This window comes from Saccostrea echinata, unplaced genomic scaffold (assembly GCF_033153115.1).
Source record: "Saccostrea echinata isolate AGI-Se365-2 ecotype Australia unplaced genomic scaffold, CSIRO_AGI_Sech_v1 ptg000010l, whole genome shotgun sequence".
Lineage (NCBI taxonomy): Eukaryota > Metazoa > Mollusca > Bivalvia > Ostreida > Ostreidae > Saccostrea > Saccostrea echinata.
The window spans coordinates 7,055,273-7,199,451 of NW_026889759.1; the positions used below are offsets into that span (position 1 = coordinate 7,055,273).

General features: G+C 33.2%; 11 protein-coding genes across 18 annotated transcripts; 5 read left to right on the top strand and 6 right to left on the bottom strand.

Annotated features, from left to right (window-relative positions):
- The first annotated feature begins 9,581 nt into the window (after positions 1 to 9,581).
- On the top strand, positions 9,582 to 16,298 carry LOC133184274 (protein disulfide-isomerase-like). 2 transcript variants are annotated; one of them, XM_061319252.1, is made up of 10 exons: positions 9,582 to 9,804; positions 11,198 to 11,395; positions 11,626 to 11,759; positions 12,072 to 12,209; positions 12,411 to 12,515; positions 12,638 to 12,763; positions 13,534 to 13,734; positions 13,956 to 14,076; positions 14,462 to 14,734; positions 15,449 to 16,298. In XM_061319252.1, coding segments are annotated over exons 1-10 (1,437 nt in total). In that variant the 5' UTR covers positions 9,582 to 9,665; the 3' UTR covers positions 15,451 to 16,298. The 2 variants fall into 2 exon arrangements, with proteins under 2 accessions (XP_061175236.1, XP_061175235.1); XM_061319251.1 differs by having other exon boundaries at positions 14,462 to 14,730; positions 15,442 to 16,298.
- A 2,617-nt stretch (positions 16,299 to 18,915) lies between these two features.
- Positions 18,916 to 37,843, bottom strand: LOC133184277 (protein C12orf4 homolog). Of its 2 annotated transcripts, none has more exons than XM_061319258.1 (13): positions 37,827 to 37,843; positions 30,201 to 30,377; positions 29,757 to 29,902; positions 28,795 to 28,976; positions 27,552 to 27,651; positions 26,742 to 26,866; positions 22,648 to 22,748; positions 22,272 to 22,356; positions 21,428 to 21,549; positions 21,019 to 21,191; positions 20,256 to 20,501; positions 20,028 to 20,153; positions 18,916 to 19,223 (listed from the first exon to the last, which is right to left on the bottom strand). In XM_061319258.1, the coding sequence occupies exons 2-13, from the start codon at positions 30,358 to 30,360 to the stop codon at positions 19,140 to 19,142; spliced, it is 1,650 nt and encodes a 549-aa protein (XP_061175242.1). In that variant the 5' UTR covers positions 30,361 to 30,377; positions 37,827 to 37,843; the 3' UTR covers positions 18,916 to 19,139. The 2 variants fall into 2 exon arrangements, with proteins under 2 accessions (XP_061175242.1, XP_061175241.1); XM_061319257.1 differs by lacking the exon at positions 37,827 to 37,843 and adding an exon at positions 36,694 to 36,806.
- On the top strand, positions 37,784 to 67,776 carry LOC133184275 (uncharacterized). 4 transcript variants are annotated; one of them, XM_061319253.1, is made up of 9 exons: positions 37,784 to 37,898; positions 44,334 to 44,591; positions 45,737 to 46,351; positions 55,340 to 55,452; positions 59,079 to 59,229; positions 59,530 to 60,707; positions 61,238 to 61,405; positions 62,242 to 62,461; positions 62,878 to 67,776. In XM_061319253.1, exons 1-9 carry the CDS (start codon positions 37,811 to 37,813, stop codon positions 63,114 to 63,116), a joined length of 3,030 nt encoding a protein of 1,009 aa, XP_061175237.1. In that variant the 5' UTR covers positions 37,784 to 37,810; the 3' UTR covers positions 63,117 to 67,776. The 4 variants fall into 4 exon arrangements, with proteins under 4 accessions (XP_061175237.1, XP_061175239.1, XP_061175240.1 ...); XM_061319255.1 differs by having other exon boundaries at positions 37,863 to 37,969; XM_061319256.1 differs by lacking the exon at positions 37,784 to 37,898 and adding an exon at positions 38,005 to 38,175.
- Positions 67,777 to 71,953: 4,177 nt separating this feature from the next.
- LOC133184278 (RNA-binding protein RO60-like) lies at positions 71,954 to 74,549 on the bottom strand. Its single transcript, XM_061319259.1, has 2 exons — positions 74,217 to 74,549; positions 71,954 to 73,657 (listed from the first exon to the last, which is right to left on the bottom strand). Exons 1-2 carry the CDS (start codon positions 74,462 to 74,464, stop codon positions 72,184 to 72,186), a joined length of 1,722 nt encoding a protein of 573 aa, XP_061175243.1. The 5' UTR covers positions 74,465 to 74,549; the 3' UTR covers positions 71,954 to 72,183.
- Positions 74,550 to 75,722: 1,173 nt separating this feature from the next.
- Positions 75,723 to 82,432, bottom strand: LOC133184658 (uncharacterized). Its single transcript, XM_061319745.1, has 11 exons — positions 82,333 to 82,432; positions 82,022 to 82,146; positions 81,528 to 81,608; positions 81,284 to 81,413; positions 81,087 to 81,150; positions 79,538 to 79,621; positions 78,350 to 78,498; positions 77,895 to 78,044; positions 77,762 to 77,801; positions 76,977 to 77,164; positions 75,723 to 76,371 (listed from the first exon to the last, which is right to left on the bottom strand). The coding sequence occupies exons 2-11, from the start codon at positions 82,140 to 82,142 to the stop codon at positions 76,335 to 76,337; spliced, it is 1,044 nt and encodes a 347-aa protein (XP_061175729.1). The 5' UTR covers positions 82,143 to 82,146; positions 82,333 to 82,432; the 3' UTR covers positions 75,723 to 76,334.
- A 264-nt stretch (positions 82,433 to 82,696) lies between these two features.
- LOC133184279 (uncharacterized) lies at positions 82,697 to 85,028 on the top strand. The gene is made up of 2 exons (XM_061319261.1): positions 82,697 to 83,369; positions 84,266 to 85,028. Exons 1-2 carry the CDS (start codon positions 82,723 to 82,725, stop codon positions 84,747 to 84,749), a joined length of 1,131 nt encoding a protein of 376 aa, XP_061175245.1. The 5' UTR covers positions 82,697 to 82,722; the 3' UTR covers positions 84,750 to 85,028.
- A 20,823-nt stretch (positions 85,029 to 105,851) lies between these two features.
- LOC133184525 (uncharacterized) lies at positions 105,852 to 107,561 on the bottom strand. The gene has a single exon (XM_061319614.1). The coding sequence runs from the start codon at positions 107,559 to 107,561 to the stop codon at positions 105,852 to 105,854; it is 1,710 nt and encodes a 569-aa protein (XP_061175598.1).
- A 2,297-nt stretch (positions 107,562 to 109,858) lies between these two features.
- On the top strand, positions 109,859 to 111,996 carry LOC133184280 (small ribosomal subunit protein uS4). The gene is made up of 4 exons (XM_061319262.1): positions 109,859 to 110,094; positions 110,219 to 110,405; positions 111,389 to 111,492; positions 111,904 to 111,996. The coding sequence occupies exons 1-4, from the start codon at positions 109,875 to 109,877 to the stop codon at positions 111,957 to 111,959; spliced, it is 567 nt and encodes a 188-aa protein (XP_061175246.1). The 5' UTR covers positions 109,859 to 109,874; the 3' UTR covers positions 111,960 to 111,996.
- A 1,691-nt stretch (positions 111,997 to 113,687) lies between these two features.
- Positions 113,688 to 127,406, bottom strand: LOC133184281 (calcium uptake protein 1, mitochondrial-like). 3 transcript variants are annotated; one of them, XM_061319263.1, is made up of 14 exons: positions 127,287 to 127,406; positions 125,450 to 125,771; positions 125,131 to 125,172; positions 124,758 to 124,854; positions 124,056 to 124,221; positions 123,579 to 123,616; positions 119,924 to 119,968; positions 118,167 to 118,275; positions 117,791 to 117,873; positions 117,343 to 117,537; positions 116,686 to 116,835; positions 115,537 to 115,645; positions 115,292 to 115,381; positions 113,688 to 114,705 (listed from the first exon to the last, which is right to left on the bottom strand). In XM_061319263.1, exons 2-14 carry the CDS (start codon positions 125,749 to 125,751, stop codon positions 114,554 to 114,556), a joined length of 1,578 nt encoding a protein of 525 aa, XP_061175247.1. In that variant the 5' UTR covers positions 125,752 to 125,771; positions 127,287 to 127,406; the 3' UTR covers positions 113,688 to 114,553. The 3 variants fall into 3 exon arrangements, with proteins under 3 accessions (XP_061175247.1, XP_061175248.1, XP_061175249.1); XM_061319264.1 differs by lacking the exon at positions 119,924 to 119,968 and adding an exon at positions 121,556 to 121,579; XM_061319265.1 differs by lacking the exon at positions 119,924 to 119,968.
- Positions 127,407 to 127,503: 97 nt separating this feature from the next.
- Positions 127,504 to 129,503, top strand: LOC133184659 (proliferating cell nuclear antigen-like). The gene is made up of 6 exons (XM_061319746.1): positions 127,504 to 127,927; positions 128,162 to 128,259; positions 128,347 to 128,414; positions 128,498 to 128,642; positions 128,917 to 129,090; positions 129,315 to 129,503. The coding sequence occupies exons 1-6, from the start codon at positions 127,707 to 127,709 to the stop codon at positions 129,389 to 129,391; spliced, it is 783 nt and encodes a 260-aa protein (XP_061175730.1). The 5' UTR covers positions 127,504 to 127,706; the 3' UTR covers positions 129,392 to 129,503.
- Positions 129,504 to 133,616: 4,113 nt separating this feature from the next.
- On the bottom strand, positions 133,617 to 135,801 carry LOC133184660 (uncharacterized). The gene has a single exon (XM_061319747.1). It carries the CDS (start codon positions 135,799 to 135,801, stop codon positions 134,062 to 134,064), a length of 1,740 nt encoding a protein of 579 aa, XP_061175731.1. The 3' UTR covers positions 133,617 to 134,061.
- Between the last annotated feature and the right edge of the window lie 8,378 nt (positions 135,802 to 144,179).

Below are 144,179 nucleotides of genomic sequence, written 5' to 3' on the forward strand. Positions count from 1 at the left end.
GCATATCGGATTAAAAGTCAACTCAATGTTTTATTGTATTTTGGACGTGATACTCGGAGCCTGATATTATATGATAGTCCGACATGTGTTTTTTCATTGAAAAAATGTAAAAGAATCGATGAAAATGAAAGGTTACAACAGATTACGTAACAATTATCACAACATTTACTCACACAGCTGTTTTATACAGCATGATGATCAATATTGATTACATATAGCTGCAAAACGGTAATATGTTCATGTCAAGCACTTGTTGCAATTGATTGTGTAATGAGCAGTTAGTTGTAAAAGTTTTCCTCTCTTTGTTGTTTATGGCCAATAATGTCAATGGAATTTCAAATTGGATAGGAATAGGAGGAAATAAATATCAAAAATATTTCAGACATATACCAATGCCTTAAAAGGACAATTGTCATTTAAAAGGTTTAGTTTTACATTTAGATCTAATATATACATAAAGCTTTACTGAGGTTTTTCTTCTTTATTTTAAGTATTTTATTGCGATCGTTGAGACATTTTATTGGATTTTATATATATACCGGTATATATATATATATATATATATATATATATATATATATATATATATATATATATATATATATATATATATATATATATATATATATATATATGGCTCTCTCTCTCTCTCATTTAGACATTTTATTTAAATTAAAAGATTACTGTATATATCACCATAGATCAGGATTTGTTTTTTTTTTTAATAAGAGATGGTACACCTATATACTATAAATTGGCTATAAGATACGTGACAAATAACAATACTGAAGTCATACATACATACATAAACATCTTATAAATTTATTTCATAGTATTGACACTAGTTTTTACACAGGGTGCATTCCCAGGCTGTTCGATGGGAAATATAACACATGTTTGATTACAATGTATCTTGCACAAAGCAAATTTACTCCCTCTAAAATTAAAGCAATATGAGCTGCAACTTTGATGTCGGAAATTTCTGTTGCAAAATTGTAATTAACAATATCAATGACAGAAAAAAGAACATTTATAAACTTCTATTGTTTGTATTTGCGATGAAAGAACTATTTCTCGAAGCTTTGATTTAAGCAAAATTACATTATTGTCGTCCTCTAGAATATTGATTTCTTATATAATACTATACATTCCATTGTACAGAAACCTTTCTCCTGAAAAAATGTAATATTTTATTTAAGTCTAATTGATCATAAAGGTTTAAATTACATCAGATTTATCATGACAGCACATTTTAACAGCAAAATAAAACTCTCAACAATGCAGCTCATATTGCTTTAACGTTATAAATGTTCAACAAATGCAGAACGATGGATACAGGAAAAGAGCGATGCCAAAACACTTAAAAAGATGATTTGTTATACATATATATTAATTAAAATTACCAGTCTACCAAATATTACTGACTAAAAACTACATAATTATGTGCATGTTTTGTGCTATTTCTGGAGGACACATTTCTCCCCAATCCTGACCCTACTTTCACCAGTCATCCTTTTATGTACAAGCATGTTTTAGTTACAATAAATCTGCACTTAAATATCTCTATTTTATCAAACATCTATTGAGAGAGAAAATGAGATATCTATCTACCGTACCGTACGACTAGCTAGGATATTTCATTATTTCGAATTAACATCTTTCTCTTATGAACTTTTAAAAATTACCTGACGTTCCCGCAATCAATTTGATATTCGTTTCATTTCTAAGTATATGAATTTCAGTATATTTGGATTATTGAAAATTTTCACCCCAAGAAAACCATTGTCAACTTACATCGGTGAAAATGTGCAATGTTACCCCTCAACTTCATGCAGTATTTATTATATTATGCTGAATGTTTTATACAAATACAAATAAAGTTTTTGGAAGCAATAATGTTGACTGTTGATAAGTTCTAGATCGCGCTACAGGGCATGGTTTCATCATTCAGAGGGTAACGGTGATTTACATGAAAAGATTCAAACGCAGATTCAGAGGGGATAAGGGGACTGCGGTTTTTGCAGTGGGGAGGTTGGAGGTCCATAACAGAAGTTACTGTCACTTGGTATTTTGTCATTTTGTGGCAGAGTTTATTTATCCAATAAAAGTCTTCACGTGATATCTTGAAAGTTGACATATTGCACTTCATAATCTGTCAAGCAGTACAATGTTTTGCTGAAACTGCTCACCGTGAATTGTGGGATACATACAAATTCTACGTCGTCCTTTAATACTTGCAAGGTTCATTAATTAAAACCAGCTTACTTCTTTCTTTGGGTGTAAGCTTCTTTTGCAAATCCGTCACAATAATTAACGTGTTTCATCTTAACGCCCCGAATCTTGGAAATTTATGAAGAGAAGATTGGTACTAAACAATATCTTACAGAAACTAATATATAGATTTAAGCTAAAGGCAACGCCTATGAATATCCTATCCAGCCCCCCCCCCCCAAAAAAAATCAGTTGTGAGTAAATAGGCTAAAATAGCTACAGAATTTCAAAAGAGAGAGAGAGAGAGAGAGAGAAATAAGCAACAGAACAAGAAGTTTTGTTATAGGAAGCTATTATATCTTCATAACTGAATGGTACATTATAAAACTTGAGTCACAAATTTATATAATTTTGTTGACTTTAAGATCTAGGGGTAAAAGACTAGAATAGCTAGCTTATGCTATAGTCAGATGTCTATCGTCCGCAGGTCTGTTTGTAAGTAATTTTTCAAAATACTACTCTTCCTACCGTTTTGATCCGAATCTAATAAATCTTGATACACAAGTAGAAAAGCTAGGACATTTGTTTTTGATTTTTGTCGCTAAATCGACATTTGTGTAAAAATCGTTATAACCAGGAAACTGTTTTTATACAACGTATTAATTTCTTACCTTGACCTTTGGACCTCAAAAATCAATAGCGGTCTTCTTAAATTCACAAGGAGTTATTAAAAATTCATTGGAAAAAGCTCAAAGAGAACAAGAGTTATCAATCGGCAATCATTTTTTGCAAATATGAATTTCTGATCTTGAACTTTGACCTCAACATCAAAAAGAGTCCTTTTTTAGTCCTCAGGGAGTTGTGATTTTTTAATTTCATGGGGAAAAAACTCAAAGGACACTAAAGTTATCATCTGGGAACTGTTATTTGCAAGGTATGAATTTCTTACCTTGACCTTTAGGCCTCAAAATAAATAGGGATAAGGAGTTGTGATGTTGCAAAAACTCAAAGGCATTTTAAGATATCGCCCGGGAACGACAGAGTTACACACAGCCAGAATGAAAGGATTTATTACTCTTTCCATTGATCTTGCATAATTGACTTTTTGACCTAAAAATCGTTAGAGTCTTTATTTAAGTCTCAAGGAGTTATGATACAACTTCATTGAAAAAGCTTAAAGAGAACTGAGGTTATCATCTGGAAAACATTTTTGCAATATATGAATTTTTGACCTTGACCTTTTACCTTTAAATCATTAGAGGTTTTCTTTATAGTATAGGGAGATATGATATTAAATTTCATTGAAAAAAACTCAAAGAACACTAATGTTATCATCTGTAAACTTTTATTTGCAATGTATGAATTTCTGACCTTTGATCCTTTGAACTCAAGATCAATAGGGGTCTTTTTTTGCCATAAAGAGTTGTAATTCGAAATTTCGTTGCAAAAGCTCAGAGGCTTTTTAAGATGTGTAAATCTTCAATTTGATATAAACTCAATCTCTTTTACTTCAAAGTTTTTTTTTTTCATTTGTATGAAGTGTTTGAATAGCGTGATGGTATGAATGAAGTTATTTTTAATGATGATAAATGACAATGTTGACGCAAACCAGGTCTCCTAAGAGGCCGATGGACAAACACAAACCAGAGAATCAAAACAAGATAAACAGTGGTGGGTGGTTAGATAATCTATTCCTGTAAGCCTTGTCACCAGGCTCTCTCACAACCAAAAAAAAAAACTAAAAACTAAAGCAGATTATCTATTACTTGAATAAGAACACAAACTTATATTATTATTGTGACATTTCCTGCAAGCTAATCTGAACTGCAAGGGGAGATAATTAAGAAAATACAAAAATAGTGTAGGTTCATTTAAGGAACAACTAAGTCAGAAAAGATGAACATATGCTAAAGTTTTCTGATTAAGTGTAGAGTAGAGTCTATTCAAGTCATTTAGAATTTTTCTAACAAATTAAAATTGAACAAGATGTGTTTGTGAAACACTGATGTCCCCGTATGGCAACTCATATCAAAGGTTGAACTTTCTCAAATGCAAATCAAATATGTTGGTACCCAAAATAAGTCTTGTCTCGAGGAGTATACCTTTGAAATATGAAAGCCCTAGCAGAAACCATGGAATAGATATGGAAAAGGTTAAAGTTTTTCAAAAAGTAAGTCAAACATCAAGGTCAAGTTCAAATGTCAAAATTAGTGGTGCCCAAGGAAAGGCCTTCTAACAAGAAATACACATGTGAAATATGACAGCCCTGGCACCAACCGTTCAAAAGTTATGGCCAAAGTTAAAGTCTTTCAAAAGAAGGTCAAACTCCAAGGTGAAACGATCAAAGTTGTTGGTATCCAACGGAAGACCTTGTCACAAGGATTACATATATGAAGGACGAAAGCCCTAGCACTAACTGTTCAAAAGTTATGGCCAAGGTTAAAGTTTTTCACAACAGGGTCACGCTCCAAGGTCAAGGTCAAAGTTTTGTGGTATCCAAAGGAAGGTCTTATCACAAGGTATACACAAGTGAAGTATGAAAGCCCTACCACCAACGGCTCAAAAGTTATGGCCAAGGTTAACGTTTTTTCAAAAGTAGGTCAAACTCCAAGGTCAACGGGTCAAAGTAGTTGGTATCTGAAGAAAGGTCTTGTCACAAGGTATACACATGTGAAGATTGAAAGCCCTAGCACCCACTATTCAAAAGTTATGGCCAAGGTTAATGTCTGAAAAAAAAAATGCAAAAGTGGGTCAAACTCCAAGGTCAAGGTCAAAAGGTCAAATTTTATGGTACCCAAAGAGAGGTCTTGTCACAAGGAATACACATGTGAAATATGAAAGCCATAGCTTCAACCAATCAAAAGTTATGGGCAAGGTTAAAGTTTTTGCGGACAAACAGACAGATAGATAGACAGCTAGAAGGACGGACAGGGCAAAAACTATATGCCCCCGAATCTTCGATTACGGGGCATAAAAATTCTAAATTCTTGTAGAGTAAAAAAATTTGACAGGAGAATATATAAGAAAAAAAAATCCTCCTTGATATGCGAGCATCCTCGGGTAGTGCAAATTCAAATTTATTGAAATCATGGCCCCGGGGTAGAGTGGGGCTAAAAAAAGGAAATCAAGGTTTTGTTAGGGAATAAATAGTGAAAAAAAAATCTTTAAGAATCTTCTCAAAAAAGCAGGACCATGATTAGTCATTTCTAACTACTGGCATCTTAAGGTATAGTGCGGTATCTTTTCTTCAAGACTAGCAGGATCATCAGTCATAATAATATGCAAGCATCTTCAGGTTGTGCATTTACACACTGTTCAAATCGTAACCCTGTGAGTAAGAATTGACCAAAAATACGGGGCCCCCCAAAAAAATTTTAAAGATACAGAGGGAATTTTTTAAAATTATTAAAAAAAATACCGGGGCCATCTATGAGACTCTTGTTTATAATATTTAAATGACCTAGTAAAATGGAATAAAGGGATGATCACCTTTGAAATTTCACTTAAAGTCTACAAATGTGTACATGTATAATCAATTTTTCAAAATTATACATTTAATGTGATGCACAACGAATTTACAAACAATGTGTTTGTCATCGTCTTTGAATAATGGCTGAGAGTTTCTGGACGTGAGTATTTCATATATATATATATACCAATAGATCAATCGGGTGACTTCATGCAAGAGAACCAGGTTTCATGTCCAAACAGATCAACGAGAGATACCAGTAACCAGTTGTAGTTCCGGAGGCGTTCACACAGGCAAAATGTGGATCTGTTCTGTACGAAAGAGCACAGGAAAGGAACCAATAAGATAACATCGGTGAAATTCTTTAAATAGAAAACTTGGAACCACTGGGTGCATGTATAAAATACTCTTCACGGGTAAATGAGATCCATTGATCCTGATGAGAAGGGCTGAGAAACTTGTTCACTTATACAACAACACAGGAAAAGAAAATGTAAAACAGAGAAATAGCAAATTACTTATAGAGAATACTATATTTTGTTTTAATTAATAGGATTAATTTGAATATATATTATGATAAAGAATATGTAATAACTTATATATGTACAAATACACCATTAATGCAAGTTCTGAACATTCAGTCTTAGAAGTGTATGTTGTTTTGCCGCTTATAGTAAGTAATTTTCAGTTTCTAAGTGAAGTAGAAATTCTAAGCAAAGGCGGATCCAGCGCCGGGCGTGCGTCCCCCCCCCCCCCCCCGTTTGAATTTGTTGTATGTAGAAATTAAATGATCATTATCCTTAAATCAAGGAAGAAACGCCTCTTATTTGTAAGAATTCGTCAGCTTCTGGGGGCTTCGCCCCCGAACCCCCATTAGGGCTTTGCCCTGGACCCACTGGGGGCTTCAATACAGCCCCCAGACCCCCTGCCTTCTATTGCGCCCCCAGTTATGAAATTCCTGGATCTGCCACTGCTAAGAAAGAGAACCTGCAATAAAAAAGATGCAAAAAGCGGACGTTCCATGTATTATTTATCGCTGCAGTGAGAATTTGCATTTTATTTTTATCTCTATAAATGGTGCTGTATCTACATATGTAAGCTTTTTTGTTATTTCTTGTATCCAGGGGCAAATTTCTTATTCCTGTTTGGTGGTCCTTTTCTCAAACTAGGGCTAGGCCTAGCCACACTTTTCAAACTCAAATCGCTTTTCAGAAAGACATGGCAGATGATCGTACAAATAAATAAAGCTTTCTGGTCCTCCACCACAACTGGATAAAAGTTCTTACATAACACGTTCGATATAGCAGTAGCCATGCATGCCACGATAATTTTTATATTACTGACACATACAACAGTATCGACACAAGCTGTTCAATGAGAAATATAACACGTGTGCTTCGGCTACCTAGTAGAGACAAATCGCTACAGGTAACTTTTTTTGTAACTTGCACACATTTGTGGCAATATACTAGTAGCCAATAGGCCTACAAACACATGCCGTCCAAACCCTAAGAACTTATTCACGAATAGTTCAGCATTTGCAAAGTATATCATATCCATATTATACTACTGTTAAAAGTATACCAGACCCTCCCCCCCCCCCACCCCTTCTCCAAAAAAAAAAAAATGTGGTAGGTATAAAATTACGTTCGCAAAAATATTAAAAGATCCTACAGATTCCAATGGATTGAGAATTGCATCTATAACCTATGCCTTATGACCCTAGTGTTTTACTACCCTTTTTAAATTCTGGTAGACCTAACCTTCCTATAGGCCCTAATGAATTGAAAATTGAGGAAGACATATGCATTATGGCCAACCAACACTGATCCTTTAATACTCTTAGTAAACCTAACGGAAATGATGAAGAAATAATGAATCTAAGCTGAGATAAATAGCTTTTTGATAAAAAAAAAATATACCGAGAAGGAAAATGGAAGATCAATTTACGATGAGAAATATTCATAATCATGAGGTCAGATCTTTCATATTTTTCAATGAAATGACAATCTATCTAGAATCTACCTGTTGCTACAGAAATCGATCTATAAGTGGCTGCATTCTGTAAACGTTTTAAATCAATCACATTGTAAATCGTGAATGTGTAAATCAATCATAATCTTGACAGTGTTTATAAGCATGCAGATTCAGTATCGGTATGGTTATTTTTGTAGCAAATTTTCTAAATGATTTCTCCCCTTTCAACATGCATTAATATAGCTTCTAGTTTAATAAAAGTTATATAGATTGGTGAAATTACTGCGTTGTATGGCTATGTCAAATGATAATTCTCTGGCGAAATTACTGGGATGCGAAGATGCACGCACCTCCTCTGCCACCTATTATTTTTCCCATTTCAGTGCATGTCATATTTCTGAATCAGAGAGGACTTCTTACTTTATATGTAGAATGTCGATATAAATATCTAACAATTGTGAGTCAAATTTTAAAGTGTTTTATTAAGTAAGTTATTAGTTACAACAAAAGTATAAACTTTCCTACAAACCAGTACACATCAATAAGGTTTAAAGTGTGTTGTCTGAATGTTCATTTGATGTGTGTTCATCTGAGTATAATACTAACAATTCCTCCTTTGCCACTTACAATTCCTGAATCAGTCCTGTCGTTTATGCCAGCAGATAAGCGATCTAGTCAAATTTATCCCGTTAATGCGTTTTTGGATAACTATAACTTCTAAGACAAATTTTGAGGAAATACCAGCTAAAACTATATAATTGGTAATTTTTCTTTGAACAAAAACTCCTGGTAATGGCTGGTAATGTATGCTGATTTTTTTTTTTTTTGGGGGGGGGGGGGTCTAAGAATATCTGATGCCATGGTACTACGATTTTAAATTAAGAATATCTTGAGAAATTATCATTGGCTAAGGCATGTTGTAAGGTACTTACGTATGAACTCAATGGCTTGAACAAGTTTGTTCGATATCCATATTGTTTGACCATTTTTTCCCCCGAATATTTGATGTAAAGAATTCATTTTCTGATATCAAAAATTCATATTCTGATATCAAAAATTCCGTTGAATTTTTTTTCTTTCCTTTTTTTTGTTTTTTGGTTTTGTTTGTTTGTTTTGAGTGAGAGAGAGAGAGAGAGAGAGAGAGACAGAGAGACAGAGAGCAGCATACAATACTGAGACAATCAAAATCAACTGTACAACACCTTTCATCTTCTGCATGTAGAAATGATTTATGTTTTTTTAATTTTTTTTGTTTGTTTGTTTTTTTTTTTTTTTTTTGCAGCACAAACGTAATAAATTGGTTGATTTAAATAAAACTCTGATTTTAAACATTAAATAATTCATGTAAAAATTGAACATGTCATTAATTTTTCAATCTGAATGATTATTAGTAGTTTATTTAATACTTTTTAGATCCGCACAGTATAGTCAGTAGAAGATCTAAGAGACTTAATGCAAATATATCAATTTACGAAAAAAGAAAGAAAGAATAGTTTTCACGAAACACGTTCAAAGTGTAGTTTTCAATTTCCATTGGAAGGGGCACCCAAAAATACATATAATGTAAATTGAAGACCATTTGAAAATACATATATTTAAACGTGTCTTTTTTTTCATATTTGGGGTGAGGATTTTTATTTTATTTGAATTATCTGTTTAACATGTTTAATGTATATGAATGATTATTTCGGTATAGTACAATCCCCCACTTTTTATGAATGAGTAAATGAATTCTAAAGGAGTTTCCATAAAGGGCTTTTTAATATCGTAAATTTGTGAACGTCATTTAATTAATGCAACAAATAGCCTAGGGAAAAATGTTTATTTGACTCTTTGAACAAAAACATATTCAACGTGGAGGTGATTGGGATTATTAACCAATGATAAAACAACACGCGACCTACTGCAGACTAAATACGGACATGCGCACTGAGCATCTCTCTCTTTGCCACGTTGAATCGTTTACAGTTAGACACACATATCGAAACGATCTCTCCCCAAAATAAACATGATTGTAAAATTATTACTTTTATGCGCGTTTAGTGCTGCTTTTGCAGATATCACAGAGGAAAAGGGAGTTCTGGTACTGACCAAGGACAATTTTGATGGTGCTATCGCCGACAACAAGTTCATTTTGGTTGAGTTCTGTAAGTAATCTACCGGCTTCTCGTATTGTGTAAATATTATTGCATATATCCACAAATATATGGTATCCTTTGAAATAAAACTTTCTCATGAAAGAATTGATTTTTTCATGACGTACTTGTCATGGTCAGTATTTGATGCACTTTGCATGTATCTACAGTTTGTCGTCTGCATGTCGTTTGACAGTCTGTCATTTAGTACATGTATGCACGATATTTCAAGAATTTATAATTGTTACACTGATATTTCATTGTATTCACTTAAAAATATATGTATATGTGTGAGTAAACAGTTGTGTATTCCATCAGCTAACTTCACGTGTAACTAAATGAGATTTTTTAATGTGGTAATGTACCATATTGTTTAAACCAAACCTCTTGTTTCTTGACCTATAACCATGTGTCATGCATCAGCGATCCCACTTCTGTGATCAGCATGATCAAAAAAATTTAGGTCAAGAAAAGATCTATTATCATGAGAGAAAATGTTTATATATATGTGCTTTGATATCAGTGCAGTTATTTCAGTTTTTCACCCTTTTCATAGAGTTTGTCACATAAACAGTTTATTGACTAATTTTCAATATTGTTACATATAAAAATATTTTTCATCAAAATGAATCATTTACACATTATTTATAAATGAATAGTATATTACGAATTGCTGCAATCTTGAAAAAACAGAAAATTTACTATTAAAAAACCTATTTTTTAAAACATATTACCTGAGGGTAAACATATTGTTTATTATGTCTTTGATATTGTGTTATTGAGCCAGGTTATGTCATCATGTAATTAAGATGTTATTCCACATTATTCCATCATTAATCATTGGTTCCCAACTTACTTTGTCAAACAAGGGGAAGACATGGTTCCTCAGGCCATGCATCTCGTTTCTTTTTGTAAAAGTATTCCTATTTCCTTTTATTTTTGTCCAAACTGACGTGGTGACAACGTGCAATAAAGCATGTTAAAGTAGGTCAAAGGAGTAAAAGGATTAGGAAGTCAGGCGTAAAATTTCTCATTCAGATACATCTTAATTTGCATTTCATTAGATGTAGTTATCGACGTGGCATATTTGAAAACAGAACCACAATGCTTACAAAGATCTTTTATTATTTTGGGAACAGTTAGCTGATAAAAACACCAAGCCTGAAATTGTGAAATTTACTGTACATGTGTATTACTGTACTGTGATTTTGATCAAATCTACACAGAAACCTTTTCCAATCATTTTGAAGGTCCAAATGAATGCAATTTGTCCATAAAAACATGTATGATATGTCACATAAGTATGTATAATTATCATTTATTAAAGTATCTAACTCATCACTCTGATATATATGTAGTAGAAGTGTTGCAGATTTTATTTGTAAATTTGACTCTGTTCATGTAGATGCCCCATGGTGTGGACATTGTAAAGCACTTGCTCCAGAATATGAGAAGGCTGCCCAGTCTCTGGCTGATGAGAAATCTGAAATCAAGCTTGCCAAAGTTGATGCCACAGAACATCAGTCTCTGGCCGAAAAGTTTGAGGTCCGTGGCTACCCAACCATCAAGTTCTTTAGGGACGGCAAGCCTGTAGAATATGGAGGTATATCATTTTTTAAAAAAATATTTTCTAAAATACACCTGCTTAGAACTTTTTTCATATATTTCATATTTATGACATATTTCTCCTTAAATTGAAAAACCTGTATAAAGATAAAGAGAAAACTTATTAAATGTTCAAGATGATGCATTCAGAATGCAGTAAAATTATGAAAAAATGAAGGCATACATATGTCAGATAAAAGATTATTATTTTTATGCAAATATTTTTAGGTGGCAGACAGGCAGCTGATATTGTCAACTGGTTGAAGAAGAAGACTGGTCCTCCATGCACCACTCTCGACTCTGTCGATGATGCCAAGAAATTCATCGAGAAAGACGAAGTTGTTGTAATGGGATTTTTCAAGGTAAACATCATTTTTAAATTCAACATTAAAATCTTTAGAGACTAGAGAAAGCAAAACATGAATGAGTCAAGACAATGGAAATGTTATATAACAGGAATGGTATATAAGTAAAGCAGGAAGTCAGTGTTACACAGCATTAAGTGGGTGGCACTTAAGATCCAGGATGTCATTCATAAATTTATCCTCTTATTTTTGCTTCTGTGTACTCTTCAGAGTATCATACGGTGCTGTATAACATTACCCAACAGGATATATCTGTAACAGCAGTATTAATTTTGAGGCCCTTACATCTGTTATGTTGATATTCAATAGGATGTAACCTCAGCTGATGCCAAGGCCTACGAGGAGGCAGCTGCCGGCATTGATGACATTCCATTCGGTATAACCTCGAGTGCTGATATCTTTAAAGAGTATGAAGTGGAATCTGATGGCATTGTTCTTTTCAAGAAGGTAAGATGGTTGATATTTTGTGTTAAGCAATCAGGACCTTGATGTTTTGTTAATGGAAATATTTACACCTATAGAAGTTATACACTTCCAATAAAGAAACTGCAGATTTAGATTAACTTGGATGTAAAACATGCCATTTTTTCTGTTTTGAGAGGATCAACATCTGAATATTGGATCTTAATGGATATACATCTTTTACAGTTTGATGAAGGACGTAATAACTTTGAGGGAGCTGTATCAGCTGATGCCATTTCCAAATTTGTGTTTGGCAACAGATTGCCCATTGTTGTTGAATTCACACAAGAGGTATTAAACTCTTGATTATGTTTTCTTTTGTAAGGAATTTCAATTTAAATCTGGGGAAAAAACTGTAAAAATAACTTGCAATCGTAGGAGTTTTGAATTGAATTAAATGTTATTGTTTACAGAGTGCCCAGAAAATCTTTGGAGGAGAAATTAAGAATCACATTCTGCTCTTCGTCAAGAAGTCTGAAAAGGACTTTGACACAAAACTTAGTGACTTCAAAGAGGCTGCCAAAGACTTCAAGGGAGAGGTAAATATTCAGAGCATGTGTATTTAAACTGCTGAGATATTTGTCAGCTAAATAAGGCTAAATAAAATTGATATTATGGTTCTCAGGCCAATTTTCTTAAAAATAGATGCGAACAGTTTTTTTTTTTTTTTAAAAAAAACCCCCTTTTTATCAGCAATATATTAGGTGCGAGAGGCCCCCTTTTTTTATTTTAGAAATTTCTATTAAATTGTTCGTTCATAGTTATCTGGAGTCATTTTATAGATATATTCAACTTCTCACAAAATTACAATACATGTGTATATTTTTCCTTGATCACAAACCAAGTGTCCATATCATATGGCTATTTATGTTATGTTTATACAAAATGGCTACTGAAAACCAAAATCGATTGCAAAACTACGAAAAAATGAAGGCAGAATTTTTTTTCTTGGATTAGTCTCCACATTAATAACTTTTGAATTTTTGTTGAAAATATGATGAAAATTGCAAAGCAGGTACCCCTAAATGAATGTGTGCGGGCCAGTTAACTGTAATTTCAATTTCATGAAGCCTAATGTATTATTTGTATTTAAGATAATAATTTGTTTTAGCATACTGCCATCTACAGATTAAATTTTTTTTTACCATAAAACTATGCCAATTTAACTATTTAATAATATATTTTGAGTAATGCAGATATTGGGAGAGCAATATGCTTCACATTGAAAGTATCTCCTTCAGTTTACTGACGATTGAAAATAACTAATACCTTGTGGCAAATGGTTTGACAAAATTTGAATTTATTGAAGGTCCTGTTTATCTACCTCGACACCAGTGATGAGGACAATGCACGAATCCTGGAATTCTTTGGATTGAAGCCAGAGGAATGCCCAGCTGTTCGTCTGATCACCCTCGGAGAGGACATGACCAAATACAAACCAGAGACAGATGATTTGTCTACAGGGGCCATCAGAACATTTGTTCAGGGCTTTAAAGATGGAAAACTTAAGGTAAGTTTACAACAGAAATTTAGGTGTTCTTGAAATGCTTTCAACACCTCAAACTGTTCACCTTCTCATTTTGTTAGCTATTTTTGTTGTTGAGATAAATGAAGAATTCATAAACCATTTATTTTAAAGGTAATTGGATAATTCATAGAATACCCTACTTGTTAAAAGTTCATGTGTACATTTTTAAAGTAAAATATTCAAGCATTGTTAATGTTTTGCAGCCACATCTTATGAGTGAAGAAGTGCCAGCTGACTGGGATTCCAAACCAGTCAAAGTTTTAGTAGGAAAAAATTTTGTAGATGTAGCTTTAGATGAAAAGAAAGACGTATTTGTAGAATTTTGTAAGTATGTGTTTCTTACTTTAATACTTTTGAGTGAACTTAACAGTTATTGAGGCAAAAATAGAAAGAGGTTGAAAATTTAGCTAGAGATCTGAAACAGTAATTTGTCATTGCAAAATGCACTGAATGTTGGCATATAATAACTGTAAAATTTGGAGTGGCTCTGTAGTTTCTTTCTGGTTTCAAAATCAATTGTCATATATAACAGTGTGGAGTCTTTATATCTTTTGCTTTTACGTACGCTATAATTTAAAAATGTTTATAATAAGAATAAAAACAACTTCAGAATAGAAAAACGGATGATGATTATACCTTCACTCTCTAAAGAAGTTTGTGTAAAGTGATTTTTTCCTTGAAATAACACTTCATTGTAATGTTTTTGCAGATGCCCCATGGTGTGGCCATTGTAAACAGTTGGCCCCCATCTGGGATGAGCTTGCCGAGAAATTCAAGGACAAAGATGACCTTGTTATTGCCAAAATGGATTCCACAGCCAATGAAGTAGAGCAAGTCAAAGTCCAGAGCTTCCCTACCCTTAAATTCTTCCCTAAAGGCAGCCAAGATATAGTTGATTACAATGGAGAGAGAACTCTTGAAGCTCTCACCAAATTTGTAGAGAGTGGTGGAAAAGAAGGAGCTGGAGAGCCTGATGAGGTATGTAAATATAACAGTGTCATTGGTTCAGTCTGTATCATGGATAAGCTTGGGTTATAATACATAGCCAAGGCTGTAAAGTGGAAATAATGGTGGTTAATATTAATAATTGTATATTAGATTGCGTCTTTGTATTAAAAAGTAGTTAAGGAAAACTTTCGAATTTTTCATTGCTATTTTGTTTTGTAATTTTAAGTTTTCATTGAGCATTGATATTCTACATTAAGTGTTTAACGTACAGCAGGGGTTGAAATTTTCCTGAAAAATCCCTAGCCCAGGGGCTACTGATCAGTAAAAAATTACGAGCCCAAACCTCAAATTAACTAGCCCAGCAATTTTTTTTAATGCAAAATGAAAACATAACAAGTTAAAGCTTCAAATGCTTTGGTGACGGAAACAAATTAAACTAGTCCTCGGTCGAAAGAAACCAGTCAACATAGAAAAATGAAAGTAAACTGAAGAAAATTTTTCTCTGTTCTGCTAGTCCGACGGACTATTGTTACGTTTATAAATAAGCTAGCCCGAATCTTAAAATGACTAGCCCTGGGCATCAGGCTACCGTATATTTCAACCCCTGGACTACATGAATTGCAGTAATTGAAAATCTCTAAGCTGTAGTAGAACAGCAGACCCAATCTTGAAGATTTAGATAGGTAATAGGTATATGTATGTCAGTAGGCATATGTAATTTTATAAACAATTTTTTTTTAGCCTGAAGAGGAGGAGGAGGAAGAAGAAGAGGAGGAAGAAGGAAAGGACAAGAAGGATGAATTGTAAAGACTCTTTGTTTATACTCTGTACTAGCAGGATCTCAGTGAGAGAAAAATCTGTATTCCATGTTCTCAGCTTTTACATCCTCTTTAAGTTACTAAAAATGATCATGTTAATATACTTGAATGTTAAATATTGTTTATTGGCCAAGGCACTTCAGCTGTATAAGTGCTTTAATTAAATTGTTTGAAACTGCTAAGAAGTGCCTTGTGAGCCATGTTAAGATGGGAGATGGGCATTGTTTTTTTTTTCTAACTCTGGATCATTGAGGTTGTTGCATAACTATTGAGGCAGCTGTGCACTTAATAACACTGTAACTAGTCAAGGATCAACAAAACGGAGCTTGTTAGACCGTTGGCATTTCTATTCTTTTTGATTATTGATTCATTCCAGTTATTTATTTTTTGTCCAATTTAATCGTGTATACAATATGTTTCTTTTTCTTGTCAGGATTTTAGTTTTAATTTTGCCACAAGTATAAAAAATAATAATATTCTTCCATTTTTGAATCATGAAATATTTAGATGAGGGAGAGATCATTATTTTCCCCAGAAAATCAAACAACTCAATGTGGGATTCGATATGTGTGTGTGACTGTGTGCATGTGTGTCTTTTTGATGGTGATTGATAAAAGAGATTTTGAATGATGTTGAAAATTTGGTGCTGTTCAGACAGGAAAAATATTTAAAAGTACCAGTATGTTTGTCATAAATGCTCATGTACTAATGTTTTGTGTACATGTTTATAATAATTTCAAAATTTTGAAATGTAGGTTAACAAATAAAAAACAAAATTTATTTAAATGCTTTGTCTTTTATTTAATACTTTAAAAAAGGACTGGATGTAAGAGCGAAGGCTCAGTTTTACATTTGAGAAATATACCAGTGAAATGTTACATCTTAAAATGAAGCATATGATTTGAAATTACTGGTAATGAATTCAAATTGTGACAATTGATTATCAACAGGCATTAATTTTCTTGTATGAACTATGAAAGTGGAGTAATCAGACAAATGTACTGATACATGCACTATAAGTGTAATTTTGTTAGTGTATAATACATTCATGACTATCTAGCATTATGGAAAAAAACAAGTGATAAAATATGCACATTGTCAACATTCTGGAAGATGACAACTTTATATCATGGAGTATGTATTTTGGATAATGTTTTACTTCATAATTCCATTACTTACCAGAGTATGATCAAATCTTCACCTAGACACATATCCTAGATTCTTCAGCCCCTGCCAGGACTTTAAATATGCAAGTCCCATGTTAGGCAACAGGACTCTATGCAACTAAAAAGAGTAAGTTGGCAATGTTTACTCCCCCAGTTTGTTTGGACAGAATGGAAAATGATTTCTGGACAAAATATAGCAGATAATACTAATCATGGTGGAATGATAAAAGAGGCCTATTTAATTTAAAGAGAAAGATCATTCATCTAGTTGATTACAACTACTGAAGCCTTTGATAATGGCCATGGATATCAGTCTGGATAGATTGGTTGAGCACCTGACCAGTGATGCGAGGGTCCTAGGTTCGATTTCTGCACCAGCAATACATTTTCTCCTTTTCTGTTACACAATTTGGTCCCGTCACTCACCAACCCATTTCTTTTGATTTTTGTGACTTCTTACATGAAGTATGAACCCCTGGACTTGCAGAAAAATGTACTCCCAGGGGCATACAAGAACTTGGGTTGTGTCTTTGAGGGCAAAGGCAATTTAAGGAGGGAGGAATGTAATGGTTTCGACCATGGAAATGGGCCTGGAAAGCTCTGTTGGTAGAGCATAACTAGTGATGCAGGGGTCCTGGGTTTGATTCCTGGTTCAGCCATACGTTTTCTCCTTTCCTGTTACAATAGTAAATAGGATTTTAAAAAAATACAATTTTGGGAACATATTCCTACAATTAAATCTAATTACATGTAATATGTATCAGACATTTTAGTTTATGTTTGTCAAATGTCTATCCACATTACCGTATATAGGAATTATAGTGGTATTTATAATTGGCACTACAAAACTGAAAGAAACATTACAAATATCTGTCATATGAGAGCAGACACCTGAAATAATTTCATTTCTAAATAGTGTTGTCAATTTGGACATTTTTTTTTTGTAAACTGTTACACATTTACTTTTCCAATTGAGCACCATTACTCAGATGGTTTTTAATCATACCTCTTGACATCCATGCTAGATATTTAAGAAATAAGATATCATTTTTAGAGTGTCATTGGGATATGACATGAAGTCGGTCACATGATCAAATTCTATAACGCCCAAAGGGCGTTATAGTAGATTTGATCATGTACCGACTTCATGTCATATCCGAATGAAACTCTAAAAAATGATATTTTATTTCTTATATTTTCCATTTTTATTCGTGTTAAAGGAAAAATAGGCCCTATTTAGACTTTGTTATGGAAATACAACATAACATATCTTCGACATCATGTGACGTCACAATCTGAACTTTCAAAATGGCTCGTGCAGTTTGCTTTCCATATGCAAGAAAGTCTGATCATGTGACCATCTGCATGTCATTGAAAATTGAATTTCAATTTAATTAGTATTGTCATATAAGGAAAGACATCGGCAAATGTAAATATAAAGTAGTAACTGCAATGAATGTAACATCTTTACAATTTCTATATGTATTGTATGTTTTATGGCAGTATATAAAAAACAAACACACTGCATGTGAACTTATACAATTACAAACACACACTGTCTTCTAATAGGTTTTGGAATGTCACGCAAACAAGGGCAGTTTGTTTTTGTTCAAGAATATACTCTGTGATAGCTGGTTGTTTTGTGTGTTTGTTAATACCACTTTACGTATATACACTTAACGAATTTAAAATTGGCATTTCTCTTAAAACATTTTCATGCTTTTGTTATCTGGGACAGCATCTTGTCGCATCATTTGACAATTAACAAGTTACTCAAGTTACTTAAATTCACCCAAACACAGTTGTGTTAAAGAGATAACTCTGTCCTCTTTAAATTCGCCCACTACAATGATGACAAAAGGGGTGAAAATAAAATGAAGCAAAAATTTTACTGTATGCAAAATGCTCTGTTTAACCCCTGTATAAACCTGAACTTGATAACTGCGATCATATCATTTTGAATAGGTTTACATGAAAAAACTTTTTTCCCCATTAGAATTTACCTTTACAAAATTCTTACAATCTACAGAAATAAGATTATTTGTATCCTGTTTATGCTATGGTACTAAGAATTCTATGTTTTAATGAATCAATACATAATTAAAAATTATTCAAATTAGTAATCTTCAGAGTTGTCTCTGTTTGACTCAAAACAATATAAAAAACCTTAGTTATTAGTCTAAACTCTTTGATACCAATGTATTTGACATTGCTAAAATAAAACACTGAAATACTTATATTCCATCTTTAATACATTCATATTTTATACATTTTCATGTTACAGTGAACTAATTTATTATTGCACACAAAGCCCTTCCAGTATTTTTCCTGCCTTTTACAATAAAATTCACAATGGCACATAATAAACTGTTAGACAACATTCAATCTATGGTCAATATTTCTTCACAAGAATCTGTTTTTAGAGATGATAACTGACTGCTGTCTAATGTCAGCTTCACTTTATCACAACTGGATTGGACAGTCTAAATATTGTCTGGAGCATGGAGCTGATTCCAGAAAACATGTCCTCTGATATTCCCTGTCAAAACAAAACATTTTTTCTGAAAGTAATCCTGACAAACAGAAGAAAATAGCAAAACAGGATATTGCCAAAACTATTATTAAAAGCACTTTTATTAATATAAAGGTAATGATACAGTCAAACCTCCTTATCTCGAACTAGGACCGAAAAAAAACTTTAAGATATCTGAGGATTCGAGAAATACTTATCAGTAAAGAATATTTGGTTGGGACTTCTAGTTCACTTCAACACATCCACGGTATTTGAGATATCAGTGTTCGAGATACCAAAGTTCAACTGTAACAGTATTTGATTAAATACTTTCATTTTTTTTTAAATAATAAACATCACCTAAACATTTTTAACCTAAAAGCAGACATCATTTGCAGGCAGGGGTTTTAGTTTATCTTTAATGTGAAAAATTGAGCCTCTTGAATTTTGGCAACAGGCAATAAATTTTATCCAAACTCTCATCAGAATTTAATATCATCCCATTTGACAATGTGTAATAAGGAAATTTTCATAAGTTATCTCTCTTTGCCCATTCTCTTTCACAAAGTTAGTACCCTGCTATCTATTTTAAAAGCAGACCTGATTTCAAAGAATGTCTTTTTACCTGCTTAAACAATATATTTAATCTAAATATCAGAAAAATTAAGGAATTAAAAAAAAAGATTGGATGGACAGACATGGTGGGTATAAAAAAGTATTCCTTTTTTAAAAAAAAAACAAAAAACTTTCTTCTAATGAAGTTGCTTGTTATACAAAATAGTAAACATTCCATCACTCCATCTCAAAATCTTATTCCAAATAAGAACATACCGGAGGAACAAGGAACTGAATGTTACGAGACTTGTATCCACCATAGGCTGCCATCTCCATCATAAAGCCCTTGACACACTTAAACATGAGCTCCACTCTCTTCTGACACCAGGGAATAGTCATCTCCTACAACAACAAAAGATGCATCTCGATCAAAACATGAAACAAGATTGACTCAAAACCTTTTGTAAATGAACCAAGAAATATGATTTCAGTATAGGCACTCACCTCTGTCATTTCATTTGAGAGAAGAAGAGGTATGGTCAGGGTGTTGATGTCATAACGGAAGCAGAGCTTGATAATGTTCCTGATGCTGAGTATGACTGGATGGCGAGATGAAATGTCGGATGACTTGACGCTCTCTGATGCTTTTTTGCCATCATCTGCCACCAGATGAAACACAACATGGACCTCAGACAAATTGGAATGTTTGGTCAGATAGAAGTCTCCTGCTCGCAGGCCATTATTTTTCTCCTGGAAAAATTGATTGGCAATTCAAAATATTTTACAGGAAAAAATATTCCTCATAGGAATCTTTTAAGAAGGAATTTGAATAATAAAATTCCTTCTTTGGTAGTTAATATGAAGATAATGTTTGCGACATTGGTAAAAAAAATACATATGGTAACCTGTGTAAGCTAGCTGGTTATGTTAATTTTTCTACAATTAATGCAATCATTATCCCCATATTAACAACCAAAGAATGAAATTTTATTGTTTATATTTATATCTGTATAAATTATTCCTATATTAAAATGGATGAAAATATGTTAAATATTTTATTATAGGTCTGTGTGTTACATTGATGCTAGAGCCCGCTTCTTCAGAAATCTTTTAAACAGACAGCTTTAAAAAGCTGGTTCTAACTTGTTTATTGTTAATAGAATGGTAACTGCAATTGGAGTTTTATAAAAAGTGAAGGAGAAAATATTTACTGAATGTAAATATTTGATTATTATTATAAAGATTAAAGACTTTTGTTGACCCTGACCTCACTAGATGTGCTGCTACTGCTCTTGAGGCTGGCTTTATCTGCATCATCTGTATGTTTGTTTTGTTGGCGATACTCACTGGCAAGTGCAAGCTCCTGTTCTATGATTGCAAACTGTTGTTCCAGATCCGGAAAGTGGAAATCTGTTGACTGTTCACAAACCCTGGCAAATTCTGGAAGAAAAGAGTTATTTCTCTTTTCATAATTGAACAATGTCCTTGCAATACAGGTTCAGTGGGTGGAAAGCAGAAATTCTTTCTTATTAACAACACTTGAGAATCACTTTTTCATTCTAATAAATGGCATGTTCACTTGTACAACCACTGTCAAGGCTAACTATCAATTTATATGTATTTTTAAGAAATGCTAATGATATTTAATGGGAAGATGAAAATATTGATCTTTAAACCTCTTTTCAATCCTGTATATGAATTCAGTCTATTGTCCACCATCATTATCATTGCACAGAGATCATTAGAATACAGTGACATGGCAGTCTGTAATCTCTGTGGTTGTGGAATCAACATACCCCTGGAAAAAATATCAAGAAACTTATACAGCATTTGCATGGTTTGATTATCTGCAATCTCATTAACTAACTAATATGAATTTTTACTGCTTCAGGGCAACCAAAGGGTTCAAAGAGTGACAACTCTTTGCTGATATTTTCCAATTTTTACTAAGTCTTTATAATAGAAATTTTAATTTTCAAATAGCAATTCAAATTTGCCTCATCTCTAAAGAAAGTCCTCTAGCAACTTTTAATTTTCTTACATTCAGACAATCCCCCCCCCTTTTGTCTAGAAAAATTTTCAATTTCAAAAAAGAAATTCCAGTTCCTTTCAGGAATATGACTTAAAAATACAATGTACATGTACACAAATTGCATGTGAAAACTCTTTAAATTCATGGCTATAAACATTACCATAATTCTGTGCAAACCATGTATTTTCCAATTTTAACTAAGTCTTTATAATAGAAATTTTAATTTTCAAATAGCAATCAATTTTGCCTCATCTCATCTCTAAAGAAACTCCTCTAGCAACTTTTAATTTTCTTACATTCAGATAATCCCCCCCCCCCTTTTTGTATAGAAACATTTTCAATTTCAAAAAAGAAATTCCAGTTCCTTTCAGGAATATGACTTGAAAATACAATGTACATGTACACTAATTGCATGTGAAAACTCTTTAAATTCATGGCTATAAACATTACCATAATTCTATGCAAACCATGCATATAATTTTACTTACCCTACAGTGTGTGCTTTGTGTCGGCAAAGGTCAAGGACATCTGTACAAAGCAATCGCAAATTGTGTGTCGTTTTCATCTGTGCACCTGGTAAGGCAAGATGATGTTTTTTGAATGCAAAAAATGTGAAGAATTGCTAGTTCAGAAAATGTGCATGTTATGCAGGTGGTCACAGCTGCTATGTCATATAAATCATCAGTTTGTACAGACTTTTAAAGTAGATTACATTCCATTGTGAACAAGGCAGTTTTATTCAACATTTCCCAAAATTTATAATCACCATCTACTGTGATTTTTTATTTTATAATTCCCTTTCACAATAAAATTCTCATCCCTTCTTAACTGTTCTTTTCTTGAAGTTTTATTTTCTATTCATACCAAGGTGTATTGTGAAGCTTTCCTCCATTCTGATAGAGCTGGCCCCTCTTTCATTCTCTGCTGCTTCAGGAAGGCTACTGCTGAGGGCCCGCACTCTGTTCCTGGATAAAAATCAAACCATTTGAACACAGTGCAAGTTTTAAGTTATAATGAACAAATTTTGTATTTAAGGTTCATTACCCTTCTGATCACTTGTACAAAAGAAATCCAATTCATTCAGTATAAATGGAATTTTTAGCGAGATGCAAAATCCTCGAAAATCGGTATATGTTTTTAGTGAGAAGTAATTTTAGCGATTTTGTCATGCCAACGAGAGAACCTATAACAACTGATACGCAATTAATTGTTAGCGATATTGAATTTTAGCAATCTCCACATCCTTGCTAATAATGCCAAAATCAAATCCTCGCTAAAAATTCTGCTTATACGGTAATTAAAATGCACACAATTTCAGCATATGTTGTGGGGCAAAATTTGACAGGAATCTAAGCCTTTTAACTTGACAGTTTTATAAAGGAATAATAGTCATTTACCCCAGTGAAAGTTATCTCTCTTATCAGAGTAACAATGAACCTTAAGATTTTCTTACTAAAATATCCATAAAGGATTGATTTTTTTTTTCTTAATTTCTTTAACCTCTGCAACATGATGTTCAATATAATTATATTCTTCCTAATTTTTTTTTTATAATTTACTGTCATCACAGCAGATCGCAAAAAGAGGACTCTCTATTCTGTAAAAGTGATGCTGAGGTTTGGTTCCAATGGAAATTTGAAGATATAATTGTTTTCACATATTAATGATTTTGTTTAATTAGTATATGGTTAAAAATCATGTAATGTCTTCCTTATATCTCAAGTTCCTTCATTATCTCCTTCATTATGGATATGTTTCAAAGTTGCACCTATATAAAGGGAGGATAATCCAAAAAATACCTGACAGTGTACTATATAAGTTTTGCAAAAATATTCCAAAACACTGTTATTTGCGTAGTCCTAATTTTGTGATTCTCTGATGCTTTATTAAAATTACCTTTGTAGTCTATGTGGTAAAAAAGTTGGTGATAATTTTTTGCAAATTAATTTTTTGGGGAATGTAAAATGCTCAAAAAGATAGCAAAAATTGAATTATCACCAAAAATACTCCTTATTCAGTATAATGAGAGATTATTTAAGTTTATAATACAATTTTTTTTTTGGATGAAGGTCTAGCTATGCTTACATGTATAATCCTTCAAATTGATGAATATATTCAAATACTCATTTTTCTGTAAAATTCAAGGACATTGCAATTTTACAAGAGCCTGTTCTTCAAAATGTAGATTCTCATGTAGATTTTTTACAACTAAAGAAATCAAAAAAATCTCTATAACAATGTTTGAAATGTGACAAATAGTAACATAAATTATTATATAGCCAGACCCATTTTCTGCATGAAGTTAATCTAGATCTTTGAGAACATGACCATTTATTATAGGTATTTCCCATTCACATTATAAATAGATACTTCATGATATACATCATTTTTTTTTTGCTATCTGCGATCATTAGGCGTGTCATGCGATCATGTCCTCAGACAGGAAACACCACAGGACTTCCCAAAAATATCTGGCATCCCCACCAGAAGTACTGAGGGATGCAATAGATGTAATAGTTACATGGAAGCAGGAAACCATTTTAAACAAGGGGAAGTTAACACACTCTGGGTTTTCCTGACCACTTGACCTAAATGTACCGGTACATGGCGGGTATGCTGATATAAACATACTTATATTATCTGCTTTTTTAAAATGTATACAGCGTAATTTCAAAGGTTTTGTAATATATGCACATGTACATGCATTTTCCTGGAAAATCTGAAATATTTCTTTAAAAAAATGCACATACCAAATTTCCAGATATGCACTTTGGGCAATTAACCTTATTTTGCCTCATAAGGAAATAAGCATGTATATTTATAGCATATATCAGACACTTAAACTTTTCTTTAGAAAGTTGGCCACCTAGTTTTTATTTTTTTAATTTTTTTTTTTTGGCACTTGCAATTTTTCACAATTTTAAAAACTGTACAAAACACAATTTCTGAAAAAATATAATATGGTACAAGGAATTAAATCAGGTATAAGTATCATGAACTCTGAAAATCTTAAAAATGAACAGTTCTTAATAACATTTCAATATTCAAACAAATTTTTAGAAAAGCCCCCCCCCCCCCTTTAAATTTTTTTATGTACATCATTTTTCTTGTAAGTTTCACTTGAAAATAAGTTGTTTTTTTCTTTTTTTCAACTCCATAGAATGGCTATTCCAATAAAAATCATATTGAAGGGGGAGAAGGGAGGGGGCAATTTTTTTTCCTTATTTTTTAACTTTTTAAATTGGTTAGGGGTTAATAGTTTTTCTTTCATCCTGAAGTTAGTTTAATTATGATTAAGATTATTAAGAAAATAGATTGAAAACAACATTTCAATTAATAAGTGAATAATAATAGAATGTAATATCAACCCCCCAAAAAATTACCCTTGTCCGCAACAGTACAATAAATCACGCTATTGGGTATACAATTTTTTTATACTGACTACAGTAAAACTCGTTTAGTACGAACACGGATAGAGCTAATTCATGAATATAGCGAAGTTTTTTGGGGTCCCCAGCAAAATTCTTTACAATTCTTTGTAAAATTTTATGGTTAAAACGAACTCTGATATAACAAATTTACAGATATAGCGAACTGATTTTGAGTCCCGTAGAGGTAAAAAATAATGAAATTTACATCTTTTATAACGAAATTTCAAAGATCTCAAATTTTGATATATTAAACTGACTTTAATTTTGGAATTTGTATATAAGATTCAATTTATAACAAAACCTTATTATCCAAGGTATGTTTTGTAATAATTGCTTCCCTAACATCTTCAATATAGTAACAACATAGGAAAATGTGTATATTGCGAATTTGCTATATAGTTATATGAATTCATTATACGTATATAACGAATTACGGATATAGCGAATTAGATTTACAGGTCCCCAGGACTTCACTATAACCGAGTTTTACTGTATTGATTATATGTTTGAATGGAGCAGAAATTTGTTACACATTGATGAACAATTCCTTTCTATGATATTGTTGAGATTCAACCACCTAGTAACATATTTTGCATTGGTTTCATATAAAGCATTTTACTAGTACAATGAGGTTGTTTATTGATTTTTTTTTTCCCATATTAAGATCTACTTAAGACTTTGTTCTGTTAAATATTTTTGATATATCTACAAATTGACATTTTTTTGTGTTTTGATTCATGTACTGATATCTGAACAGTTCTAAAACTAATACTCTTCACATTAATAACAGCCTAAGCTATATCATTTAACTTCCCATGGCAGACAAGGACTTGCTTTGTTCATCAATTTTGTTTTGGCTCTTTGTTAATAATACTTGCACTTTAAAGATGTAACAAGGAAGAATCTTTTCTAAAGGTGAATGATCATTTATATAAGTGATAATTATTATTAAATCATTTTTTTAAAGTAAAGATTATAATTAAAATCATTGAACTTAAAACATTTAATAGTTTAATTTTACATTGTAAGCTTATAAGTAAATTATTTTATACCCCTTTTCATTTATTGACCCCCTCCCCCTTTAAATATCTAGTACTTATATTTTCTTTTTATTTAAAGTACTCTAGATAATGAATCTCACAATTTCTTTTTTCAAAAATTTTTATTAAGCCTTGATTTATATTTTGAAATTCTAAAACAATGTTTTATTTACCAGTAAACTTTGTATTGAACTTTCATTTTTTTTTAAATACCAGGATAGCAATAGCTATGGTATCTCGGTCACATTTCCCCCCAAAACAAAGACCTTAAGTGCAGAACATTGCTTAATGGAAATTCCTTTTGATTTCATGGAGATATCATAATCTGAATATGCTTCCTGTACATGCTTTTGGTAAATACTCTATGTTGCTAGGTCACTCAGGACATAAATTCAAATAACATCTACATGATCAAAAAAAAAGTTCTTCCCATGCATGCGCTTAGCCATATATTATACCTAGCATATTTACATGCATATATACTTACAGATAAGATGTGGACTTAGAGGGGGACTGTGTATCCTCATGGACTTTGAGTACCCACTCTCTAAATTCCCTCTTCTGTGTGTCTTTTAGATTTGACAACTCACTACTCCACTTTCCACTTATCAACTGAAGAAAAAAGAAACGTTTTTTCTTTATACTTCATCAACGACTTCGTTTTGCAGACTTTGAAACCTGAACTTCTTGAAACTTTCTGCAAAGTGGGCACTTTAAATATCATTACTTTGAAAACAATACAATTTCATGAATGCTTAGTGCTTAGTTATAACTTAAGTTTCTATGCATACACATGTAATGAAACTAAACTTTATCTCAAAAACACACATTTTTATATTAGCTTAGCCATGGAACTGGTAAAAACTCAATCTTTATTAATATCACTTGCACTGAGTAACAGATGAATAATTAAAAAAAGAATGAAAAATGACAAAATGAAGACTGAAACTAAAATTTACTAATACAATCTGGTCTGTAGGGATTCTTACAAATACAGTTGAATTTTGACATCTTGAACTTCGATATCTCAAATTCCATGGATATGTCAAAGTGAGTTGGAAGTCCCAACCGCGTTTTCTTTACATATTTTAACCTCAATATCTGAACTTTTTTCTTGGTCCCATGGAGTTTGTGATAATGAAGTTTGACTGTATATGTATTACGATTTCTGTACAACTGAAAATAGTTTTTCTACAAAAATAAATAAAATTTTACTACATCACTGCAATAGAGTGAAGATATCTGATAATTATGGCTATATATAATTTGTCTTTCAACCCAATTTTGCCCAACAAACCTGTGAGTTGTCAATATGTCGTTGAGCCAGTTGGTTTACTTGAGCATCTGTGTATTTAGTGCCAGCATTTTTCATGGCATCCTCCATCTCTTCTCTTTGCCTGTTTAATGGAAGTAAATAGTAATTAAATCAAAATATGATACTGAACTCGAAATGAATATATGGATGGAGAGAATAAAAATTAATGTTGGCAATACATAATAAAGAATACATGCATGTTTGTAATTATTATGAAAATTATAATTACAGACATGCATGTATAATTGTTTATTATGTATTGCCAACAGACATCAAAAAGATTTTGGACTTCAAAAGTAGTGGTAGCTTTAATTATAACCTTCACACACATGCAATTTCACAAAGCCTATTGTCTAACATAGACTGTCAGAATGAACTACTGGTATTTAGGTAATGAAAGTATGGCACCTCAACCATACATGAATTTGACATAAAGTGAGAATTGATCAATCGGGCTATAGATACGGTCATTTTTGTGAACCTTGCTAATTGAAACTTCGCTATATAAGGAAGCTTTTGTCCTTTCTGGTTCCGTGGTGTTTGAGAAGGTTATTTTTAAATGAACTCAACCTGTTTATATTTCTTTCTTAATACCCCCCCCCCTTAAAAGTTGTCTAGTTCCATATTTGAAAAGAAACTAGAATTCCCATCATCAAAGGATGCTTCATGATAAGTTTGGTTGAAATTGCACGAGCGGTTTTAAGGAAGAAGAAAAAGTGACAATTTTACACATAACTGACTATGCATAATGCATGATGCACAATGCGCATAAATAGATAGCAATAATTCATCTGAGTGACTCAGTTTAAAACAAGGACATAATGATAAATCACTGACTTATTCAAACAACATTGATCACTACAAATGTTGACTAAATTTGGATTTGTAATAATGAACAATAAGAGCCAAAAAAAATGAAAGAAAATCAAACATGTACATGTATTTCATATAGAAAATGCAAAAAATTACCAAACAATAAAAAAAAAAAAAAAAAAATGAACAAAAACAAAGTTGTACAGTAAAACTTGTCTAATATGGATACTACTGCTTTCATAGAAATTGGCCAGATTTATAGATATCATTTCGGATAAGGCAAAATTTTAAACAATTGAATTTACTGTTAGGGACTTTTAAAAGTTTACTTCATATTAGGCAAGATTTCAGAATACACATCATCTGGATAAGACAAGTTTCACTGTATATTGAGTGTTTAAAAAAAAAAAACCTCTCATCCAGGTGTTCTAAATCTTTATCTCTCTGCTGTATTAGATCTTCAATGGTGAGGGCATATGTGTGCTCCAGATTAAGAAGTGTGTCCAGGGCAGGGGAGTGGATCAAACTATGATACACCTCTGAAAAAACCTGCTCCTCTGTCACCGCCTCTGGCTTGGCATAACATTTTACCTCCTGGAAAGAAGAGTTGGAGAACTTGAATGCAGTAAAATAAAATTTTATCTTTTAAGGGTTGCAATATACATTTTCACTGAATTCTTTGGAATGTTGCAGTTAAACAGCCATAGGGAAGATAAAAATTTGAATATCTTGCACTTTCAATTTTATCAAAAGGAGGCAAAAAGTTTGACAACTACTAAATTTTTTAACTTTACAGTAAAAATTGCGATATGGAAGACATTTTTTTTCTCATTAAACTCAAACAATTTTCAAGATTTTGTCTGAATAAGGAATTTGAAACAATCTGACCAATAATGAACAGAGGCACATTCCAGGAATCAATTGTCTTGGGATCAGTTCAGTTCATAAGATAAGTACCAAAAGTTACCTGGGCATGTTTTGATTTGAAATTAAGGAAGAGCATTTTATGCAAGGTAGGGGGTATAGTTCACATAGTTTTACTCAACATAAGATACTAGAATATGTTTTATTTTTGAAAGTCAAAATAAAATGTACATTTTATTCATAAGTCTTTCGTCATATTTCCATGGCCATTCTTCCGTAAAGTTTGAAAAATTTAGTACTATGACTCACTGGGATTTTCATACCAGTTACTAATCCTTGACATAATTGCAAAAAGCTAAACTTTTGAGTTTATATCCTGTTTATATGAATAAAATACAGATTTCAAACAGTAAACATCCTGTTACAATTGTTCATGAAAGGGTACACATTCCAAGTGTTCAAAAATCCGTTAACATCCTGTTTCTTTTGAAAGCAATCACTATATTTCACCTCTGTAAAGGCCTTGTTCCATTTGCTGACAACATCATCTATGCTAATGTCCCCATTTTTCAGCCTTTGTAGGGCTTTCTCTGCATTTTCATCATAAAGTTTGTTGGTCTGATCTGTGACAAATTCCTCTAGCTTAGTCTTTAAATCTACAATATTTATATATATATATATATATATACATCTGATTTTCAAATAAATAAATATCACTTAACAATAGTGTATCTTAATTAAATTCCATAGCCTTTTAGATAGAAGCAAGGTTATGACTTAAATTCAAAAAAAGTCATGAGAGTCCTGCACCCATGGCATAAGTGACTCCTGATAGACAAAATAGATGTTCCTTATATGCAGATAAAATAAAGCAGCAAACTTCTATTTTACTAAGTTCCAAAAAACATATCAAAATTAATATTTTCAAAAATTTTGTCTCATGTTGACCCTAACCTTCCTCTACATAGCATGGCAGATTGTGGGCGTTGATAAGTCGACCCACAAGGTCGGACGCTGACTGGGGGGAGGGAATGGTTACAGGAACTGTCAAGGTGGAGGTCAGGTTCTTACTGGTGAACTGGTACTGGAAATCTACGACCTTACTACCACTCATTTTATTTTTAGGTCCGTCTGTTAAGTATAACATGTTATTCCGTATAATATTCACATGAACACCGAATACCAAAACCATGGTTAACTTCTTTAAGGTTGATAAAACTTTAAATTCATTTATGATTAATATACATTTATTGACTGGGTTTGAGGGCAACATGCCTTTTGTCAGACCCAAGAACCAAACTGTTTGCCTGAGGCCGTTAGGCCAAAGGCAAACGGTTTGGTTCGAGGGGTCAACAAAACGCATTTTGCTCGAGAACACAGTCAATAAATGTTTCGTTATACCTTTTATGTATTTATTTTATTATTTTTTTTTTGGACATACATGCATGTCGAACACCAATGAATGCAAATGAGATTTAGCTGACCCCGCCCATTATGTGACGTAAGCGGTCCAACATCTCATTGACAGGTCCAATATCTCACTCCGCGGTCAAATATCGATTTTTTTATGCCCGCTCAGTAAAACATTGAAAATGTTAGATTTTTATTAGTATTGATTTATATGGGAACAAATTTTAAAAGGTATAACAATACTTAATATTGACTGTTATAAAATATCACAGGAATATTGATTGGGGTTGAGGGCAACATTGATTACCGTATGTTAGCCCTCAAGGGCTGAAATATTGCCTGACGTGGAGTGGAGGGCAGTATTTTTGTCCTGAGGGGCTAAAATAATCATTGTTATACCTTTAAAAATGTGTTCCTATATAAATCAATACTAATAAAAGTCTAACATTTCCAATGTTTTCATGAGCGGGCATAAAAAATTCTATGTTTGACTGCGGAGTGAGATATTGGACCTGTCGATGAGATGTTGGACCGCTTACGTCACATAATGGGCAGGGTCAGCTAAATCTCATTTGCATTCGTTGGTGTTCGACATACACGTATGTTAAAAAAATAATAATAAAAATATAAATAAATAAAAGGTATAACAAAACATTTATTGACTGTGTTCTCGGGCAAAATGCGTTTTGTCGACCCCTCGAACCAAACTGTTTGCCTTCGGCCTAATGACCTCAGGCAAACATTTTGGTTCTTGGGTCCGACAAAACGCATGTTGCCCTCGAACACAGTTAATAAATGTATAATGTTGCCCAAAAACACAGTCAATAATTGTTTTGTTATATAAAAAACAAAACGGTCAATATTTTTTTTTGTTATACAGTAAAACATGCTTATAACGAAGTGCCAGGGATGGAAAAATTTGCTTCGTTGTCAGTGTAATTCATTGTATCCGTTAAGTGTTCAATATATTTTAAAGTCAAGGGGAATGAAAGTCACTTCGCTATATTTAGTGTCAATTTATTATAAGCATGTTTGTTATAAGCATGTTTACTGTATGAAAAAAACAAAAGGAATCAATATATCATTCATTAACATTCAATGTGTATGTTATGGAAACAAATTCAATTAAATATTAAATCACATGATTTGTGTCTCATGCATTAATATCTGCAATTTGATTGATTTTGTTCAATTCTTGCTTGAATTGTAGTTGATTGTAACACTACTGTCACATTTAAAAAAAAAAATTGTGGGCATATTTTGCACTTGATCATCATGGGGTGATCTGCATTCAAAATGGGTTGCTCTGAAACATTGAGCAAATACTAAAGCAAATCGATAAAATACCAGTAGTATTTTACTTTAAATCATTCATTGACTTTCAACTACTAATTGGAAACAAATTCACTTAAATAAATAATTTGTATCCCATGCATTATCTGCAGTTTGAATGTAGTGCTAACGATCTTTCCATGGTTGTGTTACCTGGTTTTTTATTGTGACATCATGTTTTTTGAAAGTTGCGATGGTATCACAAATCAATCTACTCATCAGAATCAAAATCACTAAAAAATGTGGGTAAACTCTCTTTGCCAGTCAATAGTAAAAATTAAATGACTGTCAATATTTTTTGGAGGAGCTAATATCAATTATGTTGACTGTTTCTGTATCAAGAGAATATAGACCCCCCCCCCCCCCCCCCAGCATTGATCTTGATTTATAATTTGACATTAAGTTTTCACCTTCACCTTGGAATGCAATATTACTCAACTCCTATGGATATTTATGCATAAAAACAAATCAGAATTTAGTGTAATTAAAAAAAAAAAAAATTCAAGCACATGTACCAAGATTTTTTTTCTGTATAGTCGTTTTTGAGTTCTTTAAAGGAAATCTTTTTCAGAAATTAGACTCTAACTGATCACAAAGCTGCATGTTTGGAACTCCATGCAAAGAAAATACATGCATATTACTTAAGTTCAAAACCCAATTATGGTCTCATTATTTATTACAAGATTATTATCTGTAATTTATCCTGCAACTACTTCTTCCATTTACCGAATAAGGGTTACCCAATCAGGGTTCGAAATTCACTATACACAACTCGCAAAACGCAAGTTAGAATTCCCAAATTGCGAGTTAAAAATTAGGTAACTCGCAAAAACTTGCGAGTTGATTTTTTTGCATTGAAACTGTAGCAAAATTATATAATATGACAGAACACAATGCTTTTGATTTAAATCAGTAATTTAAATAAAAGTCACACTGTAGTTGTATTTTGTGTATTGTACAGTAGTTACTTTTTCCTTAAGTTACATGTATTTAATTTATATAAGTTTAACTTTTTATGAAAATTGTGAGTAGTCTTATAAAATTGCGAGTTCACTTTCTTGGTACTCGCAATTATTTGCGAGTTGTAATTTTAGGGAGTTTCTAACCCTGCCAATAAACCAAAGCTATATTTGGCCATTGCCAAAATATAGCCTTGTGCATTCTGATGTCTTAAAAAGCACTGTGACATGCTTAATATGTTATAATCTTAATATCTTACAATGTGTTGCATTATTTATGCCTGGCATCATAGTTGTACCTAAATTTGAAAATTGAAAAATTGAAAATATGCAGTCATGTAGCTTGTTTTGTTTTGGAAATGAAATACAAAATTATGCTACCAGAAAAAAAAAAACAACATATTAACTGTATTGAAAAAAGAAGCGATATTTGGGCTTGGTGTCGAAAATGTGATTAGAGGGCTCAGCAAGCCTTTCCTTACCCTCTCCCAAACATTCTTATCTTTCAAAACTGTAGCTATGTATTTTATATGAACAGGAAGAACTTAAAATTGAAAAGACCAGAATAAAAATATCTCACTTCAGAAATCTAACATAGATGCCCTGTCAGCATAAAAAAAAAGAAAAAAAAAAAAAGCAAACAAAAAAAAAAAAACAAAGAAAAGAAAAAAACAATAGTAAAAAGAAACAAACAAAATCCAAACAAAAACAAAACTAATCAGAAATTAAGACAGACTGAATTAACTGATAATAAGCCAGCCTTCTCCATTTTTCAGTGTAAATCAAAGAAAACAAGATGTGTTTGTGAAACACTGATGTCCCCGTATGGCAACTTATACCAAAGGTTAAATGTTCTCAAATGCAAATAAAAAATGTTGGTATCCAAAGTAAGGTCTTGTTTAGAGAAATATACCTGTGAAATATGAAAGCCCTAGCAGCAACCATTGAATAGATATGGCCAAGTTAAAGTTTTTAAAAAGAAGGTCAAACTCCAAGGTCAAAGGGTCAAAGTTATATGCAAAGGAAGGTCTTGTCACAAGGATTACACTTGTGAAGTACGAAAGCCCTAGCACCAACTGTTCAAAGGTTATGGCCAAGGTTAAAGTTTTCCAAAGTTAGGTCAAACTCCAAGATCAAGGTCAAAGGGTCAAAGTTGTTGGTAACCAAAGAAAGGTCTTGTCACAAGGATTACTTATGTGATGTAAGAAAGCCTAAACACCAACCGTTCAAAGGTTATGGCCATTGCTAAAGTTTTTCAAAAGAAGGTCAAAGTCCAAGGTCAAAGTCAAAAGGTCAAAGTTGTTGGTATCCAGGGGAAGGTCTTGTCACAAGGATTACACATGTGAAGTATGAAAGCCATAGCACCAATTGTTCAAAAGTTATGGCCAAGGTTAAAGTTGGGTAAAATTTTGCAAAACTGGGTCAAACTCCAAGGTCAAGGTCAAAAGGTTAAATATGGTGGTATCCAAAGAAAGGTCTTGTCACAAGGAATACACATGTGAAATATGAGTCATAGCTCCAACCAATCAAAAGTTATGGGCAATGTTAAAGTTTTTGCAGACAAACAGACACACAGACAGATGGATGGATAGGGCAAAAACTATATACCCCGAATCTTCGATATGGGGACATAAAAACTGATCACATTATGGTTACAAATGTATACTAAAAGCCTACACAAACCCAAATAATGATTCCTTCCAAAGGAAATCTAGATCATGACAAGGAGATTTTAAAGCATATTTTGTACAATTACTCAAATTCAAAGCTATCCTCTGATTGACTGATTTAATACCACAGGTTGCATGTATTATATATGAACAACTCTTTGAAATTTCTTTCTCTTCACAAGAATGTTTCCAATAGAAAATAAAAAATAATCATATAAAACAAGATGTGTTTGTGATACACTGATGCCCCCATATGGCAACCGTAGCAAAGGTTAAACTTTCTCAAATGCAAATCAAATATGTTAGTACCCAAAGTAAGGCCTTGTCTCGAGGAATATACCTGTGAAATATGAAAGCCCTAGCAGAAACAATTGAATAGATATGGAAAGGGTTAACGTTTTTTCAAAAGTATGTCAAACATCAAGGTCAAATGGTCAAAATTAATGGTGCCCAAGGAAAGGCCTTCTCCAAAGAAATACAAAGGTGAAATATGAAAGCCAATGCACAAATCTTTCAAAAGTTATGATCAAGGTTAAACTTTTCCAAAAGTAGGTCAAACTCCAAGATCAAAAGGTCAAAGTTGTTGGTTTCCAAAGAAAGGTCTTGTCACAAGGGTTACATATGTGAAATATGAAAGCCCTAGCACCAACCATTCAAAAGTTATGGCCAAGGTTAAAGTTAACTTTTTCCAAAAGTAGGTCAAACTCCAAGGTCAACGTCAAAGGTCAAAATTGTTGGTATCCAAAGAAAGGTCTTGTCACAATGACTACATATGTGAAGTATGAAAGCCCTAGCACCAATTGTTCAAAGGTTATGGCCAAGGTTAAAGTTTTCCAAAAGTGAGTCAAACTCCAAGGTCAAGGTCAAAGTTGTTGGTATTGAAAGAAAGGCCTTGTCACAAGGATTACATATGTGAAGTATGAATGCCCTAGCACCAACCATTCAAAAGTTATGGCCAAAGTTAAAGTTTTCCAAAGTTAGGTCAAACTCCAAGGTCAAGGTCAAGGGGTCAAAATTGTTGGTATCCAAAGAAAGGTCTTGTCAAAAGGATTATATATGTGAAGTATGAAAGCCCTTGCACCAAGCATTCGAAAGTAATGGCCAAAGTTAAAGTTTTCCAAAGGTAGGTCAAACTCCTAGGTCAAGGTCAAAAGGTCTAAATTGTTGGTATCCAAAAAAAGGTCTTGTCACAAGGATTATACATGTGAAGTATGAAAGCCACAGCACCAATTGTTCAAAAGTTATGGCCAAGGTTAACGTTAGGTAAAATTTTGCAAAATTGGGTCAAACTCCAAGGTCAAGGTCAAAAGGTCAAATATGGTGGTACCTAAAGAAAGGTCTTGTCACAAGGAATACACATGTGAAATATGAAAGCCATAGCTCCAACCAATCAAAAGTTATGGGCAAGGTTAAAGTTTTTGCGGACAAACAGACAAACAGACAGACGGACGAACAGGGCAAAAACTATATACCCCCGAATCTTCGATATGAGGGCATAATAATGCAGAAATCTCTGATTAAATTTCTTTCATTAGATGAATTTCTAAAATCTAAACAGGAAATGTACTACTCAACGTCTAATTACAAATCTTATCTTTGTAAGATAATTAATTGGACAGATATTCATGATGTTAATTGTTTTAATTATGTTTTCATGAAAAAAAAAAATGCTGATCGAAAAATTTTCTATACAATTGATAACCCTTCCGGCTTTTAAGATCATGCAGATCAAGTTCGACCTTTGTCCAACAGTTTTTTTTTTTCAAAATTGTTTTATCAAATCCAATTGCAGAAATAATACAATGATTACTTTCATACTTATTTTATGTTTATAAAAACTTTTGTCTATTTTACTATTTTTAATGTTCATAATGATCAAATCATAAACACATATGAGTAAAAAAAAGTTTGTAAAATACAACACTCTCCAACACAGACTGATACCAAAGATGCATTTTTAAGTCTATAGCCTTAGATTCACACCAGTGAGCCCATGCAACTTTATTATTTATTATCATGATTGTTAACCTTTAACTTGTAGCATCAATATCAAGAATGGTATCTTGAGTGACTTACCAAAACTGATCAGCTTCTGTCAAATTCAACTTCCAGATAATGTGAAAGGATCATGATGAACAAAAGAACTCTCAATGTCTCAATGAATCAAAGTTCTTCTTCTGCTATGACTTCATTTTTGGGCTTAAAAATACTTCTGAAAGTAAAAGCATGTAATTATATTAATATTATAATAAGGATTTTACCGATATATTATGTAAGGATTTTCACAGTCAGACTGAAATTTCTGCACATAGATTTTTCATGAACCTCATTTAAAAAGGCATTCATGCAGTCATTACATCTGGTAAATAACCAATTATAATAACACTTATTATTACTTACGGTCAAATATTATGTTACTGTTGATCAAGAATCAAACTGGTAAGTTATATTATCAAATTTTTATTTCTTTAACAATTTACATGTTATTTTAGAAAAAGCATAAAATAAAAATTGAAATCTAAACATTTATATTCTTGTAACGTGTAATGCAGCTTAGATCAGAATGAATAATGCACTCATTGCTGCAATTTTTATTCTTTATGCATTTCTTGTTCACTTTGAATGAGTAGGCTCAGATAGGCCCAGACAAAGAATGGATACTTGGATAGCCAGATTGTTCAATGCTAAAGTGACAGCAAATGTAATTGATACATATATTTCTTTTTCAGTTACTATTTATGTTTCAAATAAATAAAGTTCATATCTGAGAGAAAAAGGAATTAAATTTAGGCCTACCAATAGATTAAAAAAAGTCTTATTTACATATGTGTATCTGCATTCTGCAAACAAGAATTACCCTTGGATATCTGTTTCTAAATAGCCTACAAATGAACAACACCACCACAAAGGCATTATGAAATATAATGATAATCAAGCCATTCAATCTTTAAATCAAATGTTGTCTACGTGCAAAACAACGCATAAACAAGCTATTAGTAGGTACTAGTTAGAAACACCGAACTAAGAGGGGGCGTTCCACGAAAATCAGAAAAGAAACAATATTCCATATGTGTAAGTTACACGTGTGTACTTGTCCCAGATCGAAAGACATGAGTTCAATGAATTAACGTATTAAACAAACACATGTTGGGTGTGTTGTAAGAGCTGCCATGTCAACAAACAAGGAAAACAAATGATTCAAACCGCACCAGGTGCTCCCGGAAGTCTTTTACATGGGCGCAGACATTTTGAATACGGAACTGTGGATTGGATCACAAAAGGTAAATAGGTCAAGTTGCTGGAGAAGTTAAAACTCGGTCATTGATGGACGACAAATTGTCGGCTCCCAAACGTAAGTTATTCATTTTTATTGCTTCGTAAATGAACAAATGAAGAACACTTTATTATTTTTTATACTGTAGAAAAGTTTATAAGACTTTATGAGACTATGACGTAGTGTGCTTGCCTATTCGGCGAATCTCGTGTAGACTTGACAGGCGAAGTCTTGCTTTGTTTCCGCCAAGTGGGTCACGTTTTAGTCTACATCAACACAGGCCGGTAAGTGACAACTCTTTTGTAACAGGGACCATTGAATGAAATTAAGCATAATACAAGTTCTCATGAGTTGAAATATACCAGGTGATCAATTATTTTTATGAATTTTAAGCGGTGTGTTGAGGATGTTGTAACGTAGGGCTGTGGATTATTATTAGAGGTCAAAGTTGGTTAAGTGGGTCATGATTCATGCCACAGATCGATTGGCATGTTTCATAAAATCGTAAGAGAACCTCGACTCAGAAAGGTTACCTGATATTATTTTGTGGTATGTGGAGAGTGTTTGTTTCATATTCTGATGGTATTCCTTCGTTTAATCTTGGAATGTTTCATACGTTTCATCAATTCTATAAATAGCTTTGTGGTCTGCCCTAGTCTGGGTGGGATGGTCTTTCACGTGCATAACATCCTGTGAACCAGTGCATGACACAGTGGTATACACAAAGGGACATGGAAACAGGTACATAGTCTGATACCATCTTAAGAATGATGAATCATAGAAGAAACAAGTTTTTTTAATATATAAATTTATTGATTAAAAATGCCCTGTAATCGCTCTTTGATTATGATGAATGCTTGATGTTTGGATATACATTTAAATGAAAGGAGAACAAATTTGTGTCACAAAATTTTTATGTCTAAATACCTTAAATATGTCTGTGTTTGAAAAACTTCAGGCACAATTTAGATGATGAAGTCGTAGAAACTTCCCCCCCCCCAATTTTAATCACAAATATGACAAAAGGAGGGATTTAAGAATTTTATGATTAAATGTCATTTTAAAAAGAAGGTGGTCATGACCACTCTCTCTAGAGAAAAACTTAGTTTATTATATATATTTCTCTCAATTTTATCCAGATTATCTTGAACAGGTTGGTTTAGATTAGCTTAAAATTATTAAGATGCAATGTCACATCTAATCAGAAATGTTAGGATGGTCAAGTTGACTCTCTGTGTTTCTACAAGTTTAGTAAACATATTTCAGTCTCAGACACATACATTATGTGGACTTAAAATGACAACAGTAGTCCCTGTAAGTATTAATCTACTTGACCTTGTCTGCTTTCAGGTTGGACTCAGGTTGAGGATTAGTGCATTTGAATGTATTGAGTTTGTTTAAGTCAACTTTAAAGGGAGAATAGATATGAGGTCTAATTTTCAAATGATTCTATTCTAGAGTTTTAGTACACTTAAACTGGTGAACTCAAATTAAATGTTTGAAAAAATTGTAAACTTTAATTTATCTATGAAAAAAAGAGATAGTTTCAATGATGAAAGCAAGATATTTCACCATACTGACATGAGACCTTGGTTTACATGGACTTATTCAAAAGAATGGTGTCCTCATCCAATGGCGTGATTTCAATCTGAAACTCCTCAATCCCTAAGTCTAGAATGAAATTATGCTCTTGCCACTGTGCCACGCAGATGACTGGGAGTTGGGAGGAGGGGGGGGGGGGGTAAGGCTATTGTGTGCTGAAACAGCCATGTACTTTAACTTCATTATCCAGACTTGAAATTGATTATTTCAATAACAAGATTTATTGATTGAATTAAATTGCAAAGGTCAGTGTTAATGTCAAGAAATACTGATGATAGGATTTAGGAGTTGTGCAATACCCAGAGCAAGTCTGTCAAGTTCACAAAAGTTAAAATCTGGTACACATTCAGTGTAAGCAACCCTAGCTTTTACCAATATAAAATGTGTGAATTACACATCAGGCAAGTGAAAATTGGATACAATATTTGTTATTTAGCTTAGTACAATAATGGCATAGACAGAAGTGTATTGACTCTGATAAACTGAGCTTGGATTAAGTCTTTTAAAAAAAAACTTGTTGCTTAAATTGATTTTAACATATTTACTATTTATTTACTTTTAGTTTTTACAAAATTTGATTGGAAAATAAAAATTATGGTTCTCCAAGAGATAATATATAAAAAAAAGTAAGTGAAGTCACTTACAATTTTAGAACCACTATTTCAGAAATGAGCAATCTTGATATAATGGAGATTATTCATATGTTTTGTTAAATGAAGTTTAATCAATTAATTACCCATTGGAGCAAGGATGGAATCATACTAGAGATCCAAATTTCATGCATCAGGAAAATGAGGGGGGAAAATTGCAATTTTTTCACTGTAGTATATCGTGATTAGAGTATTTTATTCCAGGTGAGCATCATAGCCCATAGTCCTGTTGTTGATTATTTGAAGTTTTGTCTCCTTAGCCATTCATAGTTTCCTGGTTTCCGTTGCATCTTCATGAGGATACACTACTTTACTAGGAAACTTTTTAGTATAAGGAAAGAATGTTGTTTATTGATGTAAAATTTGCTGTTATCATATCCCAAGCTGGAAGAAATTTAGAACAAAGTACATTGATTAAGCTTAAATATTAAAATCCCGATCCTTTTTTGAATTAATTTTTTTTTATTTGTGTTTTGTTTTCGAGGCCCATTCTTTGCAGGATGAACTTTCATAACAATGCCTTTAACCTGGGTCATTATGGGAATTTATTGAAGATTAGTTGAAAGTATCCTATTTATGCCATTTAAAATGATGGTGAAGGTTTTTAGTGTAACTAATGTCATCAGTCAGAAAAAAAATCATTTTTTTCTCAGAATCACAGATTTACATCAGGTATCTGGCACTAGGTTATACCATAACTGCGTAGTTAATATTTTATAGAATACAAATGTTTTGAAGAAAGTAAAGCTCGTTAAGAGTTGAAGGCAGGAAAGATGGAAAATACTGGACCATCAGGAAAGTTACGAACTTTGTAGTAACGGTCCAGAGCAAGACGACAAAGTTTGCTTTAACAATGGACATTGGACAGATATTGAGAGCTCCGATGGACAATGCTAACATCTTGTTGACATAGTAGTGGTTCAGTTTGTCATAATAATTGATTTTGTGAGGAAAGATTTGGAAAATTGAAATTACTTTAATTCATTCTATGGGTAATTGGGATTTTGTCATTTAGTAATGGTTCAGAATTGTTGGTATTGTGAAATTAAACTGGAGGTTTAATTGCCCACTGTGAGAAGAAACATATAAAAAACTAAAATTCTATAAACTCTTGTTGCAATTTGATATTAATTTAGAACAAGGATGGAGTTGATTTTCAGTTGCAATTGGTCCTTTTTGTGGAAGTCCTTCTGGGTGTGAGGAGAAAAATCATGACATTGATAACCTAATTCTCATCATTGTGGAAAATGTCGCATGAATAAAATATTCTGTTAATGTTTATAGTGATGAATTCGGCTATTTTCCGAGTCGTGGTACTTGTTATTTATGTTTTATTGTCAAATACGAGGACATTTATTACTTTCGCAGATTGGAGAGTTATTGTCCTCCCCCATTGCATCTATTTAAAGATTTTATATTTGTCCAAATGAATATTGTTTAAAGGATAACTGTAAGAGGAGTAGATATTGAGAGACAAATTTGTTCTTTGTCACATTTAATATCAATATTATTGTAACAGGAGAATCAATGAAGCTTTTATTTAATGTCGGAGAAAATTTGATGTGGGTGGAGGCAAACAGAGAAACAGAATTCATGGGTAAAATCAATTGAACACTTTTGTGACCTTTTGGATGTTAATTATTGCCTAAATCTGTTCCCTTTATTAACCCAGAAAACTGATTGCAAAATAATCATAAAAAGGTGATTTTTTTGGGGGGTTAAATTCTACTTTGTGAACTTGTGTATAAGCTCATATGTTTGATTGGTGGTACCATAAAGTCAGGGAATAGGTAATGGGTCATGTCCAATTTTAGAAACTTCCTGAATGGATAACGGAGAACAATCCCAGCGTTTCTATATTTATAATACAGGTGTCACTTTGACCCAATAATGAGCGGATGATTTAGGACATCAGATTGTGAGAAAGACTTTCCGTGAGCTCTAGGTGACAGTACTTTTTGAAAAGGAAAGTGCGTAAGAAATATTTATCCAGGTTACTGCGTTTTAGTTAAAACAGAAGATTTTTTTGCAGTGATGAAGAACAGATTTTCATTTTGCATGGACAGTAAGTCAATTCATACCTCATACATTTGACTCATTCAAAGATGTTAGAATGCAGAAAAATAGTTTACCTGTCAAACCCAGGGGTTTTTGGCCTTCATTACCTTAAACTTAAAAATTGGTAAGTAATTGATCAAGAATGATTTTGGATGATTCATATACAGATCTAAAATGTCCCAGTTCAGAGAAATTTTTTTTTTGTTCTGTCAGACCCATATGTCGTCCATCATAAATCTTATTTTAAAAGGAAAAGTTAACGTTTAATCAATAGGTGGTATATGAGAGCAGACAGTCTAGTCTAAGTATGTAGTGATTTCAGGTTATATAACATACTTATTAAGTATTTGTTTTAAAGAATACAGGATGTCAAAAGATCTGCATGAAGTGAACTTCAGAATATTCACTCGTGACTCCTGCTTATATTATTGAATTCCCTGTTTCTCCTTAAATAAATTATCAATTCTATATCATTCTTAGTGGAGAGCACTTAAACTTTTTATCTGTGAAGTGCACTGGTTTTAAGTATGGGTGTGATCTTAATGAATTACTCATCAGATAAAATGTCTATATGCATGGGGAAATGTGCATACTGTAGGTGCTATAAATGATGCAGACATAAAACACAAATTCGCCTGTAGTTGATACTTGTAAATCAAGACAGCATGAGAAATAAGGACATGTCTGACATAGAAAAAAAAATATAATGTTGATTCAGAACTATTTTCTGAAACTGCTGGGTCGAAGTTTTTTTTTGATCCATGAGGATTTTCTCTGATGTGTGTGTACGTCAGTAGCAAGTCTCGTTTGATCTTTATGTCAGAGAATTGACGTTGGGGTGTTGCAGATATGTCTGAGGAATTGTTTACCAGTTTTATACTTTCTTGCTTGGCCAGAGTCTAAAAATACACAAAAAGATACCTCTTTAGTAATGTTAATGGGCTATTTTTTGAAAAATAATATGTTTTTCCACTTCAAACATCAAAAAACTTTTCATAAGGAAATGATTTCAACAATGCTCGAGAGATATTAAATATGTTGATGAATAATAAGTAAATTAGGAGATAGATCTTAAATTATATCCTTAGTTCAATTAAGAGACCATTTATGTGTATTGCGTAATTCCACAGGTCACATGGGTGTATATGACATAAAATATGAAGTACTAGTAATTTATTATTTGTAAATGACTAAAATGAGGAAACGCTGGAACAAATTTTGAAAAGTATGTATTCATCAACAGTAACATGGAGTGTTTTCAGCAAGTTTTCCCACGGAATGACAACAAGTCAACAACTTAAATAGGCTTCCGCCAATAAAACACATGTCACATCGCCATGAAGTTTTTACAGTGTCTAAATCTACTTAATGACCCGGGAATGTCCTATGTGTTAGCTTGGGTAGATAAGCTTCCATGAAAAAATGATTTATTTGAATGTACTAGTCATGACCCACATTTAAATAGAAATATATAGTCCTTAGACCAGGCATTTAAAGGCAGAATATGGGTTGGTATTTTTATGTCAAGGCATGTCGGGTGACTTTGAGATTTTGTTTTAATGATTGACAACAACTATTTTCAGAAAATATATGTATGGAAGATTACATACCTTAGTTACTTATAATATTAAAAAGAAAGTACTTGTACTCAAATATCAATCATCTAGCTCAGGTTAAATGTAAATTTTAGAAAAAAGTAGGCAGTATGTATATTGAATGGCAAGATATTGACCACTGAGAGGGAAAGTGCAGGTTACCCTGGGATGTGTACTTTGAATCTCCTTGATTAAACGACAGTACAAACACATGTTGTATTGACTTGTTTCTGATCATAAAGTGTATGTAATCTGTACGAGATAACTTTGCCTTCAAGAGTTTCAGACTCCTGCCTTTGCAACAACAGGGTTTAGCATGTTCGTTCTAAAGAATGTTCCAAACCTCCCCTGTTCATTTGTATTTCAGAGCTTCAAATGTTTTAAAAAGATATTCTTCATTACTGAAGCTAGAATCATCCTGCACTAAATAATTAAGGAAACCCTGAGCCCTGTCAGCAGTTGTTATTACATTACACCCACATTGCATTGTGTCATTTTAGGGAAATTTCAAGAATTGTTTAAATTTTCTTCCTTCAGAAAATGTCATGATAAACACGTCCAGCAACAAAGACAAAGTACTTTTTCTGCCCGGCCCGCTATTCAACTACCAGCAACAGAAGGAAGCATTGTCAACCATGAACGGGATTGATCCCATCAAGTTAAACGAGGTCTTGCAACAGATAGCCAGAAAGCAGAGGCAAAACTCCAGCAGCAGCGAATCTGAGGGGGCTGTACTCGAACGCGAGGTGGATCGAAGATCTTCACTGGAGGGTGATCCCCAGGGTCCCTATCAAGGTATTAGCATTAAAGTTAAGGATGATCAATAAATTAATTACAGATTCTCATTTTTGGTCCTTGCAGAATGTTATTTCTTGTATGCATGCATGTAATGAATTGGTATTTTTGCAATACTTAGTTTTTTTTTTATCATTGATCACTTCAAATTATTAATTTTTTAAATACAACAAGAGGAACCTCCATTAAACTATTCATTTTACATGCATCTTCTGCACTTATTATAATTTTCGTCTGAATATAATTTATTTATAGCCTGCTTTCATAATTGATATGATCTCTAAATCCATGAGAGTATATCTATCTTTCTTTGTTGGAGATGGTTGAATAGATTTCTCAAGTCTGATAATTTCCTACATGATGATGAATTTAGCAGGGAATGACAAACAGTTTACTTGATTTTTTTATGTCATAAAATTAAAGAAGTCAGGCACTGGATTCAAAGCCTAATTTTGAACATATTTTACTTTCAAGTGTTTTGGATGGCTTGTCAATGGAGAGCCAGATTAGCTATTTATGACATTTTATGTTATGGTATACTATTTAACTAATTTATACTTTACAAATATTTCTCTGACATGTTTCTGTTTGTAAATTCTCTTCTGGCATGTCTATTTATGTAATCGAGCAAAAACGGGAGAAGAATGACAAAATTTCTCGGAAATAACAATTTCAAAATAGAAACTGGGCCTTTCACTGAGGTATGATCATTCAGTTGAAATCTTATCTTTCTGGCCTCATTTGCTTTATTTGTTGTACCTATATTTAATATGTTTCTGTCCCAGTTTGAAAGGAAAGATGGCCCAATTCAAATCTAGGTGACCCTATTGTACTTTACATGTTCTGGCAACTCAAGAACATGTGTTTATATATTCAAAAGCTATCATGAATCACTTGTTTCACTACTTGTTTTGAAGAATTCATAGCAAAATATGTGGGAGGTTAGATTTAAACTGTTTACTAATGGAATATAATCTTTAAAAACTAGGCCAACTTGTTTAATGTTATATTGTATTTCAAAGGACATCAGAAAGTAGATAATCAGGTTTTCTTCTCATTGTGGCGGGAATGTGTAGGAGGCTAAATTCAGCTGAAACGTTTGTTTTGAGTCATAGAGTGATTTTGCGCAATTCTTATTTTTATAGGACAGATGCATTGGAGCAGTGATGGATTAAAGATGCTGAAAATTGTTCAAAACCAAGAATCTCAAAGAGCAGACTCACAGTCAAACAGACAGTCATTGGAGGAGAGGGGTGGGGCTTCCGTCCTGTCCTCCCACAAATCTAGTCGTATTCAATCACCTGAAGCTTCCATCAGATCTCCAACCTTCAATGAGGCCATGACCGTCAAATCTTCCATTCACAACCAAAACCATTCACCTTCCACCACTTCATATTCTGGTGCAATTGCACCTAAAAAGAACAACCGATTAAATGCCGAAAGTAGATTTTTACCAGAGACTCATTCAGATCGCATACCAAGCTCGACTTACACCCCAAACTCCAATCACAGGTCAAGGACACCTTCATCGGATCAAGAAAGGGGGACTATAGTGTCACCTTCACAGGCCTTGGACCAGCCACTGTATATCCAGACAGACACAAGGGACCAGAAACCCCCCACAATATCAGAGATGGAAGGAATGGTGTCTACCACAGGAGAGAGTTTGCCCCCTGGAGAAAGGAAACCAGACCGGGGGCCACCAGTTAACAGAGAACCAGAGAGAGCCATGCAGGTCAACAGTCCTTCCTCAACTTCTGGTAAGTGTGGAATAGTTTGTTGCTGTTATTTGGAGTTTTTCTGTATATGAACCTGAGATGGATGAATCATTTCTTCTTTTGCTATGTTTGATCTAATCTATTGGGCAGACGCCACTGTTGCATTCTATTGTTAATATGTGTTATCACAAAGTTTGAAGTCATCCTTTCTTTTTCCATAATTGATAGCCAGCTTTCATAAGACATGGAAAAAATTGTCTATGAACTTAAAGTGAAACCCAAATCACTCTTTAGTGATAAAATGTCTGCATCATCCCACCTACACCTGAGGCTCCTAAGGGTGAACATTGGGGCCCTCAAGGGTAAAAGGGATACAATTAAGAGTTGATAATCAAGGTAATGTTTTTGTAGAGTGTATTCAATATATGTGGGTTGGAAGACATAATTTAACCAAGGAGATTACGTATTCTATATGAGACTCTGTCTAGAGTACATTCACTGTCTACAGTGGGCTATATATATTGATTGTCACCAAGCAAATAAGGTCAGAATATTTGTTGAAAACCAAAGATTTTCCATAAAAGTGGATTATTTGGTTACTAAAAAACTGAAGGTTGCAGATATTTTATGTACACAGAGAAATGAATCACTTTGGTCGGGAATCTAAATTCCTGTAACCATTGAAAACAGTTGCTGAATTGGTGGTAAAATGCACGTAGCTCTGACGTCGCGTCAAATTAGAAGGAAATGTCCCGACACAATAGTCTTTTTTGTCTTTCCTTTATCTCGCTTATCATTTCTTCTGAACAAGGAACATCAAAAATGAATCTTTCAATCTGTATCTGTTTACTGCTGATTTGGAACATGAATATGGTCCTAATTTGCTTTTTGTGAAAGTTCAACTTCACTTGAACATCATTTGTACATTGTCATATCCTTAGAGATGGGGGGGGAGGCATTTTTCATATTTCTATAACAGTAAAACCTATTTGGTTTTAAGTTAATTGTTTGTTACACATAATATAAGGTCTTTGGATTAAATGTGGCTTTAAAACACTAAATAATGTTTCCACTGATAAATTAAATTTCAAGTTAATTTCAAATTTTCAAATTTTTTTTAAACGTATTACTTCTAATTTAATTAATTTCAGAAGAGAATGCAAAAATGTATTTGTGTTTCTCCTTTGAATTATGAACATGTAATATATATTGATAGATTGATTAGTAATTGCATGGTCTTGTATAGTTAAACAATCATATGATTTAGCAATGACTCATTTTTATGATTTTTTTAGCTACAGTTCAGATGCCTCTACATGTTGCTTGCAGCTATTCCTAATAAGTACCAGGAATAAGTGATCGTATTTTTATTTTCGTAAAAGTCATAATCCTTGACATTTATTGCATCAGGTTGACATCCGCCCTAAAAATATCATAACTTTTTCAAAACAACCATCATCAAAAGAAACTTGCGTAATGGAAAAATTTATTTTAATACGAATCAATAAAAAAAAAGCAAAGTACAATTTAAATGAAGGGAAGAAATTCTGTAATCAAAATACATTGAACAACAGGTAATGCAATATTGTAATGCAGCAGAAAAATGAAATCTCTTAAAGAACACATCAATCAAGTTACTGGAAAAGTACAGCTATAAGTACAGATTGGCATTCCATTTTTTCCGGTTCATCACGGAAACGCCAAAAAAATAGGTGCTTTTTTATTGTGATGCATGTATTTGTTGCACTCTATAAAAATTAGAATGCAATGGTACCAGTCCACAAAACTGGTACCTCATGCAGAGAACAAATTCTCTTCCATGCCTGCTGGCATTTTTTTTTCAGAGATTGAATAATTCATTCGAAACAAAATTTTTGAAAAAAGTCTCTGTGCCGATTTGAAAATGATGTGACCTAAAAGTAATACTACTTGTGTGGCCAACAATGTTTTGTTCAAAAAGTACAAATTGAGAGGGAATTTCAGCATTTAGATTTAATAGAAGTCTACAAAACCAATGATTGCTCAATCATTGTAACGTACACCATGTGAATAGGTACGCAAGACAATAATTCAATGATACAAAAAAAATTTGACTAAACAGATTATCAGAGATAGACAAAGTGCACATTTCCCCACCCAAGCTCTAGATGGCGAAGTAATAATTATAGGTAGACAGTTTACATAGTAGAAGCACCTAAATTAAGACCTGCGTAACATCTGATGCCACACCCGATCATTGATATCCCTCTAATGCCACTTAATTCCATCCTTGTGTCATGTATAGAGCAGTGGTGTAGGAAAAGTCATTGGACTGAAATGATGCATATTGTCTAGGTTACATCTAGAAATTAACCTAGCAATCAGATGAAGAAGATCTATTTCCATGATTTCACACTTAGAATATTAATATTCAGACAATGCATTCTGTGTTTCTGGGCGATCTTCATCTTCGACACTTTTCATAATGCATCTATTGATTAACATTACATTATGCTGTCACTTAAAAGTAAAGGGAAGTTGGGAAAAAAATTTAATTGATTAAAAATAACATTTGATCCTTATGTTTGTTACAGTGCAAATATTAAGGCGTTTTTAATCGGTCTTCATTTTTTCATTTAGAAAACATGACCTTGAGGAAGTTAATAAGGTCAACGTTGGTAAAGCAGAAATTTCCCCTCAAAAACATCACTAAGTAGAGATTAGACTTGTAAATAAGATTTTATGACATAGCTTATGTACTTTAATAGTACCTATTGTACATCAAGTGTGCACTTTAATTGCAGAGCGCGTTTCATATATATTTTTTTGACGTTTCACATGCTTGAGGATTTACAGAAATTGAAAAGTGAAATTGTATTATTTGTATATATGGCCCACTGATAAACTGATTAAGTGAACAATTGGGATGGTGCACATGTTGCTTTTGAATCCATTCTTAAACTAGGGAGTAGTTTGTTATTTTCTTCAATTTTTATTCAAATTTTGGGTCTGTAAGAACTATTATAACATGGAAAATCCAATGATGTGGCCAAATTTTCAGCAATGGTTAAATCCATTTTATATACAATGGTTGATTCTTGGAAGGAATTTTTTACAAAGAGGTAAGGCACATTTTTTTTTCTTAATTAATCTCCTAGTTTGTTTAAACCCAGTAATATCCAATTTCAGGATCTGATGTAAGAAGTCTCAAGAAAGAAAAGCACCTCCTTTTTGAAAACTTGAATTAAGTGGTCTTTAACACACATACTCGTTAATTGATTGTAATTGTAAAAAATAAATATTTAAATTTTGGCAAGAATCAAACTCATCTATTTTTTTTTCTTAGCTTTTCATAAATCACAGATGTTCAGATTGAAACATTCAGAAAGCAGTATATTTTTTGGAGGGTGCATTAAAAGTAATGAAATTTAAAGTTTTTCAAAAAAGACTTTATTTAAAAGAAAAGAATTAAATATCCTTGAAATTATAAAAAGTTTGAAATATTCTCATCAATATCTGATTGATATGTTGAATAATCTAAACCACAACATCTTGAGGCTTTTTTGACCTGTGGAGGGGGGATTAAAGGGGGGGGTGATCTAACACATTTTGAAGTTGTACTCTGTGCAGAGGCTTAAAAAAATAATAATATCCATTAACTTAAGCTTTATTTTTAATATATTCGATCAGTGCATATTATCTATTCAAGATATATTACTAAAGTCAGGTACTCTTCACACAATTGCTCCGAAGAAAATAGTTCCATTCATGATCAGTAGATAAAACATTACAACAAATATTAAGAATAATCATGTATATTTAATACGTTAAAGAAAACAAAATTAACATTAAAAGATTTTAAGAAAATCACTTTTTCCCTAGAAAAGCAAATAAAAAGTTTTCATATTCCTACGCTCGCTGCCTCCTCAGTCTTTTTCATGAAAATATATAGGTCACACTTCGATTGATAATGATAAATCTTTTCACCAATTATATTACTCTCATGATTATTGTTCGTTAATTGCCGTATATTTTCTTTTGAGTTAGAATGTTAATCATTAACTGTGTGTTTTTTCTCTCTTTTTTTAAATAACGGAATGGTTATTATGGTTAAACACTTCTCGGCAAAGCAACGTGATTTTCCGAGCTCGGACAGATCTTCGCACGTGTGTAGACCTAGGCTATTTGGTCTTGCAAGAACAGGTGTGTGCACCGTTCCCTAGTGACGCTTAGATCAGTAGACTGGGTATCAGTACTTGCTACGGACATAAAGAAGTTAAGAACTATACACCAGTTTCATAACAAGTGCAGGTCTACTCAAGGTGAAGCCGTAGACTGGGCTAGAGGGGCTGAGTTATGGTCATCGATCTAACACGAAAATGTACTATTTTTGTAAATAAAAACATTTCTAGAAACAAAAATAAAATGAAGTTTATCTTCAAAACGTCTGTATATTCAAAATCAGTATATGGTGGAGGAATATTCAGTTATGCTCCATAGCCGCAACCGATCTCGCGCTTTCCTTTGCGTTTAACAGCGGTGGTCAATGCATCACTGGACGAGTTCATTGATTACTCTAAAAGGTGACAGGTTGGACCATCTTTAACATCTGCCTATACTTTGAGTGATAGTACTTGATAGATCTAAAGTTTTGCTATTTATGAAAATAGGCTATCTTTGATAATCCATAACGGCTTGGACTTGTTTTGATTTTTTTTTAACAGAAGATTCTATCATTGGAAAGTTAGATGGTACACATGTAGCACAGGCCCATAGTACGCGGGATTTTTTGGGAGTCCCCCCCCCCTCTTTCACTTTGAAAACGTTGCTATAGGCCTGTAACATGCTATTTGGATTAAATATTCCTGAAAATGAGTGAGGCGTTAAATACATTTTTAAAATTATACGATTAATTATATTTAGTTTATGTTCTATGTGAAATTAAAACTATTTTTATGCATGTGCAACTTTAATATAAAGTCACTACATGCATGTAACGTTATATAGGCCCCTAAGTACATGCAGTTTGTTTCCTACTATATGCATATTTTATTCAACAAAAGATGTTGAAACTCAGTAGCCTAAATATTTTGTCATTTTAGGATATTTATGTATAAGGCACTTTTATAGTTGACTTTCTACAGCTTGAGTATCTCTGACGTTTTGTCAGTAAATACTTGTTTTTTTATTAGAAATCATCTGAACACAATGAAAATTCGAATAAATTAAAAGTCGAATATCTTGGATATGGGGTAACCCATATCTATTCTTGTTTAGGAACAATTTATGTCGAGGGACAGTTTATCACCATTTCTGAATAAGTTTATTAATGATACTTTCTAGCGGATACTGGGTAATTTAGCAGTTTTAGTCTAGACAGTTATTGATGGCAGGGCCATTAGACTTAAGGTGTCATGTCTGAGGTGTAAAATTTTTTGGGGATGCTTTCTAAAGTGCATCATTGATGGGCTGATCTATAGATCGAAATCTGACTGGGATAATTATAATATGAGAAGGGGGCTTGGTCACATATAGCAAAAACTAACCATGAAAGGTTATATATCATTTTGATTTTAGTTTTAACTTACAATGCAAGGTCATCTATCATTTTGATTTTATTTTTAATGGCCTTGGCCACTTGCTTGTACTTTCTGGGAAAGAAAAAATTATGAAGAATATAGTGGTGAGTAGAACTGTTGCTAATGAATGCAATTGATATTGAGTACTTGGTGCAATTTTCACCCCTCCTTTATTATGCAGCATTCTCCACCCAGTTACCTTTAATACCATAATTAATAAAGAGGAAAAACTGGTTTGTATTTTGGATACCTAGGGTGTAACCATTTACACACTACATCATCAGTGTCCCAGAGAACAGAATGGAGGCTTACAAGATTTCTATTTTTATCTATGACCATTTTTGGCAACATTATTAAAGAATGGACCAGATATCAGTCCTAGAAAATAGAATGGAAAGAGACTGATTTACAAAATTCTATTTTTACCTGTGACCATTTTGGGCAACACTATTAAAGGATGGGCCATACATATGCAGCGATATGTTTATATGTTATTTTTATCCTAAGACTTTTCTATGCCCTTCATGATGACGTAAATTAATCCTTAGGTTTAATAAAGATCAGACAGATTTTATCTTCTTTTTTTTTTTTGTATTTTTTTGTTGTTTTTTTTTTTTTTGTTCAAATGTTTTGTTTTTTTTTTTTTAAAAAAAATACATTGGAATTTGTATTAAGTAAATATTTTCTTACAAGATGTTGGATAATATGTTTTATCATAATATGTTTTATCATAAAAAAAACACTTTGACAGAAATTTCATTACTATAAGCATTGAAGATTTCTTTGCTTATTTGTTTACATCAATCTGCTTCTACTGTCTATGTATTTGGAATTTGATGGATCTGTCATACAACCTTAAATAATGTACCTGCATGGTTTGTTGACCCCATCACAAATTGGACAAATTTTCGCCTCATTGAATCTTGTCTGATTGGACAAAGGAGAATTGGGATAAATCTGATCTATGCCTATATACAAGTATACTCTCTGTGACCGCTTTGTGGTTTTTCACCCAGAGTTCGTCTCTGTGGAGCTTTTACTACAGTCACTTACAGGTCACTGGGCGTCTAAGGACAGGCAGGCAGTTAATGATGCCATGAACTCCAATATCTCTATCTTTAGGACAAAATACGGCTAAAATACGCCAGATTGACAGATTATTTCTGGCAGTGATTCACTGAGAAAGAAATTTTTATTTATAACAAAATGATGAGGAAACTTGATCAATGAAATCGGCTTTTTTTCTCTCCATCCCAGATTTTTAATTATTTTTTGTGGCCTAAAATAGAAGGGATCTTTAGGAAAAAATGGCTTGTTTACATAATGTCTGCTACAAACCTCGTGTGTACTTTAAAGTGCTTAATACCTTTTTGTGAACAGAGAGTGCAAAGCACTCATTTAAATCGGGAATAATTAGTGTTTTCATAAAATGGAATTATTACGACCAGACACTGATCTACTATGTTCCAGCCCAGTGTATACTGTGTGGTACAGAGCCATACAAGGTACAAGGTACTGGCATTATAACTCATTCACTAATTCTGTTGGGGGGGAAAAAAAAACTTCATAGATTAAAGAAAAAAATCTTTCATTCCTTCTGCAGTTTCTTTTATTTTATCTTCCGTTTGAACTCTGTGTGTGGTATTGCCAAAAAGAAAAAAAAGCATATTACGGGGAAGATCCTACCAGTCGTAGATTATGTATGTTAGTTTTATTACATTTATAATTTTAATTATTCGAAGAAACAGTTTATTTTGGTCCATTTCCATGATTTATTTTTATAATTAAATAGAATTTCATTTTGACAACACCTATGTGAATGCTTAAAAGTATTTCTGAAATATATTTTTCTACGTCTGTGTAAAGTAGCCAAAGAGCTTGTCTCATGACGGTATCGAGGGTTGATAAGTACAAATTTTTTAATCCAAGGCGACTAAAAATGTTCACCACATTTATGTAGATTGATCCTCATTAATGAAGTAGCCAGTTATCTACACTGGTGACAGTCAAAAGTTCAAATATTGATTTTGTACATGCATGCACCAAAAAAAAAAAAAAAAATCGTAAATGTACAGATATGAATTAAAAGGAGCACTGAGTGTATCGACCATAAGATCTTTGTCCTTGAGGAGGTGACTTTTTTGTGCAATCATTAAGGACTTAAGAAACATTATAACTTTGATGAATTTTTTAACCAAAGTCAAAAAAACTTCCCTTTGAATAAAAAATGGGGTTTCTTTCATTGGACTTCGTCACTTGTCAGTGAAGTTGAATGCTATAGCAGCATTTTCTGAAGTTTATACAAAGAACCTTTCATAGTTTAATGATAAATTATACAATATTTAATTAAAATTTGTTGTCAAAAGACTGACTTTTAAAGTTTTGTGTGCAACTTTGTGATTCATTTCAAAGACATGCACTCAATTTTTGCAAGTCATTGTTTGCAGTTTGTGTTTAAAATATTGATGTAAATTCCCAGTGTTTTATCAAATAAAGGTAAAATTCTTTGATGTTGAGTTGAACCCTGAATTAAAATTTTATACTTGAAAATAACAAACATGGTTTTATTTAAGCAATTAACCTGACTTGTTTATCTCTTTAAAGGGGTCAGGTTTTTTTGAAAGAGAAAAACCCATGTCAAAAACTGTCACTTTATGTTTTCCTAGTTTCTGAAATTGTGAACATCCTGAAGTTGTCACGAAGGATAGGGACTAAAAAAGTCACCGATTTTATTGCATAATTTTTAGTACTAAGTTACTTTTTAAGTCAAGTGGAGGTGATATAGATTGAACGTCAAAATTTAAGAAAATTAAAATGTGCAATCATAAAGCAAAATACCATGCAGTTCAAGGTAAAAAAAAATATTCTGATTTTGTTCAAAACAAATAAAACATTTAGGCCTTTACTAAGAATGAAAATAATTTGTTTGTAACATATAGATGAACTTTTCTTATGTATTATATCTGTTATATATATATATATATATATATATATATATATATATATATATATATATATATATATATATATATATATGCATATGATTACTTGAAATAATTTACAGTCAAACTTCATTATCTCAAACCTGATGGGACAGATATTCAATGTTTCGAAATATTGAGGTTAAAATACATAATAAAGGAAAAGTGGTTTGATCATTTGATCATTAGGTGTTCATTTTATACACTGCAAAGGAGCTCAGATTGTTAACCAAAAATTCAATGTCGTTATTTAATTAAATATATCTTAAGATGCAGGAGAAATCTTTATTCAGATTCTTCATTGTTGACAACAACAAATTGGCTGTAGAACAGCTTAATCCAGACTTAAGTCTCCTCCATATTGAAATGTCCATCACAATATGGAACATCTTTCCAGACTTCAGACCCACATATATGATCTGAATATTGATGAGGGGATTTCTTTTAATGACATAACCATGAATACACAACTCTAAAACTGTATTTTGTAGGTCTACCAAAATCCAATGGGGCCACAAATAATAACTGGAACCTGAAATGCTTAGTATGCGGGGACAGGTCTTCGGGGATCCATTATGGAGTGCTGGCGTGTGAAGGGTGCAAGGTGAGATTAGGGTCAGACTGTCATTACTTGAAGCCGTTCATGTAACAGAAGTCTGGCTTAGAGCATATAATCATGTAATTATCAATCCGATCATGGTCCTCATCTGTACAGTTAAATCCACATCTCAAAGGTAGATGACAGGAGTTCGCAATAAACTGGAATAGTTGTGCGTTAAAATTAGTTTCTGTACAGAGATTAAAATATATATCAATACTTACACTTTTGCAATTCATTCTAAAATTATTTGTACATTATTTGTCGTAGGAATCATATGTACATTAAATGCATATTGCATTAATTTGATAGAGATGACATTTTCCAAGCAGGTTTTAAATGAAGAAATTCAAGGAAAAACAGAGAAAAAACATAATGAAATAGTAATAAAGTAAAAAGGCAGACATCTGCATTTATATTATCTATTTAACCTCCTAACGGTTTATTTAACTTCTTGTATCATTTCACCACCTGGTATAAACACCATTTCTAAGCAAAAAAACACAATGTTTTAGGCTTCAGGTAAAATATTATTGTTCCATTAAACTGTGTAACAATAAAAACAAGAACACATTTGGAAGTAAAAAACCAAAACAAAAAAAAGGGGAAATAATGTGTTGGTTTGTTTCATGCAAATCTGTGGTAGGTAAAATTATTCTCACACATAGAAAATGGTCAAGGACTTGTGTATAAATCTAGAAAGAAAAATGGAACATGCTGTTTTGATGCTAGACCCAAAAATAAATATTTCCACTATTTTAGAGTAAACTGATCATATATGCCAAGCAGGTAGTGCCATCAAATTTGAAGTATGGATTTTTATTTCATCTCATTAACATGAGCTTTGATGTGGTACAGTTTGTTTATTATTATCAAAACAAGAAAATTGAGTTGCCTCAAAAATGCACCAGCAAATGTAACAAATAAAGTTAACAGCATGTAAAGGAAATGAGATGAAAGACAAGCAACCAGACAGGATAAGATATTTAATATTCCTCCTCAATATAAAACAAGAAGTAGACCTGGCTTCATTACCATAAAATGAGAACAAACTTAAGTAAGGCCTAAAGATTTTAAAGTAGTATAACATGAAATAATTTGGATAATCAAGCAAAATTTTGGACATGTGTTTGTATTTGAATATTATACCAACCTCCAATTTAAAAACAAAAAATATGTGGGAAAAAATTAAGATATTCAAATCAAAATTTTGACTTAAGGACATACGCAACGTAGTTTGAACTTTATTGTCTTTTTCTCTGGAGTTGAAGAGTTCCGATACTTAAAGGAACTTAGTGCTACATTTAAATGTCTATATATGCGGTTGTACACTTCTTCTAAAACAAGTTTGGATAAACAAAACATCTAGAACATATGTTTAGTAATTTTTGTATATTTTTCTTTGAATTGTACAAGAATTTTCATCAATTGATATCTTTTCAAAACCCCTGGTAATGCATGCTGCTTTTTTGTCTACAAACATCTGATGGCACTATAATCTTAAATTAAAAATATCTTGAAAAATTATCAGTAGGTAAGGTACGTTGCGTATGTCCTTAAGATTCTCAGGACATCTTGGACATTAATTTATGAACCTTCTGGGTCGTTGTAATATACTGCTGCTGAAATGCGTAAATTGACATTTCAATGAGAAGTACAAAGTGGAGGGATTAGATAAGATACTTAATAGGCCTAGAAACCATTTGAGTTGCATCATCCTTAGTAATATCAGCACCATTTATCATGGGCCAATTAAATATTATTATGCTCTGCTGACTTGAAAATCACAAGATCGACCTTAGTGAGGTCGTGAACAAACTGCAGTAACTTAGTAAATCAGGACACATATGTTTTGTTAATTACAATATATTTCTGGTGAAGTTTTTTTTTACCATTTCCATCAGATTCAGGCTAATAGAAAGGCCAAAAATTTTAGAGAGTATTGAGTATGTCCCATTAAAATAATGGATATGGTAAAAAGATTTGAAGTAGGAAGTGATTTATGAATATTTGAAGATTTTTAATTTTTTCTTTATCATATGAAGAAACAGAGGTTTTTTGTGGGTTTTAAATACATGTACTTAGAATAGTGTAGGATATTTCAGAAATTTGTTCAGTGTTCAGTGAAGACACAGCTGTCCTAAAATCATTTAGAACAGGGAGTGAAAAACTGAAACTTTGTAATGCTTCAAAGAGCTTGGTTTCTTGTAGTTTCTAACTTCTGCATTAGCTGAATCCATTGACAAAATTAAAAAAAATTGTTTTTGTAATCAGGACAGGAAATCAATGTGTAAACAACCGAATTAACAGATGTGCCTCTAATCTAAATAATGATTTAATCCTCTTAGGTAATCCCAATAAGTTGACGCGAAGCAAAACGATGTTAAAGAAACAAATGACGTAAATGCCCCCATTTTCATATGCAGTTGTTTGTTCATTTCATTAAAAAAAGGTGAATGAGGATAATTAATGATCACACACAGCATGGCAATGTAAACTAATTTTGTTTGATATGTTTTTATAAAGTTGTTCATTATTGCATATCATACAGGCATTCTTTGCATTTCTCTCCCCAAAAATATATCTTCCCAATGTCATATTCTTTGACATGTTTGAATAAACCAAATCTCCAAATCATTGACATTGACTCTGATATCCCAAGGCTTTTTAAGAAACTGAAACTTTGTTTACTCATTAGTAAGGAATTTTTTTGGGAACTTTTTTTCTTCTTTGGACTTTAATGAGAAGGAGTTGTGCCTCACGTGATCACTGGATATCCCAGCATGTCGGGAGTCGATAGATCATCCTACATAATTAATGCCTACCTGTCTTTTACCTGTACTAAATACCTGATCTATGTTAGGTACTGGGACAGGTATAGGTCACTATATTGATCACTTTGTAGAAGAAAAGCAGGCTAAGTATCAGGGGGTGAACAATTACGTAATCCTAGGATATGTCTGGGTCTGTCACATGGTGACACCGTGTGCATGTGCAAATACCAGCACGTCGTCCTAATTTCCGACAGTTTGTCAATCTTTTATGCATTTATATTACATTTATCAAGGTGTAACATAAAAGGGTAATTAGTGAACAACAATCAGGTTTTTCTGACAATTTGGCAAACAAGGTATATCCTGTGGTATTTGAATTCAGAATGTTTGTTTTCGTACACGGGCAAAAGGATTATTGACAAGTTCAAAAAACTTACCAAACCTTTCCTTGCAAAACAGTTGGAAGGTTTTTATTAGGTTGTTGTGCTGCTAGTCTTCTTAAACAGTCTGGGGGACAAAGAAAAAGGAGAAAAAATCAAACAGATTGTCTGTTTAAAAAGTCAAGTGCATAGCAATGAAACTTAAAAACCCTGAATATTTCCTTTTATCTTAATTCTGTTTGACCTTCTAGGCTTAGTACTGTGATGTAATGAAAAATATTTTTGATGAAAAATTTTGAAATTAGGCAGATATTTAGGGAAGACATCATGGCTTTGGGGAATTAATGAATGTAATGTTGCCTGATCTTTGACACTCAACTAAAGTGCATGTAAAATATCTTTGTGAGCCACAGTGCATCTTATACATCACAGACAGTGTGTGCACCTCATGAACTATGTGTTGTTTTTATGCTTCCAGGGTTTCTTCAGAAGAGCTCTGCAGGATATCGGAGACCCAGCCCGCAAAAGGTGCTATTACAACAAAAGCTGTGACATCACAATCTTGACTCGCAATCGATGTCAGTACTGCCGCCTACAAAAATGCCTGGCTCTAGGCATGTCTCGATCAGGTACAGCCACCCATTCATATCTGTTTTATTTGTCATAGTGGTTTAATTTTGCGTTTTTCTAAGAAAAAGGCTGGGAAAAAATTGCCCCAAATTATTGATTGCAAGTTATCAGTAACGTTTGATGGATGAAAGAGTGAGTCATTTACTAAGTAAACATGACATTTCATTGTTGTTTTAAGGTCACAAAAAGTAGTACAAACTGAGGATTGACTATGATTACTGTGAAAATGTCTGATATTTGTGCTTTTTTTTAAAAAGAGATCTGCCTAATTATAAATTGCTAATGTTGTAATTTTTTAGCTGCAAAACTTGGTCGAAGATCTCGCAAGATGAGAGAGATGATAAAAACTATGGAGGATTCACAAACCGAACAGGCATTGCACGGTCTGCTGAGTTTGAACTCAGAGGCAGAACGTCGCATTGCTGCCACAGCAGAGGCAGCCGTCAAAGCTGCCGAGATTGTACCAGAGAATCTCCACAAAGATGCAGCACCACAGGCTTCTATGGCTGCCCTGTCCATGCTACTCAAACAGAGAGCCCAAAGTCAACATTCACCAGACCAAAACCGAAATTCTGTTGAAACAAACTGTTCAACAGAAGACAGCAATGACAGTCTGCCAAGGGTCCATGTCAAACAGGAAAACCATGATGAGGAATATGTCTCCAGACCCACATCCATCCATGAAATTAACAATATTCCTGCCCACTCACAAAATGGTGACCCTGCTGTGCGTAACTCAATAGTCAGTTCTCTGCTGACTCTGCCCCAGCATGTTGCATTTAGATATCCACATCCTCAACTTCTGTTACCAGGAACAGACGACAAGACAAGTCTGGAGGAAGCATATCCTCAGTTTGTTCAGAATCTGATCAATCACCACAATGAGATAGCCAGCCATGAAAATTTTCTGACTCAGCAGCAGTCAGTTATTGTAGAAAATATGACCCTTGACCTGCGTAAACACAACCGAGGGGATGGACCAGAGGAAAAATTCCATCGAAGCCCTATCAAAAAGCGACCCTACAATCCCAATGCAAGTTCGGATATTTATCCAGAACCAGCCAAGTATGCACGCACTGAAACAATCTCAGAGAGATCAGACTCTCCAGAGTCCCCCCAGAAATTAGTCATCAATATGGGACAGGATTACAGCATGAAACAGTCCTCCCCACCCCCTAGATCCCACCCCCCTCACCGTGAGAGGGGCCTGGATCACACTGCGGTTGTGGCACCCTTTGTTAAACCCAACATTTACATTCATCGAGAGGAAGACACAAAACTGACAATTCCACTATTGACGTTCAAAATCCACGAAGCATTTAACCAGACTTTTACATTCCTAAAACTACAGTTAAACCATATGGAGGAGATTCTGGCACTCCACAAAGATAGAGTGGCCCGTATCGATCAACTGGCTATCAGCAACCCACATACACTGAAGAGCATCCTGTTCCCAGAACTACATGCTCAATTAAGAGTAAATAAATTATTTATGTCATTCATTCTTTTTTAACATTTATTTTTTTCCCCTAGTTTTTTTTACTTTTTTCCTAGTTTGACAAATGACATAATCCAACAGAACATTTTTTTATGAAGTTTTATTTAGTATGACAGATGTCGACATCATTTATTATTTAAGTGAATTTTTTGTGATGATACTTGGAAATGAGGAGGAAAAGTGTTATGACTGCAATGTTTGAAGTACAGTTTATCTTGCTGTAATGATGAAACCAATTCAATCTATGATGCTGTATATCATTTTAGAAATATATTTAGGGAATTTCAAGTATAGAACAAAGATTGCAATTCATAAAACCATCAAAATGATGTAAATATTAAATGTCTACCATTTATATTTGTCCTTAGTCTCCTCTTGATTTATTTTTCTGAACCAAATATAAAAAAGCTTCTTGACACTTAAAATTTTGACAAATTTAGATTTAATTTATCCTAAAAGAAACAGCTTTTTAATTTGAATTACTTTACATGGTGTACAACTCTTTATAGAATCCAGATGGCACAGTTTTTGAGGCGGGAGAGGTTTGCTGGGAAGGATTCCAAAGTCTTCTAAACAAAACCATCCAGGACACAGTGACCTTTGCCAAGAAAATTCCTGGATTCCCTCACCTTGATCAAGACGACCATATTAGTCTTATCAAGGGTGGCTGTTTTGAGGTATGGGCATAGCATTCATTTGTAGAAACTTGATGTGTCGGCCTTAAAAAAGATACAGTCTGCTTCATCAGTTGTCTGGGTTTGAAAGAACTTCTTCGATTTGGCTGACTGCTAGGCAGATTGATACACAGGGATTTCCTCTCTCTGGTCTATCTGATTGTCTCTCTGGTCACTGTGTCTTTAAAACTCTAAGAAATAAATATTTGATACTTATCACTATATACCTATGAACTAGGGTTTTTGACCTCCTGACTTCATGTTGAACTTTACTTTTAAAGAATTTATTTGCCCTTTGTCATTTGATTTGGAACATGTAAGCTGTTTAGCAAAAGGAATGCAAAACACATAAGACCTTGTCTCATTAAGCCTGACCTTGATCTTCGCTGTGAATATACGTATGAATGATCAGAGTTCTAGCTTATGGATGGCTTTATATGTTTACAAAAACTAGGGTGACTGTCTATATATGACTTTGAATTTGTTCTTTGACTTGAGATTTTCTATTTATTATGGATACTGTATGTTTAAAAAGGTTAAAGGAGATATAGGGGATGTTTTCGGTTACATAAAACAAGGTGACACTTCTCTAGCTTTCATTGTACTGAATTATTGATGTTGCCATCACAGGCAACACATACACATGTTATTTTGAACACTTTATTTTGCATCTGAAAATTTGTTCTGAAGTTCCTATGACTGAATCATGATAATTCATATAGGCCCTTTGAATTTCAGAGATTGACATTAAATTGTATCATTTTAAATCTAATGAGGGAGCTAAAACTTTTGTGCAACAAATTGAATGACATCTTTTATTCATATATATTTTTTTCTAGGTTGCATGTGTGATACACTCCAAATTCATTGACTCTGAAACAAATACCATGTTTGTGGCTGGCAAGAATATCCTAGTCTGTCGTGAGGACATGAAGAGGGGATTCCCCCTTGGTGAGCACTTTGTGGAGCTATTCTTCAACCTTTGTGCACGATTCAATGCCTACAAGCTGGGTGATGCAGAGAAAGCCCTATTCAGTGCTTTAGTGCTCATTTCACCAGGTATGTCCATCATTTTATATTTGCACAGCTGGATTTTGAAACAAATCTAAATTATCTGTAATTAGTAGTGTTGTCAAATAGGACAATTTTTTTCATGCTCATCTCTCCAGGTATGTCCTTAGATTTGCACAGCTTGATTTTTTTAATTTTGAATTATCTATAATTAGTAGTGTTATCAAATCGGAGGATTTTTAGTAACTGGGTACTCGCTTACTTTTCTGATTGAGTACCTAATTACTCAGATGGTTTTTATATTACGCCTGAACATTTGAAAACTTTTGCTCAAAAGAATATTGTAAGAGTCTAATATTACAGATGCAGTACTTATTTGGAAAAAAGTCATGATTATGTGTAACAAGATTCCAAGAACTAATTTTGAAGTATTAAGTGATGTTTTTTGAAAATAAAAATTGTAGATCGTCAGGGTCTGAAGAACAGAGAAAAAGTAAGCAAGCTTCAGGAACTACTCATCCAGGCTCTGCAAACACAGATCACTGCAAGTCACCCTACAGAGGTGGGACTGTTTCCTCGACTTCTGATGAGTATCTCGAGTCTGCGTGAACTTGGTGTCGAGCACCGTCGCATGTTGGAAAGCCTCAAGAACCAGATGAGCTTCCGTCATGATCTGTACGCTGAAACCTTTGATCTCTGCTGATATGGAGGATCCAGGATATTTCCATGAAAAAAAAAAACTGATTAGGGATCTAGAAATTCACAAATCCTACCATTATTTGTGATATTTAATTGGTAAATTTGTCAACAACTGTATTGTTACATTTTGATGGTGTTTTACTTCAGACAAGTTGTCCACAAAATCACGGACTGATCCATGAGAGACGTAAATTTATGTAAAGTTAGTACCATGTAATTAGAACACTGGTCAAGATTTTTATGAATTGTTCAAGTGATTTCATTTGGTACTCCTATCACGGGATTTGTGATACATTGTTGTTAACTTATCACTTATTTATTAGCTGTCTCCAATAAGTTATTGAATTATTTATTTATTTTTTGTGACTCGATCAAGAAGAAGGTAGATTGGTCATAGTTCATAGTGAACTGATTTGACACTGATGAGGTTAGGTATTTATTTATTTTGTGTTGTTATGCCACATTGTTATAGATTGTTTTTCTTCTTTTGTCTGTGTGTAAGAATGCTATTTATTTATGATTTTTTTTTCATCTGAAAATTGTGAATTTGAGTTTCACTGATTATTTATTTTACATGACTCTTTCTGAGAAAAAAACATAACTGAGTATTATTTGTCATATCCTTTTTATGCCCCCATATCGAAGATTCGGGGGTATATAGTTTTTGCCCTGTTTTTTTTTTGTTTGTTTTTCGGGTTTTTTTTTTTCTTTTTAAAGAAATGTCTGAAAATGATGTAGTGGTGCAGCAAATGTCATCTTGTTGCTATTTTTACAAAGGTGCTATACTGTGAGAAGTTTTTTGAAATATGTTGAGGCACTAAAGCTTCAAAGAGATGTTCATTAAGAAAAAAATGGCATTTACAAGTATGCTTTGTATAATGCTATATATGAATCTTACATGGTGTTATAGATTTTATTGATTAGAATTTGTAAACTAGCATGACAGAATCTTGCAGAAGGTTATCTGTAATATTTCATGTTGTAATTTTGTAAAACGGAGAAAAAGCAGAAATGGCCTTCTTTATGGCTATAATCCTTGCCATTTATTAACATTTGATGGTGTATCCCACAATTTTATATATCGGTAATCCCCCATGATTCATTAGTGTAATCATTGATTTATTTATTTATTCCTCTTTTTTCAGCCACATTCAGCAACATTTTTACATTCCAACACAAAGCTAGCTATAAATCATGATACAATATTTTCCAACATATTATACTCTGTGTAAGGTTCAGCTCCTATTTCCACCCAGGTCATAGATTCTGTTTACATAGGAAATGATTCCCAATGACATTTGTTCTATTTTCATCTAGCAGTAACTTACACATGGAATACCTACATATCATCTGCACTGTAATACAGTTGAACTTAGTTATCTCGAACACCTATATCTTGTTTACCAGGAATATGTCTAAGTGATTTAGCAGTCCAAACCACTTTTTCTTGATTTTTTAACCTCGTTATCTTGAATCCTCAGATATCTTGGAAGTTTAATCAGGATCCCATGGGTTTGAGATAACGAGGTTTGAATGTATGTAATTTTTTCCAGACATTTGCAAAGGAAGGAACCCATTGGTAAAAATATCTGCATGCATTTCAGAAATTGCTTGTTAACTATTTCTTGCAAAAGGCATATTCTGACAGTGAATGAGGTTACCTACTTTGAAAATTGTTTTACTGTAAATTCAAAATTGTGCAGTGAATAGGTTGTATTCTTGCAATTGGCTTTTTCATAAGTATTTCATTTTTTTTATTTATCATAAAATCTTACATGTGATTATAAAAATGCTCTTTAATTGGAACAAATTGCAAAAGAAAAGCTTTTCATATTAAATCTGATTTTTACTAATATTATGCAAGGAATTGTGATAGAGGATTTTGAACTATTTTATAAAGATACCATATGCTGTATCATAATGCTACTAATATAATTTGTTTGTTTAATTGTGAATGCTGAAATATGAGTGTTTATTGAAAGTACCAATTTGTACTACATATGTGAGTACATGTAATTACCCTAATTATTTTTTTTTTTGCATGTTCAGTTTTTCTAAAAATAGAAAAAGAAAAACTGCATGCAGAAAATGTTCTATTCTAACATCAATTTATGCATGTGTGTATAGATTTTCTGTACAAAGGCTGAGTTGTGGATATTGCTTTTATACATAGCAGAAAAAACCGAAATGGTGCTTCATGTTAATATTGCAGCATTCTAAACATGTTACGATAAAGGTTCCATTATGTCTTATTGACATGTCAACAAATTATTTTTGTTTCTTTACTCCATATATGTATTAACCAATCGCTAGGTCAGATATCTTTTTGGTTGTCCGAAATGCCTCCTTTAGTTCGCATCAAATGCAAATTGTTTGTCTCACTTATGCAAAGTAACATCTTTTTCATTCTGCTTTGGTCCACCCCTGCTTTGATCCATCCCTATAATGGTTGCAATATCAATGTTCCAGATTTTAAAACGTTTACAAAGGACGGTTAAATTTGTATGCCAGAATACACGATCACAACATATAAAACTTGAAAAGTTTTGATATTTTTAGCCTCTTTTTGTCTTTCACACTTGCAATAGATAATCTCTCAATTATTAGTTGTATTAATTCTGAAGTGTAAATTGATCTTCACTTTAGTGTTGTAGCAATTGACCTGTAATTTAGTGTTGTCGAGTATGACCCAAGTTTTGGGAAGCTAGCTTCAGCAAATTTCCACAAAACTTCAGAGACAGTTTGAATAGAGTAGGGTAAAGTTTTTTCCAATTTTTGACCATTAGTTGTATGAGTTTGTATATGTCTTGCACATCCAAAACTGTTGATCTGAAATTCACTGTGTCTCTTTCCATGTTTTCTCGAAAGGAAATCGTGTACCAGATCAGATAGTCACCTGAAATATAATCTGCGCAGTATGTTGACAAAAAAAGCTAATATTTTATAAGATTGATTACTACAAAACATACTTGTAAAGATATGTGTATCACACTTTGTGTGTGTGTGTGTGAATTATGCTAGTAATTTTAACTAATTAGTGCTATATTATTTAATTTTTGTTTGATAATTAGATTTATTTTTAATGAATCTGTTGAAACCATTACCAGCATGTTACGATGTTTGTTACTATTTATAATATTACATGTGTTTTGAGTGATTGTGATGTTGGCCCTTTGTATCTTGCATATTGTATTATAGTGTATGTTTGTGTACCAGAGTGAAGAGAGGTTTGTTTCAAAGTGAATAGTGAAAATTTCATCATCTGTTCTACCTTAAGAAACAATTGTATCCAACATTCTAGTGCTGAGATTTTATATATATATATAAAAAATATCTTATATGGGGAAGAAAAATGGGATAAATAGTGGGATGGATGTAATTTTTCTCATAAAATTTTTTAACTGCAGTTTCAAAAAATTGTAGAATTCATCCCCCCCCCCCATGTACATCAATCACATGTCATTTAAAATCCTTTCTGCTTCACACTGTCAAACAGTGATGTCTGCTGTCATATCCTGCACATTGTCTTAATCGCTTACCGTCAAAGACTGGAAACTTCCATTTTTGCAGTTTCAAACTTGTCTTGCGTCTACAAGGTTCAAATTGGTGCTGGTATTTATTTTTTGTGTTTTTAATAACTTAGTGTTTTTGTCATGCTTTCCTTGTTCAGCAAATTAGTTTTCTGTGTCTCCTGCACATTGAAAAACCAATGTTGGTGATGACTTTTTTTTTTGCTTTTTTTTTCATTAGATTTAGAGAGTTTGGAGTGCTACTGAATGTTGTCATGTTTTTCATCTATTTAATTCCATTTCTATTTTTATACATTGAGGTATAAATGCAAAACCATTGTTTTGGTCATGTCAGTGAGGATTTTTTTTTTCTCTTTTCTCTGCCTGAAAAAAAAATTTGATTTATGCCACACACAGGAAATTATAATTAAAAGTGGATATTGTATTGATAATCAGTTAACCAAGTTTGTTATCAACCAAGAGCACTAATTAACAGCATTAAATTTATGGAGTAACTAACATTTATTTAGCTGAAAAATAATTGGATGACTTGATGTGAACATATTTGATGCACATGAAAGAGAAATCATTTGATATAGTTAATGCAACAGTTGTGTTTAAAATTCTTAAAATTCCTGATTAGCTCAAAGTTAACACCATTACATGTATTAGGTTAATTAAATCATATTTGTAAGAATTTTAAAATTTTCTACATTGTATTTAAAAATTGACAATCTCTAGATGTTATTTGTATGTTGTTGAATGAAATAACAATTTTATAACATTTCTGTATTTTTCTCTCTCTCTCTCTCTCTGTCTAATTTTGAAGGAGACAAGAAATGGGGCATCCTTATTTCAACTGGAAAAGTACTGTTATTATTACAAATCTTCATGTCTTAAATTTATTGTGTAGAAAATGAAACCAAATTTTAATAGCCCTGTGACTTTGATGGCTCATTTTTTATGAAGTTAATGAAAGTAAAACTGTTGTACTTGAAAACTTACATTCATTACTTTCTGAAAATCAGAAGTGTTTGGTAATCTAGTTATTTTTTAAAAAGAGATTGTATTATATAGCATTAGAAATGACTGAATCTCATTCTGTGTCCCTGGCATAAATTATAAGCATAGACAAATAAAATTTGGCTCATACAAGTCTGTTTGTGATTCATGTATTCTTAAAAAAACAGGTGGACTACAAATTAGGCTAATCAGAATTTTTTGTTTTTCTTTCTTTTTGACAAGAGTACATTGCAGGATTGATGAGGGAAGTCATTTATTAAATGCCAAGTGGCAGATGATTGGTATATATAACTTACTGACATTTAGGTTGAAGCTATTGCTGAGGTCAGATTGGTTCACGATTTATGACACATAAGAAATTGGCATTTCCAATGAAGAACTGGATCAAAATTTGTACTGAAGACAAAAGAAGAGAAATTAAAGCACAATACACTCTTGAAAATCAAGGAGAGATGTGGAGAATTTATTCAAAACCCCCCAAATTTTATCTTATACTGGTATGTTTTCCATGTGTTTTATGAATTATTTTCGGGGGTTGAAATACCCCATAAGATCTGTCACTTGAATTTAAGTTAAATGCAAAGTCAGGTTTTTGAAGTGCAAGCATGTTGAGGTTATTGCTGAAGCACTGGCCATTGCCAAAGATTTACTAAACAAATCTTTTCTATGACTTGAACTTTAATAATCTTGCTTCTTTACTCAAATATTTGTCGCTAAACACTCTAAAATATACGAGTCAAGGTGATGTTCAGTGACCTTGACCTTGTTTGAGTGACACTTTTTTTCATGAGAACACTATGGCAATTATTAGTCTACCATCCCTATTTCATATTGAACCAGGCTGAGCTAGCCTACTAAGCTTGTAGAAGCTGCAACTAAAAAGGAAATTCATCAAAGTACTAAGAGTTCTTGGAAGGAAAATTATTTCTTATTGTATGACAATGGCAAATCTAACTTGCAGGACACTGTGGGACGTGGAGACTGGTCCTTAGGATGAGACTGTATAAACTGAGGTCCCGTGTCGCAGTAGGTGCTGGCACAAAAAGATATCTCACTGCTCAATGGCCCCGAGTGCCGAGTATAGGACAAAATTTGCAGCTCTCCACCGGCAAGTAGTGGCGTCTCCATATGAGTGAAATATTCTCGAGAGGGACGTTAAACAACAATAAATGAACAAAACAAACAAACTTGCAGGATGATTGATATGCTCAGAGGCAATTAAGTTTAGCTGTACAAGAAAATTTTTAGCTCTAAATTTTCAGAGACCAGTTTCAAGAGCTTATTCATTGGTAAGGAGTCTGGAGTCCATTCATATGTCTGTAAACAATTCTTCAAAATGCTTTTCCTCCTACAGTTTTGGTTCAATTTCAATAAGACTTGGTACACAAGTGTACTCCAGCTTTGAGGGAGTAAGCAAGTTAGTCTACCCAAAATTTCTCCATTTTAGCTCACCTGTTCAGTTCAAGTAAGCTTTTCTGTCCAGCGTCTATATGTCTGTCCGTCAACCTGTAAAACTTTTCACATTTTGGACTTCTCCAGGACCACTGGGCCAAATTCAACCAATCTTGCCACAATGCATGTATGGTTGAAGGGGACTCAAGTTTGTTCAAATGAAGGGCCACACTTCTTACGAGGGGAGATAATTAAGATTTAATGAAAATTTGTTAGCATCTTTCAAAAATCTTCTCAAGAGAACCACTGAGCCAGAAAAGTTAAAACTTAAGTAAAACTTTCATTACATAGTGTAAATTAAAGTTTTTCAAATCATGGTAGGATGGGGTCACAATGGGTGTTCAAAGTTTTACATAGGGAAAAAAATCCTTCAAAATCATAAACAGCAAAGACATGATAAGTTATATAGATATGAAAGCATCCTCAGGTAGTGTAGATTCAAAGAGCTAGGTTCACTTAATGCATAAAATGGCCCTGCCCTTATATCTATCAGATGACTATCACCCTCTGTCCCATTTCATATATCAAAATAAAATAGAGACTTAGTGCTTTCACTTCTTATAACAAAATTTCTTTTTGAGAATCCAGGTATTGGAAAACAGGCTTTGAGAAAATGCAATTGTTCTTGAATTTTGCAGAAAACATGCGTATTTGACTATCTTCAGCAAAGAATTAAAATATGAGCACAGACCACGATCCAAAAATTAAAACATGTTTTGTGATCTTCAGAAACAGATCTTTCATTATATAATTGCATATTTTGGATCAGAGGTTGTGCTCTATATGAAATATTGAAAAAATACCTCAACTTTTGGCCATTTCTAAGGGAATAACAGGATATGGGAAAAATGACGCATTTTATGACATCATAATGCATTGACAAGAGAGAAAATTACGTCATGTTTAATAGGTACACGGTCACCAAGGGTCCAAGTTACAAATACTGCATTTTCAACCAAAAGTGAGCAGTTTCAATTTTTCAGAAATTCTCAGGGCCAAAAAAGGCCTTAAGTGGCTCTTGCTCTTTGTTTAAATCAAGACTCCCCTGGGGTAGGCTGGGGCCACATCTTTAAAACTCTTTTTTCTCAAGAACAGCAAAACTGTGATTAGTCATGTGATTATGGCAGCATCCTCAGGTTAGAGTCTCATTATCTTGGGATCAAGGTCAGTCTCATCCTCTGTCTGCTTACAAAGAATGTCAAGAATCAAAACAGTATTTTCATTTAAATACAAGATAACAAGAGGTTCATTGGCCAAAATGCTCACCCTTTAGTTCTGCATCAGATTTTGGTTCTGCATCAAGTTTGTTCAAATCATGATGCATGAATGCAAAATGGGGTGACAATAGGGAATCAAAGTTTTACATAAGAATATAGGCGAAAAAAATCTGATGAAGAACAGAAGGGCCATATTGACTCTGGTGAGTGTTATGGCCCATGGGTCTTGTTTCACTTGGCATAGTGAGACAGGAATTTAACATAGGTGAGCTGGTGTCCCCCTCTAATGATTACTGGGGCAGGGAAGGGCCCATAGGCTATAATTTCCCATTCTCAGATTGGGATCGTAGAGCCAGGTGGTGATTTGGGATGGGGCATATTTCAGGCATTTATTTTCCATCATCTTTAGCCACCAAAGCAAACCAACACTTGGGAAGAGCAAGGGACCTTAAGGAGTATCCCTTGTCAGCTTTGGGAGGATTCTGTGGGATTCCTGGGGGCCAGTTAGCTCTCTCCAATTTTTTATTCGTAGGGAAAGTAGTCTCGGAGAATTGACACTGTATGGAGTTTGACTATTACCAGGGCAGAGTAAGGGGCATATAGGGCTATCATTTCATGCTCTCAGATTGAGGCTGAAGGGGTACAACCAAAAATGCTCTAACTTGGGAGCATACATTAATCATTTTTTTCTCCACAACTGTGGAATCATTAAAATTCGTGGGGGCCAATTTTTTTGGATTTCTTAAGTTTTACAGGTTCATGGGAATGTAATTTCAGGTATTCTATTATACCTACAGAAGGAAATATGACTTTGTAACCGTAGTATATTAATTCATGGAGGATGTTAATTCATGGATGAGAGGTACCCACAAAATTGAACCACCATGAAATCTATTGATTCCACAGTACCAGTATTTTATTGTAGCCAGTCGAACAAATTAACACTACGAAAAGGTAGGGGATCTTGAGGAGTATCCTTTGTCTGCAGCTTTTGGGTGTTTGGTACTCCACTGGACCAGTGTTAACCCCTTGCAGTTCAACATTTTTTCACATTGGATAGGAAGACAGGGGTTAAAGGTTGGCTAGGGTCAGGACAGTTTCTCTTTAATATTATACAATAATATCATAAACATAAGGACATAGGACTATTTAACACTTATTTAAATCAAATTTCTCTTTGCTCCAAAACACATTTTCAACAAAGTATAAACTAAATACATTTGATGTTTAAAAATCATATCCTTGGTTGTTTTTTTAAGAAAGTCTTCATACTTTTTTCTCCTATTGGGAGTCCACCCTCTTACCAGGGTCCATTTAAAAAAAATTCTACACTGCAAGTAGGATTGTGGACATACTTGCACAAGAATTGTCTGTGTACCTGCTTCCCCTACTTCTTGTGTAAATCTTTGATCCTCCTATTTTAAACTAACCCTTCCCTTAGCTGGGGCTACAATTTTAATCTACACTATATACATTGGATTGCTAATTTGTTACTTTGACTGCAGTTGTACTGTTATTAAAAAAAATTCAAAGAATTGCTCCTGCATGGTCTTGAGAAAACTGTTGACTTCCACCCCCACCCCACCCCATTGTGGCCCCATCCTATTTTAAACATTTTAGTAAAAATTGTAATTATCAGATTAAAAATGTTTTAGTTTTCTTAATTGAACATTATCAATACATTATATAAACTACTACAAATGGAAATGTTATAAGGTTAGCCAAATGTATACACTCGTTAGTAGCATTATACAAAAGTTAAACATTGTTCCATACTGTATAACACTTCAAGCTATGTTCAAAACATAATGAAATCTCTTTGCACAACAGAAGATTCATCTGTGTATTGGAATTCTTTGTGATAAAATATTTAAATGGTCCCAGTAACAAATTGGTGGATGGCGCCTGGGGCACCAGAATCAAATCCGACAATATCCATCATGCATGGATCTTCAGGATCAGCAATAGTAAACCCATTACTGGCCATACCACACACAATCAGACGGGCATCCTTCACCCCAGAAATATGGCGGTAGTTCTTCAGTGCTTGTGATGGATGTACAGAGCCATAGTTGGTTTCCGAGTCTGTATACACCACAAAGACGTCATATAACTTCTTATTTTGGATGGCATCAACAATTGGAGCTGAGCAGTCTGTAGCGGCAAATCGCAGCCTGGAGCATTTCTCCAACACTGCAGTGATGTTATCCTGTGGTGAAATTGCTAATTTGGTTAAAGAATTCAAGCCACCAGCAAATGCAACCACATCATAATTCTGTTCCGTTCGAACAGTTACCATCATCATGGCTGCTGCAGCATCTCTTGCTGTTATGATTGGAGTACCCATAACTGGAACATTCATGGAACCACTCACATCCACTGCTAATAGGTACCGCTTTCCTGTTGGCTTGACATGTTTGAAGGAGAGATAGAAAGCTTCTTGCAATGCATCTACAACTCTCCGATTTACTTGCCATTCAAGCTTCCCCAGCTCACCTTTCCCTTTGGAGTATGCTTTTATGGCGACTAAGAGAGTAAATGGATGGATCCTGCCTGCTTTTAGCAACTGCTCATTCTTCAGTTTTTCAGTAGTGATTTGTTCCCCAAAGCTGTCAGATTCCAAGAGACCAAGACTGGACATTTTCCCAAGGTTTCGAATCATGGCTGTCATTGGCATGTGCCTCATCAAGGCCCCCCAGACTTCCTTAGATTTCAACAGCCCTGTTGGCACATGTTCTCGTGCCAAGTGATGCTCCAAAATCATGCGTTTCATCTGTTCTTCATTGGTACATTTCTGCGCATCTTCGAACACTTTTAGAAGATCAATGACTTTCTTCAACTCAGACTGTTCAAATCCCTCATCTCTCATTGCCCAGCTCATTTTCCACTGGTTCTCAGTGGCAGCCTTCCCTCGACAAATGTAGCTGACCAAATACCCCAGTGCATCATAGGTGGTCTTAATGTGACAAAGTCGGAACACATCCTGATGGCTGAACCCAAACCTGGCCTTGTACTTGGTCACATGATGGGCTAGCATCAGAATTCCCTCTTTCTTCTTATTGTAGTTTTGGTACCAAGTGGACACCCCCTTTCGATGAGCTCTTCCCCATCCCTTCCCATAAGGATTCATTTCTTGGCAATACTTAACAAACTGGAACAGGTGTGTTGGAATTCGACAGACATCTGACAGAATCTTGTAGCCAGCTTCTTTAGTTGTGGGGTCATTGGAACGACAGCTCAAAGCCAAAGCAAACATGATTGGATTTGCTTTGCATGCTTTGTTCTCCACACTGAATTCTCTAATTGTCTCCACAACTTTCAATCCATCACCATTGTTGATCATCCTAAATAAAAATCAAACAATATAAAAATTTACTTAAATTGACGTCAGTAAATTAATCAAACAGATCTGCTGTAAATTGTTCACAATTTTATGTTTGAATATTCCCGATCAGCTGCATGTTTCGTAAAAGATGTTCATATTAAACGATACAGCAAAGTACACGGAAGGAGGCTATATTTATACATAGCCTATTTCCTCAGATGTTTCTAATACCATTTCTAAGACTTTTCCTTGTATTTAAGAATGTACAGGTCAGCAAATAGTGCTTCACTGATTTGTATTCAGTTTATTACTTAGCTTTATACTCATACATATACACTCTTTTTATGAGCATTGTCGAAGTATATTAGGAAAGATAGGAAATATACAGATATACAGGATATCTCATTTTCTATGATGATCAACTCATAAACTAAAAAGTCTTAACTTCTGATTAGTTCAACTAATAAATGCTCTATGAATTAAAGTCAAAGATTACAAGCAAGCTCCTATATTGAACAAATTTTACTGTATCATGTCAATTGATGCAGGTTGACTATATTTTATAAATGGGTCCATACCTGACAATGCATCCAGCGTTTTCCCTGGTCAAATCTCGTTCACCAGTGTAGTAGGTACCCCCATCCGTCCCAATACACAGGAACCGACGAAGTCGGGTTTCGTAGTCAGTCTTGAAAACATAACCCTCCGTGCTATTCAATGTCTGATATGGAGCCAACCTCTCTGAGACAGGAACTTCAGCGCCCTGTTGAATAGAAAGCCCTGTCCACTCATCCTCTTCAATCTCCATTGTTTCATCATCACTCATATTTGCGGACCCAGGACTGAGAGAGGGTCAAACCTCAATCTTTCAGTCCCTAGTCAAAAATGAAGATCTTCTTCGTGAAGTGAAACTGGAAATACCCTAACCTATTTTTAGCCATGCCACAGGGAACTATGGAACGTCGTGCGAACTTGTAGAATTTTATTATTATTTTGTTACAGAGAAGGTCTTATACGGAAATTCCTGCTGCTGCTGTGTCTTTTTTCCTTTAACCCATATACATGTATATATTTCCAATTATTTACCATCTTTTATTGTATTTCTTTGTGTGTGAGTAAGGAGGGGGGGGGGGGGTGTCAACTTTCCTAATGGTTGATTTCAAAGCAAAATTCTCCCTAACAATTATTTACTATATTTTAGTCATGAATGTATGATTTTTATTTTACAGTTATATTTACAAATTATAATATAATTGAAGAAGAACATATCAACTTTCAATTTTGTTTATGAAAACTACAGGCTTCCATATTTGATAAAAATTCCCATTGACTAAAATATTTATCATAATGCTCTAAAATTAATGACATGTAATGTGTAATACAGGAAGAAAAGCTATTTACAACTTTATAATGTACATTGAATTTATACGTTCAACTTGGATTCTTTATGTCGATCACTTGTAGTAGCTAAATTATTTTTTTTTTCTATGTCTTTTTCCATCCAGGCAATTCTTATTTCATCAAACAATTTCACATATGTAATCAATGTTAAAATCTATCAGCTATAGGTAAATTAGGCCATTAAGTATGTATTAACATACCTGGCAAAACTCTAAAGTGTAAAGGGGGAAAAGTATTACATTAAGATTATACACTTTTTTGCATTTAAAACTTTTTTTTTTAAATAAAAGATTCAGCAAAAATAGCACTTAAATGAAAAAAAAAATTACCTAAGTAAAAATTAAAACACCTGTTTAATCTAATTGTTTTCATTGCCACCCTTGGCTAGGTGAGAAATCCTGTCTCATTAAATCTCATATTTTATTTATTGTTTCTTACTGGCAAAAAGGCCTTATCACTCCGGCCTTACTTTTATTAAAAAATGTCATATATCTAGAAATGATTGTATTACATAATTATTGTATGCTACAAATAATTGTATGATTTATGCATATCTTCACATTCTAGGATATTGTTTAAATGTATGAACAATTGATGATTCTTGTATGTTGTGCCTTTGCCAATAATTGTTATTGTGTTTGCGCCAATAAATATTGTATTGTCTATTTTTTAAACACAAAACATTAAAATTTACAATTTTATTTAACATTGAATTTATATTCATCACATTAGCATTGAAATACCTTCAGGTCACACAATCAAATATTTAGGATGTCAGTCTTACTCTCCTGCAATTTCTTTAAAATCTTTCAACAGTTCACATAATCCAAGGAATATACTACTAGTATATGGCACAGACGGATAACTATTTAAAATCTTCATTCTTGGAGGACAATGAAATAACAAACTACATTGTAATAAGCTTTCTAAAAACAAACAAACAATTCACATTTAAGATGTAAAAAAGAAAAACAACAAACAAAACACAAATTCATGAATGGTTCAAATAAGTTTGACAATTAATTACACTTTCAAATACTTTAAAATTAGATAAAAAAAATTTAAAGCTGTTGCTCCTATAATAATAAGACAATACTTGTCTTTATTAATTATAATAGTAAAATGAAAATTTGTTCAATCACTGTTAAGGAAATGAAAAAGTTCTAAACTTCTAATCAATAAATTAATCTCAAAGTCAATATGAGGAATACACTGATGGAGTGACATCCCTTGATCTAACACAAAGACTTGATAGTTTAATATTTTAATTAAGTGTCATTAACAAGGTACTAACATCAACTTGGAAGTGGTCTCAGATCTGGCTGTACAAATCTGTAACAGGAAAATAAATAAAACCTATGTTTGAGAAAATGAACACTTACAATGGGTCTATTCAAAAATTTTACTTTTGAAACACTCAAGTTAAAATTACATGTTCTACATTAAGGAAGCTCTAAACACTGATGAAAAATGTTTTTCTGGCTGTAAGAAAATTTGATCATATATAGGTATACATACTGAGTTTATTTAGTTCATTTTCAACATAGGGTACCTGTCATATTTTTCCAGAAAAAAAAGTTCTCAGACAATAGTGAACAGAAATTCCATTCGGAAAATACATGCAAATAAAGTTTTCAATTTATACTAGATCAAGATAAAGTACTTTAATCTATATCAGATTGTGTCATTACATGTACTGTACATTTCCCTTTTCCCCAGTTTACATCAAAGGGCAGATCTCTAACTGCAAAAAACTACCATAGAATTAGGACTCTGTCACCAGTGTTTAGAGCTTCCTTCATTCATGAATCACAAGTCGAAAAATTTGTCAAAGCAAAAGGCAAGGATTATGATAACTTTCCAATATCTTCATAATATCAATTACTATACAAAATCCAATATCATAGATAGAGATCTACATATCAACTGTAACTTACTGGTGTCTGGCAGTGTCTGAGTACAGATGTTTATGGGAGTAGTATTGTGCTATAACGGTCTTGTCAAAGAGGTATGGGTTTCTGTCTACAAACTCCTCAAAAGTGTTAACTCCAGGGGACTGCTTAATGGCATGTGCTACCTCCGCAATGTAGAACATGGTTATAGTTTCATGGTATCCAAACTTTACCTTCAATTTAAATTTGCTATTTTAGTGAAAAATTTAACTAAATAAAGGCACATAGTATAATTTTTTTAAAAAAGTCAATATGACCTGCTTCTTGCGATTCGTATACTTGAACATTTTAAGAATTGCAATTTACTGTGAGTAATATTTTCAAATTATCACATGCATAATGACTTAATTTTTATGGTATTCAATTTATATAATTAGTAACTACATGTATAAGAAAATAATTTAGATACAGAAGATCTTCAGAGGTACATGTATTTGTAAAAACTGGGATTAAACATTTGCAGAAATTTTACATATTTTATATAATTTAAATATAATGCCATCTTTAAAAAATTGTTTGTTTGCCCTCCCCCGACCGATTGGCTAAAATTGGCCTGACCCAAAACTTTTTTTTAACCTCCAGGAAACGATAATTTTTTTCATTTCATTTTGGAATATTTAAATTTTATTTTTATATATTTTGAAAATTCAGCATTGATGTTAAAATTTTCTTGGGAAAGAAAAAATTTCCCATCTACCTACTGACCCAATATTTTTACCCTGAGTCAGGAGAGGACAAACAAACATTATTTTAAAGATGGACTTAAATACCTTTTCTTTGTTTTGTTCATTAAAATGCTGAATACCCTGCCTGGAAAAAAAAAGAAAAAAAATCATATTTCAGAAATTTAAATATGAAGTACAAGACATTTATGTACAAGTTAAGTATTTTAAGTCCACATACCTTATGTGTGGTGTGGCTGCCTCTTTGCCATATTCTGTGATGTAATTCCAGGCCATCCTCAAATGTGCCTCATGAGTCCAATCCTCAAAAGGCAACGTGGCATCCTCAAATGCTTGGATAAATATTTCATCTCCTACAGATCTAAATGATCTACAAGTAACACAAAATGTAATATTGATAGCTAATACACAATTTATGAAAATTTAATAAGACATTAAAAAAAAATAGCAAAATAGATCTCATTCATTTATTAGAAATCTTTCTTAAAAATAGTTCATTCATTTATTAGAAATCTTTCTTAAAAATAGTAAATCATGATTCCTAGCACATGTTACATTTCAAAGAACATACCATAGATACATGTAAATTGTTTGTGTATTGTTACACATGGATAGAAAAACACAATCCTTATGTGCCAACAGAAACAAACCACAAATTCTACTGTGTTTTCTTACCTTATATAGTACAGGAGAGGGTTGTCCTCTGACTCATTAATTTCAGCATTGACCACACCCCCATACCACACATGGTGGTCGCCTACAGTGTGTACTGAATGGGCACGGCACTCCATTACTGCAGCACAGTCAGAAATTATTGGAACACCCTGTATTAAAAATGTCAGATATATACAACAATATTAGAATCAGCCTGTATTTCCTTTTTTTTTTTTTGAAATTTACAATAATCATATCGTAATACATCATTGGAAACCCACGGCCAGTCTCGCATACGCTTATTGACTGGTCAATAAGCGTATGCAAGATTGGCCGTGGGTTTCTGCCAATGACCCAAATATTAAACTAGATGTACCTATAAAATATTTATTTGAATCAAAATCTGACTTACAAGCATAACATGAATGGTTCAATGCAGCTGCAGATCAGTAGCTCACTGGTCTGGCAACCAGAGAGCTACAGTGCCACCCCTTGGAAAAAGTGTGTATTTATTGCGCACAAAAAAGAGCAGTGTTTCTCAATTTATTTCTAAGTATATATAAAAATATTACTAACTGTGTGTTCCTAACATATTCTTTTACTACTTCCACAACAAAACTGTATGTACAAGTCATGTACGAAGCGTGTTGGACCGAATTGTCTTTCCACCCAAGACGGCAGTATAAATATGTGAAATTTTCGATGGTCTCAATTTCAGGCCAGGAGGGCTACCGTACATACTCGCCTATAAGTAAGTTTTTTGGGAGTTAAACTTGGCTCCAGAACTCTTTATCCGACTTATACGCGAGTTATAAAAGAGAATGGTATTTAAACCGGTCAATCCCTCTAACTGAAGCTTAAAAAATAGAACCGACTTACAGGCGGACCGACTTATAGGCGAGTATATATGGTATTTACAATGGTTGGGGGAAATGTTTTATTGTGGAAGTAGTGAAAAAATGTTAGGAACACACGATTTGTAATATTTTGAGATGGTAGTTTAAATATACAGAGAATTTTAAAAAATTGAGAAACAGTGCATTTTTTTGTGCACAGTAAATATACACTTTTTTCAATGGGTGGCACTGTAGCTCTCTGGTTGCCCATCCCAATTTTTCCAGATCAGCGAGCTACAGATCTGCAGCTACTAGGTTCAATGCTAAGAATTTTATTTGTGCAATTGCATACAATTAATTTTTGTGCACTTACTTCATTTGTCTGTGCATGGGGAATTTTCTTGAACTGACATTCTTCTGTTTCCATATGTTTTGCAAATTCTACACCATACTTTACCTGTCAACAAAAAAAAAAAAAAAAAAAAAAAAAAAAAAAAGCAATCATTTACACACAAACAATCTTTTGGTTTTTTTTTTTTTTTACAAATTTTTTAACATTGATTAGTTCATACATACTTTACATGTTTACTTTGGAAGTACTACAATTTTACTCAGAGAGTCATTAATTACCATTATGTATTACAAAGGGATCACATCATTATTTACCTCAGTTATACACTTGTACACTTTTAGTAGGGCTGGGACAACATATCGAAATACTGATTCTGTGTGAGGATATATCAATACACGTGTAAAAGTATTGAAATGGAAAACAAAATTTCAAGACTTATTTTTTTCTTTACTTTACTTGACACTTCGGTTTAAAATAAATATTTTAAATACAAATATTTAACAAAATGATTAACATCACTTTTGTTAAATAATTTTGTTTTGCAACAGATATTCAGCTACTATGAATATTGTAACGAAACCGAGGGTATAAGGTTGTTACTTAATCAGTTAATCGTGGGCCGCTGTTGGTTTCTGGTAACTGGTCAAGGTTGAAATGGTTATCCACAAAGTTTATATACAATCGGAATAATGACCAATTTTTGGTCCACTGAATAATTGGCGAAATGACCAATTTTTAGTTCACTATAATATCTGCACTAGAACCGTGACGAATAACACGTTGTAAAGTTTATGATATTTATTAAGACGATCAAATGGTTCAATTATAAGCACAATGATAAACTTGGTTGGTACAACGTTATTTTGTTAATACAAAGATGACGAACCAATGGTCAATCCAGGACGTTTCTACTCTGAATGACTCTTCACTAATGATTTCGTATACATAGACTTGGTACCGTTTGTACATACCACTGTCTTACACCCGAAGTATACGGAGTCGCAACCCAATGCAGACTGACTTCTAAACACAAAACAGCTGATTTTATAGACAAAAGTTGTTATGATGACGTATAAACGTCAGATACCAATAATGTCACAATCAATATCTAATTTGTAAGTTAGCGGGTTTTGACCACTAAAATTACTTAATAACGTTGTACCTATATAGAACATATACAACATAACGCTTTGTAATTACAATACATAAATCAAATTGATAAAGTTCAAATAATAAATCATTGTTCAATTCTTTCGTTCATTGTTCATTGACAAATATTTTAGTAGTTTATACACATCGGGTTCAGGGTCCGTTTATTCGGAACTTGTCAACAACAGTTAATCCGAATTTCACAGGTAAACTTAGCGGAACGTAACAATATATTAATCTTATTTGAGAAGAAATATAATATGTTTATATTGTTTATTTCAATATAAAATGAACATTTGAAAAAAAAAAAACAGTTAAAAATACTGTGATACATACTGTATCATAGCACAAATATTGTGATACATATCGATACAGAAAAGGTGTATTGTCCCAGTCCTATCTCTTAGTCAGTTTTTCTCACCTGGTTTTGCTTAAGCACATGGATGGCAAATTTTTGAGTTCTTAACAGCAACTCATGCATGTGACTACAATGAAAAGGATTTTTTTTTTAAACTGAGTTAACTGACTATTTACAATTCCTCAAACTGAAGTCCCATCAAAAAGCTTTAGTTTTTCTTTATTAACAAACAGAGCACTGACAGTATGGAATACTGGTACCTTGGATTGTTGATACAGAAGGAGACAATGGGAGGATGGTAGGAGACATTGGTAAATGATGTACAAGTCATTCCTCTCTTTGACCAGCAATCTCTCAATATGTCATACTCTCCTGCAGTCACAACTACCACTGAGCAGAAATGGAGCAAGGAGTTTTTTAATTAATTGATTTGTTCATATTACACTTGCAAGCATTGTTGCCAAGAAATGTACAGATGTTAGTTACATGCACTTATTGACTTACCACACTGAGGGACTTTTCCCATTATCTTTTTGTAGTTTTCTGCTGTGTGGTGATCTTCTAATGAATTAAACTTTGAGGATACTGTAAGCATGAAATATGTAACTTCATATAATTACATAACTGATCTATGATTATGAACATAATGAAAAAAAAAACCAGTTAATGTAGCAATAATACTATAGTTGTATGTTTGTTTTTAATAAGAATCACTTTCATTACAGCAAGTAAGTTTTTTAAGTACATTAAATTGGTATACAGTGCATAGGCTATACTCTTCTGTATAAAATATTATATTAATTTATTATTCATGCTATATAACAGCCAAAACAATTAAGTACATGCACTGATCGATCAACACCCAACTTGTGAAATACTGGTCCCTCAACAGAGAAATCCCTTATAAATATTTCAGCATGAATGATACTATCATTTTTAGGCACCAGATATATTTTTAAACTATATATTATTGATTTTACGAGATTTAAATTTCTTACCTGAGGATACACCTCTGGAACCCCCGCATCTGCAGCACCTTTCAGACCATCCTCTCAATATTCCTTGGTCTGTCAACCCCAAAGTCCTCCCCAGTTTTGACACTAGTCTAAGATGTTTCATTGTTCTTTCAGTAGATAAAAGAAAGTTGTGAAATAGCAGTGTAAAAATCTTTTTGTGAATTTCCTTTACAAACCGAGGAAATCCGGGATGAATATTTTTTGATTATGTGTCAACTTGAATAAAGTCATATGTAATATAAATGTATATAAATTAATACAAAGATTTGCGTGCATTTAAATGATATACTTACAGTAAAGCTGTGTAAAAGAGGCCGGTAAAATATTATTAAAAAATACTTTTACATAATAATAATATTTCTTCCTTCATGGGTACCTCGATCCCGATGAAAATGTAGTAGGCAACAATATTGCTCGCATATTAGGACGCAGAAGAACCAATACAGCATTTCAACTACTTATGTGATAAAATTTTCTAATTATGAGTAATTCTTATTATTTTATTGCCAGAAAGGCGGTGGGTGGTAGGCCTATCATTTTTTCCATTAAGTTTTGAATTACGTCACAATTGATTGACATCATAATAAATTATTGCTTACGTAACAATGGGATGACGTTAACGTCAAAGAAACAAAGAACCACAGCATAATTTTACACAGATGTAACCTATCATATCATTAAACATGCCTACAGCAAGCCAAGCAATGATAGTTATGAGCGGAGAGGGAGAGGATCCAAGAATACCACGAAGGAGATACAACGGAGAGACCGGAGCCTTCTCTGTTGCAAATTACGATATGGAATTGGCTATCCGTTTGAAGAACATTGGATTCTTAAATCAGGGAATTTCTGGTACCGGATTTTCGGACCAAATTCCAGGAAAATATACAAAGATGAAAGGACTCTCCACAAATATGGGTACATATGATCCAGTTAGAAGGGTCTATCGTTGGGAAGTGTCTAATTCACACACAGAAAGACGGCCGCAAATAAGAAGTAGTGACACTAACACAACGGAAAACATTGTATGGTTCCCAAAAAGAGAGCGCGTGGATAAGAGGCATGACTTAACAGGAAATTTATTGCCAAAACTCAGTGGGAAATCAGGTAGCACTCCAAATGTCACGTTAGAGGATTTGGGATTTCGAAGGAGAAAAACTGTAACAAGAACTTCTGCTCATCCTAAGAGTGGAACATCTCTTGCATCACTTGGAACAAAGTTTGTTCTGTCTCCTAACGAACGCCACACAGTGTCCATAGAGAGTGTTTACGAAAAGCCTGAGCAAGAAACACGAGTAGGGGACTCCTTGGAAAACCCAGTGAAAGAGACGTGAGTTATACTTATCAACAAATTACTATACCTCTATATATATGATATACATGTAAGTGACTATGGTATATGATAAACATGTAAGTGAACAATTCGATTGGTATACTCATGCATCACAGATTAAAGGAATTTGCACTACGTTGAGCAGGATGAACATGCATTTTATTTTTGAGAATGTTCTTATCACGTACATTTGCAATAACTCCTGTAGTCTACTTTTTAAAGAAAACTTGATGCAGTGTTACCCCATTACGGATGTCACTTTGAACAAGTCATTATACTTTTTCCAAATACAATTCAATTCCATTCTAATTCTACCCCCTTCTCCTATCACCACCACTACCACAGTGTTTACAAATATAACAGTCAAGCAATCCAAAAAAAAAATCTACAAAAGCAATAAAAGCAATAAAAGCAAAAATATTTTTTAAAAAAATTAGTACCTGTTTCAAAATCTCAAAAGGGTAAAATTTTGGAAAAATAAAAATATATTTAGTACAACAGAGAAGTGTATACATAATAAGTGCAAACTCATTTTCAGTAAAGATACGAAATTTACATATTACATGTATTTACGTTTCTATTTCATTCCTTTGATATTGAATGATCTATTCTGGTATTTTAAAATCAATACAAATACCAAATAAATAATTGTTAACAAAAACATTTTTAAAGTGTTTTCAACATTGAATTAACACAATATTTCATCAATGATCATATATTTTTGAAATCGATCGACTTTATTGTTAAAGGAACAAAAACATCAAAAATGTCAATATTTAAATAATATATGGAAAACTTCCAAAAGGATTTCACAAGTGAAACATCATAATTGCAATTCAGTAGTGTACGTAATTGAAATATAGTGTTCAAGAATCTCCAACTTCTTCTTGCAGACCAAAACCTCAAAAGCTTTCATTACTGGAAGATGTAAAAAGGACGGTGAATTACGACAGCCGAGTCCAACCGGCGATGTACATGCGCAAAAACCGCCCACCACCGAATCCGTTCGCAGTCTGTCTTAGCTTCCGGGAAAACGATGATTACACCCACACCGATGTCAGAGACATCCTGGAATCGCAGCTTGGTCTCAAAGTCCGCTCTGTTCAGTATGATCCTTTGTCGATCCGCTCATCGGATCCGGATGTGGGAACAAGGTGGATCGTTACGTACGCTACTCCGGCGGAATGTGAGTTCGTGGTCAGCAAAGGTGTAGAAGTGAATGGGGATAAAATAGCTATAAAGCTGCTAGACGACGTTATTAATTGTGAATGTGAGGCATACGCATTGTACAGAGAGGATGAGAGACAGAAAAGGATTGACGAGGGGAACCGAATGATTCGAAAAGAGAGAAAAAGGAAGAGGAGACCAAAAGATTGAAAATTACATGAATTCCATTCACAGATGTTTCATTTTAAGAAAAGAAACAGGTTCATGTAGCACATATATTTAAATCTTTCAGTAAGTGATCATAAGCTCGTGAACAAAGATTGTGTGGACGTCTGAGTGCTTAAATATTTACTAGAAAATTTTTAAGTTTGTCTTTTCTGAGAGTTAACATAAGAGCGTATAGATGTTTAAAATGTAACTTTAATGTTCTATAATTCATAATGGCGAAAACATGTTTGTTTTTTTAATTCACTGAAATGTTAACATAAATAAATGATGGCAAAGTTTTCAAAAATAAAAAAAATAGAATAACTTCATTATTTTTATCATTAATATTAAATTACTCGTATTTTAAGAATAAATGTATTTATTAATATGAATAAATAATATATATAAATAAATACATTAAAATATATATTTTATTACGCCTTTTTTCGCCTTAATACACCGTTTGGAAGGGCGTTATTACGCCGTTTATTTTTTTTTTCACCCATAGATTGTTTTGAACATATTTTATTGATAATCAAAAGGATCAGAAACAAGTTGTATCAACTTACTAGTTCCTCTCCTTAATATAACACATAATAATTGTTATTCAAAAAGACCCATAGATTGATCCTAATAGGCTTTCGTATGATATGGCCCTTGACTAAATGGACTTCAAATATTTCTCGGAAAAAATATATTGTGTCATAAAAGGGTATTTTTTAAGGTATAGTGGGTCTTTGCTCCATGTTTTTGTTAACAGAAGAATGTAGATTTTTACACATACTTTAAGTATAATCTCTCAAAAATAAAAAAGGAAGAAAGAAAAAAAGGACTGAAGACCCACTCATATGGAAAGATTGTTTTAGTATCAAGAATTGATCATTTTGGCTCTTTTTAGTACATGTATGCTGTTTCATCGACGAATAATTTCAATATTTGTGAGACTGGTGCAATTTGTGGACATGCTGCATAAGTAAGTAAGTAAATGGTTTATTATGGTGACATGTGTTATGTACAATTACAACAGCAAATATACAAATAACAGGAATTTGAACACCCGGTCCATCGGGAATATATGTCACTTTTAACAATATAACATTCAATAAGAATACAGTGACATTACGCATTGTGTTCATTATATATAATAGAATGTCTGTAAGTATATGCTGAGTATATGAATTTTCCGGTTTGTCTTGGGAAATCTACTTAAAGAAATTTGGTTTTGTCTAAATCTGACATATTGAGATCTATTGATGTATAATCATTAATGTGTACGTCATTGTAGAATGAAATGTCAAAGAAAATGTTATAATTGAGATGTTATTTTCACTTTCTTATTTGTCGCACAACAGACTTATGTAGTGCCCATTTTGTTCTCCTTGTTAGCCCATCTTCTTTAAAATCCATTTTCATGCCATAATTATGTAATTGACAAATGCTGGCAGTTCATACTTAGTTCAAAAATAGCTTTTAATAAAATATTCCGTTTTGTTCATGGACAATTTTACCGGGATTAGCGTATTTATAGAGGTACATGGACCTTATTTATGTTGACAACTTAATTATTTTAATTATATAAATAATTATTTGATGACCTGCAACTTATTTATGCTAACATGTAGCTTATTTATGTTGACAAGCGAGATAAATATGTTGACAGGCAACTTACTTACGTTAACATGCAACTTATTCATGTTAACATGAGAGATAAATAAGTGGGTGTGCAACTTATTTATATATAAACATAAATAAGTTGTATGTTAACAAAATACATGTACTTTGAATGACCACATGAATAAGTTGCATGTCAACATAAGTTAGTTGCATTTCAACGTAGATAAGTTGCATGTTGACATAAATTATTTGCATGTGAACATAAATGAGTTACATGTCAAAATATTTAAATTATTTATCTTATATATCAACATAAATAATTACGTTGCATGCAGACATGAATAAGTTGCGACTAGCATGTTGAAAGTCACATATTGTGGGCATTATATGATGATTTATGAAATTTTTCTAAATTCTTATCTAATCACATTTTTTTGCATGTCAACGAAGTTATGTTATATGTTGACATATTAATGCTGCATGCTGACATAATTATCTTGCACGTCGACATAATATACAGAAAAATAACTTGCATATAGGGGGCATAAATATGCCACTATGATTTCTATTGATATGTGAGTTACATGTAATTATGTTGAAATACGAACTTATTTATGTTGCATTCGAGATAATTATCTTGATATGCGACATAAATGTCAAGATAATTATCTGGCATGCTGATATATAAATATTTTGCATGTCAACATTAATAACGAATTGTATGTTGTTCAACATCCCATTCGAGAATTTTTCACTCATATAAAGATGTCATCTGCCTCACGTCGTAGCTATGGGAAATATTCTGCGGGACCTTAGTATCAACTTAATATCTTGGATGTAGGGATGATAATAGCACATACTTTTGTTCCTGTTTCATATGTAAATATGCCACCATGGATATGACAAAGCTCCATTTGAAGTTTTGATCAATATGTCTGCTATGAAATAGGAATCAATATATGTCTCTTGTTCAAAACATTAGTCTAGATTTCCTAATTCTATGAGTCAAGGTATGTTTTATCCTAACTTTAAGTTGACAAGGCCTTGTTTATGTCGATTTTTTAAAAATATTCTGTAATCTCTTTATCTTCAAAAATGCCTATCGTACATCCGGTCTTTTATTCTAAATTAGAGCATTGTGTTGTAGGTGCTATATATATTGATAAGAATTACAAGAACCGAAAGTCGGTTTTTCCAAAATATGAATTCCAAGTGGCTGATAATCGTGTTATTCGTCACTTTGTTTGAAATCATACTTGCTCAACAAAACTTCCTACTTGTGGACTCCTGTCCCCAGGACAAAACAGAATGGGATGTCAGACGAGTAAACAAGAGTTATAAGGATCCACCCGATTATCATTGTGCTGCAATAGAATCAACACAGGAGTTTGGAGAAATTTGTTCATATTCTGCTTTGACATTACCTGGACATTGTCCTGTACTTAATGCTGTATCTCACAATCTCGACTTCAAAAATTGCACTTCTTATAAAGAATGTTCGCAAAAAGCATATAGATCGGACGAAATTTACAGGTATTCGATATGTTTCTCAATATTTGGCCGTAATCTGTCAAATGAAGTGTCATATAACAAGAAGCTTGATGTGTCGCAAGGGAGTGTGGTAGTTTATATATGTGTTTCTAGTATTGCAGTACTAACTGGTTTCGTTATCTTGCTTGTCTTTATTAAAAGAAAGATAAATAGCAAGAAAAATAGACATCTATCGGATGCAAATAGAAGATTGAATGTGGACAAAAACGTCGACAAAATTTTAGGAAAAGCCATTGAAGATATAGAGCTTTCAACACTTCAAAGCCATGCACTGGCTATAGAAGGGAATCAATCATAGGGATTCTAATGATTTCATTAAAATAATTGACACTCTTTCAATATATATGTAAAAAAAGATTCCTCTGACATGTAAAATTTGTCACAAAGGTAGTTATGCATTAGTATAAAACTTAATTATGAATAAATTTTTAAGATAGTTTATTTATTTATCAAATTGATACACTCCACAAAAAGAAAATAGCTTTCGCTGGCCTAAACAGTACTATTTTTAGTTTAAAAGTCATGGTTCGTCTTGTTCAGGAACTGCGATGCCATGAGATCAAAACAAAGCTGTGGGAGGATATATATTTTACAAGAATTTCAAAGAAATTCTTATTTTATTAGCCATGGCAAACCACCTCTCTTTGTCATCAAAAACGGACACAAAGAATTAAATATCTTAGTATAATCGACTTTGGTACGAAGTCTTATTAAACTGTAGGAGAAGTAGCATTTTGAATCAGTTTAACAAACATTTCTATTTGTAGTAACTATTGGGACATCATTTATTGAAATCGTTTATTGGAAGTCAAAATACAATTTACAGAATTATTTATATGGTATAGTCGAGTCTACTTCGGTACAAAATCCTACCGATATTCAGAATTATGTACCTTAGTGTAGTCTACTTGTATGCCAAGTTTTATTGATATCTGACTAACACTGAAAGAGGAGTAGCGTTTAAAAAAATATTTTCAAACAGAACGGAAGGACAACGGACACCTTTTCAGCGCATAAGCTCTTCAAGAATTTAACCAGTAGAGCGTAAAAAGAGTCCCTTGAATAGAAATTCCTTGCCAGCACCAACTCGTTACATGAATGCAATTCTCATTAATGACCTATTTGAAGAAGCAAAAGTGAGTCCATACTTAAATTCTTCAACTGCAAAATACTAGCTAGTGTTTGTGATTATGAAAGTTTCCTAACACAGACTCTTTAAGCCACCATGAGTGTCGGAAGATAATTCTGATCCAACCCGTCGGTTACTTAAACTTAAAGGAATAGATGTTGCGAACGTAACATTTTTTAGAATCATTAAAAAGTTCAGTCTTGCATTCCACCATATTTCAAGTTGAAGTCTACACCTTGTAGTTCCCAAACTTGCTTCCAAACTTTCCAGTTATAAACAAACCTCACAGTGCCTAGATGTTGAACATCTTTAAAAAAAAATCTTACGTGTTTTTGTGCTTCTCCTTCCTTCAACTACAGTCCTGCTGGAAACTTCAAAACCGGTGATGTTAACAGTTGAAAATGAAGACCTAAAAGCAATCATCTCAAAAGGTCCTATACAGGGAGCCCCAATCTTTCAACTGGCGACAGAACTTCATTTCTCTGATGAATTCTGTCGAATATTATGTCAGAAGTTGAGCTAAATATGAAAAGGACCAGTGGTAGAATGTTCGCTTCGTGATTGGGAGGCCCGGGTTCGACGCGACTAAGACGTAAACATAGGTAGTGACTGTTCCTTTGCCAAGCGCCTGGCACTAGAAGTGAAAGTCACCGTTCTTTTTGATGAGACCTAAAAAAACGAGGTCCCATGTCACTAAAGGCACAATAAAGAACCCTCACTGTTCAGTAGTCCTGAGTACCGAGTATAGGTCAAAATTTGAAGCCCTTCACCGGTATACGGAGACGTCTCTATATGAGTGAAAATTTCTCGAATGGGACTTTATACAGCATACGATCAATCAATCAAATATGAAAAGAAAGACCTTAACACTGTGTTAAAATGGATTAAGTGTTTTGGAAATATATTAAAGAATCGTGCTAGAAAGTTAAATTGCAATATGCGAATCATCTCTCTGTGGCATTAGGTGCTCTCACAAAGACCGTAAGTGCCGAGAACAGGTCTAAATTTTAGCCCTCCACCGGTACCGTCTCAATATAAATTCTCGAAGGGACTTTAAACAAACAAACAAAAAAATTCTAATGATGAAATTCTTCAAAATCACATATCAGTCTTTAATACTTTCAACATTTCAGTTAACCAAGGTGAGTTCGACCTACCCTACCTATACTGGATTCCTAAACTTCATAAAAAATACATAACTGGGTCCAGCAATTGCTCTACCAAGCCTCTTTATCTACTCTTTACCCTTATATTAACTGCAGTAAAAGTCCTGTTATTTTCTCAGAATTGGTCCAGTTATTTTGTCGTAATTGGTCTCACAAGTAAAAAAAATCTCTCTAGGTAACTCTAGTCATTTCTAAATGTACTATGACAAAAATGCTCAAAAATCTTAAATTCAGGTTATATCTATAATGCTAAAACAGATTATATCCTTCTTGTAATTAAATTCTTTTGTTTTCCACCTGCAACCTTTTCTGGCTTAGCAAACGTAGTTTTTTACCTGTCTTTTTTCCAAAAAATGTTGGCTAAGTGGGAAGACAACAGTCAAAATATTTATCAATATGAATAATGGGTCTGCATAAGATTGCTAAATCACGTTCAAAATAGAAGTATCAATAGATTCTTGATTGTTTCAAGGTGTACTAACTTTACTTTGACAAGACCTTGTTTGTGTCGAATTTTTAAGTTTTACCTTCAAAATTACAATTAAATTAGACCTTTACTTTGTGTTATAAGTGCTATTTCGAGTTACAGGTAATGATCAGGAAGCGAAAGTAGGGACTTCCAAAACATGGTGTACAAGAGATAATGCTTTCAAAACGGGGAATTATTTTAATCGTAACTTGCTTTAGAAGTGTAATCATACATGCTCAACAAAATTTTCTACTCGTGGATTCCTGTCCCCAGGACAAAACAGAATGGGATACCAGACGAGTAAACAAGAGTTGTAGGGTTCCACCTGATTACCACTGTGCTGCAATAGAATCAACACAGGAGTTTGGAGAAATATGTTCATTTTCTGCTTTGACATTACCTGGACATTGTCCTGTACTTAATGCTATATCCCACAATCTTGACTTCAAGAATTGCACTATTGATGAAGAATGTCCAAAGAAATCATATAGGTCGGACGAAATTTACAGGTATCCGTTTTGTTTCTCAATATTTAAACCTCGCAAGTGGCCAAACATTCCAAATAACGAGGCCGGTGTGAAGGGGAGTATAATTATAATTGTCACCGCTGTAGTTTTCTTCTGTATAACTGTTACTGCTACAAGCGCCATGGTTATATATTTTATGAGAAAGAGAAATGCAAGTAAAACAGATTCTGAAATACTACTACAAGTACTCCATAAAAAGCAATCTGAGTGCACTTTGCAGCTCTAGAAAATGGAGCTAACATTAATTTTAGTAATCGACTTGAGATATCGAGATTTGACCTGCTTATGCTGCATTAGAGGAAATAATTGACAACAAATTTAAGTCGCAGTGCACATGTAATGCAGGGACAGCAATTCAGCATGCTCAACATCAAAACCTCAAATTAAAATCTATATGAACATTAAATTGGAGCAGAATATCTAAAGGGGCATTCAAATGATTTTTGTGGCGATCTATATTCTCTGTCGTTGTTTTATTATTTGATTGTTAATTGAGATAAATTTAAAACTCATCATTGAATGTTAACATTATTCTTCTCATCTTTTCTTTCAAAATAAAAATTACAAAAAATGCCTTAAATCAGTTCACATATACATATATCTGTTATGTATGTTTTTGGAAAGTTTTTTCTGCAGGATTCTGTTCATAATCTCCATATATTTCATTGTAAAGAAAACCAGTTATATCAAGTAATTCTCGTTTTGAAAATACTGATAAATTTTGAAAAAATAAATGGGTTATGCAAAAGTAAAAAAATTGGTTAACTGATTGATTAATCAAAGTAAAGTTAGTATACCTAATCTACTGAAAAAAGTAAACACTTTGAACCCCTTCCTCGGCTTCAGTCTAGTAGCTGGGACCACATATTGTACGAATACTGAGTATTTTACAATCGTATGTGATACCAGTGAATATAAATATGAGGTATAGTCGTTTCTCTTTATAAGAAAAGGTGTATGGAAATTTCCTTTATGGCATGTATGTTCCAAATGTTGGAATTTTTTAAAATTGTGGCCGTTCTTTGCAGTGGCTAATCTTTAGCCAGAATTCCGTATGAGGCCTAGTATATTTATAACTTCCTTTTCATATGAGTAAAACTTTTTTTAAAAAGACTTTGTCGTCTTGGTATAAACACCCTTGAAAAGTTCACTGAAATAAACTTACCAGGCCGTATTATTCTTGTATAATTTTTGCAACGACTTTTTTTTCAGACATTAGTCTTACCATTTGAAAGACAATGTCAAAAATAAACAAATAAATAAATAAAATAACTGAATTTTAAAGCAATTTGAGCTGAATTTTTGACCTTTTTATTTTGCTGTTAAAATGTGCTCCTATGCTAAATCTGTATGTAACTTACACCTTTATGATCGATTAGACTAAAATAAGCATTCATTTGTTTCAGAAGAAAGATTTCTTTACAAAGGAATGTAAAGTATTATATAAGAAATTAATATTGTACAGGACAACAATAATGTAATTTTGCTTCAATCAAAGCTTAAAATTACTGTTTCCATCACATATATAAACAATAGAGGTTTATAAAAGTTCTTTTATCTGTCATTGAAATACTTAATTACAATATTGCAACAAACATTTCCGACATCAAAGTTGAAGCTCATATTGCTTTAACGTTTTCGTGTAAAAAAAATTAAGAACATTCCTTTCTTTTTTTATAATGAAAATATGAAACACTTTTTGCTCACCTGTGGTGAAAGCTCAAGTGAGCTTTTCTGATCACCCGTTGTCCGTCGTCTGTCTGTCTGTAAACTTTTCACATGTTCACCTTCTTTGCAAGAACCAATAGGCAATTTTTTTTTGGTACAAAGCATCCAACGGTAAAGGGAATTCTAAATTGTTAAGATGAAGGGCCAACCCCCAACTAAGGGGAGAAAGACAAGAAAAGGCAAAAATAGGGTGGAATTATTAAGAAATCTTCTTCTTAAGAACCACTGGACCAAAGAAAATGAAACTTATGTGGAAGATTCTTGAGGTAGTGTAGACTTTAAATTGTTCAAATCATATCCCCTGGGGTTATGGTGGGACCAGAATGGGGAATCAAAGTTTTACATTGAAATATATAGGAAAAAATTCATATATGGCGTTTTTTTTTTATAAGTTCAGACTTAGTAAAATTAAAAAGATCTTTCTATTTGTTTTATTACTTTATATAAAGATAGAACTTTCCTGTAAATTACACAAATTAAATCAAACACGTTTCAAAGATATTAGAAATTCAAAACAATATCCGATTTATTTACCGACTCCGCATTTAATTAACAGACACAGTTTAAGGGGGGGGGGGGTCGGGAAAAAAAACCCGCCCAATCAAAAAAAATTTTTTTACAAGTGTCATTTTAACAATATTTTTCATAAATGAGACTCTATCCAAGCCCATTGTTTCACACAAAAGGTGAAATATACAGCCACCACGTTAAGACAATCCCTTTCCGCTTGAGCGCACACAATACACAGGTAATCAGCAACTTACATCATCTCAAGCCACGGTCCGGAGTCCGCATATAGCTCTCTCTACCCATGGCCAGAATGGGAGAGGATCGTACATTTTGGCCGTGGTTTGCGACGATGTCAGCAGTATGGAGATCATGATAGTCTGTGCAGCTAGTGATGACACAAGGCCATATTATACTAACAACCAAGAACTGCACATAGTTGATATTAGGGTATTGTTTTGGTATCGCTAAAATATTATTCTTGCAAGAATTTTCTTCTTTCTTCGATAATTGAATGTTACGTTATTGAACTACGTGAATAAACTGTGATTATTATTTTTTTTTAAATTATTACAATCAGGGACGTATATACTATATATACATCCATGATACAATATTTTCATGACATAATCAGGTTGCTTTTACCTCTGGGAAAGTAGGCTCTTCTAGTAATAACGGTTTACCAGTTGTTTACGTTTTGACCTGTACCAAAAAGGACATTGAAAATGTACCTTTTGTAGATGGAAGTTACAATGCAATTAAAAGCCTTCCTATAGTATTTTCCATAGTAAATTATCCTTCAGATGCTGGTTGCCCCCCCCCCTTTTTTTTTTTTGCTTGTCAAATAATTTTGGGAACGTAACATTCAATTATCGAAGAAAGAAGAAAATTCTTGCAAGAATAATATTTTAGCGGTGTACACATGTACATTAAAGCCACATGTATATATATATGGCGTATCTGAGCTAAAAAATAAAAACACGAGATTGAGCATAGATAAACATGATATATGTTATTTCCGTTCAAATTAAACTTTTCACCGATTTTGAACTTGAATAACCCCATGTTTCCGTAGTTAAATTAACTTTAAACTGTGTCTGTTATTTAAATGCGGAGTCAGTAAATAAACCGGTTATTGTTTTAAACTAATATCTTTGAATCGTGATTGATTTAAATTGTGTAATTTACAGGAAAGTCCTATCTCTATATAAAGTAATAAAACAAATAGAAAGATCTTTTTAATTCTAGTTAGTCTGAACTTATACAAAATACGCCATATATGGCTTTTAAGTGATTGGGGTATCTGGCCATCAGTATATCCGGCACACTCGGGGTGGACATCTCTTATCCTCAATTCCTCTTAAAATTGCAAATTTATGCTATTTAATATAAAATCTTTAATACAAACTGCCTTAATATAAGCACCTGTTATTTTACGTTTCCATCGGAATCGGGGTTTCCCAGTATCCATCTTTCAGCACTCGGTTGGCTCGGTTGTGACAACAGGTGTGACCCCTAAAAGAACCCTATATGTCCAAAGGCCATATGAGTCTAGCATACACCTGTATATTTCGAAGTAAGAACCCTTGATAAAACTGCTTTCAAATTCATGAAGTTGTTTAACGAATCTATAATTATAAAGAAAACAAAAAAAAAAAAGTTAATTATCATGCTTTAACATGTATGACGTCATATAGATGATTAATATGCTCCAGGAACAGAAAATGTCTTATTAGAGTTCAATATATTCAAAATTATTGATGTTTAATGTTTAAATAAAAATATTACTTCAAAGCAACAAAACTAAAAATTTAGTCATATTTCGTACTTTGGGGGTTGGGGTGAAAAGCGGGGGGAGGGGGGGGGGGTATTGTCCTTTTTTGATTTCCTTACTTCTGTTTATACATGTACATGCATCTGTCATAACATTGCCTGATTGTACTTTATGAAAAAAAAACCCTGTACATCAGCACTGAATTAAATCTACTCCAAAACAATTAATTTTACGGACAGACATACGGACATTATAGTTCAAATTTTCTTTACTTTTCTGTGAAATCGATATTTTCACTGTAAAAATCAATTTTCCATAAAAATTTATTGCAAATCCGAGAAATTTTATGAATTTCTTAAGCTTTTTTAACATGTTCATCATTATGGTCAAATTTCAATCATTGATCTTTAACCTCTTATTATTTTAAATTTTGACCATAGAATTTTCTACGACTGGAAGAAAATAATTGCTTATTAATATACCTTTCCAAAAAAAGTACAAATTGGCCGTAGGGTAGGGTGGTGCATTAATTTCAAAATGTTGATGGTCTTGTCACTCCACTATTGGTGGAACGTGTGTTCTGGTGTGTTTTAAAGACATCAAATGTAAAAGAAGCAGATTTCCTGGGAAATTAACATAAAGTATGTGAAAAGAATGCATTATCTAATGAAAATTTGGACAATTTTTAAATCCTGTTTTGTGGAAGAAGTCAATTCTCTTGTGATACTTAAAATAATTACAGACAAATGCTGCAAACAAACCTTTTCAAAAAATCATGAAAACAACTACTTTCATGTTTTTAGAAGTAAAATGAGTAAGTTTAGCCGCATAAAGTTTATTTTTTATATTTAAAAAAAAATCTCAATTATTTCTTACAATGAGAGAAAAACATAGATTTAAAAGGGTGATGCCAAAAGGGAAGAAATTAAAATACAGAAAATTTACATTTAAAAAAAATATTTTAGAGATTTAAAATATGCACCATTTGGAACCAAAACAAAGGGTAAAATGTACAGGTATACCAAACCACGGATTCACGTTATTTCTGTTTGTAAGTCATGTGCATGTCCCTAAGCAGCCTAATTCTAGTAATTAAACTGATTGTGAGTGACATACATGTATCTTGTGGGCCGGGTGTAAGAAACTAAGTATACCATAATTGTATCAACACGCATGTCACATTTATAAATAATATACTTACTTACTTACTTACATGTACACACAGCCGTTTATTTTTTCATCAGAAGTGTTTCTTTTAAACATTTATTAAAATTTTGAAGTGATTGCTTCAAAATAGAGTACATACTGGTTTTGTTGCATTAGAAATGTACACCAAAGAAAAAGTTCAGGCTTGCCTAACATGTCAAGGAGTGAGGGGCATGTCGAGAAAATCAAGTAGCATCTCAACAAAATTATCTCGCATGGTGAGAAAAATAGGTCGCATGTCAACATATATGTTGCTTGTTAACATTAGTCTCATCGCAACATGTTTTATGTCGGCTTTGCATGCTGACATAAAAAAGTCGTGTGTCAACATTATTATATGGTGTATCTTGTATGTGATATCAAGTGGTGGCGCTAATGAGTATATTCACTAGCATCAAGATAATATTTTTAAAACATAATTAGTTACTTGGATGTCAACTTATATTTTGTAGGAACATCCATGCATGTAGATGTAATCTTGCATGTTGACATATTTTTCTCGCATGTAAATATGCCACTTAAGATGTAGCAAACTTTTCATTTGAAGTTCTGATCAATATGTTTTCAAAGAATCTAGATATCTTTTTCAAAATAGTGCAGTTTAGATTTATGGATTCTGTGACTCAAGTTGGGTTTTTAATTCTTAAGATTAATTTAACAAGGTCTTGTTTGTGTCGTTTATTTAAATATTCTTTTTTTACCATCAAAAGCACAATTACTAGTATATCCGACCTTTAATTATATGAGTTCGAGCTTTGCGTTGTATTTGCTATTTAAATAAAACGGAGAATCATTGGAATAAGATGTAATTACACAAAACAAAAGTAGTGTGGTTTTACGGGATCCAGGAAAAATGCTTTCAAAACGGGGAATCATTTTAATTGTAATTTGGTTTGGAAGTGAAATCATACATGCTCAACAAAACTTTCTTCTTGTGAATTCCTGTCCCCAGAACAAAACAGAATGGGATACCAGGCGAGTAAACAAGAATTGTAAGGATCCACCCGATTATCATTGTGCTGCCATGGAATCAACACAGGAGTTCGGAGAAATCTGTTCAGATTCTGCTTTGACATTACAAGGATACTGTCTACTTAATGTTGTATCTCACAATCTGGATGAGGGATGTCCAAAAAACATCATATCGTTCGGACGAAATTTAGAAGTATCCGTTTTGTTTCTCAATATTTAAGCAGAGTAATGAGTCGAACAAAGTGCCAAATAACAAACATTTATTGGGGGTTTGATGATCATCATTTTGGTTTGTATCGTTATAGTTACAGCAATAATGTTATATTCTTTTTGAGATATTAAAGAAAGAAACAAAACAAGGAAAATCATGGACCTCATGGAGAAATCGCCGGTCAGCCCTCATTAGTACAAGCCAGCGAAGACAGAGCAGAATATATGCAACATTTGCAACCTGTTTCTTTCTGAAGTAAAAATATTTGTACTACTGAAGAAGAAATAGTTGAGTAAATATTTGTTATAGTTTAGTTGTATCAGATGCCTACTGGGAATACATCTGACCCGGCAAACACTCGTTCAAGTAATGTTAATAAAATTAACCACCTTCTAATTTATGCATTGTCTATAATTTTCTGTTTCATAGTTTCTTTCGTAAGGTATTAAAATAAAATTTATGTATGCTTTCTATTGTCTACTGGATTGAAATCTGATGATAAACCTCCTTTTTCTTCTTGCAATGGAAAATTATTCTTAATATGTTTAATTTATAGTATATTACAGTACCATTCTTAGTGATTAGATATTCGTCCCGATTGAAGTGGTGTAGATTATTTTTACGATTGATTGAAATGTACATGGTTTTAATTATCTTATGTTTCCGAGTTTATTAAGGCTTTTATCGATGGACAACAATTTTAACATTAAAGAAATACCTGCGGGGACACAGACGGAAGTGGCCAGTAATGCGTCAGGCATCCGAACTGCCACATACAATATAGATATTAGTATATAAAAGAGTTCTTTGACAACAAATAACAAATTGAATGACAAAATGACATATGTTGAGTAAATTACAATCTGTGAAAAGTTTTGATAAGATAAACATGAAAGAAAGATAAATAAAATAATTACCTGAATGTTTCTATATGGTATAACAAATTAGTGATAGGGGTTAACACTTTAACAATTTGTAGTATTCAGTATTTCGTAGTCTGACAATAAATAAAGATTAAGAATTAATCTCGGTGAAAATAACTGATAAAACATAATTAAGTTCAAAATAAAAGTTCAAAATAAGATTTGTAAAAAGAGTCAACTCTGCACGGTGATACATTGTAAAACCTTTTAAATTGCAACCATATTCTGACCCTCGTTGCCATTGTAAAAAAAAAGTTTTACAAAATCAGACATAAAAAATGATAAAAGATGATGTAAGGCATGTACGTTCATGAGATATTATAAATAATACTATTTTTACTTCTGCACAAATCCATATAAAGTAACTGTTTTGAAAGAATTAAAGAACATTTCATATTTTCTCCATAATTCTTGCTAAGATTTTCACGTCTTCTGACGAATTAGTGTTTTAGAGATTAATGTTCTTTTTGATGTTCAATGTATCTTAAATAAAATTTATTCTAAACAAAGCATATGATCATTTATTATCATTCATGGAAATTTGAATCGGAATACAAGAAGTAAGCTAATCCTCTATATCCTTATGTATACTCCCTCTCTTGCCTTGGTATTCCCAAACTGAAAATTAACATTTTTAAAAAAGGAGAGGTTCCTTGGAATGAAAATACCAGGTACCTTAACCAAATATTCTAAGACATATGTGCTTTCGTAAAGCATTTCGTCATATACAAATAGGCCCGCAAAAAGATTACTAGCGTTCAAAATACAATGGTGCAGATTGTTCTGTTTCTATGTAGCAAGGTGGGTGTGTACTAACTCTAAATCAGCAGAATCTTATTTATATGAAATTATCACGTTTATCAGTTTGATTTGTAGGTGCTATTTTTATATACACGTATAGGTAGCAGGAACCGAAAAAAGATTTCATTAGATTTTTTTTTACCATAATTTTTCTTCGTTTAAATGATAGTTGTGCCGATTCGTGTGACAAGAGATGAGATAATGCCTACAAAAGGGGGAATCGTGTTAATTGTCACTTGGCTTGTAAGTGAAACAATACTTGCACAACAAAACTTTCTACGAGTTGATTCGTGTCCAGAAAACAAAACAGAATGGGATACGAGAGGAGCAAACAAAAACTGCACTGATCCACCCGATTATCACTGTGCTGCAATAGAATCAACACAGGAGTTCGGAGAAATCTGTTCACATTCTGCTTTGACATTACCTGGATATTGTCCTGTACTTAGTGCTGTATCTCACAGTCTGGGCTTCAATAATTGCACTTTGGATAAAGGATGTCCAAAAACATCATACCGTTCGGACAAAATTTACAGGTATCCGTCTTGTTTCTCAGTATTTAAGAGCCACCGGTCGAATGTACAAGATAACGCCACAATTCATTTCACCGTGATTTTGACTATTTTTGGCAGTTCAATAATCAATATTCCTATCATTATCATCGTGTTTATACTATGTAAAAGAAGGGCAAGAATACGAGCATTAGACAGTAATCAAAGAGAAACGCACAAAAAGGAACTTCAAAATACACACACAGGACGTAAATTAGTTGATTAAAAATATGGAGTTAAGGACCCTCTCTACACCAGTGCAGAATGTGTTTTGGACATTGAGAAAATTACATTGAATAAAGGTGTAAATATTGAGCTTATCTATTTAATTTTCAATATATGGTGCGTGGCATTTACCCCCAGGAAAAATGTTCAAACACAACACAGTATCAGTGAACAGAAATCACTGTTGTTTATTTCCATGGAGAACATACATGTAAATAATGTGTTCAATTATTTATCTTGGCCTTTTAAAATGTTAAGAATACTTGAATTGATTAAAAATTGAGTAAGTGCCAATCCGGTTATGTAAGTTATCTCACTTTCCGTGCATTTTAAGGAAAAAAAAAGATTTTCCTAGAAGCAACAAAGGATTTTTTATTCAACACTAGAAAGATATGAGTAATCTAAAACAGCACTGGATCATTGATTTACTAAATTTCTGAATACAGAACTGTTATGTAAATACATATAAATGATAAGATTTGTAATAAAAAAAAATCATTTTAAATTGTCTAAATAAATTACTCAAAATGTTTTCTCCTTTATACAGCGGATATAGCTCATAGGATATCGTTTTCATATCCAAGGTTGTGACGTCATAATGGTTTTTGCCTGAATTTGATCAAGTCAAATATTGTCTATTTACATAAATAAGACAGTGTTAAACATGAAATAGGTATGTGTAAGACGTGTGATAAAAAGAATCTCCCATGGCTTGTGGTTGGATAAGATTTTTATATCCAGCGTGTTTGTTTATAAATCCCATCGCCAAAGCTCTGGGATAAAAACACACAACTCGTTGCCCAACTACAAACCATGGGAGATCCAATATATATTTAGTGTGAATTGTATATATTAATGATCTTTACACGGAATGTTTCGTAGCCCTATAGTCTAGGTATGGACATTTCCTACCTTCCCATGCACGAAAACCGTACCATACAAATAAAACTAATCGTATCAAACAAATTCAGAATCGTGGTCCCCCGCCTTTGGGAACCTTTTGGTTGGGGTATAATGAACTATGGCTTATTGTAACTGTCTTGTCTGTCCATCATGCTTAAAAAAGTATATATATATATATATATATATATATATATATATATATATATATATATATATATATATATATATATATATATATATATTAGGGATGGCAATCGAATACAGAATTGCTAATCGATTAACCACAAGACGTTCCGACCGCTTAACCAGTTAACCGTATCAAAATACGCATTTTCTTGATGTACATACTTTTTTCCTAGGTAGCTCTATTCATATATATAAAAAGAAGACTGATAGAGTCTAGATGTTAAATCATTTTATTTGTCTTGATTCTTGATTTTTTTAAAAACCCACATGCTTCTATATTTTATTTTAGTTTCAATGTAGACTGGAAAAAAATAAGAAAACCACGAATCATGACTGAGAAATCATTGATATTTTTCCAAAGCAGATTTCACATACGTTCATTCAGCATTGTCACCATAATTAAAAGTCTGAAATACATCACTTATAATTTACAAAGTTTGTGTAGTAATTTATTCGATAGATAACTGCAAAAAAAAAAAAAACAAACATAGTAATTCGCAGTTTTTAACGGTGATTTAATTATCATTAAAGAAATACAAGGACAGTCAGGGTAACGACATGGTGTTTTAACAGTAATTAACACTTCAAACACAAAATGACCAATTACCCTATCTATCCGGAAAACCATAATTACATCCAAGTCACCTTGGATATGTGAAAACGCTGAATTATCAGCGTTTATGCAAAGATCTCTTTTTCAAAAAATAAATAAATAAATAAATTAACAAACAAAATTAGTTTCAAATTTATGTATATTTTTTTTATTTTTCCGACTAACCGATTACAGATTTTCTAACCGATTGTCATCGTTCCGACCGAGTAATCGGTTAACCTGTTACAAATTGTCATCCCTAATATATATATATATATATATATATATATATATATATATATATATATATATATATATATATATATATATCGCTCTAGACCCTCGGCTATCATCTAGGCAAGTCAAAAAACTTGCTTTCGATGCCGATGCAATGGAATTCTCGCGGCGCTGGTCTACACTACACGGTCATTGAGAATGGAAGTGAGATACAGTTATTTGGACATTAGTTTTATTAGAGGATCGTTACCAATACACGTTGTAATGAAATTATTTTTTCTTTATAAAGCACATTTTACAACAACTCTTAAACTAACATAACTGCCCTAAGTGAATACCCTAGAAGGCGAGGTGCCATAACGCCCGTTACCAATTTAGGTGTGTAGCACCCAATGATTGTTAAATGCTTGTCTGACATTTGTCATTGAAACAATTATTAAAGCTGCGGCCTTTTATCATCCAAAAACATCGTTTATCATAAGTGAATAATAAAATGGGATAAATACTATCATCATAGAACAAGGGCCATGAATTTCACAATTTTGGAAAAAGTGTTCTTTCTCATCTTGACCTTGCACTTAGTTTCTCTGCTAAATTTTAAAGAGAAGTGGAAAGGATGTTCAAAGAACTGATACATTTTTACCAGAGTTGGGGTCAATTACTTTGAAATGCAATGCATTTAATTACAATATTACTTTGGAATTTTTACCATTACAAGTACCATTACCATTACTCTCATTCAGAAAAGTAATTAATTAAATTACAATTACTTTGTTTAATTACATTACATATTACGTTTTATAAGAGAAAAACACATATTTTAAGACCACACAATTTATCTAAAGATTAACTTTTTCACACTTTGTGCTTGGTCAGTATGCTTTCCCTCAGTTCTATAAGTCAGAGTGGTACTTGGTATTTTAGATTCATTTATCATGTTCATGTAGTTCATCTATCTACTGTTGACAAAGAAAGTGGATCGGAACACTTTCAATGTTGTAGTTTTGTTCAGTCTCTGGTGTTAGTTCCTCTGTCTTTTTTTAGTATATGATAAACATTTCATGTTTTATGTAAAGTGATATTTAATTAACTGATAATGCTATAATTGTAAAACGAGTATGTATTAATAATTCATATTTGGTCTTAGTTTCTCTTTGTGTCTCCAAGTAGATCACACTTATCTTGTATCTTGCTTATGAAGTTAATTTCACCAGAATGAACTTTGTGAAAAGAAAAAAATCAAGTTGAAAGATATAGTTAGTATTTTCATTGGTAGTCAAAGTTAATGTCACTTGTTTTGCGGCTATCTTTGAAAAATAAAAATTTCTTTTGATATTTTTCTGGTTTTCTTCAATTGATTTTATATCTGTCTTATCAGAAAGTTTTCTATTAAAGCAATTATTTATTATGTCTATCAAACACATTTGAATAAACATTTTTTTTTTAAATATAAGATTTTTATTTTAAAGACTGTAACATTATAAATAAAAAAAATCTTTCAGTGACCTTGCTTCAGATTCAATAATTAAAAGAGATAAAAATACAAAATGTAAATTTGAAATTTAATTGAAAAGTAATGGTCATTACTGACATTTTTTAACGTAATGCATTACATTACAATTACTTGTAATTGAAAATGGATCCATTACACATTACATCCCATTACATTGAAAAATTATAATGATTACAATACATTACCATTACCCCAGGTCTGATTTTTACTATATGGTCAATAGAGCCCAGCCTTAAGGATTCGCTACCAAGGGGCCGTGAATTTCATAATTTTGGAAGAAGCACCCTTGATTATCCTAACCATACTCTTAGTTTGTCAGCTTAATATCCAGGAGTAGAGAAAAAGACTTTCAAAGAATTGATGCATTTTCACTGTTGATCAATAGAGCTTCACCCTAACTCCAGAAACCTGATCCATTGGCCATGAAGTTTACAATTTTGAAAGAAGCACTCTATCTCAACTTAATCATGTGCTTAGTTTGACTGTTAAATATTCAAGAGCAGAAAAGAGGATGTACAAAGAATTAATGCAATTTCACTATATGGTCGATGGAGTCCCATCTTTACTTCAGAGCCCCTGTCCCAGAGGCCATGGCATTCACATTTTTTAAAGAGGCATCTTTGTTTATCATAATCATGCACTTTGTTTGTATCTAGAGCAGATTTCCAAAGAATATATGCATATTCACTTTATATGTTCAATAGAGCCCAGTCCTTTCACCGGAACCCCTGACACAGGAACCACCAATTTCGCAATTTTGGAAGAGGCACTCTTGCTCATCATATCCTTGCTCCTAGTTTTTTTTTATGCCCCCGTAATCGAAGATTCGGGAACATATAGTTTTTGCCCTGTCCGTCCGTCTGTCGGCAAAAATTTTAACCTTGCCTTTAACTTTTGATTGGTTGGAGCTATGGTTTCATATTTCACATGTGTATTCCTTGTGACAAGACCTTTCTTTGGGTACTATTATATTTGACTTTTGACCTTGACCTTGAAGTTTGACCCAGTTTTGCAAAGTTTTACCCAACTATAACCTTGGCCATAACTTTTGAACAGTTGGTGCTAGGAGTTTCATACTTCACACGTGTATTCCTTGTGAAAGACCTTCCTTTGGATACCGACATTTTTTATCCTTTGACTTTGTCCTAGGAGATTGACCTACTTTTGAAAAACTTTAACCTTGGCCATAACTTTTCTTTTGAACGGTTAGTGCTAGGGCTTTCATTCTTCACATATGTAATCCTTGTGGCAAGACCTTCCTTTGGATACCAACAACTTTGACCTTGGAGTTTGACCTACTTCTGGAAAACTTTAACCTTGGCCATAATTTTTGGACAGTTGGTGCTAGGTCTTTCGTACTTCACATGTGTATTTTCTGTGACAAGACCTTCCTTTGGATACCAACAATTGTAGTCCATTGATCTTGACGTTTTACCTACTTTTTGAAAAGTTTCACTTTGGTCATTACTTTTGAACGGTTCATGCAAGGGTTTTCATACTTCACCTATGTAATCCTTGTGACAAGACCTTACTTTGGATTCCAACAATTTTTACCCTTTGACCTTGGAGTTTGACCTACTTTTGAAAAACCTTGGTTATAACTTTTGGACGGTTGGTGCTAGGGCTTTTATATCTAACAGATATATTCCTAACAGATAAGACCTTATTTTGGGTACCAGCATATCTGATCTGCATTTGAGAAAGTTTAACCTTCGCTATAAATTGCCATACGGGGCATCAGTGTTTCCCAAACACATCTTGTTCTGCTAAATATACAAGGAGAGGGAAGATTTTGGAGGAATTTATGCATTTTTACCAAATGATCTATAAAGCCCCATCCTAAAAGCAGGGCCCCTGACCCAAAGGTCAGTGCTGATTAAAATTATACCAACAGTTTCGCTGCTTGATGTCCAGGTGAAAGAAAGATTTTTAAAAATTACATTGATTTTGATGGTTTTAGCACCACTCTCACCCCCACTGGACACTATACACACAGTGTGCATGAACATGTATAATTTATGCATTATATGTGAATGTTGCTGGAAAAAAGTCAACGCTAATGTTAAGTCAAATATGTCCCAAAGACAGATATCACTTGTTTTAAAAAAAAACACAAACACACAAACACAAGGACAGTGTCACTATGCAATGATCATATCATCAGACTATTACAGAACTAGTATATATTGTGCAACAACTTGATCCTTTTCTACACAACAGTGCAGTTATCCTAAGATGCAGGATTAACCGATACAGGTAACTATTTATCAATATTGTTTTCCGTCTGTCTCTTATGTACATGTACTTTCTGGCTACTTCACTATTTGAGGTACTCAAAAACTCTTATTTTACTGCTGACTTGATCAGCCACCCATAATCTGTCTTTGTTATCTATACAAACTCCATGTGGCCAAACCAGTTCATCTCTCTTTGTAAGTAGATATCGAAGAAAATATCCATCCTTGTCAATGATGTGAATAGTGGCGTTTTCTCGATCTGCTATTAAAATATTTCCAAGACTATCTGTTGCAAGATCACATGGAAAGAATTTCCAGAATGTGCTCAGCCAAGAGTAACCACCTTCGTAGACGAATCTCTCCTTATTATATCTGTCTACGACAATCACTTTCTGAGAGATGGCGTCAGAAATGCATATATCATTGTTAATATTCAGGCAGACACAAAATGGTTCAATTAAATATTTGTGAGTGATTTCGAGTTTAAGATGCCCTCTTTCGTCATATTTCACAACCTTCCCCCCAGGGCAATCTTGCAGACAAACAATGACGTCACCGGAACGCGTGGTACATATGCCAAGAGGTCGACCATTTGTGCGGAAAGCGACATTATCGATATTATCAGGACTGACTTTTCGGATACATTTGTTCTTGTTATCCGAATAAAATATGCCCCCTTCTCTTGTAGGTGCCAATCCAGATGGATATCCAATCCCAGTAGACGTGGGAATTGCACAAATACGCTTGCCTCCTTCATTTACAACAAATATGTCCTTTTGTTTGCCACTAAGTAGGAATTTTTGAGAATGAACATACTTTACGAAATACATATCGGATACACTGAATTCAAATTCAAACAAGCACTTTGGAAAAGGCAGAACTTTTCTTTCCTCCTGCTGCTCCTCTTCTTGGCTTGGAACGTATTCTTCCGGTTCTGCAGATTGGTTTTCCTGTTTTTCTGTTGACTCTTCCACTGACTGTGTTATCACGGACGGCAAAAAGGACCCAAATTGCCATGTTATATGATCTTTGTTAAGAAACCCTTTTTGGAAAACTGGTGGGGTGAAACCCAAGATCTCAGACAAATCTGAAAAGGTAGCATCCTCAGGGTGATCTTTTATGTAGAAAATGAGCTCTGTTGGATGAGCAATCATCTTACTTCTGTAGAATCCCAAAATTTCATCCAAAATTGAACTCTGTTCATTCATTTCCTTTTCGTATTTTTCTATGTCTTCAATGTCTCTCTTCTTATTAGCATCGACCAACTCTATTGTTTCCTCAAAAACTTTGTCCACTAGTTTTTTGAAAGCTTCTTTTTGCTCAATAGCCTGGTCCCTTAATTGACAATATCCCTTTTTGATATCATTTTTAATGGATTTCAGTTTTGACAGACGTTCTTCAATCTCAGGTTTGAGAGACGCCTTTATTTTCATGTCATCCACAGCAATCTTTTTCATACATTCTTCGAACATGCTTTCCATGCTACAAAGAGTGTGCTTTGCATGTTTTTCGCCAATACACTCATGACATACTGGGATCCTACACAATTTACAGCACATGGTGTATTCCTTGCACGGATGATCCAGACACATTTGAGGACCATTCATCTTATATATCATCGAAGAATATTTAATGATTTGGTGATGAGAGTAGGAACTGTTTTCAACGTGTTCCTCTGCGCATTTTGAACAAAATTTGTTTTTGCAATGTGTGCAATAGCGTTCCACAGGTTTCTCCTCACAGTGGATGCACCGCAAGATGTCCTGGGCTTCAGGTGGCACGCGTTGATCCATTTCCTGTAATTAAAAATCAATATGTACACGTAGTTTATAAGACTTACAAAAGATTTTTTGTAAACTCGTCTGAGCTAAAAGGTTGCTATCGAAATCTGTACGTTCCATCCGTCATTAATATGTGTACTACATGTTTTTGACTTCTTCCGAAATATACGTATTCTTTAGATTCAAATTTGCTTAAATCTTGGTCCTATCAAGTAGAAAATTTGAATTTAATGCAATATTTATAACATAATAACCTGCTAGGATTGAAAATAAAAATTTACAACATAACCTACTAGGATTGAAAATCAAAATTTACTACATGATTGTCCTTAAAAGTGTATTTTAAACAACAAGACATAGTTAGTTGACATAAGAATAACAAAAAACACAGAAAAAATGACATGAGAGCACTCAGTCGTAGTTTGTTCAAATAATGTGAGAAAAAGGTAAATCATAACAATGCTATGACTTTCAATAACGAAGCTACGACTTGTTGAACTAATGAAACAGGTTCCTCAAACTTGGGACAGCAATAATATAATGTTAGGGATAAGGGATTTACTTGTGTGCTAGAGAGAAAAAAAACTTTTTGTTGCTCTGTTAAGATCCGCCACTTTTTTAGGTGGATCTGTCACTAGTTAGCGATGTACATATATACTGCATGATGCTTCGTGTTTAATGGTTAATCGTGTTAAGGTCCAGACACCTCTGTCTATGTAGATATGCCAATGTATTATGCTTATATGGGGGATTACGGATTGCATCATTAACTGTCGGGAAATATCAAGAACATATAGCTATTTACTAACATGGCAGCACGGATTAATAATGTTCAAGAGAGCATAACGATTCAATCAATAAATTTGACATTTTAAACAGTCATTTTAAATTGGTTTTGAATTATTTACGAAATACTTATATAGCCAGATTGACAGAAATATGAATATAATTTCCCCCAAATTAAAATATTTAAATTATTGTATGATTAATAAAGTTACCTAAGTGTTCGTCAATGAATACAGATGTGGAAATGTACCCTGTTTTCTTATACGTTCTGCAAGATTGCACAGGAACTGGGCAAGGAAAAATAACTCTTGATAATTACATGTGGTAGCATGCTACATTAAATTTTTAATTTCATTTCATATACATGTAGTTAATAATGGGTCTTGAATAATTTTATCCAGGTACGTACGTAGTATTGGGGGGGGGGGGGTCTCTTGTTGATACTGAAAAAAAGAAGAAGATGCCTTTAATTTTTTACTGTTAATTTATGAATATATTTTTGAATCCTCCAAATGTTTATATATCCTATAGAAAAAAATATCTGTTATACAAAAAAGTTGAGACCTATCCCACAACACATCCACAAAATATTTATTGTAATATTTTTATTTTCCTGTCTTGAGATAATAATAATCAAACTTAGCATGAACTCTATTGTAAGACTGGTATAGCTAGGATATTCCAAATAAAACCGTCTTGAAGCGAAAAGAAATGTTTGATTTTTTTTTCTTGTTATACAATTTCATTGCATACTATCATATTTAATTATTTATTTATTTTATGTATTTATTTCAATATTTTCAGTTTTGTTTTAAAACTATATATATATTTTTTAAATCAAACTAGATGCTTCTGTTTGTTCTTGTTGTTTTAGAGAACAGCTGTACATATGCAATCTTATTTTTTTATTTGTATAAAGGCGTTGCATATTTCCATTCAGTACTATGTCGGCTCCCCCCCCCCCCTTTCCAGTCTCTCTCTTCCGGTAAAATATATCAAAATATAGTCCCTGAGAACAACATAGAGTTATTATCAAAATCAGATTTAAAGAGTATTTGTGTTTTATCTCCCTTTTTACTGCAGAAAATATTCATGTAGTAAAAAAAGAAGTTAGATTATGATCAATGCCTTCAAGAAATGGATTGCGCGCATGAATATATTACTGTCAAGTATTACATACTTCCTTTTTCATGCGGGATCGCCATTGGTAAGCACGTGTTGATTTGGTCTGTACAAAATTTTTATGAGATGTTAATGAAGTGTGCATAATATTCTTAAATTTTAGTGCTTTTCGGTGAAATTATGATAAATAAGAACGAGGTAGAATTTTTTTTCAATCCGGTCTGGTTTTGTAAATTGTTAACGCGCTAGAAAGGGGGGGGGGGGGCTCTGTCTTGCCTGGTAAATGACATATTGGTTCATATTTGTATTTTATTTTCCATATGTCTCATTAAGGAAGCACAAAAAATAAGTCACATTGTAGTAATTAATCATTTTGTTAAGTTCTCTTTTTTTTTCTATTTTCAGTAAAATTTCAAGATGGTCGGTCGTATCCCAGTAAAACGAAGCAAAACCTACACAACTCCCAGACGTCCCTTTGAAAAGGAACGTTTAGACCATGAGTTAAAACTCATCGGAGAGTTTGGTCTTAGAAATAAGAGAGAAGTATGGCGTGTCAAGTATACACTTGGAAAAGTGCGTAAGGCTGCCAGAGAGTTGCTAACTCTTGATGAGAAAGACCCTAGGAGGCTTTTTGAAGGTAATCACATGAAATAGTAAGAAAAAGAAAAGAACATGAAGTATATCCAATCAAATAAAAAGCAAAATCAGTTTCATTGAACTCGTAAAATATACATTCACTCTAACATTTGTGTTTGTTATAGGTAATGCCTTGCTGAGAAGACTGGTAAGGATTGGAGTGTTGGATGAGAACAAAATGAAGCTCGATTATGTGTTGGGTTTGAAACTGGAAGACTTTCTGGAGAGGAGACTGCAAACCCAGGTCTTCAAATTGGGTCTTGCTAAGAGTATCCATCATGCTCGAGTTCTCATTAGACAGAGGCACATCAGGTATTTTATAATTGGATAGTATGGTTTTTTGGTTTATTAAATATTCATATCTTTTGTTCTTTTGCAAGGAAAAGAAAGAAAACTTTTCAAGTTGCAAGGTGGCAAGTTGAAGAATTACCAGAGAACATTTTTTCCTGAAATCCCTTCTGCTTATATTACAGATGAAGGAATATTTGTTAATTTTCAATTAGACCACTTCTTGGCCCAATGTGGTCAGAACGTCTAATATTTCCTTTACTGGATGGTACTTGAGATTTGGAGAATGCTTGTTCAAGATTCTTGTGGGCCACTTGAGAAATTAATGCAATGTATTTCTCAACGTCCACTTGGATAGTATTCTGAACTCGTCTGATTCTCTAATTTGATGACGGTGCCAGTAACTGAGAAGGAAGTTCAAAAGGTATACCAGTATTTTGAATCACCAATGTGTAGAGAGAAGTGGATTGTTTCAGAATACTTATTTTGCAGAGTAGACCAACTCATTTTATATTTCCTATTCTGCAAGTCAAAGATTAGCAGATGACATACTGCAGGGTGGTCTTGACAAAATAACAGAATTATTGAAAACCATCAGACCTGTAAGCAAGGCCTATGAAAATTTGAAGTGATAACTGACTAGAAAACGGGGGTTCAAGTGAGAATTGGGGGAAAAATTGGATAGAGCAAATAATTAAAAATCTGCACAGGTGAAAGTCGCATAAACAAAAGATGGTCATGTATCATCTAGATTTGTGTGGTTATCTGACATCTTGAAAGAGTTTGAAAACTCGGTGTGACCAAGATCTTTTTATTAAGCTGAAGGGTAGACATGTTTTATTGAACTCGAAAAATTATAGTAAGTGTTATAATTGCTAGCTTATTTACATGAAATATAGAATTACAATTCCGTCATGTGAAATACATGTATGTGGAAATGGCAGGTGGAGGACTGGGCCCTGTGCCTCTGAAGCTGATGATAACTAGTTTATCTTCCTGTATTTTAGAGTGAGAAAACAGGTGGTCAACATCCCATCCTTTGTTGTAAGACTGGACTCCCAGAAACACATTGACTTCTCCCTCAGATCACCCTATGGTGGTGGACGACCAGGTATGTAGTTTCAATGATTGCAAGAAATACAATATTGGCCATTTGCTGATTTGTTTGAATTGCTTCAGAGTAGTAGAGGGGTGTGGAAAACTGTCTTGCTAGTAAGACTGGCCAAAAAGTCCTAAAAGGTAGCCCATGTACCAATACATCAGTAAATTCTCGCAAATGATTAATCACTATATTTTGGCTTTTCTCCTAGTAAAGTTTTTTCTCTCTCTCCAAATTGTGGAGTTTTTGTAAAAAAAAAAAATTGACATTTTTTCCTTTAAAATTTAATGAACTGAAGGTACTCATATTTTGCATTAATATTTCAGTTCATCAGTCTTGTTGATTGATTAGCCTGAAACAAAGATTCTGCTAGATTTCGTACTGTCATGTAAGAATGACATTTACTGTTGATTTATTACATAGGTCGTGTCAAGAGGAAGAATGCCAAGAAAGGAACAACAGAGGAAGAAGAGGATTAAAATGTACATCTTTCTGACAATAAATTGTCACCTCTCAGAGTTTTCTGTTGTAGTACAAAGTACCCTCTTGTATTTTGAATTTAAACATCCATACATGGCATGGCGCAGAACTTTATCTGAAAGATGGAAGGACTGAAGGGTTCATGTATGGTGTTTTTTTTTAAGTGGGATATTCATTGCTCTAACTTGTCTGTGTGGAAAAAACTTTAAACAGTGCTGAAAAAGTTAAATTTTAATTATTTTTAACAATCCCAGAGATGAGCCTTCTGCTTGAAATAAGGAACCCAATATTGCAAAGAAAAGTATCCAAATTTGGCATGGTGATACTTGTCAACATTGACGTGTCTCATCTCTGGTAATTTGGTGCAAGTCTCCAATATGTTAAATACCAATATGTTTAATAATAAAATGCCGTCTTTGTTAGTTTGGGAATTAACATCCCAGCTATTGCTAAAAAAAAAACAAACAAAAAAAAAACATTTAATTTGTTTCAATTTTTTCTGCAAAAGCTGCAATTGTTAATTTCTGTATATTTACATCCACAGAGGATTTTCTCTTATTTCTTAAGAAAACGATTTCTTTCATCAATTGGTAAATGCCGGTTAGAACCGGCTTTTCAAGCCACCCATGTAAATTTCTTGCACAGTGTGCTACATGCATTGATGTACATATCAATGATGCAATATTTCATGGACTTGAACCGACTTGAATTAATTATTTATATAGTTATAAGCAATAAAATATTGTTGGTACACATCCAACGGTTGCAGCTATTGAAGAAGATTTGCATCAATGTACAGCTTTCAGATCAACTGTTGAGACAATTGTTAGAAAGGCAAGAATGTTTTTTCTTTTAGTCATAACATTACACCACACAATACCCTATGTCATTCTGTAACCTTACAATGCCTCGATACAAACACCCTCCCCCTTTAACAGCTAAAACTCGAAGATATAATCCCCACTTTCTCAAGAAGTCTTTTTGCTTTTGTCCTCCACCATTTCTTATTGCAAAATGGTTTCAAATCCTTCCACACTAACGTATCCAAAAGGTTCTATTCCTGTTGAAGATCTATCACAAAGGAAAAGGGTCTGTTGATGTTCATTCAAACAGATGGATGCTTTGATCAAGGGTATGAAGTCCAGCTCCCCCACTTTCCATTAACTGTAAAGGAAAAGCCTTGTGAAGATTAAGTTGAGATAGTTTCATGTACATGGATGTAGGGGTTTTGTCAACTACACTAAATATTATCTGAACAAATCTGTATGCACATTGCATCTGCTGACATAAGACGGACCTTTCCTAAACACTTGATATTCAGATGATCTCAAAATATTACTATTAACGTGTCAATGATGCATTCTCCCAGTATCTACTTGTAAGGATAAATTATTAAAGATCTTATCATTTTCAAGCAGCAGGGCCCTGTTTAACAAAGGAACTTAGGACTAAAATTAAAAATGTTAAATAGTTTAAAGACATTACCAAATTAATAATTTTGTGAGATTATACTTGTATAAATTTTACTACTGAATATTTCTTATTCACACTGAAATCTCAATTTTATCAAGTCAACAACAAAATACACTGCAAAGTAAAATTTGGTCTTAGTCATAAGTTCTTTTGCAACCCAGATGACTTTATAGTAAATTTCAGCAGAATTTCATCAACATGCCCTCTGAGATCCTTGATTTCATAATTGATTTTTGCATATAACAAATTTCAAATTAGATTAAAAAGGTTTATTCATTCCTCATATTAACATATCCCAATCGAAAAATGAAGAGATAAATACATTCAGCACTACTTCTATTGAAAAGATAGATGTAATATAGATAAATAATTGCTACATGATCTAAATCAAATGGTGGCAACATTCATAGACTCATATCACAAGTGAGATCTGACAAGGGTAAGGAAATTTTACATTTTCTTACAAAAAAAAAAAAAAAAACCCAATGCCCTCTTTGAACATATCTATAGTGCTTCTATTTCTGGACACAAAACATTCTTTTACAAAAATCACAGACTTTAAATATGGCTTTAGCAATGTCAAGGTAACAGTTATTAAAATCTTCTAGACATAAATTTTACTGTACATATTAAATAATAAAATGTCTTTGAAAACTATCTAGAGAGAATAAAACATGCTCACTGCTGCAATATACAGTACTGTACATGTATGTGATTGTTACATTCGTACGAAATAAATAAATAGAGCAGAAATATAACATTCATGTAAACTTGTACAAGTCACTCAACACTACTTCACTATTTATTTAATCTTATAACCCTTAGCTAGAAACAGATAATACAAAGTAGAAATCGATAAATACATGTGATTCACCCAAAGGAAAGGATACACAATAACAATTATACTGTAGATGTTCATACATATCACAAAGAACAACTGCCATGGCTTCACCATGTTCACTAAGCATCACATTGCTTTTGGTTAAAAATCTACTTCTCCTTCTAAGCAGATTTTAGAAGAAAAAAAAATTGAATGGCAGAACAGGTAAAAATTCCATGAAAATGAAACAGGAATTAGATTATAACCTGCCACTGAGATTATCTCCCTTTGTATTGCTCCTCAGTCAAGGAAAGCTGTTGTAGTGTTCTTTGCACATTTAAACACCGCATTGATGAGTTTCACAAAGCCAGTGTCTTTGGGTTTCTCAAGTCCTCTCATTACCCTTTGCTTCATCACAGATACAAACTCTTTGTTGCTTAATTGCCCATCAGCTGAAAATAAACAGATTTGGGTCCAGCTTAAACACAATGGATATTATTCAATATACAATGACACTTTCAAACATGCGAGGGATTAATCAAAGTTATATAATATTTGTATAATATGTATAATATTCATTTCTTTAAAGAACTATCTCCTTGCTAAGAAAAGATTAATCCAAATTAAATTTTTTTTCTGTATTTTCATTTTCTTATATCCATGTATATTAAATGATTCATAGGGTTTGGAATACAACACAACAATCTAACACAGAACCTCTTGGAAGCCAAAATTTCTTTAATACATATACAGTCAAACCTCGTTATCTTGAACTCGATGGGACCAAGAAAAAACTTTGAGAAATCCGGGGATTCAAGGGTAAAATACTTAAAGAATAAATGACTTCGACATATCCATGGTATTTGAGATATAGGTGTTCGAGATACCGAAGTTCAACTGTATCTGTCAACCACAAAAATGTCACTGCTTCACCATTTTAAATTTCTTTATGATTAGTTCACTTTCAATTTTATGCTTTAGTCTTGATTTTCTGTAAACTAGTGTAAGTTGATGCAGTTGATCTTAAGTTGATCTTACCATTTTCATCAAACAACGTAAACACCAGCTCCACCACATGATCTGAGAGCTTGACCCCTGCCACTGTTGCTGCCACATGCTTCAACGTCTCTGTCACATAAGAATTAAATAAGATACTAATAATTAATTATTTTTCATGCAACGTTTATTTTATAAAGCTGTGCATCCTTCACATAACACTTCCTGTTAACTGTATATCGTAAGGGATGTTTACATGCTGCATACTGATAGCAATGCTCACTCACCTTCATCAATTGACACACCAGCTAGGTGATAAAAACTAAGGGCAGTGTCAACATCATTAATGCTTTTTAGGAACATCCAGAAGTTTAAGTACTCATCAAAAGTAATGCCCTGCAACAAATATTCAGTACATCATCAATATGTTCAGTAAATCAAGAAAATATTCAGTTACAGCAAATCAATACAAATATATGTATTATTCCATTCAAAGAAAAGGACAAAAAATTTTCTCTTTTCTTTCTTTCATGTAAAAAGGTAATATAGGCACTGAAGAAGTTATATCTGCAACTACAGTTGACAAAAAGACAACATTTATTATTCAAAATGTAAGATCTATATACAGTGAAACCTGTCTAATCTGACATGCACTTGGAGAAAAATTTTGTGTCAGAAAAAACAGAATGTCAGATTGCAGTGTAAAGAACATAGAAAACATTTAAATGGGAATTTAAGGATATACACAATGTAGTTTTCAACCTTGTTTTTTTTCTTCTTCCCTATATAATTTCAATAATTGAAGCACCTTTGAGCAATTTAATGATGCCTAATAATGCTGTACACTCCTCTGCATCAAATTTTGAGGAAATACCAGCTACACTTTAAAAAAAAAACCCACACACACAAGGATTAATTTTCATCATTTGATATCTATTCACAACTGGTAATGTATGCTGTTTTTTTTTTTTTTTTTGTCATAGAACATCTGATACTATTATGATTTTAAATAGAGAATATCTTGGAAAATTATCAGATGGAAAGGTACATTGTAAAGTACATGTACATTGCATATGACCTTTACTATGGGTTGGAATTCACAATGAAATGGATTGGACAGGTGTAAGATTAGTTTTCACTGTACATGTATTTCTCATTTCCAACATGACTCTTCTTTTTCTGAAAAATTATAACTCTTATGTTACAACCAACTTTTCAACTTTTTTTTTTTTATCCCACTGTCACTTTCTGCATTGATATAATAGGTTCCTAAATCCACCAAAATGGATTTTAATGATATTCCCCATTATGTACATCTAACCTGATACTAAAATCTTCGGTGGAATATACCCATGGCCCACTAGTATTTATACATTTATCCATCAGCCTTTTAAATCCTTTACATGTTTAGTTAGAATTTACTCGATGATTCTCACCTTAGGGTCCTCCTTGTACTTCTTCTTGACTCTCTTCAACATGCGAGATTTTTTCTGGTCTGGATATCCTGCGTATGTCAGAAGAATGCGACCAAAGTCTTTCTCTGAGATCTTCCCCTTCTCCTCATAGAGTGGATCATATCGGTCAAACTGTGAAACAGATTCAGCAAGCATGTAGAGTTTTCAACCAATTGCATCAAGTTTCAATGCAATAATTTTTTGACAAAGTTTATAATCAACTGGTATTAAAAAGATCATCTAATGATATTGTTCAGAATTTTCATAAAAATTATTCCTTCATTAATTGTATCTCAATTTGACTTGAAATATTATGTAAAAGTTGATGGCAGTGCTTTCAATTATTTTGCCAGAAGTGAATAGATGAATTTATCCATTTGAAGAGGCTGTTTTAGTATTATTTCCAATAATTTACTTTGCCAATTATGAAATTCAAAGCAATGGATTCCGATGATTGAAATGGTGATAAATTGCCTCCTGTTGCCCCTTTATATTGAAAGTTTTGATAAGGTCTTGGCCTCAAACTTACAAATTCTTACTACTTCTGTCCCAGTTTAAGACAATAATTTCCCCCAGTTTAACCTAATCCTGTTCTGGATTAAAGAGATATTTTTTTTCCAGTTTAATGAGATTACTTACCTCTATGCGTAAGACTTCATTTTGAAGTCTCTGTTGGAATGTGAGAAATTCTTTGACAGTGAGTTTCTTCTTTCCATCTGGACCAAAAAAGTAGTTCAGCAGGGCTGAGCCAACCCCCTTATTTACACTTCCTGTGACAACATGATCTTTGTGTCGTTTACCAATACTGGTTTGGTTTCTTATGATATCGTTGACCTATACAAAATGAATACAAGAATTTATGAATTTGATTATCATTTTGCATTAACAGAGTTTCATTTGAAAGAAATGATACTTATAGAGGAATATTAGTCATTTATCTCAGGGACAGTTAGCTCTCTTATCAGAGGGTCAATGAACCTTAATGATATATCTGGGATTTAAAATTTTAGTATTTCTGATCATTTTATATGTATGTTTAAATGTTCTTTAACTACTGGTATATACTTTTGAGAGTCAATAAACTAACTTTTTCAAACTCTTCAATGTCCACTTCACCATCTCCATTGAAGTCAAACATTTTAAATGCAATTTGAAAATTCCTTGGTGGTGCTGAAATATAAAAGAAAAAGTTGGTTTAATCCATGTACATTTATAAAAGATATTCTTTGATGATACTGGCAGTACATTTGATAAATAGTGACTAAGATTTTTTTTAAAATGCATGTCCATATATTTGTACATGTAGTTCTCTCTTTTTTTAACCTCCAATGTGCCCCTTTTCATAACAACTTCCCAAAGAGAACAGTAGGGGAGAAATATTTAACCTACTAGATAACAGTCAGGAGAAATATGTGATCCACTTACTAGAGAGAACAGTCAGGAGAAACATGTAATCTACTTACTAGAGAGAACAGTCAGGAGAAATATGTAATCAGAGAAGGAAATGAGACCACTCTCTCCCATCTGATAGAAAATGCTGTCCTCCCCTAGGTTCCATTCCACTTTGCTGTGCTGAAATAGTGTAGAAACACAATGACGTGAAACTGAAAATGGACCCATGGATGTGATCAAAATTAAGATTTATCTCTTATCTATGGACATATTTATATGAAAAGTATTTCATAAGTAAAATTTGACAATCATTTTAACTTATCATTACATAATCTATTCATAGCATGTAGTCTAACTAAGATGATCTAATGTATATTATTTAATTTATTAATGTGAAAGCAAGCAGTGCTGTACTTTTTAATTGTTTTATATAATAACTGTTTTTTAGATTATAAATATTATAAAATAACTGAATACATTAGGTACAACAGAGTTACACTACATGTATTAATTGAGAATAATGTAAAAAAAAAATATAAATAAATAAAAGATATGTAGGTATATTTATATCAAAATTTATGTACATTAAAAAAATCATGTCATGCATTAACACACACATATTTTTTGCGGATTTATTATGCAGTCTATCAAAGGTGAACTTCATTGTGGAAATGAAACACATGCCTGCTGTCAAATGTGATTTTCAATTGTGTTGAGGTCATTCCACAATACCGTAATTGGTCTTTTAAGAACCAACCTTTCGAAAGTGAGCACAGAAAGGTAGGAATGAAAACAAACTGGTGCACATGATGGCAATGCAATAGGTTTTATCAGTCTCATAAAAAGTTGTAGGTAAATTTAATTTTTTTCTTGTTGCATGTTTCATGCAGGTAACTTAAGTTGAAGTGGTCAGGCAAAGCATTTTGCATGGCAGCAATCAATGTTTACCTTTGATTGTAAGCACTAAAAAATTCTTCATTTCTAAAGTCAATTATTTTAATATATCAGACATGTACTAGTGTGAAGAGTATTAAGACCTCAAATTCTAGTACCAAAGTAAATACGTACATGTAAGGAATTTTTCGTCACACAAGTCAGATAATTAGCTTAATATAACACAATCATGTATACATTTTGTCATTTAACACACATCACTTTGAAACACAGTGGTATTAGCAAGACCACCACAATGAAGGCAATATGGTTAGGGCCTCATACACTCTAATGATAGTATCTAAAGTTGAATTCAATACACCATTTTTACTTATATTATGCATATCAACTAAACTAGATTCCTAGTAACATCTCAATCTGATTATGACTTTTATTAGGGCCAGTGGCCCACAGACAGAATTACAGCATTTCCACTTGTTTCTCCTTTCAGATTTCTTTACAAAGCAAAAACAGACTAAACATGATGGGTGGAGGGCAAAATGAAAAGATGGAGATTTTGGATCTCTTATGAAGTACATTAAATTGTGTGGAGGAGGTCAAATGTCATGTTATTTTTCTGTGACTGGAGGGTGCAGTGTGATAGAAAGACAAATTTCAAATTCTAAATAAATATACTTCATGATTATTGTTTTCCTGAAAGAAAATTGAACACCCTATAAGCTTGGTCAATGATACTTATAATCAAAATCTGACAAAGTTGGATTTTATTAAATGTTTGTATTGATATACTGTATACTCAAAGACAAGAATATATACAATTTCAGATACACACAAAAATATGAACAGCTACACTCTGTATGGGCATTCCGAGCTATGACAGGCTTGCTTAACTGATTACATGATGTCATTCTACAGCAAGCCTTGCAAAACTCACCACTTTAAGCGGACACAGCCTCGGCACACTTAAGATTGTTTTCTTCTGTTGAATACGATCGGATAAGGGTGAGAATATGACAGGTGACATGGCATGACATGAAAGATGCTTAACAGTGTGACAAAATGGCATTCAAATACAAATGCATGTTATGGGATTCTAACTGTTAAATGATCTTAAGGCATTAAACAACATAAGTGTATGAAGGAGATCCCAACTGTTCTGTCCCTTTGTAGCTTCAAAATATTTTAAGATAAGAAATAACTGTAAACACTATGCACCCAGAAAATTAAGAAGGAAAAAAAAAAATACATAAATAAATAAATAAAACCTACCTTTACCTCTCTGACAATTTTTCTCTATATAGAGAGTATATGTAGTTTCAAGAGCTATCAAAAGATTTCAAGAGTTCCTGACTCAACGCAAGCTCAGTTACAATATTTTTTGTCATTGGTTAATGAAACAAAGACATGAAAATGATGAAAAAAATCAAGCACTCAAGTGATACTTAAGACATGTGATGTCTTATCTATGAGAATTACTTTGACCTTGAACTCTATCGACTCTGACCTTGAACTTACATGGTAGAAGTTAAATCTGCACATCTATGTTTTAAACAGTAGAAATTTCAATTATGAAGTTTTCAAAAGGTTAAAGCTTTGGTCAAAGCTGTGAACACAGATACTCAGAAAGTAAACCATATTATAAATGTTCCCAATGATGAATGCATTTAGTTCTGTTGATTACATAAGCATTCTGAATTACTTCAGGGCTTCTAAATACCATCTACGTGTACAGTGGCTCCCTAATCTATACACATACCGGTACATTTGACTTTTTTTGCCCATTCTCAAAAATAATAAACATTATAAATGTCCAAATAGTGTGCATAAAATCAAAGCTTAACTATATGCAAGAATTACAAGAAATTCCTTTGTTCAACAGTTACATATGTATCATCTTCAAATAAAAATTCCTTTCAGTAATAAAGCAAAAATATACAGCAGCACATTTAAAGTTTAGTAAAACAGCACCGTGATTGAAATTTGAACTGCAAAGCATCAAATATTTATTAGTAGAGATAACAGTTAGTATAAAACACAGGGCAGATGTTTCCACTGTAGATATTATGTTACTTCTATAGGTAAAGGTTACGATTACATCGAGGACGTAATTCAAGAATTTCTCAGATTCATGGTCATATGTTTTTTTTTTTTTTTTGCGGGATATGCCAACAAAATGTGTAAGTATTTAAAAGTTAATGATTATTTTTATATCAAAGCTTAGTCATCAAACTGATTTTGTCTAAACAGGGGGCATGGAATTAATATACTGTACTGTAATATCCCAATGAAATAGAACAGGATAAAAAAAGAGCCAGCACCAGAAAAAAGTTTCCTTACAAGAAGTACAATACAGCAAAGTTTATTCATCACTAAATAAAGTATATTGCATTGTGTACAAAAAGATAGATGATGGTGTGCAAATAAAATTTAATGTATATTTACTGCTATTCTCTATATATTATCTAAAGTTAGCTACAAACATCTGCCCTCTTCTTTATTATAATTGTCAATATGCAAAAAAAAAAAAAAAAAAAAAAAGAACAGAGAAATATTTGAAGCAACTCACCAAGATTTGCTTAAAATCTTCTGACTTAGCCAAGACAGATAGAACAAATACTTAGTACTGTACATTACTTAGCTAATTTCAAAAGAAAATTTATTATTCACAAAATCCCCATGCAAATAAAAAGGAATATTTTTAAAGTCATCTTTTTAACTAATTAACCAAATGATTTAATTTCAACAATACAGCGTTCACTTAGCAGCTTTAAATCGTAAATTTGGATTTTCAACAAAAATAATCTTAGTTTTATACATTAATTATAAAGCAACATAGCAACAAGACAAGAAACAATCTATCTGTGCATGTATATTTTAAACTAACAAAGGCAAAACCATACTTGCTGTGGCTAATATAAACTGCATTAACATTATATAAATAGTGCACGTTTTTGAGGGTAACAGTTGAAATTGACACCCCAAGGAAAACCATTGTCAACCGACGCGTCCGCGGAGGTTGACAATGGTTTTCCGAGGGGTGTCAATTTCAACTGTTACCCTCAAAAACGTGCACTATTTATTTTATTATACTGAATGTCTTATTGATTTCGGATGTCATAAAAAAAAATCGGAGATCGTCGTTAACTTCACGCTTAGAAAGCTTTCAAACTCCCGCTTCTATTTTTCTCAATAGGAAAGCTTCGTAAAAGATTTACCAACCTCTTTATTATTTGTTTGCTACTCAAAAAGTCCTTTATCACCTAAAGTTTGCACTCGCAAGGATGTTTCGTCTGTCGTTTGTATTTTTCAAGTAAGCTACATCGGACGCAAGCTTTTACTGACGTCGTTTATTCGGCTTCTTTCAAACGCACAACCGACGTTTTGAGAATTCTACGGTGAACCGTACGCGCATGATTTAAACGCATGTGATATTTTCGTAATGTTACCCGTTGTCAAGTGTGTTGCTAACGCTGAGGGTAATATTACGGATTGTTAAATGTGTCTAAACCAATCAGATTTTAGTATTTAACATGAAAGTATAATAATGAGCAATATCTGCTAGTAACAGCTGGTGTCTGCCATAAATTCAAACTCTAACCTATTCAAAGTATTCTTTCAGTGTGTACTTAGCTACATATGATGGAAGGATTTTTTTAAATTACTTCTTCCTACACCACTGAGACTCAGTGAAATGGTAATATATCTTCTCACGGCCGTTGTATCTCAACTTAATGTAATGATAATCATTGAAACTTACAAAATTAAATGTCAGTAATTTTCAAAGAGGGTATGATAACTTTGTTATGGTCAATAACATCAATATACATTGCATAAACATGTACATAACATTCAATTTTTTTTTATCTTGATGGTTCATAAGTTGGTCTATTACATCAAGCTTTTGCAAAGCTAGCAACAACAGAGCCTATTTTATTCACTTGAAGATACCCTACTGGCAAATAGGACTGAAACATAATCATGCCCATGTCACAATTACAGAACTACAGAACCACTCAAAATATAACACCTTATATGCTTAGCACATCATTTATTGTATTGTAACAGGAAAAATATTTTTCAGAATGAAATTCTAAACATATTTGTTTGATTTTTATTGGTTTTTGGAACAAACTACATACACATTATTTTTTTGTTGATTGTTTTGGGTTCAAAATTTTTACCTGCTAAATACTGTCAGAGTTGAGATTCAGAGATTTTTTTCCTGTGTAGAATTAGTTGATTGAAATTTTTTTTTAGTTTTTGAGAGCACATTGAAAGAGGCTTTTCTTCTTTTAATTTATGAAGGGGATATTTCTAACATTGTTATGGATATGCATAGATAAATGTACACATATGCACAGTGTTTGTTTGTTAGAGGGCTCTTAATAAGGAATAAGAAGCTAACAATAAATTTACTGCCATAAGAAAAAAAAACAGTGTTAACATGGTTAAATTCCTAGTGTTTTCTATAATAAAAAATATTGTGACTAGAATTTTGCTGATTTTAATAAACTGGTGACAATGTGAAAATTAGAGTAGATTACAATATAATTCTGTCTTTAACAATCCAACAATAAAGTATATCCTACCTGAGGATCAAACTTGATAAATCTGTCCAAGTCCAGTCCTACAAAATACAAGGAAATCAGATTTAACTGTGACCTCAGTTATCTCTTTACATTTATATTTACATGTAGTATTACTTTTTATGCTGTATCTCCTTCAATTCTTGATGACAATCAAAACATTTCTTAAAAACAAGCTAAATAAATTAATACGTAAATCTTTTTAAGGTTGGAACACATGGTAAGGCTCGACTTACAAATCGTAAGATTTACATGATTATAAACAACATTTCCATAATTTTTTGTATTTTTTCTTTAGGGAGAGAATATGTAACCTTCCTAATTGCATAAGTGCAATTAACAAAAAAAAAAAACCCAAAACAAAACACATTACCATAAGAAATTGTTGGGGGAGCTGATACTGTTTTTAAAATGAATTTACTTTCTGAAAAAAATACATGTATCCCCATAACCTTCTTACAAATTCTTTGTAAACCTTACCCTCAGGCTGTTTCATCCCTGGGGTAATGGAGCGAACAAAGTCCTCGGGAGTCATGTATATTTCCCAGCCTTTGTCTTCCCCATGGTGTACTTTCAGAGTAGCAAAATAGCGGAAAATCTTATCAGGGGTTGAATAGGCTCGGATTCTATTCTCGTATTCTATAATCTGTAAATAAATGGTTGTGAACATTACAATTTTACATGGTTGAAGCAGTTAAATTGTAAAATTGCCTTAACAGTAACATGAATTTAAATATATCTCCTGCATTCACTATTTTTTTTCTTACATTAAATCCTACTATTTTTTTTTAAAGGCAAGTGTTATATTGTGCATCTGATCCCTAACTCATATTCCCCCAACCAGATTCTGCAAATTCAGCAACATATATGTACCAGGGAAGATTCATTATTGTCGTAAAAAAATGTAAGTATTTATATTTGAAATTTAACTCATCCAAAAACTTTTGAACCCCAAGGTTACTTTTGTATTTAATACATCCTTAAATACATTACTTAGGTATTCATACTTGCAGAAAAAAAACTATATCCCAAATTTGTTATATATACTAGTATTTTAACAAATTTGTTCTATGGATCAAATTACAAATACAGTGTATAGCAAAGAAAATTTGCAGGTCCCCTGGAGTTCACTATAAACAGGTTTTACTGTAATCCTGTATGCAGACAAGGAATATTGCTCACTCTCTTCTCCCTGAAGCCAATCTTCTTTTTCTTGACCTCTTCTTCCCCCTCCCCATCTTCCTGGTGTCCCACGGCCTCAGGTTCTGCTGCATTCACACTAAAAAAAAATATTCATTCTACTGAAAATTCTTATCTACCTCAAGACTTTTTAGAGTATTTTCGTTTCCAGGTGTCTCAGGAAAAAATATAACATTATAATCATCTGAAGGTGTTATAAGTGCTAAAATCTTAATTTATCAGCATTACCTATCAATATCTGTTACACAAGAGACCTATACTGCTTATCTGAGTTGAAAACCTAAAATCATTTTCTTCACCTAAAAGCTCAAATAGTGTGGTGAAAACATTAAAATTCCCATTAATTTATACATACCTTTTATTTTTTGATTTAAAAAAGGAAAAGTCACCATAAAATCTATGAAAAAAAAAGTTTTAAAAATTCATGATATCACAAAATTAAAATGTGTAATCTACATACATGTATATGAATTACCCATCAGATGGAGATGTAATTTAATAAAAAATTTTGCTTTATATTTGCATATTGATATCTTTTTAAATCATTTTTCTTTTTATATATTAAAAAAAAAATTCTTATTTAAAAATTATCTAATAATCTGTATAGTAAGGACATCTCAAACTAGCAACACAGATGTTTATTTTAAGCTAATAGTTAAAGTTAAGAGACATACCCTACAAAAGAACCAAGAATGATTAACCCCATTGTGAGAACGTAAATTGTGGTCCTTTTGGAAAAGCGTGGTCTGGGTGATAAACCACTGTAAGATGCCCCTCTCCTTATCAGCAGCAAGGATGTGGTTCTGTAAAACCTGACAGGTTGTAAGCTCACAATGGACAATGGTGGACAACTACTGCTCACCAACCAATGTGACACATTGTCTCTGCAAAGGCCTTTTTGCAGCTCTTTGGAAGGCAGTCCAACAAATAGTCTGCTTTTTCCACAAGCAACTGGAAGCCTAGCAGCTCTCCACATCTTTTAATGTTGTGAAAAATCTACAAATAACGGTAAATGTAACATGTAGGAACAATTACAGAGGAAACTAACTAAAGTCTGCAAATTTGTAAAGCAATTTTTGTGTGCAAGTACCATAGAATTCCTTCCCTTCCACAATTCAAAGCAAAAATGGGAAAAAAAAACAAAAAACCCAGACGCGACCAAGATTAAGTTCTTTTGGTGAGCTCAAGGAAAAAATAATAATTACGTCTTCTCTTAAAAAAAAAGTCAATGCCTTTCACTCAAAATTTCCACTCTTTAGCCTCCATAATGGAAGTGCAACTAAAATATATGAAAAAAGATGTGACACTATACGCTAGACTTAGTGCACAGACCTTCAATCTTCCAGTATGTCATAAAAGGTTTGAAAAGGAGGATCAAAGTTATAAACATGTATACATAGGTATTTGATGGTATCGACTCAATAATCAGATGTAATTGATTGCTTTTAAAAAAAGCTGTAATCAGCTTGTAATCGATTACATGTACTTTTAGAATCCAAAGTAATTGTAATTTAATCAATTACTTTTGAAAGTAATTGACCCCATCCCTGGTATCGAGCAAAAAATATGACAGGCATTTCATGTTTTGTAGTTGTACATGGGATTTATTTCACGAGTGGAATAGTAATTTTTTTTTTATTTTCACTAAGCAAAGATATGATTACATAAATATGGAAAATATGAAAAAAATTAAACAACCTCAGATAAATTAGATCCTAGTTTGTTCAAAACATGACACTTGGGGGAGGGGGGGGGGGGGGGCTAGAAGAGGCAAACAAAGTTTTATGTATGAATATAAAGGAGAAAAAAAATCTGCTGATGAAGAGTGGCAGGGCCATATTGACTAAGGTGAGCGAAGATGTGGTCCATGGGCCTCTTATTTTTTGAACTTGATAGTTTTTATCAGAGAATTTTCTGGACAAAAAATTTTGTTTGTCATAATTTCATGCACCTGACAAATAGATGGTGTAACCCCCCCCCCCCCCCCCTCCCCGATGGAATATATGTTTAATAGGCTAAGAATTCAGGTATTTTTGATAAGTGATCATGTATGATAAAAATTTTCAGAGAGTTGGGGGGAGGGGGGTAGAGGGGGGTTTAAACCATCCATTCACCAGGTGCCTGTGATAAATACTACTGCACTCATCTCACGGTCTCGGTGAATACACCATCAAGCATATAACTATTATTCACATGAAGAATTGATTTGTTAGCCTTATGCTTAAATATGCTACAATGCAGTGATTTCAGGTAGACACCCATTTTGTAATGTTTATTATACAAACGTGTCCCTCTTATTTGCCCCGAATAAATATACCAAATTGAATGTGAAAAGTTCACAATAATGAACATGGGGGATCATGTATCTAGGACGAGTTGACCTCATATCATATGCAAACCTGCCAGGAGGGATATTTGGCAATCATACAACGTTATGCATTAAACATACATTTTTTTCGTAAATCAAGCATTACTTGCAATTTTCTGAATAGGTTAACATTAAACCTTAACCTGTTTACTGCATGGAAAATTATGTATATTTTCCTAAAAGCAGGTTTTTTCTGGCCAGTAGCCTAACAAATTTTTCCTCCCGTCTTCGATGTTATTCGTCAATGTCAAACTAAAGCTTGAAAGTTCTCATGATAACATGGACATCCTTATAAACACAACAGTGACCAAGATCAACAATGAAGTGCGTGGATTTTGACCAATCGCAATAAAGATTGCATTTATTTTCCCGCCATATTGTGTAGCTGTAAGATTTGGCGCCAGTCAGCATAATAAAGAGAGCAAGGAAGGAGCAGGACAACCACGACAAAGATTATTTTTCCGAAATTGAAAAGGGCATCTTTCAACTACAGCTGATCACCAGTTCTTTTTATTATTTGTGCTTTATTTATTGCTTGGATTAATTTATTTTCACTTTCCATCATGTTTGAGGCAAGGCTAGTTCAGGGTTCTTTGTTAAAAAAGTTGATGGAGGCAATTAGAGACTTAATCCCAGAAGCTATCTGGGATTGTAGTGGAACTGGCATCACACTTCAGGCTATGGACAATTCACATGTTGCACTTGTGGCAGTAAATCTCAGGAGTGATGGCTTTGAAACTTACAGATGTGACAGAAACTTGTCAATGGGGATGAGTTTAGCAAGGTAAAAAGAAACAATGTGGTGCTAAAGAATTATTGTTTATCTACCTATCTATCAGTCAAGCTAATGGTAACAAAACTGGGGTCAATAGTTTGATTTTTGCATGGTATTGGTAATAAAGAAGAACGAAATTCAACACTTCTCTATTTTCTCTTCGAAAAACATTTGTCGTGGATGTGAATTCAATTATAAAGATATTCCAGTACCAGTTATTGACAAGTGGTATTTGTATTTCAGCATGTCTAAAATCCTCAAGTGTGCAAGCAATGATGATGTCATTACATTGAAAGCTGGGGACAATGCAGACACTGTAACATTCATGTTTGAGTCCCCAAGTAGGTATCCACTGACTTGGAAGTCTGAGATGAAAATTTTCCAATTATAGCAGAGTAAATGATCATTGTACATGTCATTTCTTACAGATAATGAGAAGGTTTCAGATTACTCTTTGAAGTTACTGGATTTGGATTGTGAACAACTTGGAATTCCAGTGAGTATTGTTTAAATTTCTTAATTTGACATGATTTCTGCTTGTTATCATAGAATGAAATACAATAATCACTTATTTTACAGGACACTGAGTACAGCTGTGTTGTAAAGATGCCCTCCCATGAGTTCCAGAGAATCTGCAGGGATCTGAGTCAGATTGGAGAGTCTGTGGTCATCTGTTGCACAAAAGAAGGCGTAAAATTTTCAGCTAGTGGAGATTTAGGAACAGGTCAGTAGAAAACCCTATAGAGAAAATTGTCTTTATAGCACATTTGTAAAGATTGTTATAAAAACACATTTGCAAAATTTTCTCTTATTATGTATCTTTGAAAACGACACAAGGTTGTGACCATGTTGTTACTTAACAATCAATCATAATGAAAAATCCCGAGAAGTAGAAAACCCTATAGAGAAAATTGTCTTTATAGCACATTTGTAAAGATTGTTATAAAAACACATTTGCAAAATTTTCTCTTATTATGTATCTTTGAATTGTTTTTCAGGGAACGTTAAGTTAGCACAGAATGCTAGCGCTGATAAAGAGGAAGAAGCAGTCATTGTGGAGATGAACCAGGCTGTCACTTTGACCTTTGCCCTTAGATACCTCAATTTCTTCACCAAGGCAACTCCTCTATCAGCTCAGGTCAGCCTTTCCATGTCACAGGATGTCCCTCTTGGTGAGTACTTTATTTGATTTTTAATTTAATTTACCTCTGAAAGACTAGCAACTCACTCTCTAGGCTGTTAAAGCACAATCATGAAATTCAGATTTACAGTAGAACATCCAGAAAATAAGTAATAAAATGGGAAATCTTTCAAACAAAATTTCTGATATTAAGTTATAAAGTAGCATGAATTTTTTACTTTATATACTGGACTAATTATTGTACTTTATTTGCAGTTGTTGAATATAAGATTGCTGACATGGGATTCTTGAGATACTACCTAGCTCCTAAGATTGAAGACACAGATGAGTGAAAGAATAAATTGTGATAATGACATTGATTATGAAATAGACAAAGACTTGATAAAAATTCACATTTTTGGTATAATGAAATGTGGAATAGTGATAAATAAATGTATAATGGGTTTTTTTTTTCATTTATTATTGACTGCGAGAGAGAAGGATTCAAAATGCAAGTGTTTCCTCATACAATTGCTAAGAGGTCCTTGAATAAATGTCCCTATATAAAGTCTTCACTTTGGCTGTGATGAGCACCATGTAAAAAAGACTAACGTTTTGTGAATTGCCAGTCTTTTGATTAGTCTGTGTATCAAAGAGGAATAACTCTTAGTAATTGTACAGCAAGATATATGACATTTTTTTGGTTTAATCTCTCAATAGCAGTACCCTTAGCAAGGTGTTGGATTCTTGTCATTGAAAGACAAATATTTTCAATTATGCAGTAATGAAAGAATGTTTTCTGTTGTAAACTAAAGCTACCTGTGAAACAGGATTAAAAAATCTCGAATCTGTAATTATTGTATACAGCTGTATTATAACTTTTGGGAAAAAGTGCTAGTCTGAGACTTGTTTTAGGTAATCTAAGCACAATCATAACTATTGCTACCTGATCCTGTCTGTCATTGTGTGCTGTTTTTCTTGCATGTTCTCTAAAAATGACAGCAGCTGTTTCAGCCATTGGTATATACACAAATATTGGTAAAAGATAAGATTTATTGAAACCAATACCAAAGTAATACAGAAAAAAAATACTGGTACCATCAATCTGACATGGAAAAAAGATTTATATATTTGTAAATGGCAATAAAATATGTAATACATACAAAGACTGATCGATAGATTGATTTTTGGTATATAAAAATGGACATTATATACCATATTGTCACCTTCATTTTAAATAGAGACTGATGAGAAAAGGGGCAATAAATTTTTTTTACAAAGGTCTCCAACATGAAAGGGACGATGGTTGTGAACAGCTGAAAAATGAAAGAAATAAATATTGTTTAAATGCTTCAAAAGAAAGAAGTAAACAAAGATAATTTAAAACAAAGTAAGGAGATAAAGGGTTGTTTTAATTGAATTTACTTGGGTGGATGTAAATACCAAAAATACAACATGCAAAGTCTGACTTAGAAAAGAAATTAAACGAAGTATGAAATGTAAAATACTCATGAGATGATGAATCAAAGACTATTCTTGATTATGTTTAGTGGTAAAACATAAGTAACTCACCACGCCAATGGCGGATTCAGGAATTTATATCAAGGGGGGGGGGGGGGGGGGGAGTAGAGTCCATACCAACACGAAATTAAATTAAAGGCAGAGACTCGGTTCAATTTCGTGTGTGTCGGGGGGGGGGCTTCTCTGGAGACTTCCGTGTGGTAGTGGTTCAAAGTCATTTTTTGGTCATTTAAATATATAAAGATTTGATAACTCTGTAGATCCCTTGGGGGGGTCTATAAATTTCTTGATAAAAAAAATACAATTTTACCTACTTTACCAAAAAAAAAAAAAAAAAAAAAAAAAAAAAGCGGGTAAGGGGGAGGGGTCCAAGATTACTTATTTTGTTATTTTACTAAATATAAATTTCGAGGTCCAAAAATCCCACAGGGGATCGCGGCTTAGCCCCCCCCCCTTTTTTTTTCAAAGATAGCATAATATAGGCATTGAAAATTGGGGCTTATCTTTTTCCGTTGGTTTACCCCCCCCCCCACTTTCAATTAGCCAGCCCACTTTCAATTTGCTTCCGGCGCCTATGCACTGGATCTGCTACTGCATTCATTTATAAAAGAGAAAAGGGGGTGGTTTCTTATTCTAGCCCCGAAGACCTATATAAATATTAATAAATAATTAAGAAGAATTACAGCCTGACATTTATTTGCATCAACTTATTACTTTCTAACAATAAACTAATTATAACCGGGTTTTTTTTACACCCATCTGTACATGTTTGAAATATTTCTTAAGGACTAATGACCCTCTGCTCTAAATTTCACATTTTTTTTAAAAACTTCCCAAAATTTGATTTTCATCAAGATCTATAGCATTATCATTAGTCCTTTTTAGGGGGACGAAATCTTAAACTCGGTATTTTACGCAGTAGCCAAATCTTCTGTTGAAATGCGATTGGTACATTAGTAGATGAGCATTAAGTTCTCTAAATTTTCATTTTCATCCCGGGGGCAAAAGACATTTTTCTACAAAAACCTGGTTCCCTGAACCACTCTTACTTTTTAGGCAGTAGGTAAATCATCTTTTTAAATTTGATTGGTAGTGTCCTGCATTTAGATATGCAAAAAGGTTTTGGGATTGCATTTTCATCCTTAAGGTCAATTTGTGGCTAGAATTTTAAAACGTTTTTTTACGTGCTGGTATTACTGTCGACTTACGACAGCATCTAAGGCTGCAAGGCCGGTTATATTTTCAAAATTAATTTCTAAGTTACATGTGTACTAATTTGAAATTTTGAAAAGTTTGTTCTCAGTTTATGGCCTTGAGGCCTGGTTTTCAAAACTCCACTCACATTTTAAATTGTAGCTAAATCATATTTTTGAAAATGATTTATTATGTCCTGGGGATATGCAAATAAAGTTTCGGAATTTTCATTTTTCATCCTGGGGACCAAATGAGGTTTTGCAAAGTAATGTCTTTCCTGGTAAAAATTTCATGATATTTTAACATGTTTTTTGAATTAGCAAAAGCATTGCTTTGTTTGTTGTTTAACGTCCCTCTCGAGAATTTTTCACTCATATGGAGACGCCACCACTTGCCGGTGGAGAGCTGCAAATTTTGACCTATGCTCGACACTCAGGGCCATTGAACAGTGAGGGATCTTTTTCGTGCCAGCATCTACTGCGACACGGAACCTCGGTTTATACGGTCTCATCCGAAGGACCGGTCTCCATGATAAGTTATCATGTTGTAAATTTCGTATTTACTGCCACCCGGTAAATTCAAAATTTACAACATGATATACGGTACAATGCTAAAGCACTCTTATATTTATTTGCATCTATAATGATGCTATAAAGCAAGCGACACAAACGTTCCTTGGAACACTCTATAGTTACTGCTAATCATAAGAAATTCCCATCTGTAACGAGAAGGACATACTTTTGAGATCTTGAATATTGACACCAAAGAATTTTAAATGGAAATTTCGTGTTTTCATATTATACAAATACTTTAATTGATCTACATTATAAAGGCGCCTTAAAAAGCAGGTCGTGTCTCGGAAGGCTTTGGCACGATGAAGAACCCTCACTGCTCAATAGCCCTTAGTGCCAAGCAAAGGTCTAAATTTGTAGTATTTCACTGGTCTCTATACATGAGTGAAAAATTCTCGAATGAGACATAAAACAACATACAATCAATCAATCAAGTCAGATGTTATACGTGGATTGATCCAAAAGTTATGTCACGTACTACTGCTATCAAATTCTTTATTATAATGGAAGATCATCAACAAAATTTTATATACCTCATTCCATTTTGCTTGTTGCCTTTTATTTCATTCTGATATATTTAATACTTTTAAAATATACCCTACGTTAGTTAGGTGTCGTATACCGCTGCACGACAAACATAACTGAGGTCTTTATATGACGTTACTTTTCGGCACTCGAATTTTAGTTCATCCACAGATCTATTGAATATCTCACGTGCTTTTTAATTATCATGCTTTTCGAATACTCTTTTCTTAAGGAGCAAGGTCAGTCAGATATTTTATTGAGGGGCACACATATAAACTAGCTATACGTTTTCTATAGTATGCCATATATCACCAAAATTATTGGGGCAGCCTCAACCCCCCCCCCCCCCTTTTCGCTGGTTTACATGTTACTGTCGTTTTCTTATAAAAAAGTATCACTCTTAGTTGTTTTATTAAACTTATTAGAATTGATCAAAGTTGATTTACCTATTCATTGTGCGTAATCTTATGTATGGTCGGATTCAAGAGTACAGTTACATTAGGAGTTTACTGATCGTCCCCGCATCTTCTTTTCCTTTGTTGGAATGTAGAAAAGATTGATAACCTATGAACCACCAAGACATTTTAACTCTAAATAAGGGAAATGATAAACTTTGCACTGGCGGATTTAGAGGGGGCAGGGGAATCGGGCCCCCTTTTGTGTCCAAAATATACATAAGATTTAATAAATCAATTTTTTGGTGTGGCCGTGGGCCCCTACCCCGCCCCCTAACTGGTCGCCCCCCCCCCCTTTTAAGATTCCTGGATCCGCCACTGCTTTGTAAAGAAAAGAAAATGCATAAAATACTTTTGTAAATGAAAGTTTCAAGAATACACAGACGCAAGGAAGAAGTGCGTGGAGGACCATCCAACCTTTAACGTAACTTACTCTTAAATCTGACGCTAAGTTAGATTTACGCACAGCGGCATAAAAAAAAAAATATTTAAAGTTGGCAGTGTAGAATAAAGAAAATGTGTATAGATTTGTGGATGAACTGAAAATGATTGCCAAAAGTTTCGTCATGAAGACGTCAGTTACGTTGTTGTCGTGCGGCGATAGACGAAACCTCACTTTTCTGTTTATATTTAAAAAAATATTTTATACAACTGATTGGAAGACTTAGGTAGCAGTCAAAATAGATTGTTGTCTGGACTGTAATTGGTTCTTTGTTCAAAGTTCCTCTAAGCTGTGTTTTTCTGACAGAGTAAGGGCTACTGGAGATACTTAAACACTTTCACAGTGTTAGTGAGCTGCCCTACGTAAACATTATTGTCATCATCTGCACATACACTACGGGGAGATTCTACTCTTTGTTGTTTTGAGAGAAGATAAGACAAAAACTGACCATCCTGGTCAAGGAGGTGAACTCTATTACTGAATCCATCACACACAAGGATATGACCCAGGATATCAGTACAGATTCCGTAGGGCCAGATACTTGACTCTTGACCTGTGTATGAGAATCTATGTTGTCCTGATTTATTCACCACTACGACTGCCTCTTTAGGATAATCTGATATACAAATGTCTCCATTGATGTTTTCTGTGATGCACCGTGGTTCACTGAACAGTTTCTGACCTTTGTCATCCCTCTGTATGTTTTGTGTTTCTGTTCCTGCTTTATTGTACCTGGCTACTTTAGCCTCTTCTTTGCCATAGTTTATCATCCCCACCAGTATGTCCCCATTGATGTGTGAGAAGTATATGCTAACTGGTTTCCAATCTCCTGTTGTAAAAAATGTTGATATTTTGTTATTCATTTCTATTCTTTTAATAAGCTTGTTGGTTTGGTCTGTAAAGATTAGATCCCCCTCCTCTGTGACAGTGTGGTAACCATGTCCACCACTAGTTCTTACCCTCTGTAACTGATTACCCTCTCGGTCTGTTTGGACAAGATTGCCACTATAGTCACTGACCCAGAGTCTGCCTGATTGATCTAATGATATATGGCAGGCACTACATACGCCTAGTAAATTGAATTCCCTGACTTTAGTGACACAGGAAGAAAGGGAAATTGTTTTTGTCACATCAGACTTCATATATCTGTCTTGTTCTGACTGTTTTCTTGTAGATTTCGCAGACGCTGAGGATGGAAAACCTTCCATCGGCTTTATTTTTCTCATCTCTTCCCTTGCCTCTTTAACACTTATTTTACCAAACAATTTAGAAACATCATCTTTGCTGTATTGACCAGCAGTAAATACTGGAATTGCTGGTTTTGATGTCTCTGGTATATTTCTGATTTTCAGATTCTCTTCTGAAATTTCTGGAATTAAAATTGTGAGCTCTGTTGAGGAAAGGAATCCTTGAAATTTTTTGACAAGGTCATTGAGATAGTTCATGTAATCTGTAAACATCTGGCCCTGGTTCTTTAATTTTTCATTCATTGTATACTCTATTTTGTTTAGTATTTCTGTATTTTCAGCCAATACTTTATCGACCGTGTTTTTGAGAGACTCAGCTTCAACCTTCATTGATGTCCGTATGCTCTCCATGATCTTCTTTATTTCTGTTTCATCCCGTTTAATTTCTCTTTGTAGATCTTGTGACGTAGGTAGAAAATATTCATGGATTTTATAGATTCTCTCTTGGCATAGTGTAAACTTTTCTGCATAAATTGTCTCTAAACCAACGAATTTATGGCCTCTGTGATCTTGCACTGTCGTACACTTAGAACATAAAGGAATATTGCATTCAACACAGAGAATATTTATTTTCTTTGTCTGATGAATCTTGCATTTCTCCACCGGAAGTCGTCGTTTGCGTTGTTGGTATAGAACAACGTGATGGTTCTTGTTTTCTGCACCTTTCAGATGTTGGTTTCTGCATTGATTACACATCCGTTGATGGCAAGAATTGCAATAAAATTCACAGTTTGTCTCACAGTCTTCAGTGTCGCACTCCAGAAAGTGTTGGGCAGTTCCTGGTATACTGGGTTTGAATATCGCCATCTGAAAGCAGCACAGTATGAATATACCTTCCATACATATTTGAAAAACTACACGTGTATTTATTTTGAATTTTAAAAAATGAGTTTACTAAGCTAAACAATGTCGTAAAACTTTGAATCACAGTCAAAACGTGACCAACTTAGCACACGAATAACATGAATAAATTCTTGAGACTATTTATAATCATTTTGTTAAAAAGGCACCGAGTACACATATAAGGTATATGCTATCCCGAAAGCCTGCAATCATTCATTAAATTGGCTTTAATTTAAATGACACAAGCAGGGGTAGACAAATAGAATTTTTTAGAACTTGCCTTCGGACAGGTTACCATCTTAAAATTACTTGTCCTGCCCAAAGATATGCTTGTCCCACCTTTTTCTTAAATAACACTAGAATTAGAGGAATTCCTACCAAGTATTCGATGTAGTCGTCAACTGCATTGAAAACATATATTCTGCTGTGATTCATTATATTTTAGCAGCAGTAAAACAAACAACATTTGAGTTTATGATTTTTTGTTAACTGGAAAAGCACTTGTCCATGGGCAGGTATCAGTTATCAAATAACTTGCCCGTCAAACAAAATTGGTTGTCCCGGGCGTCGGGCAATGCTATTTGTCTAGCCCTGACAAGAATATAAATTCTTGAATACTTACTTTTTCTGTGATTGAATTTGCCAGGTATGAAAGAGATTGTAGATGTAAAGTCAATGTAACATGTCTAATCCTGTCTTTACCTGACATAAAAGGTAAAAAAGGTAACTCCAAAATGGAGTTATCTTTCTTTACACTTGTTACTGCACCGAACTTACCATTTGTTAGTGACCTACTTATATTATCCATTGTCTGCTGTGTTCTTGCTTCTCAGATAGACGAACTCTAGCACATCTTTATCTGTATTTTGAGTTGCAGGTTCTGAAGCTCTGGTATTGATCTTCACGACTTTTGATCTTTCGTGTGTTGATTGCAGCAAGATTATTTATTTTCCTTTGTATGTCTTGATGGCGATATGACACAAGTGCCAGGTCGTCTGCAAAGTCTAGGTCTTTCAATTTGTTAGGGTCCAGCTGTTACATCTTTTTTTGTGTTTTGATGATCCAGTCTACTCACAATGTGAAGAGGAGTGACGAGCAGCTCTGTTTCAAAACGGTCTTGTAGAGTAGGACCCCCCCCCCCCCCCGAAAATCCCTCCAGTAAATCTGACTCTTGAGTAGGAATTTTCCCCGGAAAACTAACCGAGAGTAAGATTTCTCCCACGGAAAACTGGCTTCAGAGTAGAATTTCCCCCACGGAAATCACACTCTAGAGTCAGCTTTCCGAGAGGGGAAGTTCTACTATATAGTAGAAACCCCTTTAGAGCCAGTCTCCCTATTGGTAATGTCCTGCATATCATAGTGTCGTATATTTCATTTCTGACTTCAATGAAAATAAGTACTTATTAAGTATTGAAAAATATATTTAACTATTACATGTACAGTGTATGTTCAATATTTGAATTACCATTTACATCATATTAAGGTAATTAATAAAACCTCCATATCGCACATTTTACTTTCAAAATGACCATGTCAAGTTGACCTTAAGCTTGCATCAGTGCACCTATTGATGTTGAAATATATATCGAACAAAATATTAGCAGCAATATTTAGCTATCAGATTTGCTGTTTTATGTTTTATCAATCTGATTAAAATGAGACCTTTGTTACGCTCCGAAATTCTGATACAGCGACTATCAGAATTTCGGAGCGTAACAAAGGTCTCATTTTAATCAGATTGATGTTACATACATGTTAATTGCAATAAGCATCTTACAGCTTATCAAAACTTAAAATTGAATTACTAGCTATATTTTTCATGCCTGATCATCGCTTCCCTCAAAAAGATGAAGGGGTTGGGTGGGTTGCAGTATCCCTATATATTCTAAAATGCAATAAATTCTTCTAAAAATCATGCAACGTTTCCACATCCTTTAAAGAATGTTAACTTGATTACTACCACTTTATAACGTTAAGGAAAGAAGAAATCCCACTATGGTTGACATAAAAGGGCAAAACTGACTCTAAAAGAGGATTTCTCTCCGTGGAAAGTCTGCTCTAGAGCAGGATTTCTCCCACCGGGGAAACCTTATTTTAGAATAGAATTTCAGGGGGGGGGGGGGGTCCTGCTTTAGAGGAAATCCTAGTCTATAACACAGGTATGACTGTGGAATTATTCTGTAAGATTTGTACCATAAACGATCTGGGCAGAGAAATCCAAATTTGCCATATGACATAGTGATTCAGGGTCGGTTGATACTTTTTATATCTGCCTTTGTGAAGTCAATAAAGTTGACATACAATAAGGAGTTCTGTCATGTTTTATAAATTTTTCATTTTTGCAGTAACTACAAAATTTTTTTTAGATTGTCATATTGTAAATTTTGCATTTTGCATTCGATTTACGTTGAAAGCAAATATCTGCTCATAACAGGATCAGCCTTTCCTAACCCCAGCTCGCTCTTTCCGTAATAAAGGATCTAAAAAGCTGAGGTCTGCTCAAAATCAATCTGCTCGGAACTTTGCTGACATATAACAGAACTATACCCATCTAGCTATTAAAACTCCCTTTCTAGACTTTACAATGAGGCCAGTCTTCCAGCATGACGGTAGTTGTATAGTCCAGATTTTTCCAAGTACATGTATCTTTGTCAGACATCTTTTCCACTGCCTTCAGTACCTCTGCTATAATCTTATCCACTCCAGGCGTTTTAAATTTTGGAGATTAGGGATTTTTAAAATTCATTCAGTGTTGGTGGTTCAGCTAATTGGTAGAATGTCTTCTGCTGGTGTAATGTTTGCTTCCAGCTCTAAATTATCCATGTTGAAAACTCTTTCAGAGTGTTCCTTGCAACACTTCAAGATGTCTCCATTTTTAGAGAGCTAGTTCCATTGTTTGTCTTTGACTTAAAGATTTGATGCACTGAACTTTACTTCCAGTGTCATTGACAATTGATATAGAGTCCTCAAATGTAGCCATTTTTTGTATAAACTCTCTTGTCTACATATTTCATGACATTTGTCTTGTTCTCTATACTCTTTCTTTAGTATCTCTTTAAGTCTCTCTGATTTTGTTGGTAGGATTTCCCCATTCTTTTGCCTTCCTTTTCTCCGTTTCCCCCTTAAATGTCTGTATCTCTAGAACCTCATTAAATTATTCTATACGTACTTCATCATTTTCCGTAAGAGAAGCAAATCTGATCCTTTACTATGATGGTCATTTAATCTTCCTTAATAGAGGATGATGTGTCCAGATAATAGCTACATAGTACTACAGTATAGTACCACCGCTCCTTCAACTCTCGCTGTCTCTAAGAATCTAATGATCATTCCATTTCTCTCGTAACTTTTGCAATTTTTCCAATCTGGCAGAGGTTCTGCACATTCCAGGAGCCCGCTCTATGTGTTAATTAAAGTTGAACACGATTCGTAAAAGGAATGAGTCCGCCATATTCGATTGGTTTCTCGCTATATCTGAGGGCCTCTATATAAAGCCGCTGACTTGATCACTGTTCAGTGTAATCAATCGTCACAGGTGTAGACGGACGTATGCTGTACAGCACTCGGTAGCGACAAAATATAACTGTGTATTTCTTCTAATGCAGGAGAGTAAGATACCAAAGAAACTAACAACAGTTGCACAGGTCAGTGCAGTATACAAACAAACAGAAATACACGTAACTGCAATAAAATGTAATCAAATATAATGTAAGATAAACAGCACGAACACGTGTCGCCATTCCATGCCGATACCCGTTTCCTGTTTCCTAGTCGTGTTCAGCCTTAATGATATAGGATGTCTGCTATGGAGTTATCAGTTTCCTGGTTGGTTTGAAAGACAACCGCTCTTCTTCCGATGGAGTTTCACCTTTTGCCACTATCACTCAGGTACTTTTAAAAGTATTTCCTAGGTCAGCTACGAGAACCCATTTGAGACGGTGGGCATTAACTCAACATTTTAGTGTTAATACCTAGTGACACTATTTTACCCCACCCCACCCCCCGAAACCTCCACCAGCCTTTTACTCCTCTCTACTTGAAAAAAAAATCACCCAAGTAGTATATTAAGGCATTTCTGCCAATTTTGCACTTCTTTTGAAAACAGTCCATTAATTGTTTAGAGTTGTCACATTTAAAAAAAAAACGATAACAGTATCATAGTTTACTGATTGTTACGGACTACTTTAAAAAATAATGAACACTGAAGCCTAATTTTATTTCTTTTATGGAAGTAATTCAATTAGTTCGCGAACTTTTTAATCACCCCTCGTATATATAAGAAATATCTAAAAATCTTCTTTTCAAGAAAAGCAAAGCCATATTTGGTCATATGAATAGAGATGCATCCTCAGGTAGTAGATTTAATTTTGTTAAAATCATGACCCCTGGGATAGGGTTGGGCCACAATAGAAGAACTTTTTCATAGAAAAATAAAGGGGAAAAAAAACTTTAAAAATCTTCTAAAGTCATGATTAGTCCAAGAAATAGGAAAGCATCTCAGTTAATGTAGATTAAAAGTTGTTCAAATCATGACCCCCGGGGGTGGGGGATTGGTTGAGACCACTCATATATTGAAACTTTTCAATAATGAAATATCTGATTTTCTCTGACAAAGTGTTCAGGTGAGCGATGTGGCCCATGGGCCTCTAGTTGTAAATTATAAAATTATTGTGGCTTCTTCCATTGTTACCAAATATGAAGATGATTTCGGTTAGAGACAAACACCTAAGTGCGGGTATTACTGTCTTACGAGAGCATCTAGTTTTTACTGGTGGGCCCGGGGTCCGGAAAGCGAGGTCCCTAGTAGCTGGCAAATTTTCAGCATTTCTGACACACAGGTAAAGTACTTTAAAACGGTTGCCAACTTGTATCCCAATAAACATTATAAATTTATTTATTTACATATGTTTTATTGTAACCGCAATTTCTAAAGAAAGTTCGTGTTTATTGTTGTTATCCTGATCCGTCCGTCCCTCTGTCACACTATCTTTTTCTTAAAATTACTCTATCATTTTAAGCAGTTGCCAGCTCATCTTTAGGAACGTATTGGTGGTGCCTTGAACATGTGCAAAAGTATTTTGAAATTTTTATTTTCACCATAGGGGTCAAATGGCTGTTTGTTGTTTAAAGTCTCTCTCTAGAATTTTTCGCTCACATGGGGACGCCATCACTTGCCGATGGACAGCTGCAAATTTTGACCTATACTCGGCACTTAGGGCCATATGAGCAGTGAGGGATCTTTTTCGTACCAGCACCTACTGCGACACGGGACCTCATCCGAAGGACCGGTCTCCATGTCCCACTGGGATTCGAACTCGCGACGTAAGGATCAACTCCTTATTCTGCGACTCCAAAGCAAACGCTCTATCCACTGCGCCACGCAGGCAACCCAAATGGTTGTCAAATACCCAGTAAAAAAATTGGTTCCCTAAACTCCTCTTACATATTTTTGGGATATATATGATTGAGAGTGTCCTGTAAATGTGCAATTATGTTTGGGAATTTCGATTTTTCACTCTGGGGGCCTGAGGTAAAAAAAAAGTTTTTCTACAAAAACCTTGTTTCCTGAATTCCTTCTACATTTTAGGCGATTTTTCTTTTGGAATATGATTGGTGGTGACCTGTAGATGTGCAATAAGGTTTTGGAGTTTTCATTTTCACCTTAGGAACCAAGTATGGGGTCGAAAAACATTGTTTTTTCTAAAAAATCCTGGCTCCCCGAACTCTTCTAACATTAATTCTCTGCAGTAGCCGATTCAATTGAGACTGTACTGTAGGTGTGCAATAAGGTTTCGAAATTTCTGTTTTCACCCTAGGGGCGATGGGGTTCAAAGGCGACTTTTTTTTCTACAAAACCCAGGTTCCCTGTACTCCTCTAACATTTTTCACAGTAGCCCAATCATATTTAGGAAGTTCCGAACAAGTCTGGAAGTGTTCTGTAGATGTGTGCATTTTGGTCTCGATTTTCACCCTGGGGATGATGGGGTCGAAAACAGATTTTTTTGTAAATTATAAAATTATTGAGGCTTCCTCCCTTGTTACCCAAGTATGAAGGCTAGTACATTTAGAGGCAATCACTTATGTGCAGGTATTACTGTCTTATGACAGCATCTAGATGGTGCTAAATTACTTCTCAATATCTTAAATGCATGTTCAAATGATATTGTGTGCCAAATTAATATATATAATAAATATATTTACATGTATTTAGATCAGAGTGTCCAATAGTATGAATTACCTATATTTCATAATGTAATTCTATTGCTTTAATAATAAATGTATTATGAAAGAACATCTTAATTGCTTATTCAAAGAGGAATTTTTTCCTTCTTTTCTTTTTTATTTTTGAAAATGATGTGAAGCACTTGAATATGCCTTGCTATGTCCCTATCTTGCTCCACTGACAGAGTATTTTATTAGTCCACGATCAGTGAAATCGGAAGGGACCATAAGTTTCCTATCCATTTGATTAATCAGTCAGTCATTCTGTCACACTTGCCAACTTTTGCATAAGCTGAGCTGATTTTTGGTATGTGAGTCTATCTTGATGAGATACAGATCAAATTTGCATTTTGTTGAATTACGGTCTGTACTAGCAGAGAACTCCGTATATGGTAATTCATTACTCTGAGAATGTTTTAAATACTTCAGCAGCTCACTTTAGATGTATTTATTACTTAACCTGTATAAAAATGGATAGTTCGTGTCTAACATGGGGAAAAGTTATTACACCCTTTAAATTGAGAATAATAGAACAGTGAAGTCTTAAGAAATGTTTATTTCAAAAATTACATGATTTAAGCACTACATTACATAGTCACATTAAAGTTTTATTTGAAAAAGTCGAAGAATTTACAACAAGACTTAGTGGAATATACATCATAGAGTTCATTTTACAATAAAATACATTCAAATTCTGTAAATTCATAAAAAGTGATTCATAAACACATTCAATCTTGAATACGAAATGAAAAATATAATAAATATTCTATTAAACTTGTACACAATTAAAAATGTATAGAAAGCCCAAGGAGGAAAAAAAATTAAGTTGAATGTGCAAGAGAACAAGGACTCAGGAATGAAAAAAATGGTGAAAGAGTGAAAAGATAGCAAGAAGTTGACAATTTTAAATACAGTAAAGGAAATTCAAAGACTCTTTTGAGTGTAAAGGAATTAAAAAATCTATCCACAGATTTATCCCATAGGGAAAATGTAGAAATGGTGCACATGAGGAAAAATGAATTAAAATTTCTTGTCTGAATGACACTTAGTAAAAATCGAAAGTGAAAAAAATGCTTATTATAGACAGTAATTCAAAAAATGTTAAAGTTGATTAAATATACAAGAAAGTGGACTTCAAAATAAAAAGCAAAAACAAGAAGGGCTGCATGGATACAGCATATTAGTGCTAATCTACAATGGAGAATTCAGTCTACCTCCAAGTGAATGCTGCTGTGGATAATCTTTGACAACAATCAATACACCCTTACTACTTCAATCCACATCAAAACGTGTTATTCAAAACATGGGAAAAAAATGTAGTGGAAAACGTATCACCTGGAAAATTTTCCTTTGTCAAGCACATTTGGGTACACATTTTTGAAGCTTGTGAATATATATCATGGCAGTGTTGTTTTAAAGCATTTAATCTTGTAGACTTATTGATTACTTTACTGTGAAATTTAAAAACATGATTCATTCACGTGCGTAAAAAGGTACGTTCAATGAGGAAAAGTGCAGAGTTTACAAGTTGAACTGGAAAGATTGAAATTTTACAAAAATTACCGTAACCAAATGCGACTCCATGAGAGGAGTTCAAGGACTTCTATATTTTTCTTTTTGAACAGTATTCTCCTAGATTACTTTGATGAGGAAAAAAAAAGAAGAATTCATAATTATCCCAAACAATGATTTCAATCATAATCCATGAAGTGTAGTTAAGCTCGATACATTTTTTACCCAATGTCAAATAGATGTTTCCTCAGAAATACAAGTCAGGAACCTGTACACACAAGGAACGGCTATAAACAAATAATATCACTGAAAAGAAAAACATACTGGAATACATGAATACAAACAATAAAAACTGAATATCATTCATATCTGACATGTAAAATATTTGATGAGGCCTAACATGTATATTGCACAATTTTGTTAAACCACAAATGGGGGACTTGGTACATTCTTGGTCATAATAATTAAAACATTCCCTTTCCACAAGGAAACAAAAAGCAAAAAAATTCCCCAAACATTGACAGTCATCACAACACTTTTCATTATTATCTTTCCCATTATCTTTCATTTTGAAAAAAAAAAATGGCTACTATACATCTTTCTCTGTT

Bases quoted from the DNA above. Each gene is read 5' to 3' on its own strand.
- LOC133184274 (XM_061319251.1), top strand. From the start codon at position 9,666: ATGATTGTAAAATTATTACTTTTATGCGCGTTTAGTGCTGCTTTTGCA. The intron at 9,805-11,197 runs GTAAGTAATCTA...CTGTTCATGTAG, and splicing joins GTTCATTTTGGTTGAGTTCT to ATGCCCCATGGTGTGGACAT. The intron at 12,764-13,533 runs GTAAATATTCAG...AATTTATTGAAG, and splicing joins CCAAAGACTTCAAGGGAGAG to GTCCTGTTTATCTACCTCGA.
- LOC133184277 (XM_061319258.1), bottom strand. From the start codon at position 30,360: ATGAGTGGTAGTAAGGTCGTAGATTTCCAGTACCAGTTCACCAGTAAG. The intron at 27,652-28,794 runs GTTTTTTTTTTT...TCCATTAAACAG, and splicing joins TTAGAACACCTGGATGAGAG to GCAAAGAGAAGAGATGGAGG. The intron at 21,550-22,271 runs GTAAGTAAAATT...TATTTTTTCCAG, and splicing joins CACAAAGCACACACTGTAGG to GGGTATGTTGATTCCACAAC.
- LOC133184275 (XM_061319253.1), top strand. From the start codon at position 37,811: ATGATTCAAACCGCACCAGGTGCTCCCGGAAGTCTTTTACATGGGCGC. The intron at 55,453-59,078 runs GTGAGATTAGGG...TTATGCTTCCAG, and splicing joins TGGCGTGTGAAGGGTGCAAG to GGTTTCTTCAGAAGAGCTCT. The intron at 60,708-61,237 runs GTAAATAAATTA...AACTCTTTATAG, and splicing joins AACTACATGCTCAATTAAGA to AATCCAGATGGCACAGTTTT.
- LOC133184278 (XM_061319259.1), bottom strand. From the start codon at position 74,464: ATGAGTGATGATGAAACAATGGAGATTGAAGAGGATGAGTGGACAGGG. The intron at 73,658-74,216 runs GTATGGACCCAT...ATTTTTATTTAG, and splicing joins AACGCTGGATGCATTGTCAG to GATGATCAACAATGGTGATG.
- LOC133184658 (XM_061319745.1), bottom strand. From the start codon at position 82,142: ATGAAACATCTTAGACTAGTGTCAAAACTGGGGAGGACTTTGGGGTTG. The intron at 81,609-82,021 runs GTAAGAAATTTA...TCATGCTTACAG, and splicing joins TTCCAGAGGTGTATCCTCAG to TATCCTCAAAGTTTAATTCA. The intron at 78,499-79,537 runs GTAAGTGCACAA...TTTTTAATACAG, and splicing joins CCCATGCACAGACAAATGAA to GGTGTTCCAATAATTTCTGA.
- LOC133184279 (XM_061319261.1), top strand. From the start codon at position 82,723: ATGCCTACAGCAAGCCAAGCAATGATAGTTATGAGCGGAGAGGGAGAG. The intron at 83,370-84,265 runs GTGAGTTATACT...TTCTTCTTGCAG, and splicing joins GAAAACCCAGTGAAAGAGAC to ACCAAAACCTCAAAAGCTTT.
- LOC133184525 (XM_061319614.1), bottom strand. From the start codon at position 107,561: ATGGATCAACGCGTGCCACCTGAAGCCCAGGACATCTTGCGGTGCATC.
- LOC133184280 (XM_061319262.1), top strand. From the start codon at position 109,875: ATGGTCGGTCGTATCCCAGTAAAACGAAGCAAAACCTACACAACTCCC. The intron at 110,095-110,218 runs GTAATCACATGA...TGTTTGTTATAG, and splicing joins CCCTAGGAGGCTTTTTGAAG to GTAATGCCTTGCTGAGAAGA. The intron at 110,406-111,388 runs GTATTTTATAAT...CCTGTATTTTAG, and splicing joins ATTAGACAGAGGCACATCAG to AGTGAGAAAACAGGTGGTCA.
- LOC133184281 (XM_061319263.1), bottom strand. From the start codon at position 125,751: ATGTGGAGAGCTGCTAGGCTTCCAGTTGCTTGTGGAAAAAGCAGACTA. The intron at 124,855-125,130 runs GTATGTATAAAT...ATTTTTTTTTAG, and splicing joins TTTAAATCAAAAAATAAAAG to TGTGAATGCAGCAGAACCTG. The intron at 115,382-115,536 runs GTGAGTGAGCAT...CTTATGTGACAG, and splicing joins TGGTGTGTCAATTGATGAAG to AGACGTTGAAGCATGTGGCA.
- LOC133184659 (XM_061319746.1), top strand. From the start codon at position 127,707: ATGTTTGAGGCAAGGCTAGTTCAGGGTTCTTTGTTAAAAAAGTTGATG. The intron at 127,928-128,161 runs GTAAAAAGAAAC...TTTGTATTTCAG, and splicing joins ATGGGGATGAGTTTAGCAAG to CATGTCTAAAATCCTCAAGT. The intron at 128,643-128,916 runs GTCAGTAGAAAA...ATTGTTTTTCAG, and splicing joins TAGTGGAGATTTAGGAACAG to GGAACGTTAAGTTAGCACAG.
- LOC133184660 (XM_061319747.1), bottom strand. From the start codon at position 135,801: ATGGCGATATTCAAACCCAGTATACCAGGAACTGCCCAACACTTTCTG.